The 141382-nt window shown below is 43.9% G+C and overlaps 4 protein-coding genes, 3 non-coding genes and 2 pseudogenes across 21 annotated transcripts; 5 read left to right on the top strand and 4 right to left on the bottom strand.

Moving 5' to 3' along the window:
- The first annotated feature begins 7147 nt into the window (after positions 1-7147).
- On the top strand, positions 7148-69459 carry SIN3A (SIN3 transcription regulator family member A). The gene is given in 25 exon segments (XM_028508138.2): positions 7148-7419; positions 23408-23628; positions 29226-29405; positions 34228-34334; positions 34985-35267; positions 36335-36586; positions 37144-37296; positions 37436-37594; positions 39337-39426; positions 41771-41893; positions 42429-42558; positions 42561-42637; positions 42945-43061; positions 45413-45527; positions 45530-45619; positions 45622-45649; positions 47004-47187; positions 48578-48641; positions 48644-49150; positions 51681-51850; positions 55296-55469; positions 60461-60553; positions 61503-61597; positions 65322-65529; positions 68279-69459. Coding segments are annotated over 24 exon segments (3819 nt in total). The 5' UTR covers positions 7148-7419; positions 23408-23439; the 3' UTR covers positions 68510-69459.
- Positions 69460-70739: 1280 nt separating this feature from the next.
- Positions 70740-81758, top strand: MAN2C1 (mannosidase alpha class 2C member 1). 7 transcript variants are annotated; one of them, XM_036027661.1, is made up of 26 exons: positions 70740-71611; positions 71853-71978; positions 72411-72534; positions 73410-73480; positions 74524-74701; positions 74988-75177; positions 75845-75951; positions 76130-76240; positions 76556-76648; positions 76778-76894; positions 77123-77218; positions 77314-77459; positions 77827-77950; positions 78296-78417; positions 78539-78624; positions 78767-78922; positions 79105-79229; positions 79346-79476; positions 79720-79824; positions 79926-80082; positions 80194-80337; positions 80700-80809; positions 80900-80979; positions 81113-81261; positions 81347-81456; positions 81533-81755. In XM_036027661.1, the coding sequence occupies exons 1-26, from the start codon at positions 71511-71513 to the stop codon at positions 81666-81668; spliced, it is 3195 nt and encodes a 1064-aa protein (XP_035883554.1). In that variant the 5' UTR covers positions 70740-71510; the 3' UTR covers positions 81669-81755. The 7 variants fall into 7 exon arrangements, with proteins under 7 accessions (XP_035883554.1, XP_028361866.1, XP_035883533.1 ...); XM_028506065.2 differs by having other exon boundaries at positions 79118-79215; positions 79382-79476; XM_036027640.1 differs by lacking the exon at positions 76556-76648 and having other exon boundaries at positions 79118-79215; positions 79382-79476.
- Positions 81759-82239: 481 nt separating this feature from the next.
- Positions 82240-89114, bottom strand: NEIL1 (nei like DNA glycosylase 1). Of its 8 annotated transcripts, XM_028507126.2 has the most exons (11): positions 88352-88477; positions 87794-87968; positions 86767-87223; positions 84683-84802; positions 84534-84597; positions 84158-84257; positions 83672-83799; positions 83304-83331; positions 83063-83124; positions 82716-82881; positions 82240-82537 (listed from the first exon to the last, which is right to left on the bottom strand). In XM_028507126.2, the coding sequence occupies exons 3-11, from the start codon at positions 87198-87200 to the stop codon at positions 82467-82469; spliced, it is 1173 nt and encodes a 390-aa protein (XP_028362927.1). In that variant the 5' UTR covers positions 87201-87223; positions 87794-87968; positions 88352-88477; the 3' UTR covers positions 82240-82466. The 8 variants fall into 8 exon arrangements, with proteins under 8 accessions (XP_028362927.1, XP_035883589.1, XP_035883567.1 ...); XM_036027696.1 differs by lacking the exon at positions 83304-83331; XM_036027674.1 differs by lacking the exons at positions 82240-82537; positions 88352-88477 and adding an exon at positions 88657-89114 and having other exon boundaries at positions 82551-82881.
- Positions 88991-89752, top strand: LOC114492023 (annotated as a pseudogene).
- Positions 89753-91086: 1334 nt separating this feature from the next.
- On the bottom strand, positions 91087-91225 carry LOC114493521. The gene has a single exon (XR_003684160.1). It is a non-coding gene; the product is annotated as a U4 spliceosomal RNA (small nuclear RNA).
- Positions 91226-95223: 3998 nt separating this feature from the next.
- LOC114493557 lies at positions 95224-95330 on the bottom strand. The gene has a single exon (XR_003684193.1). It is a non-coding gene; the product is annotated as a U6 spliceosomal RNA (small nuclear RNA).
- A 3395-nt stretch (positions 95331-98725) lies between these two features.
- Positions 98726-102919, bottom strand: COMMD4 (COMM domain containing 4). Of its 2 annotated transcripts, XM_028505999.2 has the most exons (8): positions 102838-102918; positions 100720-100791; positions 100420-100485; positions 100177-100216; positions 99781-99900; positions 99542-99622; positions 99048-99224; positions 98726-98961 (listed from the first exon to the last, which is right to left on the bottom strand). In XM_028505999.2, exons 1-8 carry the CDS (start codon positions 102838-102840, stop codon positions 98921-98923), a joined length of 600 nt encoding a protein of 199 aa, XP_028361800.1. In that variant the 5' UTR covers positions 102841-102918; the 3' UTR covers positions 98726-98920. The 2 variants fall into 2 exon arrangements, with proteins under 2 accessions (XP_028361800.1, XP_035883626.1); XM_036027733.1 differs by lacking the exon at positions 100420-100485 and having other exon boundaries at positions 102838-102919.
- Positions 102920-111777: 8858 nt separating this feature from the next.
- LOC114491458 lies at positions 111778-117112 on the top strand (annotated as a pseudogene).
- Positions 114664-114770, top strand: LOC114493538. Its single transcript, XR_003684175.1, has one exon. It is a non-coding gene; the product is annotated as a U6 spliceosomal RNA (small nuclear RNA).
- Positions 117113-141382: the final 24270 nt, after the last annotated feature.

Below are 141382 nucleotides of genomic sequence, written 5' to 3' on the forward strand. Positions count from 1 at the left end.
CACAATCCTCCTCAATTTCACACTTGGGGAAGGAAATTACAATGTTAATTATTATCAGAATGCTGACTGATGACAGCAGCAGTGTTTCAGGATTTCCTCCCACAGGCACCTAAGGAACTGTGAGCCCTTCTGTGAATGAGAGTGAGTGGATGTGAGATGCCTGTGAAACACAGGGTGTTTGAAAGGGTAACAGTTGTTTTGAGTATGTATGAGCAGAAGAAGACACATGCATGTATGTACTTGGATGACAAATCTTGCTTCAAGGAGAATATTTTTGGAAGGGCCAAAAATCATTTAGAAGCCCCAACCTAGATCACAGGTCTTAGTGTGTAAGGAGACAGCACATGGAGGGGATGTTCAAAGCTCAGAATTTGGGCCCAGTCTTGCTTTGGCTACTTGGGCAAGTCATTCTACTACTCTGAGCCTCTGCTCAACTACAAAATAGGATAGTAATCCCTGACACACAAAGGAGGCTTCCTGGGAATCAGAACCTGGCTTTTCAATGTGACTTCTCCAGGGAAGGCCCTCACCAGACCCATTCACTGGTTTGCCCTCACTGATAGGGTAGAGGAAAGAGAGGTGGGATAGATGCAACCTTAAGTGCAGCTGGAAAGCAAATGTTGCCAAATCAAATACTTCCCAAAGACTCTGGGACTTGCTGTGTTATGCAGACGTTGACACAGTGAGTCAGAAACAATTGTTAGACCCCTTCCAAGGGGTCTCTTATGCTGACTGCTATGGTGAGTTAGAGTAGTTGTACTAGAGGAACTCAATCTACCGGGTGTTCTGGAGGGGATTTCCACCAGGGTGGTGTATCTAGGAAGGTAGGAAGTATCAGTGAAGCCTGTTTCTCTTGAGTGGGATTAACTCCTCTAGAGGTAAATTCTCCATAAATAATTGCATCCAGAGTATACCATGTATATATGCTTAGAGTGAATTGATTGGGCCTTTGGCCTCCAGAGAAGTTAGGAACCTCACAAGGTGTATTAAATAGCATTACATTTGATCTTCATAACAGGGCAAGGATTGCTATATTATCCTCTTGTACAGGATTGGAGGACGATCCACAGATCATAAGAGACTGAGTGGGATCTATGGAATTCAACTTTTAGCTTAATTTTTTTTTCTGCTCTACCACTCTGCTTCATCTCACAGTTATCTGTTATGCCTTCATCTAGGCCACAGCTTACTGGGAAATGGAGCAGGAATCTGATGTAGGGCTTCAAATATCAGGTGATCTGTGTTCTGATATAGTAAACCTTGGTCCTCACCCTAGAGAGCCCCCATTCTGAGAGTAAATCTCACCCTCCATGGCCCTGCCAGTTGCTAGACCTCCCACTGAACACACAGTCTTGATCTCCTGGCCTTCCTCACCACACTCACACTCTTACCCTCAAAGACTCCATCAACCAAGCTACCACCCAGATTCTAGCCCCCACTACAACTGTATGACCCCCTGCCCTTCCCATATCTGCCCTCCTTAGTGTCAAGCTTCCTTCCCCATCTGACCTTCCCAGCCCCATGGCACTAAATAAAGGGATGGTCCTTAGAGCCTTTCTACTCCAATTTCCACCCCCTATTTCACAGGGGAAAAACAGGCCCACAGGGAGGAAGGGATTTGCCTGAGGATCTACCACCAGTCACTGGCCATGCTAAATCTAGAACCCAGATTACCTAACCACTAACCTCAAGCTCTTCTCCCTCCTCACACAGGAGGCCACCAACTCCATTTCCTACATTACACTAAATCAGTCAGTCACTCAGTTCTCTTAAGGCTTTCTGAAACACATCTCTCTTTTTTAATTCTTGCATACCTATTGCCACTGTCCTGGTTAAGTCCTTATTACATCTTCCCCGAATTGTTGGGGCAGACTAACTGGCAGCAGACCCCCATTATGCTCAAAGGACCCTGAGGCCCTTCACATTCTTCACACACCACTTCATCCACATTACATTTCCTGGGAACCTCAATCTTCCTTACTGTGTGCTCTGGCCTCAGGCTTAGCTCAGTTGAACACAAGCATGTGAGTTAGTCCCTGCCCTGCAGACACTCCTTTTGGTTGAAAGTTATGACAAACATGGCAAATGATTCAAGAAAGAATCTGAGTCAGAGCTTTGACTTGGGGGCTGCATAAAGGGAAAGGCTTTCTGGATTGGGTGGCTGGGAGAGAGCAAAAGAAACCTCTTGGTTTTCCCCACCTACCTCTCCCACTAGAAGATTTTCCTCGGCAGTCTCCAAACCCAGTATTATTTTTGTTCCCTCACCTTGCTACCTCTAGGTACCCCTCACTTAACCCATCCTCAGAATTCATCCAGGTGCTGGGCTGGAATGTTGAGTATCTAAAACCATAGTTCTAGGCCTGTGGTCCTAGGACCATTATGCTTGCCCATTCTTTTGTGCAATTTTAAGAATTTTAACCAGGTATTAAAGTATTCTGCTGTTCAATCTTTCCAACCCTGGTTTCCATGACATACAGACACACTTGAAGGTCCTTAACAATGTTTTGCATTTACTTCTTTGTGCCCTTTGTTGAAAATGACTTACCCCTCCATTTCTACCTGATTAAATCGTTTAAGACCCAACTTAAGTACCACCCCCTCCATGACTTCGCCAGTTTTCTTCCGCTAGAATCTACCTGCTCTGAGCACCTATGAATATCAATGTATAAATTTCTGCCTTGCTTTAGCTCTTTCTGTGGCATCTCCTGGGTTGGGTCTGTAGCCCCTGGAGGGTACAAAGTGCACATTTCATCCATTCTTTAAAACCGCACTCAGCAGCAAGTGCGGTAGGAATGTGTGTGTGCCTAACCCATGGTAGGTGTTCAGACAAGTGCCTGTTGCCTTGAACGCAGGACTTCCCGCTTACACAGTTCATTTAGGCAGGCACCTAACAGAATGGGCGGTGCACGGTTAAGTTATATAGCCAGGAGACTGGGGACATTCCAGTCAGTCCCTAGGTTGTCCCTAGCACCTTCCCTACCCAGTTTCAAATGGGGTGCGTGTGTGAAGGAAATGGGGCTGGACCCTACTAGCTCCTCCTCCGGGCCACCCCTGCGGATCTAGTCCCAGCCTCCCTCCAGCCCAAGGGTCTCAAGAAATTCGACTTGGTGCTGGAAAGTGGCCTCTGCCACAGAAGCGCCTCTCACGCGCGGCTAGTTTATCTATATTTTTTTTGGAGGGAGGGGCGTTCAATGAAGACAAGAGGTGGGGCGAACGGAGGAGGCGGGCTGAGGGTGATTGACGCGAGCGCCAGGGAACCAATGGCCCGTGGGGGGCGTTCTCCCCATTCAAGACTCCCCGCCTGGCTCGCAGGGTATGTTAAACAGCTGTTTTTAATTTGGTCTCCCTAGTCTCAGGCTTTTGGGGACTGGTTTGCCGGTTGGTCGATTCTGCCGATCTGCCAAGGGGCAGGCGCCGCGGGCCGCGGGACGGAATTAAGGGGAGTCTTAGGGTCGGAGGGAGGCGAGGGGCAGGCCAGGAAGGAGAGCTATTAGCGCCGCCCGCGCGCCAGTTTGTTTCCCAGCCAGGCCGGATTCGTGGGGAGGGATTAGCCCAGTCAGGGGTCGCCAGCACGCCAGCGTGTTACCTAGTTTATTTCACCGAGACGTTAGTTTTGGTAGGTTGCGGCGGGGGACTGGGTAAGTGCGGGCAGGAAGGGATCTCCCTTGCTCCTGGAAAGCCTTAAACAATTATTATAAAGAAAAAAGGAGAGATTCCGCACTGTGCCTGGAGCCGGGTCCGGGCTCGGCGCGGGGCGGCTGCATAAACCCTCGGAGCCGGAAAGCTGGAGTTTTGCGAGCGAGCCGGGGCCCGCGGCTTCCTCCGCTAACCACGCGGGGCGAGTGCGGCAAGATGTCCTGAGGGTTTCGATTCTGTATGCAAACTGTTGGAGAGGCAGTGCGCGCGCTCCAGCGAGGCGCGGACGCCGCGGGCCCGCGGTTGTTACGGACTCTTGGGGCGGAGGCCACGCGGGCCTGGCGGGAGGGGCGGTGGGGGCGGGGAGGCCACGGGAAAGAGACCCCCACGCCGTTTATGCGCTCCAAATTCCCGAGCCGTAACAGTGGAACCGGCATTGGGCGCCAGAATCCGCCAGGGCAGGAGCCCACACCACCTCGGCCAGTGGCTGTGGAAACCTCCAAGAGCTCCAAGGCTTCAACCAGTGCTCCAGCAGATCCCGCAAACAAGGAACTGCCTCCTTCCCCGCCCACCCCAAGGCGGTGGCCGAGGGGGCGGGGCGAGTGAGAGCACCCACGAGGAGGTGGCCTGAAAGGAGCAGTGAAGGTCGGAAACTGGGAAAACAGTATCCACGCTCGGACTCGGGAAAAGGAAATGCATCAGCGGGCGGGGAGGGGCGCGGGGAACGCGCCTGTCAGCCGGGATGGCTGCTTGCTGGTAGGCGGGGCGCCAGTGTGAACCGCGGCCGCTGGGTGGAGCGCCTCCTAGAGAGGAGGCGCGGGGTCCGGGTCCACGGAGCGCTCTGTGGCTCCTGCCTCCACTACTTGGCCTGGCTTGTTTACTATCTACCCCGACGACTGCGGGTGCAAGGCGCGATGCAGTGGAGACCTGGGGGCGGGGCTTTCCCTCTTTTCCTCCCACACCTGGCTCCGCCCGAGGGCCCGCCTTCTCTTGGCTGGGTGAGAGTCCCTTTTTTCCGTCTCCCTTACGGATTGGATGACCTTCTCCCGAGCTCCGCCTCTCGGACGCTGGGCTGGAGCTTAAGTTCTAGAATTTTTTTTTTCCCTGTAGGGCGGGGGGTGGATTCCTGCGACCCACGGCGAGCGCAAAGTCCCACCCCTACTTCTGATTGGCGAGATATAGCCCCGCCTCTTGCGTAAAGAGCCAGGAGGGCAAAGTCCACCCTTCTTCTCCGCCCTCTTTCCTGGTTAGTGTTCGCGCTCCGCACATGGGTGAGGCTCTTACTGCTGGTTAGAACTGTCTCCCGCCCGGAAGTTCCGGGTTTAGAGCCTTTGGCAAGGCGGGGCGGGGAGGGGAGAGCCGAGGAAACATTGTGATTCATTACTCCAAGGCTCGAGATCTGGTAGCCTTTGCGATGAAGTTAGGGGTTGACGGTGTGAGTGGATTTGGGGGTCTTAGCTCTGGGGGTTCTGCAGGGGTTGAGAGGAGGGAGTGGGATCTGCCCTTCCGGACCAAGTAGTAAAGTTCTGAACCCTGTGGCCTGGCCATATTCCCGCGCCCCTTGACTTCCCAAAGATCGACCTGAGCTTAAACTTCAGAAAGCTGCGGCCGCTGACACTGCGTTTTCTTTCTAGCGTAAGGCGGCCACTGTCCTTAGTTGTGTTTGTCTAGAACTCGAAGCAACCTAGCATTGGTCTGGATGCAGAGAAGTCGGGGTTGGCTGAATCCTGCTTGGGTTCGAAGTGGTTGTTGATGTCAGATGGGAGCTCAGTGTGGCACGCAGTCAGAGGTGCCGCGTCAACTGTAGCCCTCAGTTCTGCAGAAGTGCCGCTTCTTTGAAACTTCCTAAGGGTTTGCCCCGGGGTGCGCTTTCCTAGGCATAACTTATTTTTAGAGCTCTGTATTGGGGTAGGGCTTGGCTCTTGGCGAGGCTGCTCCCATTTGTCGGCTGCTCCTGGGGTTCAATTAGCTGCGTTGTCCTTGCGACTGGAAGCCAGCCTTAGAGTCAGGCCCACCTGTTGCCAGCGCTCACTCCTTGCCATCTTCGCCTGATTGCTTAGGGAGGATACGTTAGGACTTAGGTTCCTTAGGGTCTACCACTAGTGGAGTGGACTCCCACGGAGTAGCCTTTTTGCTGGAGAAAGCGGGAAAACTCTAGTTCCGCCCCCTCCTCTCCTGACGCTCAGTGAACACCCTCCAAAGCAAGGCCAGCATGAGTCTCCGCCTTATTTGGTGAATAAATAAAAGCAACCCGTGCACTTCAAGCACTTTTTGTGTTCGAAGCACCATAACCAACAAAGAGAGAGCCTAGGGACTACCATTAACTCCATTGCCCAAGGAGGAGGTGAACAGGCGTTCTTACAATGTTTTACCCCCAACGCTAATTTTTACCCTTTTCCTGAAGTTTGAGTGAAGGTTTATGTATGCCCTGGTCTGTTTGGCCTACTTCCTCAGTTCTTCCAGTCTGGGGATGCCTCTGGATTTAACTCTCCGCCTTCCAGAGGCTTGCCAGAGCCCGTGGCTGTTAGGGCCCAGGCTTCATGTTTATTATCTCCACCCTTTTAAGACTGCTTGGTCAGGTTTTGGGACTGTAGGTATTGTAAATGTGCTGCGGGTTGGCAACCCCTGGTGCTAATTCTCGGCTTGGTCTACAGTCCTTATTCTGCACCCTACTTAATGAAAGTTGTCGGCTGCTAGGGAATCTGTGTTTAGGACGAGGCAGCGAGCAGAAATGTAAATTGTAAAATGAGAGTAGGATAGAAAGTATGAGGGGTTTTCTTCTTTTCGCTTTTTCTGTAAGGGGGGAGGGTGTCATCCAAGGTGGTAATGCTAGTCTCTCACCCTTCAAATCCCAGGAATAGGACCTCTGCTATCAGCAGCACCTCCTGTTTCGGGCCCAGGAACTCTGCGATCAGTCTCTAGTGTAAACATTCCACAAAAGGACTGCTAAGGTTCAGCCTCCTCGCGCGGGGCGGAGTCAGCTCCCTCCTAGACAGGCGTCCTGGCCAATGGGGCTTCTACCGGGCATGAGCTATCCAATTCAATGATTGGGGGCGGAGCCTGTCCCGGCAGTGTGGTCAGAAGGGACTGTCTCACGGACATTTTACTCCACATCGGTTACTTACCTTCCTAGGGCAGTGGGAGAGATAGAGATAGCCCTCCATTGCAATGATCGGCCAGGGCGAGAACTGACTTGTGAGCCTGTGGCTGAGACGGCATGGGGCGTGAAATGTGGAGTCCTCCAATGATGTGAAGAGCTTTTTTGCTTCCTCCAATAGTGTTGCGGCTTGGGGGTGGGATTCAGTAGTTCATCTCCAATAGGCGGGGTTGAGCTCGGGAAGCTCCCCGCCAATAGAGGCGTGGAGAAGGTGAGCAGCTACCCCCTCCTTGCCAAGGGGTAAGGGGCGGGCTGGTGCAGCGATTGGCTAAACTTTTGACAGGCAGATTATGTAGCCTGTGGCGGAGCGAAGTTCAGTCTTTCCTTTGCTGGGCGGGCCGGCGGAGTGGGCGGGATTTCCCGGGTAACAGAGAAGCGGCCGCGGCGGTAGAGGCGGCGGAGACGGTTTCTCCATCTTCCCCCCCTCCCCTTCCCCCCTCAGAGTTTCCCTCCCTCCCTCCTTCCTAGTCTGGGCATCGGGGTCTGTGACCGCATCGTTAGCGGAAAGGAGCCTGCCAGTCTTCTTCAGCAGGCCTATGCTAGCGCCGTTCGCGGGGCCTCCCTGCTGAGCCCGAGGCTCACGCTGAGACGGACACGCAGTAAGGAGCGGCCGAAGCAGCTTTGCGGTGAGAGCACGCCGGGTCGGGGAGCCAGGTGGCGGGTAACGAGGGACTCGAGGGTGTGTATTTTTAAGGGGGGGCACTGACCTCCTCGGCTTCCCGTAGAGCCGGCGGGCGGGAGGTGTGTGGATGTGTGAGGGGGGTGGGGGGGCGGAGCGGGCTAGCTCCGTGCGGGAGGGGGAGGAGAGCGTAGTCCCGGTGCGCGCGGAGAGGGCGGGCTCTCTCGCCACTGCTGGGGGGTGGGGCTCAGCGCGCGCTTGCGAAGAAAGGGGCGGGGCTGGCCCTCAGGAGTGTGGGTGATCCCTCCCGTCCTCTAGGGGTGGGCGGGACTTTGGCTAGCTGCTGTGCGCGGGTCTGCTGGGGTGTGGGACGGGAGGGTGGTCTCCTGCGAGTGGCTTCGGAGCCTGGCGGGGAGAGGGTATGAGGTCCGCTTTCCTTCTCGTTCTCGGGGTTGGGTTGGCCGGAGAGGCAGTACGAGCGATGATGCCACGCCCCCTGGCCATCACCCCCCCCCCCCCGCCCCTGGTTTCCGCCTCCTTGGCTCTAGAAGGCGGGGCTAGGAAAAGCCCGCTGTTGGGTCTGGCTGGGAGTCGCGCCTAGATTTGCCCCGCCCAATGTCTCCAGCGGGTGGAGGGCCCCGCTGACCCGAGGAGTGGTGATGTTAGGACCTACTGTTGCAGCTCCGCAATACCTTTTCCCTGGCGCACAAGGGTCCGGTACTAGAGCTGTTTCTGCCTTGGTCCTTGCAATGGGGATGGAACCGTGCAGTTTGGAGAGTGGGAGCATGGTCGTCGCCACTCACTTCTTGGTTGTAATTTTTGTGGTGAGGTACGCGAGTTCTTTTGGTTGAAGTTTGCGGTCAAATGCTACTTGTGCTGTGACCTTGGTGAAGGGAGGTACCACGAGAAAGTCCTCAAGAGACTAGAAATGTGGCTAAGGACAACCTTTTCTGGAGTTCCCTTTATGTTCAGTTAACGTGGTTCTAAGGGGCGGGCCCTCCTTTCGGCCAGTGGGGTAGTGGGTAGTTAGATTTAGCCACTGTTTTAGTGGCTTAGTACTTCAAACACAGCCGTGAAAAGGCTGTGAGCTCCTGCTCTTCACAGGGCTCATATTTAGAAAAAGAAGGGTTGGATTTATTTAATATTAAAGTGATCAGTTTATAAAAATGGCGGTTTATCTTAAAACTCATACTTTGTATAAAATACTGTTTTCCACTCTTGAATTTTTGAATGCCTTATACAGCTGACTCTGTATAAGCTTGATTTCACAAAGAAGTTGCAAGTAAGTAGCTATAGGTGTTCTTGAAAAGTCTTCTGGTTTTATGTGATTCAGTTAGAACATATAGACCACTTGCTATTTATTATCTATAAAATATAATGTTCTTGACCTAGTTTATTAAAAGAAGGGTGAAGGTGAAGATACCGTTCTTTATGACATGTAGTGCCCCTCCAGTGCTTATTGGGGATTTGCCTTAGGACATTTCAGATTTAAGGAACCATTTTGAGATTTTTCCTCTGGTTTGATACTCTTTTCTTAAGAGAAATTGTTTCTGGTAGTTTTCACGAGAAAATAAATATTGAATGAATGTGTTTACTTACTAACATCTAAGCAAGCCCTCTGGCTAATTGTCTGAATGGAAATTAAACTCTAGATCTATGCTTTGCTCAGTTGGGACTGAGAGCTTGGTACCCTGTGCTAGACACATGAGAGTAAGTCCCACCTTACCAGCTAAGGAAAATAGGGGCAACAGTAGCTTTTTAGTTTTATTAATGGTGGCTGTAATATAATTGGTATGGAGACTGAAAATCCGCATGTTTTTCCTGATGCTGCAGACTAACAAAGATAGTGAAGGTAGTGGAGAATTTACCACTCAGGAAAGTTTGATCAACACATGGTTGTTTCCACTATTTGCAGTGCTGTGTGTTGGGAAATGGAAGATCTAATTTTTGCCCTAGAGAACATGTTGTCTACTGGTGTGGCAGGTCACATGTCCCCACATAGGCTTTAAGAATTCAAATAAGAACCTCAATATACTGTCATAGGAAACTTTTCATAAATGCTTCTTACCTGTCCAAAAATCAGCATTACCAGTATATACTACGTAGTTTGTCAGAATTAAAGACCCTTGATAGATTGGCACTTTGTAGTTAAGAAGGTAAGATTTGTAATTAAAGAGTAAGATTTGTTTATTTGTTTGTTTTTTGAGGAAAGAGCTGTGTAGTAATGTGATAAGATTCCTGGCAGAGCATAGTCCTGTTTACATCTTCAGTGCAAGTAGACAAGATACTAGAGAACTATGCAAGGCAGATATTAATGGCTGTGAAATTTAGTTGGAATTAAAAGATGTTCATGGCATTCATTTAGTGCAGTCCCTTAAAAGGCTATCTCATTGACTCCCCAACCAAGAGTTTCTTAAGCTTTTACTTTCTGTAGTTCTTACAAGAATGACAGGTACAAGCTTTTTCAAACTGTACATAAGAATTCAACATTTTTTGAGCTGTTACTATGTCCCAGACATTCATTTAGACAGTACACATTTATTAACCCATTTAATCTTCATGGCAACCGTGTGTAGTGGAATCTGTAGAATTCATGGGATCCACGTTTTAAAGATGAATGGCACAGAGAGGTTAGACATGATAAGTGGTCAAGCCAGGATCTAGATCCAAGCATTGGTCTAAGGATAGTAAACAGAAGTAACAGTGTGCTTTTCTTGTAAGATTTTATTTATTTACTTTTAAAGAGGGGAAAGGAGGGAGAGAGGGAAACATCAATGTGTGGTTGCCTCTTGTGTGGCCCCTATTGGGGACCTGACCTGCAACCCAGGCATGTTAGGTTGTGGATTCGAAGGCCAGCACTAAATCCACTGAACCACACCAGCCAAGGTGTAACAGTGGGTTTTTCTCTCTTTTTAAAAAGATTTTATTTATTTATTTTTAGAGAGGGGGGAAAGGAAGGAGAAAGAGAGGGAGAGAAACATCAATGTGTGGTTGCTTCTTACATGCCCCCAACTAGGGACCTGGTCTGCAACCCAGGCATGTGCCCTGACTGGGAATTGAACTGGCAACCCTTTGGTTTCAGGCCCACACTCAAGCCACTGAACTACACCAGACAGGGCTCTTTCTTTTCTTTTTTGTTATGGTAAAAAAAATTCACATGGATATAACATAAAAGTTACCATCTTGACCATTTTCAAGTGTACAGTTTAGTGGCATTAAGTATATTCCCATTGTTTAACCATCAGCACAAACATTTCCAGAATGTATTCACCTTACCAAACTAAAATTCTGTGCCCATTAAACAATAACATATCTCCCCCCAGCCACTGACAAGCACTGTTCTAGTTTTTCTCTGTGAATGTGACTGCTCTAAGTACATCATAGAAGTGGACTCATACAGTATTTGTTAGTTGTGTCTGGCTTACTTCACTTAGAATAATGTCTTCAAGATTTATCCATGTTGTAGCATGTGTCAGAATTACTCCTGATGGTGAATAATATGCCATTTTATGTATATATCACATATTGTTTATCCAGTCATATGTCAGTGGACCTTTGGGTTATTGGGTTGTTTCTACCTTTTGGCTATTGTGAATAATGCTGCTGTGAACATGGGTGTATAAATATCTCTTCAAGTACCTGCTTTGAATTCTTTTGGGTGTATCCCCAGAAGTGGAGTTGCTGGAACATATGGCAGTTCTTTGTTTAACTTTTTGAGAAACCAGCACAGCAGTGTGCTTTTGAAAGCAGCTATGAGGGAAAAGATTGAGACTCAGATTCTGAAGGTGAATTGAGTCAACACTCATTTATTGACCATCTTCTTAAATAGCTGACACAGGAAGAAACTTTGTCCTCTAGAAGTTTACATTGTTAGAAGGAAAGGCAAATAGGCATTTAATGATTTTACTACACAGCAGTGTAGATTGAGCGCCATAAGAGTCAAGTATCAGAGAGCTGTAGGGAATTCAGAGGAAGGAGAGCTTACCTGTGGGTGGAGGGAGAGGGGACTGTGAATGAGAAACAGGAAGGTGGAGTCTGAAATCACAGAGATCTAGTTGAATCCAGTGGTTAAATGACGTTAGACATTCGCTCAAAATATACCAGAGGATGCTTTGAAATGTTAAAAGGAACGGCATAGTGCTGAAATTGGCAAGTGAGTTTTTCGTCTCTTTTCCAGAGTTTGTGAGTCCTGTTCTCTTTAGTTTGCAGACCTGATTGCTTCTGCTACGTTGGAAAGTTAATCCCAATGAAGAAATTATGTAGTTGGCATATATGTTACTGCTATCATGTCAAGCTCAAGATATGTTATCAAAATAGTCGATTATTATTTCCTAAATCTTCTTTTCCTTCACATGGGTTCATGTTTCTGCTAACAGATGAATAGTACTAGTAATCTCTTAGGGTTTTTAACTTCTTCTAATGGTTTAAGTAAATAATTTTGAATGTTTGGTTTTTGTTGCAGCTAAGGTCCAATACCCATATAGCAGCATACTAGGGTAGTCTGTGAATCAGGATTCTGCCATTAGTAAATTATATTATTTCCAAATATTTCAGGGAATTTTATTTTTCTGACCCTTTAAAGAATTCCTCACCTGAAAATATATATTTATTGATTTTTAAAGAGAGAGACAGAAGGAAACATCAGTGTGAGAAATATTGATCAATTGCCCCCGTATGTACCTCAACCAGGGATCAAACTTGCAACTAATTATGTAACTTTCTTCTTGGGTCTCTTTCTTCAAAAGACATGGGTTTGTTGTCAGTTATAACCAAATGCGTAGAGTTTTTGTCCTCATAAGTTTTCTGGACAACTACCTAATATTGATTATCCTCAGGGAGCACGCTGCATCAGTGGTGCACAATGCATCTAGATTTGGACTTCACTTTCTTGATAAAGCCTCAGCACTCAGGACAGTGCTGGGACACAGTAAGTGGTAAATAATTAGTTTGCAAACTGAAATGTGAGGGTTGCTACCCAGAGGCTACCTCTGTTCAGTGGCAGTTAGCTTCAAAGTTAGTGACACAGTTATTGGTAGCAATTTCTAACTGATACCTCCCCCCCCACCCCCACCCCATTCGTTCCTCCCTCTCTTTCTCTTTCCCTCCCTCCCTCTCTCCCTCCCTCCCCCTCTCTCCCTCCCTCCCTCTTACAGCAGAATGACAGATTTTATTTTTTCTTCAAGCACATAGGAAAAAACAAAAGTACTAAGGGTCCTCGTTTAGTTTGACAGGACAGTTCTACACTTCAGTTTTCTTACTGCTTTTTGCCCAAAGCATTACAGCATCTTTCAAGAAAGGTATAAAAGAAATTGGTATATAGCATCTTAAACATTATATAGGGTGTTAATCTTTGGGGCATCTGGTTAAGAGTATATGACAATTCTTTATACTGTCATAATTTTTTAAAGCTTTCATTGAATGTATTTAATAACCTATTATTTATTTATTTTCCTTATATAATGACAAGGAGAAGAAAACTAACAGGAAGACATTTCACAATTATTATTAGAGGAACTAGTAGATGAATGTAGTGCAATAGATAGCAGCATGTAGACTGTAATGGTGATGATAGCATGATTGTGCAATATAAGCCAAGTCACAGGCTATGAGTCTTCAGATGAGAATATCCTAGATGAATTTTCTCAGCCTAAAGAATTTGACTTGACAATATATTTCTGAGGGAAAAATAAGAGAATGTTGTCTTCCTATTTCTTCGTGAGTGACTCTTCTAGGTATTCAACAGGAAAGACTTCAGAATGCAATATTTTCAACTAGAAGCAAAACCATCCCAATTCGCTAAAAGGATATACAATACATGATTAGAATGGAACATGATGTATAAATGAGAAAATAATCGTTGGATGATTATTCTAATTGGTATTTATTGTCTAAAACTGATTATGCTTGTAGTGGGGAGCTTAGAAGGTTGTTGTCCTCTTTGTAACCAAATTAAGAACTGAAATTTTAGGCCCTGGTTAGGTAGCTCAGTTGGTTAGAGCATCATCCAGATGTGCCAACATTGCGGGTTCAATCCCTGGTCAGGGTGCGTACAAGAGGCAACCAGAGAATGCATAAGTAAGTGGAACAACAAATTGATGTTTCTTTTTCTCCCTTTCTCTCTGCCTCTAAAGTCAATAAATAAAAGTAATTTTAGGAAAACAGTTTTCAATGTATTGTATTTGATGATGCAAGGGAAAGGGAGAAAAACAAAGACCCAAAAGTGATCATAAGCTAGAACTTTAGTAGAGATGTACCTGAAGTCTGGAAGCAAAATTTTCAAATTGGCATCACAGTTGTGACTAGTGAGTTGTATTTTGATGGATATTACCTATTTTGGGTCTTTATTTATATCTGCAAAACCAGGAACACTTGGACTAATAATTTGGATTTGCTGTTTAAATTCTTACTAAAAATTTTTATCAACTTATTTTCACCCAAATGGTAAATGATAATGATAAGTTTATTTTTAAATTGAGGATTAAAGGTGAATGGATCACATCATAAAGAAAGCTGTGTTATTTTTTGTACAACCAAAATGATTGTCCTGAGCCACTTTGGTAAAGATTGTCACACTGCAGTATGACATAATTCCACCAAAGCTCACAAATGGTGTATGCTAAATGGGATTATCATAATATTAGATTGAGGTTTCTCAGCCTTGGCACTATTAATATTTTGTGCTGAATAATTCAGTGTTGGAAGCTGTCCTCTGCATTGTAGGGATGTTGACAACATCCCTGGTCTTTCTATTCATGAAATGCCAGTAGCACTCCTCTTTCCCCAATTGTGACAGCCAGAAATGTCTTCTGACATTGCTAAATGTGCTTTGGGGCAAAAATCTCACCTGGTTTGAGGACCATCTCAAGAAGTATATAAAACTGAGTTGAGGGGAGGCTTGAGTATTAGACCTTGTGGTAGTCTTCCTTTTCTTTCCTCTGTTTTTCTTTTTCTATTGCAGAAAGCTTTATTGTTTTCATTTGGTCCAATGCATGGGAGAGGGATCCAGGGTGGTTGAGGATGCCTAATAGTTTCAGGGAGAGGCTCAGGCAAAAGCCAGACACCAGGATAATGAAGAGGGAGCCCCTCAAAGGCCTCCAGGCTCCAAAGGCTCCAAGTTGTGCTTGAGGCTGAGACATTCAAAGAGATACTCACCCAGTCCAGCCTGGGGCTGGCCAGTGTGGCCAGCTTGCAGATGGTTCGGATGGTTCACAGGCTTGTGCTTAGTCCACAGAGCCACACCATCCAGGGCCATCTTCTTGATGAGTTTCACTCCTTATCCAGGAAGTGGCTCTCCAGGAAATCACAGAGATGAAGGTCTTTGCAGGTAGATTCCAGGGCATGCAGATCGAAAACGACCCCTAGTTCCGGCTCTTCTCCATGGCCATGGTAGCTTCCATGGCATCCCAGATTTTCCCCCACTCATTTGGAAAGGCTTCAGAGAGAGAGAGGTAAGGTGTAGGAAGCCAGCAGAGGCAGGTTGACGGCAGCCTCCATATCGGAGGAATAATTCTGACAGATTTGGGAGTTTGTGGTTGTTTGACAATGAGTTAAGATAAAAAACAAATAGTGTTTGATTGGTCTCAGAGGCTGTGGATGGCTGAGGTGGTTCCACAAGTGATGACTACAAAAGAGGTTGGAGGATGGTCAGAGATTGGAAGAAGGGGCATCCCTAGGTCTGTTTCATCCAAACACTGTTGAAGCAAGAGACAGATCCAGAGGACTGCAGAGGGCACTGCCATAATTTTTTGTTTTTTAGAAGAATAGGTTAATTTTGTTGAGCTATTCTAAGTAACATGGGAAATTTAAATAGATTGCCCTTTTCATTTATTCTGGAATACTTTTTCTATTCTAGCAGAGTTAAATTCAGAAATGAAGTTTCAGACAGGGTTTAAAGTAGACTATGGTGGGTAGTTGCACTGGGTTGAAGTAATTATATTCACTTAATGCTTTGATAAAATTTCTTTAGCTTTTGAAGAACAACTTCCCATTTTGTTTCAAGAGTGTTTGTTCATTGAAGAATACTGATCAAGAGACATTTTTTTGTGATGCTGACCACTAATAGAATAATTTCAGAGGATTTTTTGAATTATATAAATAAAGGAATTTAAAAATGTGTCTAATTGAAAATGATCGCAATACAAAATTAAGAGGCATGAGAGGGTCAGCCATAAATTAAAAGCATTTTAGAAAAGAAAGTGCAGTATTGTATACTTAAAAGAGCCTAGAATGGGGTAGTTTGTTCCATACAGTCTTATTACTCTGAGTTTATCTTGACTAAAATAATTCTATTGTCTCCAGTTAAGCCAATTTATGAAATTTAATCTAAATGAAAAATATTCTTTAAAGTTGGGTTTTTCAATTTGGGGTTTTTTTAAGTATATTTTATTGATTATGCTATTAAATAGTTGTCCCATTTTTTTCCCTCTCTTTTTTTTTCCCTCCGTTCTGCACCGCGCGCCCCCCCCCCCCCCCCCCCGGGCCACCTTAGTTCATGTCCATGGGTCATACATATAAGTTCTTTGGCTTCTCCACTTCCTATACTATTCTTAACCTCCCCCCGTCTATTTTGTACCTACCATTTATGCTTCTTATTCCCTGTACCTTTTCCCCCATCCTCCCCTCAGCCCCTCCCCGCTAATAATCCTCTGTGTGATCTCCATTTCTGTGATTCTGTTCCTGTTCTAGTTGTTTGCTTAGTTCGTGGGTTTGTTTGTTTGTTTTTTTTAGGTTCAGTTGTTGATAGTTGTGTTTGTTGTCATTTTACTGTTCGTATTTTTGATCATCTTCTTTTTCTTAGATAAGTCCCTTTTACATTTCGTGTAACATGGGCTTGGTGATAGTGAACTCTAACTTGACCTTATCTGGGAAGCACTTTATCTGCCCTTCCCTTCTAAATGATAGCTTCACTGGATGGAGTAATCTTGGATGTAGGTTCTTGCCTTTCATGGCTTCAAATACTTTTTTCCAGCCCCTTCTTGTCTGCAAGGTTTCTTTTGTGAAATCAGCTGAGAGTCCTATGTGAACTCCTTTATAGGTAACTGTCTCCTTTTTTCTTGATGTTTTTAAGATTCTCTCCTTATCTTTCATCTTGGGTAATGTAATTATGATGTGCCTTAGTGTGTGCTTCCTTAGGTCCAAGTTCTTTGGGACTCTGGGCTTCTTGGACTTCTTGGAAGTCTGTTTTTTGGATTTTAGTAATCATGGAAATGTCTGGATTAGAATAAAGAGGGAAATTCTTTATTGTGATTAAAGACATTTTAGGTTGTGGGAACTAGAAAGTTGGTTTTTATTTCTCTTATTCTGAAAGAGTTAGCTTTTACTTCTGCCCTTCTAACATTTGTCTGAAATCTGTTACATATGCTTCCAGTTTCAACCCCATTTCAAGAAGCCTCCTGTGCAATGTCAGACTTACCCCTTACCCCTTACTCCTTGCTTTGCTTGGGCATTATGACATTTTTACATGATTTTGGAACTGTTCCTACTTTATATTATCACTCAAGGCCAGGTGACTTTTTAGTATTCTGCTGACATTGTTCACAGAAGTGTTTTTCACTAGGCTCCATCCCTCAAAATCCCTCAAAGTGCTTTTTTAAATAGTTGTTTTCATAGATAAGAGTTCTGAAAACAATGTGAGCTCCAAATCCGAAACAGTTGGGGACCACAGTGGCACCTGAAAATCATACAAGCTGACATTCGAATTCTTTATACCTTTAATTTACTTCTCTGTGTGCAGGATACCACAGTCTGTCTGATATTTCTACTCCAGATTGGTCATATAGTCTAAGGAGGGTTTAGCTTCTTGCTCCTTTAGCCAGGTATGTGACCTTGAACAAGTCACTTAATTTCTTTGAGTGTCAGTTTTTCTTTAAATAGGAGGGTTATGGTGTTCTCCATCTGTTGTGAAGCGTTATCAACTGATAGGAGTCACGTCAACATGATTATTGTGGGGCAGGAAGTCTGTCCTATTCAGTGCTAAAGTCCCAACACTCAGCACAGGGCCTGCACATATAGACACTGGGGTACTATACAGAGTGAAGCAAAAGTAGATTTACAGCCCTAACTGGTGTAGTTCAGTGGATTGAGCGCAGGTCTGTGAACCAAAGGGTCGCTGGTTGGATTCTCAGTGAGGGCACAGGCCTGGGTTGCAGGCCAGGTTCCCAGTAGGGGGCGTGTGAGAGTCAACCACACACTGATGTTTCTATCCCTCTCTTTCTCCTTCCCTTCCTCTCTCTGTAAAAATAAATAAATAAAATCTTAAAAGTAGGTTTGTAGGTTACATGGAATATAATTCAATAATTAATAATAATACAAGAGTAAACTGTTTTGTGTACTCAAAATTGTAAGTCTACTTTTGCTCCACCCTGTATGTCAGACAGATGAATTCGCAAAGATATAAATTACTTTGTCATGTGTAAGTCTGTAGTTACTGTAATATTTTAGTTTCATTCTGTTTATTCTGTACCCAAATTTATCCCTATTTTCCACATATAACTAAACATTTACCATCTTCATATAGTCTTCCCCAATGTACACATTACTACTCCTTTCCAAGTACTTATTTCTACCACTTGTAAACTGATTTGTATTGTTAGCTTTTCCTGCCAATTTTTAAGAAAATTTTCAAGTATACAGCAAATTGATAGAATTTTATAGTGGACACCCATATATGCTATGACCTACATTTTTTCCTTTTTTTAAATCCTCAGCAGAGGATATGTTTATTAATTTAGAAAGAGCACGTGGGAAAGAGCGAAAAACATCGATGTGAGAGAGAAACATTGATTGGTTGCCTCCTATTTGCACTCCGACCGGGGATCAAACTCACGTCCTAAGTCTGTCCCCTGATTGGGGATTAAACCCACAACTTTTTACTGTATGGGACGATGCTCCAACCAACTGAGCCACCCACCCCGGGATAGATTTTATCATTACCATTTTTACAGTACTTGCTTTATCATATATCCATCTATCCATCCCTCCATCTGTTATTCCAAAATAATTTCTTAATATATTTCAAAGTAAATTTCAGCCCTGACTAGAGTGGCTCAGTTAGTTAGAGCGTGGTCCTGTAAACTGAAGAAACATCACACGTTTGATTCCTAGTCAGGGCACATTCCTAGGTTGTGGCATTTGGTCCAAGTCAGGACAAGAAACATTTGATTATGTTTCTCTACTTGCCTCTCTCTCCCTCCCTCCCTTCCCACCTCTCTTAAATCAATAAGCATGTCCTAGGCCAGGAGTGTTAAATTCATTTTCACCGGGGGCCACATCAGCCTTGGGGTTGCCTCCAAAGGGCCGAATGTAATTTTAGGACTATATAAATGTAACTACTCCTTAACTAGGGCCAAGGAGCTCGGTGCTGCAGCCAGGTAGAAACAAGGTGCCAGGCCAAATAAAACAAGGTGGAGGGCTAGATTCGGCCAGTAGGCCTTGTGTTTGCCACCTATGCCGTAGGGTGAAGATTAAAAATAAATAAAATTTCAGGTATTATAGTATACTTTCACCTGAGTGTTTGAGCATGCATGTTCTTTTCTAGAGTTCATTATTTGACTATAGCTTTTTCCTTTTCATGCAAAATTTGCATACAATGAAATGCACAAATCCTAAAGAGTACATTGTGTTGTATCAAGATCACACTGAGGTGTAAGGGAACACGCTGTAATGTGCTCTTTTCATTAACAGGATGTCTAAGATTTAGAGCACTTTCCTTATAGAGGAACCCTAATATTTCTAATTGCTACATAGTTTCCCTAATACCACCGATATATCAGGTTTATTTAGCTATTGATAGACATTTAATTTTTTTTAATACTTTGCTGTGTAATAAATATACTTGGCAGTTGTGTAGGGTAGAGACCTAGAAGTGAAATTGGCTGGCCTGCAAGTCGCCAACCAAATAGTCTATACCAATTAAAACTTCACCAGCCCTCACTGGTGTGGCTCATTGGGTTGGATGTCCTCCCCAAAAAGGTCATATTTGAGTTCTAGTTGGGATACGTCCCTGGAATGTATTGCAGGCCAGGTACCCAGTAAGAGGCAACCAATCGATGTTTCTTACCTTCTCTTTTTCCCGCCTTTCCCATGTCTCTTAAAATAAATAAAATTTTAACAACAACAACAAAACCCTTCCACCAGATACCTGCACACTCACCCACACAACATTGTCATTTGGTTTTAGCCAGTTACTGTGGACTAAGTATCATTTTATTTTATATGTCTTAGTTGACTAATGAGACTGTATAGGATCTTCTCAACTAGTTTTTAAGCTTTTACAGGCAAGGGCCAAGATCATATACCACCATCATATCTGCTTACTGAATATTTGAATTGAATTAATAAGTGCTACCAAAGCATTCCTGCTTTATTGGGTTGAGACTGAAGAACGATGAATGAGCTAAGTGTGTTAGAAATTAAAGAAAGCTGGAGTTGCTTAAGCATGTGTACCTTAACTGAGTGAAGTGGAACTTTTCCATCTTCCTTCATTTTTCCTCTTCTGTAAGTGTACGTTAAAAAAATCCAGGCTCTGGAGGCAGATTTCATGGATTCATCTCTCAGCTTTTGTCTGTTAGCTGTGCAACCTTGGGCAGTTAATTTAATCTTTGTATTTCTATTTCCTTATTTTTTAAATAGAGAATAACAGCACCTGGTTGCGGGATTAAATTAATATTTGTAAATTGTGTAGAACGGTACTTGGCACTCAGTATTTGCTAATTATTGTTATGTTAACTATTAGATTATTCTTTCCCTTCTTGTGTATACATTGAGTGTCTGTGATGTGTTAGGACTGGGGGGGGCGGGGGGGAATGTAGACAAAATGGAAAGGACCCTGCCTTGAAGAAGTTCATAGACTTGTGGCTTGTTTAGGGAGTGGGAAGACATTTGACAGGACTGGACGATAGGGTGGGGACTGGTGAGATCATTATAAATTAAATTATCCTCTAATCAGTAAGGAAGAATTTTATAGGCAAAACTAAGGAATTTGGATTGTTTTTTTAAGTGATGGGAAGCCATTGGTTAATTTACAACCATATTGGACTTGCATTTGGGGTTGACCATTTTGAAAGCAATGTAGAAGGTAGACTAGACTGGAGAGAGGCTGGAGGGTGATGGAATCATTTGAGGTGTAAGGGATGATGAGTGCCTGAAATAAGGGAGAGGTTATGGGATTAGAGAAGAAGCAATTTATTTGAGAACCAGTTAGGGAATAGAATTAAGAGCAGTGACTGTTTAAGGAGTAAAGTATGGTTCAGAGAAAGTACAGATTTGCCCTGTGTAAACTCTTTAGTGTCATGGAGATAGTCTGGAAGGCAGACTCTTTAGAGGTGAATGAAATTAAATACTTTTTAAAATCATAATCATTTTATAAAAGAAATGATGTTTTAATAGCAAAAAGATAGGACATGATCTCAGAATAAAGCATTTTTAATACTTAACCTGTGAAAAACTCATCACATTTTTTTTTTTATCACAATTCTTTTTTCTCCCCTTTCCTTTTCATTTTCCTGCAGAAGGTTCACATACCAGTGTTTGGGAATCACTAGTGTAGTCTAATCCCCTCCTTTTGCAGATCAGGAAACAGAACCAAAGTTACAGAGCTTAGAGTCAGTTTGGATTAGTCCAGGTCTTGACAGGTACTCGAGTCTTTTTTCCCATAGTCCTATGCCATGCTTTTCTGATCTAAATTTCATTTTCTATTTATGAAGTTATGACTTGGCTTTGGTTACAAAGATTAATCTAAGGTGAGTTTAAGCATCTAGGTTTCAAACCAACAGAACCCAAGGCCACACTATGGTCTAGATCATCTGTGTGCATAGAAGTAGCAGTTAAAATGTCTTTAAGCTTTTTACTCTGTCCATTTATTAGACCTATTTCCTCATCTCAAAATAGATTGAGGTTGAGTGTTTATACTCATTTGACTGGTGGCTCATAAGCATCACATAGCATGGGTAAGCCTTTATTTCCAATCTCTTACTATATCTAAAAAGTTTTGAAATAATTGAGCTAAGCATACTACTTAGTATAAAAGCCTACCCTGGCTGGTGCGGCTCAGTGGATGAGCACCAGCCTGCGAAACCCAAGGGTCATTGGTTCGATTCCCAGTCAGGGCACATGCCTGGGTTTTGAGGGCCAGGTCCCCAGTAGGGGCATGCCAGAGGCAACCACACATTGATGTTTCTCTCCCTTTCTTTCTTTCTCCCTTCCTTCCCTCTCTAAAAATAAATACGTAAAATCTTAAAAAAAAATAAAAAAAAATATATATATATAAAGCCTAGGAAAAACATGATCAGTTCAGACATTTACATTATTTTCCTTCAGTATCTGTCAGCACTGTGTTTTCAACTCCAGTTAATTGAGTACAATATATTATCATACATAAATTTTGGAGACTTGGTCCTTTGATCTAAAGTTAGAGTCAACAGAAAGACATTATTTGTGATTCGAAATTTACAAAAAGATAGTATTAAATGGCCAACTTGCAAATGAAACAATTGTGCTGCTGTGTCCGGCTAACTTAGGGTTGTGAGGTGTGAGAAAAACCAGACGCTATTTAAGGCTGAGAGTGAGAGCACCAGGCAGGGCTAGGACAATGGTGAGGACAGAGAAGAGATGAAGTGCCCGGGGCAGGCCTTGTGAGGACTGTTTCACCTTCAGACCTTTCATACTCCCAGGAAATGAAGAAAAGAGAGGTGGGAGACTTAGATATTCGGTAAAGACTTGCCTCCCTCCTTCCTTCCCTCCCCTCCCTCCTGTCCTTCCTTTTTCTCTTCTTTTTTCCCCCTTTCCCTTCCTCTCTTCCCTCTCTCCCCTTCCTTCCTATTTACAAAAAGAGCTTTGCTTCAGATGGGGGTTTTTGAGATCTACTATTACTGTATTTTTTATCTTCTCACCACAGGAGTGGTGTCTTTTTAAAGTTGTTTTTGTGGCTGAAGAAGTGGTAGGGCTGCCCCATGTTCTTTGGATGGCTGGAGCATTCTTATTGATATGTTTGTGTTAGTGATAGTATGTTGGAATAGCTCTGAAAAGACCCAACCAAATTCCTGGCCGATGGGGGGGGGTATTTATTTTTAAGATTTTATTTAGTTTTAGAGAGGGGGGAAGGGAGGGAGAAAGAGGGAGAGAAACATTGATGTGCCAGGGAAACATTGATCGGTTGCCTTTTGCACACCCCCAGCTGGGGACCTGGCCTGCAACCCTGGCATGTGCTCTGACCAGGAATTGAACCTGCAACCTTCTGGTTCACAGGCAGGTGCTCAGTCCACCAAGTCACACCAGCCAGGGCCTGGCCACTGTTACTAGACTTTTTGTGTCCTTGAAGAAAGAAAGTGTCCCCCTACAGAGGGATTATTAAATTAAGGGATTCTGGAATCTCCTTAGTGTTCAATAATGCTAGTCAGAAGAAACCTTAGAAATTACCTATTTCAACCTTATTTTATAGTTGGAGAAACAAACTGACGTGGAATATTGAAATAGCTTCTTATATTGGTAAGTCTAGAACCATAGTTCTCTTACTCCTGACCCAGTACTCCTTCCCTGATACCATTTAATTGCTGAAATAATTGGTATTTTAAAAATTAGACCACAGTTAGAATATTAGGTTTTGAAATGACTTAGGAAGAAGTACTTAAATGTTTTTGTAGTATGTGAATATGTACTTAGTATTAGAAATGATGGCATTTGAACAGAAAGCTAAAGAATAAAGAAAAAAGATGTATTTTTGTGTATGTTTTAAATTGGAAGTTATTTTTCAACTCTGTAGTACCAAACTGATTTAAATTATGCTATTATTTAAATTTCATCTTTCAGTTATGATAACCTGTTCATGTTGGGTTTGTGTGCACAAGCATGTACTTTCATTACCCAGTGATCATCCCTAGAATGAAGTAGCTAATCAGTTCTGGGAGGGGAGCTTATATTAAATCTGGGGACTAGTCCTGAATTGTACACATGGTACAGTGCGCGAATTGGTGTGCATGTTGTGCTTGTGGTTTCTGCAGGTTATTAGTGCATCCCCGAGCATGAGTGCAGAATGAAGCGACGTTTGGATGACCAGGAGTCACCGGTGTATGCGGCTCAGCAGAGGCGGATCCCTGGTAGCACAGAGGCTTTTCCTCACCAGCACCGAGTGCTCGCCCCTGCCCCTCCTGTGTATGAGGCCGTGGCTGAGACCATGCAGTCAGCCACAGGCATTCAGTACTCCGTCACTCCCAGCTATCAGGTGAGCTGGCGCTGCAAGGCACTGCGCCAAGGCCAGCATGATGCTTTCATTCAGTTAGAACAGTTTTTATTCAGCATTCAGTGAGATATAAGATATTGATAAAAAAAGAAAAATATTTACAGGATATGTGTAAGGTATAAAATAATGAAAACAATATACGCTTGTGTATTTACCACATAAAGTTTTTAAAAAGAAGGTTGTTAGGACCTTGGTGTTCACTGTGCTTTCTCTCTAACCCCTTTACCTTTTTGATCCTTCAGAGTAGCCACTGATCAGAACTTTGCATTTATCATTTCCTTGATTTTAGATAAGTCATTTTGTTTCTATCTCTAGACAATAAAATTGTTTAGTTTGGCTATTTTTGAACTTTTATATAAATGAAAACATGTATTTTATTTTCACTCACTTTTTTTCACTGCTATAAATTATATGAATAGTTTCAGTTTATTCTTCTGTTGAACAACCAATCTGTTCCCAGATTTATGCTCTTAAGAAGAGGCTACTGTGAATGTTTTAGCTGGTTCTCTAGTGCAGTGGTATTCACAGTGACTTCCACCAGAATCTAAATGAACGTACTGCCTTTCTCAAGTGAATCTTGCTATAGAAGGGAAAAAAAGCAGTGTGCTTATTAGTGGAGTAGTTGGTTTACATTTTGGTGCAAACTCCTTATCTTCTTTCAGACTACTCAGCAGGTTTGAGGGCACATGAGGAAGAGTTGCTTGCGTATCTAAGAGAGGAATTGCTGGGTCCTCGGGTGTACATATCTTCACTTTAGTGGGTAATCTCAGATTGGCTTTCAAAGTTGTGCCAATTTATATATTTCCACCAGCATTGTATATTCCTATTGTTCCACATCTTGACCAACTTGATCATTCATCTCATCTGTTCAGTTTGTTTTGCAAAAATGGAAGAAATTTAATTTTTGTCCGTTTAAATTATGAAAATAAACATCACCATTATTATTTTTTATAGATTTTATTCATTTCTTGGGGAAATGGGGGAGATATAGAGGGGGAGACACACTGATGTGTGAGAGAAACATCAAGCCATTGGCTTCTCACATCCCCTCAACTGGGGACCTGGCCTGGAACCCAGGCATGTGCCCTGACTGGGAATGGAACTTGCAGCCTTTCAGTTCACAGGCTGGCACTCAGTCCACTGAGCCACAGCAGCCAGGGCAACATCACCATTTTTTTTTTAAAAAGATGTAAGATTACCTTTCCACTGACCCCTTAGACTATATCCCACTGGTATATTTCTTGGGTTTCCAAAATTTTGTATGCATATACAAACATATCTATATGAGGTCTGTCTGGAAAAAGTCCAGTCATTGTTAATATAACAAGAACGTTTTGCATGACATTGATGTAACCTGACAGCCAGAGGGACTAGAATACACATGTATGAACAATGTCGACTTCACTGTACTAGTCAGTGGGGTGGTAGACATTGTTGAGTGAACATGTGTACTGTGTGGTCTTCACATTCAAAATGACTGAGCAAGTAGAGCAACAAGTCTGCATCACATTGTGTGTTAACATGAACATTTCTCCACGGAAACTGTTTGGGTGATTCGAAGGCTCTCAGGGAAGATGCAATGAGTGCAGCGCAAATAAAAGTGGCACAAACACTTCAGAGATCGTCAAGAATCTATTGAAAGTGATCCACGTTCTGGAAAACCTGCAATAAGCAGAACACCTGAAACTTTGTTGATATACATGCTGTAATCAACAAAGATCTGCGACTGACAGTGCGAGAACTAGAAGCTGATGTGGGGATTCCAAAAACTACTGTGTCTGAGATTTTGATGCAGGAAATATGAAATATGTCGTGGCAAAATTTGTTCTGTGGCTTCTACCACCAAAGCAGAAGGAACATCATCCTGCAATTGCTAATGACTTGGTTCAAACCACTACTAGTGAACCAGATTTCCTCAAGAAGGTCATAACCAGAGATCAGTGGTGGGTCTACAGGTATGATCCAGAATGAAGGCCCAGTCATCCAAGTGGAAGTCATCTGGTTCTCCACACCTGAAGATAGCATGGCAAAGTTGCAGCAAGATCAAGACCATGTTAACTGTGTTTTTTTATTAGGAAGGTAGTGTCCATCACAAGTACGCCTTTTCAGGCCAAAAAATTAATAAGGAGTACTGCCTTGGTATTCAGCGGTTGAGAGATACAATACAATGAAAATGGCCACAGCTATGGGCAACCGGTGATTGGTACCTTCATCACAACAACGTGCCTGCTCATGTATCACATCTCGTGCAGAGTCTTAGCAGAACATCAAATCACCTGGTAACTCAGCCCACCTACAGCCTAGATTTGGTGCCCTGTGACTTCTGGCTTTTCCCAAAACCAAAATCACCTCTGAAAGGCAAGAGATTTCAGACCCTTGATGAAATTCAGGAACATACGATGAAGCAGCTGATGGTGATTTATAACAAAGGATTTTGCAGAGTGTTTTGACCAGTGGAAGAAATGCTGGGAGAACTATGTGAGGTCCTTGGGTGCCTACTTTGAAGGGGACTGAGCTGTCATTGTCTCATGTACAATGTTTCTTGTACCTCCTTTAATAAATGTCTCTCACAGTATGTGGCTAGATACTTTCTGGACAGACCTCCGTATTTACCTGCCTAGCTACCTAGATACAGTTCTCTTTTTATACAATTTGGATCATACAACATGTATTCTGCTATTTGCTCTTTCCACTTAAATATAGTAGACAACTTTCTACTTGAATATGTATGTATAGATCCAAGTTATTTCTTTTAAATCACTGAATTTATAATATAACATCCCAGGTCATCTGAACCATAATTTATTTAACTGGCCTAGAGAGGCCTCTTTCAGTGTGAATTGTTAGTGACTTTTAAAAAGCTATGACTGGTACTGGGAATGTAAATCGGTATAATTTTTCTTGAAAGCAGTTTGACACTTGGTGTCAGATTGTTTAGCTATAAGAAGACAAAGAAGAGGGAAACCAGGTAAAGTAGGTTATGGTGATTCCTGAGGTATGTCACTCTTCCTCAGTAGTCCCCCTTAAAGCAGTATTACACCTTCACATACAAAGGATTGCTACAGATCAATTCTTTCAGTTAAGTATTGGAAGAAAGGTTGCTTGGTTTCCTTGGCTGATTTCTTTTATCTGAACAAGTTCATGATTGTCTCCTACGCTTGAGATAAGTTACATCTGTTCTATATTAGAAACTATAATGTGCTTATATAAAACCAGCCATCTCAAATCATTGTAAACTCCAATTGAACCATGTAAAGACCTGTCCAACTTATGCATGTTGGGATTAGAAGCTCAGAATAACCCTTTTTGTGAAGATAATATTAGAGCTTTTAAAATTGTCTCAAGAGTTTCTTTTTACTCCTAATGTATATTCTGTTATTTTTGAGGATTTATAAGTAGTTGCTCAATTTCCTTCCCTCCCCTTTGCCCAAGATCATCTTATAAATTTGTGGGGACTTGAGGGAAAAAGTATCCTTTAAGTTGTAGTACACAACTTTACATTGTTTAGAGAAAGTTTCATGTTATTTACTCTCCTTATTTTGGAGATATGACCAATCAGGTATATTCGTCTTTAGTTGTCTTCTGTAGGGATTAACAGTTCTGAAATAGAAAAAAAATTAAAAGGTTTGAAAATTTTATATGGCATTTCTTGTGATAAAAATGGGAAGAAAGGGGCTTGTGCTTTAAGTCATCCCTAAACTTATAAGAGGATGAGAAAGAGAATGAATATGAAGAAGAAAATAGAAAAGAAAGATGTCTGAGGTCAAACCACCAACACTTTGGAAAAAATTTTGTTTTAGAAGTAGCAAATAAGGATAAGCAAAACAAAACAAAGTAAAAATCTTCTAACCCTGTCACCACAGGATAAAATAGTAACGTTTTGATATGTTTTGTCTAGGGTTTAAACTTTTTTCTTTTTCTTTTATTTCTTTTTAAAGATCTTGTTTATTTTTTAGAGAGAAGGGAAGGGAGGGAGAAAGAAAGGGAGAGAAACATCGATTCTTTAAGAGATAGAGAGAAATTCAATCAGTTGCCTCTTGACACTCCAGACTGGGGACCTGACAGGCAACCCAGGCATGTACCCTGACTGGGAATTGAACCAGTGACCTTATGGTTTGCAGGCCGGTACTCAATCCACATCAGCCAGGGCTCTTTTTCCCTTTCCAAAGATTGTATTTATTTATTCTTAAGTAAATAAATAAATGAATAAATAAAGAATAGGGTAAGGGAGGGAGAAAGAGTGGGAGAGACACATCAATCAGTTGCCTCTTGCCATCCGGAGACCAGGCTCTGCTGACCAGGAATCATATTAGCGACCTTTCCCTTTGTGGGACAATGCTCAACCAAGTGAGCCAATGCCAGTCAGGGTAAGGGTTTAAAATCTTTTAAGTGTATTATGTATACTACTAGTAATGTGTTTTTAATTTTTTTTTTTAAGTTTAAATTCATATGAAGCACATGAATACATTCAGCTTATGGATTATGAACATTTTTTTAAATTTATTGAGGTGACATTGATTAGTAAAATTACTATAGGTTCCAAGTGCACATTTCTATGCATTGTGTGCCCACTACTCAAAGTCAGATTTCTGTCACTATATATTCAACTCCCCTTACCCTTTACTAGATTGTGAACATTTTTTTTAATGTTAAAATATTTGCATCTATATCAGTGCTATTTAAAATGTCCACCGATGGTTGAAGTAATGTAGTTTCTTACTAACCTATAAGTAGAAATTTAGTGTTTAGAAACCTTTATAGCAACTAGACATTGTAATCTTATTTTTTTATTTATTGATTTCTCTTTTTTTTTTTTTAATTGAGGGGGGAAAGGAGAAAGAAAGACAGCAACATCTGTTTATTGTTCCACTTATTTATGCATTCATTGGTTACTTCTTGTATGTGCCTTGATTAGAGATTGAACCTGCAGCCTTGGTGTTTAGGGACGATAACCAACAGAGCCAGCTGGCGAGGGCCAACATTATAATTTTGTATTTATAAAATCCAATAATGAAAATTATGGGCTTATGTATTTTTTAAAAAAGATTTTATTTATTATTATAGAGGGGGTAAGGGAAGGAGAAGGGAAGAGAGGGAGAGAAACATTTATGTGAGCAAGAAACATCAATTGGTTGCCTCTTGTAAGGTGCCCCTGCTGCAACCAAACCCACAACCTTAGGCATGTGCCCTTGACTGGGAATCAAGTCAGAGGCCTTTTTCTTTGTGGAACAACACCCAGCTAACTCACACTGGTTAGGGTGGGCATATACATTTTTTATTTCACTTTTCTGGTATTTCATTTTCATTTTATCTTATAAAAAGTAGTGGCCCATGATAGATTGGAATTTAAGAAAAAAGAAAAACTGGTGCTTTACCACAGATAGCTTGAGAAGTACTGATCTATAATATATGATAGGATGCAGAGAATCTTGTTATGAATGGACTATAATTTATTTCACTAATTTCATCTTGTGGGAAATTTGGGTTTCTAATCATCTTTGTGTATACATGTTCTTTAGACACATTTGGAGAAGAATGCACAGCCTTGAACTTTTATGTATCTATTTTGTCCACCCCAGGTTTCAGCTGTGCCACAGGGCTCCGGTGGCAGTCATGGACCCACCATAGCAGCGGTTCATAGCAGCCATCACCACCCAACAGCTGTGCAGCCCCATGGAGGCCAGGTGGTCCAGAGTCATGCTCATCCAGCCCCTCCAGTTGCACCAGTGCAGGGACAGCAGCAATTTCAGAGGCTCAAGGTGGTGTTCAGCTCTTTTCCTTCCATCAAAGGAGTTTCTCTCACAGAAGGCAATATTGGCTTCAGTCTATTACTAGTAATGTTACAACTTCGAACACACTAGACTAGGGGTTGGGTTTTACTTTGTTTTTGTTTTGAAACCTACTAAGATTCCCCACTTTAACACCAGTGCCTGATCCAGAAACTACATTCAAGAAGCTTTTCTGGAATTTATGAATGCATGGCACTCAGATCAGGATTGAGCGCCCTTTTGCATATGGTATCAACTAAGTCCATTTTTAGGATGCCTCTTTTTGAACTCTTAGCTCTTAATTCTTACCATGGTATAAGGTTTTATTGTTTATACATATGGTTGACTACAGTCCTATACAGTAAATGGGCCCAGTACTCACCTATGGTTTAATCTTTTTATTTCTGTTTATAAATAGCTGAATTGGCTGGCATCTTCAAGTCCATGTTTAGTAAAACACATGCTCCTTTCACCGCAGGAAGTTTGGGGAAGACTTTAATTTTGAATGAAGTGTTAGTATTTTCATCTCTTCTGCTGAGCATGTGCCATAGGTTTTCAGTCCTTTGAAATTTATGAGGCATCTGTGGAGAAGTGAAATTTGTGTGCCCAACCAACTTCTCTCTGCTTACTTGAGTGTAATTTTTTTAAATGTGATTGTTGTAGCGAGTGTTCTAGATTTTAGTTTTTCTCTGTTTACATTTATATAAAGCTTAAACTCAAGTGCAGGAAATAAAAAGTAAAGAACTATGAAGATGTTAAATCTTTATTTGGTCCTATCAGCCTAATTATTATCAAGTATGCATATAGGAATGAACAATATACCCTTGAAAAACATATCATGTATAGCAAATATCTCAGCCTTCTATTTCCTTGATACTTAGTCTAGTTCTCCCTGACCCTGCCCTCCTTGCCATGGTTTTCCCTGGAACTTGTTTAATATTGGCCCAAGAAAAGTAAATGATATGTAAATATAAAGCATACTAAAGCTGAGCTGTAGCAAAGGATTTTATGAAATTTACTTTGTCTATGTTAGCTTAAGTAATGAGTAAACTATATTTAAGCATAGTCTTTAAGAGTACGAATTATTTGGGCCTGAAACTTCACTTGGGGCTCTATATTTGGGAAAATGCGTATTAGCTAAATTGTTGTTTTCCTTACAACATTTTACTCTGCTTGTAGAGTGATGTCTGTGTACCAAAATGTGTTATTGCTATAGAATTAGCACTTCACCAGTCCCTGAAAACACTTTTTAAGTTGGTTTGATGTGATTTAATTCCATATTAATACTATATTCAACAGTGTATGTCTAATGTTACAAAAAACCTTATAAATTTTCTGTTAAGCTAATGAAAATATATTTATTTCTATAGCTTTTGTCAGCCAGCTCTATCAAAGCATAGCACCTATTTTACTCACCCTCCTCACTAGGGTATAAGTAGACTGTGCTTTATCTGTTTTACAGAAGCTGTAAAGAAAGCAAGAAAGGGCTTTGGAGTTGGGGTTACAGAATGAGTCATGGGTCCAGTTAAGACTTGACCCACAACTCATGCTCTGTTCTTTTAGTTACAAGCTCTTGAATGTGATTTCTGAACACAGAAACTTGCTGCCTTTTCTTTCTAATGAGGAGAGATAAAATGCTTTCTTGTGCCTTCATGTAATTTAATTCAGCATTCCCACGTTGCCTGCCATTTTTAGATCAGTCTTAAAAGGCTTTACGAGCATTTGAATCTACTTCTGTAAGCCATTTATATTCTGTAATTAGGAAGTGTCCAGTAAGAACGTACATGTAGGTTATTTCAAGTATCAACACCATCTAAACTTTTTTTGTCTTTGGCATATTGACAAGGAAGATATAAATAATTTGAGGCTTTCTTGCTGTGATTTAGCTATTTATTGAATGACAGCAGCATAGATATTTGGCACATATTTAGCAAGTTCTCTTTACAGTTTGTGTCTTCTCCCCTCCCCAATAAGATCATGAACTCCAGGAGGTTAGGGACCTTTAATAAGTTCCTGTTGAAGTGAGCCAGGAAAGTGCATCAGCAGTCTAAGGTTCTCCCCTAGTGCCTCCTTAAATGTTTAGCTTCTAGATGACTAGTTCTAAATTACTTTTTTTTTAAGTTGTGGTCCATAGAACTGCATACCTGCTTTTGAACTATACTTCAGGTAATGGGAGAGTTTCCTTACTACCCATATTTTCCAGACTATAAGACGTACTATTTCTCTCCCCGCCCCCCCCCAAAAAAATTGGAAGGAATAATGGCTGTTAATGCTGCTACTGAGTTCTGTTTACATCTACATTGGTGAAATATTATGTTATTTATGTTATTAAATATTTTACCATATTTTTTTGCTTCACAAAATTTTTTCCTATTTTTCTCCTCCAAAACTTAAGGTGGTGCGTCTTCTTGTCCAAAAAATACAGTATTTTTACATTCATGTATCATAATGTGGGTGTCAAGCTGGTTTTTAAAGCATAGTTGTTATTTTATCACTACTTTTCAAATAGGGGTTCGCATATGACCTGTACCTTTTCTTCTAAACATACACACATCACATAATTCCTTTCCTTTAGGTTTCTGTGCTTTTTCTCTCTGTGTAGTAATTATATTATACCATTAGTGAGCTTTTTGTGGTGTTTATTTTTTAAGTCCTCATTTGTCACATGATTGTAAATGCTGTTTTCAAATGTCTTCTAGAGTCCTTGTATTTTCTACAAATTTAATGAGTTTTATAGTCCATCAACTTGTCATTAATGACCAATTTCAATATGGATAATTCTGAATATGAATTAAATAGTGTATTGAATTTCAACAGGAATTGTCATATTATTTGTAAAGAAAAACCAACCATCAAATGAGTGGGTCAAGTATATAATCTGCTTTAGTAACACTGAAATACTCACGATTAACCGTGGCTGTTACGGAAGTTTGGGCAACTCTTGAAATGTCATTTAATAGTTTACTTGAACATAAATACTCTATTTCACAATATTTATCACAAGAGTAGAGTTTACCAAATCACATACTTATTTTTGTAACTTGTAAACTTGATATTTTGTATACTGTATTTTATAATGTATAATGTGCACTTTTATACCCAAATTTGGTGAGGGGGGAATAAGGATGCACATTATACATGGGTATAATAATAACGGGCATAATAATCCTGTGTATAATGCACACAAAACGTGGATGAGTGTTATACACAACAAAATAGGTAATTTAAAATAACCCCAGAATATATAGGAAACAACTCGTAGGTAGTTTCCTTGGATATCTCCTCAGTAACTAAAAATTTAGTTGTTCTAAATCCAACTTACAACTTTCTAGTCCTTCAAACAGTTCCTCTTTGTGAATGCTCAAATAATTTATAATTTAGTGAATGCTCCTTCTCCCTTATCTCCCACATTAGGCAGTCCCCAGTCCCTGTCACTTCTGGGTCTTAAAAACTTTGGAATCTATCCAGTTCTCCCTGTTCTTTTGGTCAGTCCTATAAATCAAGCCACAATTGTTCACATGTGAGGCAGCCTTAGCGCTTAACTGGTTTTCCTGCCTCCTTTCAATCTCTCTTGCCCTTTTACCAGTTTGTCTCAGCACTGCAGCCAAATTGAATACACTAAAATGCAGATGATAAAAATCTCAATTGCTTTCTTTTTTTTTTAAGATTTTATTTTATTTATTTATTTATTTATTTATTTATTTATTTATTGGAGAGAGGGGGAGTAGGGGAGAAAGAAACATTGATGTGTAAGCGATATATCAATTGGTTGCCTCTTACATGTCCCATCTGGGGACCTGGCCTGCAACCCAGGCAGGTACCCTGATTGGGAATCGAACCAGTGATATTTCTGTTTGCAGGCCAGCACTCAGTCCACTGAGCCACAACAGTCAGGGCTCAGTTGCTTTCTAACAAGTTTTAAAGGCCTTTCAGGATCATGCTCTGCTTCTTCTTCTCTCTCATCTCTTGCCACTCTTCCTGTCACCATTCCTCCTCTTCACCACAAATCCTCCAGCCAAAGTAAATTGTTTGCATGGTGTCCTGTCTGAGATTCTGCCCGTGCTCTCTACTGTCTTTTTTTCAAGATTTTATTTATTTTTAGAGAGAGGAAGAGAAGCAGAAAGAGAGGGGAGAAACAACATTGTGTGGTTGCCTCTTGCACGTCCCCTGTTGGAAACCTGGTCTGCAAGCTAGGCATGTGCCCTGACTGGGGATCAAACCAGTGACCTTTTGGTTCATAGGCCAGCACTCAGTCCACTGAGCCACACCAGCCAGGGCTGCTCTGACTTTCTTCTTGGGTCTTCACTTTAGTAACTTGTACTCATCCTTACACTCAGTTTATCAATTACTTCCTGGGGAAGCCTTTGTGTCCTTCTCATGTGCTTTTTGCGTATTCAGTGATTAACCACTTATCCTACTGTGTTAGGATTCCCAGCTAGATGTGAGTGAACTTATGTAGAGAGGGATTATGACTTACTATTGACTCTTTAGTACTCCATGCTGGGCCTGATACAGCATGTTGTAGCTTTAGTAGATATTTGTGAAATGAATAAATGAATGAGTAAATGGATGAGATATCAATGTATATTCTTCACTAATCTTTCCCTCCAGAATTATGCAAGGCAAAGCTACAGATTTGAGTTGATTTTTATTTGAAACTTGAGTTTTATTATTGGTATCCACACTCATTTTTAATACTTAATGTGTATTTACTATATATTTCTATTTCATTTACTACATTAATTTTATTTAGACATAAGTTATTTGGTTTTTCATAATTTTTGTCTTATTTTCTTTTTATTACCTACCTCAGGTGGAGGATGCACTATCCTATCTTGACCAGGTGAAGCTGCAGTTTGGTAGTCAGCCTCAGGTCTACAATGATTTCCTTGACATCATGAAGGAATTTAAATCACAAAGGTAAAAGATGTATGTGGTTGTACTCAAGCTTTGTGCTTAGAATGTTGATGCGGCGGGGGAAAGCTTGTTCTTCTCTCCTGAAAGATAATGGATGTCTTCTTTTTGGAGTTTAATTTTCAGGGTTATGCTTTAATTTTATGTATTGATTTGTTGATGAAAATTATAGGCTCTAGATCTTTGTTTTCTTCCTACTGGTACATTTTTCTTTAAAGTTTTCTTAGGACTTCACCTCAATCAGTGAAGGTAGACTGAAATGATCAGACTACTTGCTCTTTGACTTAAGATATACTAATATTCTGGCATGGTTCACTATTATAAGAGAATAGCTAACTAATCTGAACAGTGTAGATACATGATTCGTACTGTTGTATCACAGGTTGGATCTTGCATGGAGATTACAGCTTTAGGTTTATTTGAGTATTTGCTTGATAGGACTGTTACCATGAATATATATTCTGTTCAAAGTTGTGACCAAATCTCTTTGAATATGAAGTAAATGTCTTTGAAATTTCATATTTCTTCGTAACTTTGTAATAAGCAGATTGATTTTTATTTGTTTTCCTTTTAGAGAATGTAATATGAAACTTTTTTCATACTAGAGTGTTTTTCAATCTTACCACTTTAATTTTTGTTTTTGTTTTTTTAATCAGCATTGACACTCCAGGAGTGATAAGTCGTGTATCCCAGCTGTTCAAAGGCCACCCAGACCTGATTATGGGCTTCAATACTTTCTTGCCCCCTGGCTACAAGATTGAGGTGCAAACTAATGACATGGTGAATGTGACGACTCCTGGACAGGTTCATCAGATTCCCACCCATGGCATCCAACCCCAGCCTCAGCCACCACCCCAGCATCCTTCCCAGCCTTCAGCCCAGTCAGCTCCAGCTCCTGCCCAGCCAGCTCCTCAGCCACCACCTGCCAAAGTCAACAAGGTAAGCACTTGGAAAATTTTACATCACTTGAAATGCATTCCTAGAAAGCATCCTCCTTTGACATTTCCCCTTTAGGTAAGACTAGATATATATGTTACAGTGATTTCATCAGAGAAGGTTCAGTAGTCACATCTCTGTAAAATGGTTCACATGTACATACCACATGTTTAGATGTCTGTTTAAATCAAGATATCAACAACCCATTAGGACTCTTCTTGTTCCCAACTTCTGCTTATTGAAACCAAGAGCATCCCAATAGGCAGCAGTTTTGCTTGTATATTGGTACTTTGACAGCACAGGCAGAAATGATCATCTTATTATCATATTACGCTCCTGCCTACATGATCATCATTTCACAGAAGTTACTCCGTTTACCAGATCAGGTCATATCACACTAAGCAGAAAATCCTATTGATTACAGTGATGATAATGATCATGGATGTTCTTGGTCTAGAACTGCACTATCTAATAACAGTAGCCACTAGCCACATATGCCTATATTTAAATTTAAATTAATTAAAATAAATATTGTGTCCCCTAATTCTTACTGGAATGAACCACTTTTTCAGTTGCACTCACTACATTTCAGGTGCTCATTAACTTCATGTGGCTAATTGGTATCATCCAGGACAATGTAAATAAAGAACATTTCCATCATTTCAGACAGTTCTGTTGGACTAAGCTGGCATAGGAAACTTTGATGTGGAGGTATTATAACACTGAAGTGTCTTTTGACACTAAAGACACAGCATATGTAGAGTGAAGTTTTTTTCTATTGTATTTGCACCTGTTGAGCTAGTGTGCTTAAAACTGCATATAAAAAGTTCTTCCCTGCACCTACTTTTAAGGATGTATTTAGAAATTTTGAGACTGAAATACTTGATTTAGAATTGTGGACCCTCTATACTTCCCACCCCTGCCCAATGTAATTTGAGTTGGGCTGAAATGGCGTGGCCAACATGAATAAATAGGTTAATCAGACACCTTGTGTCTCCTTAGTTTGAACTTTTTTTCCTGTGTCAAACCATTTGTGTTCCTGAGGAGAATAAAGACTTTTTTCTTTTTAGCCTTCCCAACTACAAGCACATACTCCTGCCAGCCAGCAGACCCCCCCACTCCCACCATATGCATCCCCACGCTCTCCACCCGTCCAACCTCATACACCAGTGACAATCTCGTTGGGAACGGCCCCATCCTTGCAGAACAATCAGCCTGTGGAGTTTAATCATGCCATCAACTATGTTAATAAGATCAAGAACAGGTTCCAGGGCCAACCAGACATCTACAAAGCATTCCTGGAGATCTTGCACACATATCAGGTAAGAGAGTTGCCCTTCCAACCTATCTTAACCAGGTCACCCTCTGAAGACATCTAGTCCAAGAAGAAGTTGAACAAATATTATTGTGTCCCCTAATTCTTACTGAAAATAAACCAGTTAGAAACTGTGATAATGTATTTATAAAGCATTGATTGCCTGGCTTTAATTGCCTTATTGCAGGTAGTTAGGTTTTAAAGATACTGCCCTGTGAAATAATTATTTATGTGTGAAGTTCAGAGGATGACTTGTGTCCTAAAGTTAATCTACAATAGGAGGAGAAATTTCTCTAATACTCTGTGTTTTATCCATTGATAGTAGTCCCCTGCACATTCACGTATTAACTGCCCTAGTTTTAAAAGGAATTGTCAACCACCATCTTCCACTTCTTTCCCAAAACTTGTAGTCAAAACAGTTTCTATGAGTAGAGACTTTGTTCTTAAAGGCAGCCCAAGTAGATAGCACAGAGTTCCCATCATACATCTCAAAAAATGTGTGAAAGTGATTCATTCAAAACAATGCTCCTCCAATATGATCTCTTCCCATTTACAATTTATCAGAAAGAGCAGCGAAATGCCAAGGAAGCTGGAGGAAACTACACTCCAGCATTGACTGAGCAGGAGGTTTATGCTCAGGTGGCTCGTCTTTTTAAAAATCAGGAAGATCTGTTGTCAGAGTTTGGACAGTTTTTACCAGACGCCAACAGCTCTGTGGTAAGTTTTATTTAGAAGAACTATGCTATTTAGAATTATCTTAGATGAGTTAGGAAGCTGGAATCAGAAAGTCACTTTTTCTAAATGATTCTTACTTGCTTAGATGAGAACATTAATCTCTTTCATATGTCTTAATTAGCTTTTAAGCAAAACAACTGCGGAGAAGGTTGATTCTGTGAGAAATGACCATGGAGGAACTGTGAAGAAGCCCCAACTGAACAATAAGCCACAGAGGCCCAGCCAGAATGGCTGCCAGATCCGGAGGCATTCTGGAACAGGAACCACCCCTCCGGTGAAGGTGAGGATGAGTAGTGGCTGCTCATTTGGACTTTCAGGAGCAAGTGTAGTGGACAGGTACTCTAGGGTTGGTCCTGTGTTCTTAGCCTATGCATGTAGACAATTGGATCCTGGATTTTCAGAGTGAGGGTACATGGCACAGAAACTCAGTGCAAAGCTTATCTGGCTTTGCAAAAGAAGGTTAGAATACCACTAATGACTCAGATCACTGTACGCTTTTTTGAGTTTTTATTGGCTTCCTCTATATTTTCTCTCTCTTTGCTGATAGGTGTCATCTGTTTTTTGTTTTCTGCTAAGAGTTTCTGAGACATTAATTTTTTTCTTCTGATTTGATGCCTTAAACCTGCCTTGTGCTAAGAAAGATTACTAAGTTTGATAATTGTTTCAGATACAAGTCAGTAATCTCTGAGATTCTTCTGTGAGTGAAGTGCCTGTGCTTTATGAGATCTATTTCATCTGTTGACCTCTCCTGCCCAAGCTCCTTTTTTGGTTTGCCTGATTGTATCCGTATCCTGTTAATCTCCAAGTTGTAGGACCTTTTGGTTATAACAGAAGGAGGTCTTAAACTACTGTTAGTGACTTGTCACAACAATGCTGATCTGACTGCAGAAAGCTGAGCCTGCTCCCTCCTTCTTTATCGTGGAGAGGGGTAGGTGTAGGGACTGAGTGTTGCTTCAGTAAATTTTAAAGCAGTACATAACATGGAAGAGATGTGTGTTTGCAGAGCTTTGTTAAAGAATAAAAGCTAGTAGAATTTCTAGTAGTAAGAGATGACCGGTGATTAAGCAGATAACTACAAAGACTGACTTGTTAGGTATTGTTGATACTTTTGAAGGACTATTTTTTTAGTGTTTGTAGTAGTTTCTGTTTCAAAAGCAAGTTGAACACAGTCATAGTTTCTATTTCTTCAATAAAAAGTATTATTTATAAGGATAGCAAGAATCAGGTCAGCAGATTTGCTCCACTCATGAGTTGGTCTTCTCCCACACGTGATTAACCACAGGTGGAAACACTACATTGGGGGTTAGAATTCCCTCCCTACTTTCTGCTCAGGCAGCGTGAGCAGTGGCTATGGCTGCTCAGCAAGTAAGCTCTGGGGTGGCAAAGGTAAATGTGTTGCTTGTCCCAGAGTTTGTGTTTCTTCACAGATACTTGAGATGTTGCTTTTTAAAAGTCAGTCCTTGCCTGACAGTTATGTTATGACCTGTTTGTTCCCTTTGAAAGAACAGTCTTAAATTGGTCTGAGTGGATATTGTTGAAAGATAGTTAATTCCTTCTGTCAGGGAAATATGCTATGCTCTTTTCATGAATTTTTAAATTGAACTATAATTAAAAGTTAAAGATTGATTTCTGTCCACTCTAGGTAATACACTCCAGCTCTTTTTACAAATAGTCTCTTCTGCCTCCACGGTGAGGAAGACAAGGCAGTGGCATTATGTACCAAATAAAGTTTCTTGTGGCCCATGGAACAGGAAAGATACTAGTTCTGTGACAATTTGTAGGGAGGATATTTGGGTAGTAGAATGATCTGTGAACCTCTGGGGTAAAAAACTGACAGGCAAACCGAAAGAGGAGACAGGTGGAAATCCTGTAGGCTATGAGTTAGTGACTTGAATTCTCTCACTTGTTGCAAATTATTAATCAGCAGTGGTTAACAAGAAAACCATTTGGACACATGAAAATAATACTCAGAGGAATTCACCCTTTGAATCTTAACATGTTTGTGTTTTCCCTTTTTTGCAGAAGAAACCCAAACTGCTCAGCCTAAAGGATTCTTCTATGGCAGATGCCAGCAAGCATGGTGTAGGAACTGAATCATTATTTTTTGATAAGGTGAGTAAATGGATGAATTAGATTTAATATCAGCCATTATGCCAAAAGAAAATCACTCCATCCCCAAGAAGATTTTTTTCTTTAGAGGCATCAACCTGATTAGGACTTTGTACTATTTAACATAGTTTCTGAGAGAAATGGTAGCATTGTCTGCTTTGGTTTTGTCAAATAGTTTGCAGCAAAATACAGCATTTTCCATGGTGGAAAATAGCTTTAACAAAATGCATGATATTAAAAACTTTCAAAAGGTGTTTGGAGTTCCCTGTTGCAGATATCCAGGTCTGTACAGTTGAAAGTAGGGAGTATCAGTGCACTAATTGTTGAAGACTTAAAATGACTTGTAATCTTCTGATTGCTTGTGATACTCACTTGCAATATCACATACAGGGTTCCTTGGGATTCTGATTTAGTTGTATGTTGTCAGCGCTCTCTAGGTGATTCTGATAAGCAGCCTGGGATGGTGATCACTGGTATAAACAGTGTTTTAGGGTGTATTAGTTTGACCTTTCTCCTGTGTCTAACTTCCTCATTGGAGACGACTTGATGATTAGCAGGCTACTTTCATCAAAATTGCTGGCAACTGTCCGACTTCTCACTGGCAGAAGCCAGCTTGAGGTGATCTGCTGGTGATTTACCCAGTCTTGCAATTTGGGGGTTTTGCAAAAGTACAAATGATTTAGCATTTCCATGATTGGTGCTTCTTGATCTCTTTTTAGCTTGCTGTGCCTGTGTGATCTGTTCTGCAAAATAGTTGAGCCCTTTGGCTCTGACTTAAATCATTTCCAAAGGCTGCTTGATGCTTTTAAGGCAAATGTAGAAGTCCAGGTCACAATCAACAAATGGCAAGGAAAGGGTGGAATTGGGAAACTAAATAAGTTTAGTTTTTAAAGAATGATGGTATTTTTTTCTTTATTTCTTTTTTAGGAATAAATACTGCATTAGGTATAGATGAAATATCTGGAATTCACTTTAAAATTCATTGGTGGGGAAATGGGCATAGATGAAACCAAATTCACTATATGTTGATCATTAAGGCTGGGTGAGAATGTGGGGCTCGTTAGACTAATCTGTGTGTGTTTAAAGGCTAATAAAAGTTAAAGTAAATATGGTGTATTGTACAACAGTGAAGTGCTCTTTTATCTTTGGCTTTGAAAGTACATATTCCACATAGTATCTACTGATTGGGAGTTATAAAAAGTAAATGGGAGCCTGGAGAAGGAGTTCTTGATAAAGCACGTGGTCTGTGATCATTCACTAAAGGACTGCAATGCTAAATATTTACTACTGAAATTGCAACTTCAGCTTCTTCATATAGCCAGGCTAGTTTTACTTTGTCTATGCCATTGAACATTTTAGGTTTTGGATATTAAAATGATCGATATTATAAGTGGAAGGAGGGAAAGAATCGGGTCAGAAGACACAAGTATCTTATTTAAAGGTCATTATGTAAGATTACCAGAGTTTGAAAACAGTGGTGATAAAACTTGCTGTAAACATCTGTTAGGAGAGGAAACAAAAGCTTGAGTAACTGATTTGGATTTGGAGAATTGATCATATGAGGAGGTAAATGTCTTATTTCAGGATCTCATTTAAAAATTTTTTTGTTACGGAGAATTTTAAACAAAGGTGAAATTGAAGACAACGGGTAAACTGACTCCTCATGTACCCATCATCATCCAGCTGCAAGCCAGTGTACTTCTTTCATGTGTGCTCTCATCTACTGCAGACAGATCACACATACTGTATTACTTCATTCATAGATATTTTACTAAGTTTCCTTTTTAAAAGAATTTTTTATCCTCACCTGAGGACATTTTTTCATTGCTTTTTTAGAGAGAGGAAGGGAGAGAGAGAAGCATTGATGCAAGAAACAAGCATCGATTGGTTGCCTCCCATTTGCGCCTGGTCCGGGGATCAAACCGGTAACTTAGGCATGTCACTGACACAACCTTTTCAGTCACAGGATGACTCTGAGCCACACTGGCCAGGGCTGATTCCTTTTAAAATAAAGCCTTTTTTCAAACATCATGATCACATCTGAAAAAACTAACATTAATTTGTTAGTATTATCAGATAACTTCAAATTTCCCTAGTCATTTAAAAGTGATCCAGGATCACTCTGACTGGTGTGGTTCAGTTGGTTGGGTGTCATCCCACAAAGCAAAAGATGGCTGGTTTAATCCTCAGTGTCGATGTTTCTCTCCCTCTCTTTCTCCCTCCCTTCTCCCTCTCTAGAAATAAATAAATCTTTTAAAAAGCTAAATCTTTGAAACAAAAATAATAAAGTGATCCAGGATCTCTTCATTCCCCAATTAACCATTTCTCTTCTGGTTCTTTCCACAAGGTCCGAAAGGCTCTGCGTAGTGCAGAGGCCTATGAGAATTTCCTGCGCTGTCTTGTTATCTTCAACCAGGAGGTTATCTCTCGGGCTGAGCTTGTGCAGTTAGTCTCTCCTTTCCTGGGGTAAGTAGAGTTGAGGGTGCTTAGTCCTGATATATGATATGGGAATGAAATAAAACTTAGTTTATGCGAGTATGTGATAGGAAAAATTAGTTTGATTGTGGTAGGTTAGTTGGTTCAAAGAAGTCTGTCAATGACAGAGTCTTCTGGGAGGAAAGTCTTCTATTTCAACTGTAGAGATGAAAAGATAGGGCATCCCTGATCAGTGTCAGTTGTTTGTTATAGAGACCAGTTTCTTCAGGGTTCTAGAATCTTGACTATATTTGATAACCTAAGATGATCTGAATATTGAAGCAGTATTCCTGATTAAAAGAATGACTGATTTTGTCTGATTTCAATACACCCATCCATCACTACCCTAACTGACCTTAGTGCACCCTACAAGAAAAGGGGAAGCCAAATGCTCAGAAGCAGTAATTGCCAATGGAATTTGTCCCTAGTAGCAGAATTCTGACCCAACACCAAATAGTGGTAGCCGTACCTCAGGATAAGTACATCATGCTTCTAATTGCTCACCAGTTTTTTTGGGTTGATTTTTTCAGGAATTCCCTGAGTTGTTTAATTGGTTTAAAAACTTTCTGGGCTATAAAGAGTCTGTACATTTGGAAACATTTCCAAAGGAACGAGCTACAGAAGGCATTGCCATGGAGATAGATTATGCCTCGTGTAAACGATGGGTTCCAGCTATCGAGCCCTCCCAAAGAGTTACCAGCAGCCCAAGTGTACAGGACGGACTCCTCTCTGTAAAGAGGTAAGGCCTTCCCCAGAAGGAACAACACCAGATCTTTAGCTTTCTCCAGATGCGAATGGTCTCAGGGATCAAGAATTTATATCATTGAGGAAATCAAGATCCTTTTCTGTCTTTTTTCAAAAGAGAAAATGTTTATACTTATTTCAGAACCTTTTTCTTAATCTAGTATCATTTGTAAACTTGCTAAAGGTGAAGCTTGTAATGTTAAATGTTCTTCCTTTCTCTAGAGTTTTGTCTTTTTATTGAGAACGATTAATCACCATAAAGCTTAGTTACACTTGTGTTTCAATTTCTGTTTTACCCAAAGGTTTTAAATGATACCTGGGTTTCCTTCCCTTCCTGGTCTGAGGACTCCACCTTTGTTAGTTCCAAGAAAACTCAGTATGAAGAACATATCTATCGTTGTGAAGATGAACGCTTTGAGGTACAAACACCTTTATCATTTGAAGTTTGGGGAAATGGGAGATGGTAAATAAGGTATCTTAAATACCTATCTGTGTGGGTTGGCTTTTAAGACTGAAGAGTCGGACATTTATGTTCTTCTGTGGTAAATGCTTATTGTACTTACCATGCTTTAAGAGTTTGTCAAATATGCTAGTAATATTTTTATGTCAAATGTGACTTACCTAGGCCACATAAACCATTCTAACTGAAATTATCCATGATAGCCAAATAATTATTTGAATTTTTAATTCCATTTTAAAGGTTACTATGTATTACATGGTAAATAAACTTAGTACTGTAGTAAGGCCTACTTGGCTTTCTTAAAGCTGCTTGAAGTTATTTTAAAGTGTATTGTTATTCTTAACAGGTGAAGTCAACTCTCCTGTGAGAACTGGTATTCTTTCGTATTTCTGATGTTGATGTGGTACCTTTTGAAAGAAAGTTAAAGTAGGGACTTATTTTAAAGTGGTTGGGAAGCAGCTTGAGTGAATAAATGAGCTGGTATAGCCCTTATGCCAGGAGTGGGAGTACTGAAAATGGATTCTGAATCCCCCATGATCACTGATATTTTCGACAAGAAAAGGGCATGTTGAATGTATCTAAAGAGGTAAAATTACATGTATCCTATTTAATGTATTTATCATATATCCTTATGGATGGGTGGTGATACCTTGTTCTTTGTTAACCCATACTGATTTAGCCCTCTGCCAGTTACTCCACACTCATTCCAGCTGCCTTGGGCATGTTGTAAATGAAAAACCATGTTACTTGGCCACTGCAGATGATTGGCCATCTCTGCCCCAGGGTTAATGAAGAGCTTCAGCCATTTGTAGAAAAGTATATCATGATAGATGTTATACTTCTATAGATGATAGAAGTATATCATGATAGATATTAACTATCATGGAAAATTTTATTAGGCTAAAGAAAACATTGCTCATGTATGTTTAGTCAGGTTAGATGAATTAGAAAGCAGAGATTGACATCATTTTTTGATCGGATAGTTCTGTTCTCAGCCGGTATGTATGTAAGCAAGAGGATAACATGCTCATTTTCCCATGTGTGATTATAGTAGTAAAAGTGACAGAAGTGTTATCTGTGTGTATGTGTTTAGGGTTGGGTGAGATGGGTTGGTTTGAAGGAGCATACTTTCTGAAAATCTCTTAATGCAGTGCTTTCCGAGGAACATTCTTTTATGCATCAGGATAGGTGAGCGATCCTATATAAACAATCCCCTAATCTTGGTGGTTTGAAGAAACAGATTTGTTCCTTCATCTTGCTACATGTGCATTGAGGAGCAGGGGATTCTGCTCCTCAGAGTTACTTGGGAGCCCAAGCTGCCAGTCATTGGCCAGGAAAAAGATGGCTGTAGCCTGGAAGTAATACACATTAGTCTGATCCACCTGTTCACAATTCATTTGCCAGAACTAGTTACAAACATATTCCTATCTAATCACAAGGAGCCAGGATGTTCAGTTCATCTTTTGTCCAAAATTGGGGGTGAGGGAACCAGAAATATTTGACAAAATGACTACTACAGTCCTAAAACTAGAAAACTTAGCGAAACTTCTATGGACATTTGTTCGTAGGCCCTTGAGACTACTTGTACTTATTTACTTTATTTTCTGTTTCTCATTTAAAGATTCTTGTGTTAAGGCTACAAGAAAAGTTAACCCAAAGGCTGCCAGTCATATCCTTAATCAGGTCAAACTAGGCCCCTGCCAGATAAGTGCCAGGAGTTCAGTAAGAATTTAAATGGGTCTCTACACATACAACATTGAAGTTCTTAAGGAATGATAAGTGAGCAAGGCCATTAAATATTTAAATATTTAGAGTTACCCTGAACTTTTTTTCTCATAAGACTGAGAGTTATCATCCTGAATTGTCTCTTTAGGATTTTTTTTTTTTAATTTATTTTTTTGGTTACTATTTGTAACATCTTAGCAGTCAGGAAAGTTCAGGGATAGTGTTTGTAAGGTTGCTTCCTGTTAGGGCCTTCTAATCTGGGGTTAGTAGTCCTAAACCAAACATACTGGCAGTGGTAGAAGTAATGACTACCACTTATTGGTCATTTATTGATGTTTGGTATTTGCTAGGCATTGCACACAACCCTTCATGAGAATTGTATCATTTGATCCAGAAAACAACCTATGAGAGTAGGTGCTATTATCCCTAATTTACTGGTAAGAAAAGAGTCTTCTGTGGCTATTGCAGCAGAGCCAGGACTCCCTTCCAGGGAGTTTGATACTTCATCCTAATACTCCTGACTACTGTTCTATTCTGGTTTGGGTCCTGAGCACACTTTGTCTCTTTTTTTTTTTTTTTTTAAAGCTTGATGTAGTTTTAGAGACCAATCTGGCAACAATCCGGGTTTTGGAAGCAATACAGAAGAAGCTCTCCCGCCTGTCCGCTGAGGAACAAGCCAAGTTTCGCTTGGACAACACCCTTGGGGCACGTCAGAAGTCATCCATCGGAAAGCACTCCAGAGGATATATGCTGACAAAGCAGCTGACATCATTGATGGTCTGAGGAAGAACCCTCCATTGCTGTCCCCATTGTCCTTAAAAGGTATCTGAGCAAATGTGCCCTTTGTGCTCTTGTGTGCTTCAGGATGTCCCCTAAAGTAAAACTTGTTTTTAACCATGGTACCTCCATTTCTCCCCAATCTGGTTGTTGGAAATCAGGTACAGTGTGGGATAGTGAGGCTTCTTCTATTTATTTATTTATAAAATGCTTCACAAATTTGCATGTTATTCTCACTTGGAGGTCCTCCTACTCTTTTCTGTATCATTCCAGTTTTAGTGTATGTGCTGCCAAAGCGAGCATGCTGGTAGAACTTCTTGATGGGGTTCTGTATAACCGACAGTAGAGGACAAACCTTGAAAAGCCATAGTGGAATGCTCTGTTTGGAGCCATGCTTTAAGTGGAGAAAAGTACAAAAAAGAAAGCTACCATCCATCTTCCATGGTGTTCAGTACTAACCATTGTAACATCTTTGATTTTAAGAGTCACCCTTTGTCTTTGTAAAATTGATACACGTTATTTAAAAAGACTTAGGTAGCGATTTTTACAAGAATTTCTTATTCTTTCTCCTAATAAGCTTTCTGCCTGAGGTGTAGAGGGGCTGTTGTGCCCATCTGTGATCAGGCATCAAGGAAAGACTCAAGTCAGGGCTGAGCCCTAGGTTCCTCCAAGTCCGCAGCACTCTGGACCACAGTGTGAATCCCAGCTAAGAGCTGGTGCTCACTCAGTATTTATCACCTGGTGAAAAGGAATTCTTGTCTGCTGCACAGATGCCCCAATTTTAGTGTTCCTCTCAAGGCTTCCCCTCAAATGTTACCACAGGTTATTTCTCTTTTTGCCAGTAATATTTAACTTTTGGCTTTGAGATATTCAGTTCCTGTGTTTTTTATTTTACTCTCTCCTCGTCTGGAGGGTCAGTTGTTCTCATCAGAACTTCCCAAACTGTGCGGGCGCTCTTGGACTTTTGTGTTTACTTTAGCATAGAAACATTCTTAGAGGTTCTGTAACAAACAAACTTGTTTAACTTTGTTTTGACTGGCCAAGGATGAAAACGCCTTCTTTAAGACTATTCCATGGACTGCTGTTTGAGAAAAAAACTATTTTAGGTAGGATTTCTGACTTTGGGACAAATTACTTCCCTCAAATCTTAAATGAGTAATTTCCTCATGTAACAGAATTAAAGACTTCACATATTTGTTAAGCCACCAATAATTTTGACAGGCATATTATATCTTTTTGACTTTTGAAATAAATGTGACATACTTCTCACTCCTGTATTTCACTGGTAAGGAAAGTACAACATGTAGTTGGCTATGTACTAGCCTGTCTGTGGCTAGTACAGCAAAGCCAGGATTCCAACCCGCCTTGTTGTTTCCACCCCACCTTCACACCCTGCTAGGTTGAAGATGAAAGAGGAAGAATGGCGAGAAGCTCAGAGGGGTTTTAACAAAGTTTGGAGAGAGCAAAATGAGAAATACTACTTGAAGTCTCTGGACCACCAGGGCATCAACTTTAAACAGAATGACACCAAGGTTCTGAGGTCTAAGAGCTTACTCAACGAGATTGAGAGTATCTATGATGAGGTGAGCTGGAGGTCTCTACCCCTGGAGAGGTCTCTAATCTTTGTATTTCATATAGCTTTGATTCCTGAAATGAGCATTGTTATATGAAAACTAGACCCTCTGAAGACTTGTTGATTCTTGCTTTGTAATTGTCATAGGCTTCTATTCCTGATTCTACCATTTTAACTCTAAACCTCACCTTTTACCCTGTCTGGTGTGGCTCAGTAGGTTGGGTATCATCCCACAAACCAAAGAGTTGCTGGGTTTGTTTTGTTTTGTTTTTAAGATTTTAATTTATTTTTAGACAGAGGGGGAGGGGGGCAGAAAGAAAAGAGAAACATCAGTGTGTGGTTGCCTTTTGAAAGCCCCTCACTGGGGACCTGGCCTGCAACCCAGGCATGTGCCCTGACTGGGAATCAAACTGGCAACCCTTTGGTTCATAGGCTGGCACTCAATCCACCGAGCCACACCAGTCAGGGGCAAGGGTTGCTGGTTTGCTTCCTCGCCTGGGCACATGACTGGATCACAGGCCAGGTCCCTGGTTATAGGTGTTGAGAGGCAACTGGTGAAGGTTTCTATCCCTCTTTTTCTCCATCCCTTCCCTTCTAAATTAAATAAACAAAATTTTAAAAAGTAAAATAAGCCCTACCTTTGTACCTAAGTTGTCTTACTGGTTTCCCAGTTTACCCTCCTGCTTTCGGTTGACACCACCACCTCTTTCCCCACTCACTTCCCTCAAGCAGTACATTGTATTCATTAGTCTATCTCAGCTTCCCACCACTTAAACCTCTCTCATTGATCCCAAACTCCTTCTAATCCTCATTTATTCAACATACTTATAAGGATTATATGTAGTACAGGAAATAGGATACAGAGATGAATAAGAAAGTAGTCCTGCTTCTTTGACCTCATAGTCTTAAGTAATAGATAGACATACAAATGCAATGTGGTTGAGAATTCCTGGAAGCAGTGTGGTCCTTGAATTTTACAAAACTTTTATTGTGAAAATGTCAACATACACACAAAAGGGGGAGAATAGTAAAATGAACTCTTGCATAAATTTAATCATCCCTATTTTGCCAATGTTACATCTAACACCTTCATTCCCACTCCCAAAAGTACTTTAAAGTGAATCCTAGACGTCATGTTGTATCCTCCATAAATACTAATTTGGAATTTAGAAGATGGTCCAAATTCTATCCTATTGTTTCCTGTAAGTCTTCAAAATCTAGAAGGTACCAATATTTTGTTCTCAAACCACATACTCCACATTACTTATTGTTTTCTGGAAGTTTTGGATTGGAAAATACTAGCCACTCTTAATAATTGAATGTACTCATGGTGCTGTCTTGTAGGTCTGTTTGTTGTTGCATGAATATAGCACTTACTACTTGTGTCTCTCTCCTGGTAGAGGCAAGAGCAGGCTACAGAAGAAAATGCTGGTGTTCCTGCCGGCCCACACCTCTCACTGGCCTATGAGACAAGCAGATCTTGGAGGACGCTGCTGCCCTGATTATCCACCATGTGAAGAGGCAGGCAGGCATTCAGAAGGAGGACAAGTACAAAATCAAGCAGATCATGTATCACTTTATTCCAGATCTGCTCTTTGCTCAGAGGGGTGATCTCTCAGATGTAGAAGAAGAGGAAGAAGAAGAGATGGATGTAGATGAAGCCACAGGGGCAGCTAAGAAGCACAATGGTGTTGGGGGAAGTCCCCCTAAGTCTAAGCTACTGTTTAGTAACACAACAGCGCAAAAGCTAAGAGGGATGGATGAAGTCTACAACCTCTTCTATGTTAATAACAACTGGTACATCTTTATGCGATTGCACCAGATTCTCTGCTTGAGGCTTCTGCGAATTTGCTCCCAAGCAGAAAGGCAGATTGAAGAAGAAAACCGAGAAAGGGAGTGGGAGCGGGAAGTGCTGGGCATAAAACGAGACAAGAGTGACAGCCCTGCCATCCAGCTCCGTCTCAAAGAACCTAGTGAGTGCCAGAACTGCTGGTTTACAGAAGATGTGTTCACAGAGGATGCGGGGTTGGTGAATTTGGGATGGGATCTAGTTAGACTTGGGACTGTTTCCTTTTATACATGGAGCACAGGCAGGCCTCAGGGGAGTTCGAGTCTTCATTGTGCAGCTTACACCTTACTTAAACTCTCTGAACCTGTTTCTCTGAAAAATGGAAGTGCTGCTTGTTACTTTGTGGGGTTGTTGGGAGAGTTGGAGAAAATATGCAAACCACCCTGTGTAGTGCTTGGATCGTGAACACTCAATGGCTAGTACTATGGACACCAGGGAAGAGGGTATCAGTTGCCATCAGTTTGCCAAATACCCCATCTCTGGGTTAATGCAAAGTGTTTTAAAAGACAGGTCGGAAATGACATAGATGATTCCACTCCGTGACATAACTACACCCCTAATTGTTCATACCTAAGACAGATGCGGGTTTTCTAATGTTCTTGGGCAGGACTTCTCTTCAACCAGAGGGGTTCCTGGCTCATTCTAATAACTAGAGAGGGGATTGGAAAGATTAGAGCTGAAGAGGTGGTGTGAGACAGCAGAGTAGGCAGAAAAGGAATGAAGATAGAGAACTCAGGAAAAGGAAAATAAATAAGAGTTAAGGAAGCAATCATGTGCTTTAAGTAATTCTGTGCCACCTACTTCTAGATAACCATTCAGTTCATAAATTAAATACCTGAACTGTGAGCCAAAAACTTTTTCATGAAGTCTTCTTTCTGTGCTCTTGAGGAAATAGCCAATCTGTGGAACAAATTACCTTTTTTTTTTTTTTTTTTTTTTAACTGTTACTGATGTAAGAAGCCCATGTGTGACCCTAGCCTTCGATCTGTTGAAGAGCTAATGACCCTGGGAATTAATTCTAAAAATCTTTATCTGTATTAATCCTAGTGTGAGAGAGACAAGTTTTGGACCTCAATGCGATGATTCCATCTGCTTGAGTAGAAATAAGAGAAAATGGCCCAATCCTGGCTTTACCACTGACTTATCTTGGTTTGAGGCTTACGTAGATTGGTCTTAGTGATAGTGCCAGTCTTACCAATCATAGTTCGTTGCCCTCATAACTTTTTTCTGACAGAACGGGGTTTGGTTTTTTTTTTAAAGATTTTATGTGTTATTTTCAGAGAGGGGGAAGGGAGGGAGAAACATCAATGTGTGAGAGAAACATTGATTGGTTGCCCTTTGCACCACCTAGCCCTTAAATCAGGCATGTGCACTGACTGGGAATCAAACCAGCAACCTTTCAGTTCACAGGCCAGTGCCCAGTCCACTGAGCCACACCAGCCAGGGCAGAACAGTTTTGTGTGGGGTTTTTTTTTTGTTTGTTTGTTTTTTTTTTTTTGGTTTTTTTTTTTTTTTTTATGGCACCAGGACAGGTCATACCTGTGTTATGGCTTTCAACAAGGTGATACTCTGATGAAACTCAAGCCAGTTGCTGCTTCTAAATAGTAATTGTCCTGTTTTGTCTGTCTTAAATGAGTTTCACACCACAGATAAACAGAAATAGAGTCACCTTTTGCTCTTACAGCCTTTTTGCCCCTGTACAGACTTTATAAACTGGTAACAAGTGTCAGTAACAGAAAAGTTTCAATCGTTTAGTGTGCTTTTTATTGAAATGCAACACATATACTGAAAAGTACACAAATCTGAATTTGTATGGCTCAGTGAATTTTTACAAGGTAAACACACCTATGTAACCAGTACGTGGATCAAGAAAAACACAACCAGTAGGGCCCCTCATGCCACTGTCGGATCTTCATGTTTTTGAGTCTTAAACAAATAAATGGGTCTTATTTTAGTAAACTGTAGGCAGAGTCTTTTCACCATTCTGTGCACTCTGCTAGTTGCCAACATCTCCGTAACAACTCGTAAGGTTCCAGCTGGTGGCAGAAGTGATTCATGTGCATCTACAGATCACTTTGATCAATTTGTGAAGTACAGCGTTGGGAATTCATTTTTAAACAAAGAACTTTGACAAATGCAAATGACTTCATTATTCATAGAGGATTTAATTTGCTCACCTTTTCTCTGTTCCTGAGGTTTCCCAGTGCTGAAGTATTACTCTCTGCCTTTTCTCATCTGTTCCTCTATGTTTCCTGGATGTAGCTTTGTGAGCAAGTGCCTCATGTGAAGAATGCTTTTTGCAGGTAGGGGGAGCAGGTTTCCCTCAGCAGGGGAGCCAACAACTTTTTGAAGAAACCTCTTTCCTGAGATATTTTGCTCCTTATGCAAAGCCCAGCCTACCTGTCAGTGTCTTTCTGGCATGGTCACAGTGGTAGAAGCTGCTGGTATATTGCACAGTCACTGTCCTCTCATAGACAGCACTGCTGATTGTAGCCTCCTGTCATATTGGGTCTCTGCAGACTGAGGGGCGTGTTCCGTGTATCTAGGGTTTGTTCTTTCAGTGCTCCCGTAGGCCAGCTGTGGGACCTGCCCTGCCTACTCTCCTGATCTTTTCCTAGCAGGGTAAGGCTTCACCTGTCCCATCTCTCCCACAGTGGATGTTGATGTAGAGGATTATTATCCAGCTTTCCTCGATATGGTGCGGAGCCTGCTGGATGGCAATATCGACTCATCACAGTATGAAGATTCACTGCGAGAGATGTTCACCATTCATGCCTACATTGCCTTCACCATGGACAAGCTCATCCAGAGCATCGTTAGACAGGTGAGGGTGAGGAGGGGTAAGGAAAGATGTCCTTACCTAAAGATGGGCCAGCCTCAGAACGGGTTAAAACAATGCTTATGTATTAATGTTTCTGTAGATGGGAGAGGAAGTAAATGTGCTGTGGGATGTCTCTTGTTAACAAAATGGCAGCATTTCAACATGTAATTGACTCTTCTGCTTTGCCCAGTGTCCCACACGGTTAGATGGACTGCCTTAGACCTGGTTGTTGACTCCTTTCATGCTGGCTGCCTGTTGAGCCAGCATTAGTCTTGAGCCTGCTGTTTGTCCTCCTGGTCCAGTTCTGCTCTCATCTACCAGGGTTGGAACTCTCAGCTGTAGCATTTTCTCTTCCATAGGTATTGGTAATTCTATAGACTTCCTCATTTAATATTTGAAGTCCTTTTTACAGGAAAGGTTCCATGTATCATCTTTTATAATATACTACCCACCTCACTATGTAGGGTTCCCTCTGAGTTAGGTTTGTGGTTGGTTTTGTGGTTTGTTCCTGTGGCACCCTTCTGGTTGTAAATATGTTTGTTGTCTTAAACAGAAATATTAATTTCATAGGAAATAGCATTCAGTGGTCAGGTTTCCATTTCTTTTCCTTGAATTCTGAACTCCCCAAGGGAGTCTGTAGTTGGTGCACTACTTTCTTTAAAATGAAAACTTGTAAAAAGAAAATTCTAATTCTAGAGTCCCACACTGCCACTGTGGAAAGAAAAGTTTGTTGCTCAAGTGTTTTCTTAGGGTAAAGTATGGAACTCTTGTAGAGTACCTCTGCTTTTGCCTTGAACTTGAAAATGTGCTTGGCTCTGCGTCCTTCTCAGAGTCAGGGAAGAACGTGTCACATACCTGACTTTTGACATCTTCACAAAAGTTGTCAGGTAGTTTTTTTTTCCTGAAAGTTGAAGAAATTATTAGGCCTTTCCTTGAGGGGTCTGTATGGTGACTGGCAGAAATCACTGTATGGATACAATTAGCTGTGGTCATATTTTTGAGAGACTAATCCCTGTTGACATACCCTAAAAGTTGCCTTGTGCTTATGCTTCTGCTTTCAGGTTTGCTGCTGCTATAGCTAGGAGTAACGTCTTCATCATAATGCCAGCATGACAACTTTATAAGTTTAATAAAACTTTTTATAAGCTGAGGTTGGTTTTTTGAAACAATAGATATAACTTGCCCATTTACTAGAAGTACCTGGTTATGATTTTGAGTCAGCAAGACATAATGTTCAGTCTATTTTATGGAAACAGATTTCATCCAGAAACCCAAATTCAGTGTTTTTAAAACATATGTTCATGGTTCTCATCTTAATCCCTTGTTTGGAATGAGATCATGAGATTTGCATCTCTTTTCTCATTCACCTCATCTCATTTGGCATTCTCCCAGAGTTCATTGCTGATTGGAGATAGAACATATATTTCAAGATCAGTCCATACAATTATCTTACCGTTTCCAGGCTAGTTAAAGAGGGATTTATTTTTAAGAGTACAGTAAGTAGTCTTACAGACATCTGGTACAGAACTCAATGTATATCCGACCACAAAGGGATTGGACTGGGACATTTTTTCCTTTGCCTGCATGCCTTTGTTCTGGATATCTACTTCATTCTTGTGCTTTTCCGCAGATGAACATTGGATCTTCCTCTGACCCAGGCTTTGGCTTTCCATGGCAGTGCCTCTGACCCAAATATTACCTCGTATTTCCATCCAGATGCTCCTCTGTCTACGAAGCATACTCATTATGTCATTTCAAATTAGCAGAAATGCAGATCTGGCTTGGCTTAGGGGTGGAGTTGCCTAGTTCTTCCTGAATTTGAGTGCTGCCCTGTTCAAACACTCCAGAAGGGGCCAGATATCCAAAAGACAGTATGGGTGGGGAGACCTGGGCTACTTTAACAAGAAGGTAGAAAACACAAGTATCAACATGGCAGAGACCATGCTTTGGATATACTTTCTGTATACTGCTTTTGTTCTCCCTAAAGCACTATCTTAAATTTTGTTACCAAGTTGTCATAAGCATTTTTTTTAAGATTTATTTATTCTTCGGGAGGGAGAGACATCCATGTGTGGTTGCCTCTTGCACACCTCTAACCAGGGACCCAGCCTGCAACTGAGACATGTGCCCTGACTGGGAATCAAACTGGCTATCCTTTGGTTGCAGGCTGGCGCTCAATCCACTGAGTCACACCAGCCAGGGCTTAATAAGCATTATTTTAATGGTCCATTAGAATCCATTGTCTGGACTAATTATAATGTATTTAATCTTCTCCAGTTGCTGCTTTTTCTACCACCATCAAATCACTCATCCTCTGACCTTGTACTCTGCCCATTTGTCTACAAATACACATACTTGTCATTTAAGACTTTTAAATATCAAAAAGAAGTTGTTATAGTTATTAGCACTTCAAAAGAATATATCTTCCTAAAAATAGAATGGCTTAGTGGTTGTGAGAATTTTAAAATAAAATAAGACAAATTGATACTGCAGTTAACTTTTTGCTTTCTGCTGTATCTGTTTTACACATTCTCTGGCATTTTAATGGGTAGTTTCAGTTGAGGGAATTTTTATTTCACCTTAGAAATATCCTCATTCATGGAAATGGAAACAAAGATTCAACAGTCTAATCATCAGATAATTTAATAAGATAGTCACAGAAGTTATCAGTAGTCAATCATGATTGACCTATTTTGAAGATTAGTTAACGTTATATACAATTTAAGTACCATACTTTTCTATCAGATGTAGAAAATAGATGGTGTGTTAGGAAGAATATTGGCCCTAGGAGTCAGGAATCAGGAAGCTTGAGTATTCGTCCTGACTCTGCTCCTTCAGCTGAGAGTCCCTGCAGTTAATTCAGCACCAGTTTCTTAAATGCCTAATGAGTTTCAGACTTTGTACTAGGGCTGCGGGTATAGACATGGATCCCAATTTTGTGGTTCTCTAGGGCCTTCTCTCCTCACCTTGGTATACAGTGAATTTTCTTATCTAGCATACAAATTTGTTTCACAAAACAGGATGCCCTCTTCAGGCTCTTCTCAGGATAGTTACATTGATCATATGATAATATGTGTGAAAGCAAATTATAAATGGTAAAGAAATGCTCTAAAAATAGAAAGCCACGGGAATTTTCTTTCATATAAATTTTTTTAAGTTCTTTAGAACTTTAAATAAGCAGCACATTAATAACCATTGCCTTTGATTTTGCTTTAAAGTAGATTTCAAACTTTTACTTATGGACTAGGGATATAGTTGAAGATTTTGGCTTAGTTATTCTCCAAAAGAAATAAAAAGAATAGTAGTTTTGTGTGACTTATTTTTTAAAATTACCAATTCCAACAGACCATTTTGAGCTAAGTGACTGGAACGTCAAAGTAAGGTTAAGTGTGTGGCAGGGAGGAGTATTTTCTTGGTTCATTGTCAACTTGCTTTTGCTTGATTCCAGCTTCAGCACATCGTGAGCGACGAGATCTGTGTACAGGTGACTGACCTTTACCTGGCAGAAAACAATAATGGGGCCACTGGAGGCCAGCTGAACACACAGACTTCGAGGAGTCTCTTGGAGTCAGCATATCAGCGGAAGGCCGAGCAGCTCATGTCAGATGAGAACTGCTTTAAGGTGAGAGTTACTCGTGTAGTTAAGGACTGTGATGGTGACAGTGTAAGATGTGGGACTGTCTCCACCAGAAGTCAAATACAGACCAGGGCTCTTTGACCTAGTGATTCCAGTGAAGGAAATTCAAAAACATGGAAAAGGGGAAATAAAATCTTCAAGGACAGTCTCTTTCTTGCCTTAAAAAAATTTGTTTTACATGATTTTTTTATAATTTTGTACTCTGCTTTTCTTAACATTTTTTCATGATAGTGGTTTGTAAGTATATTGTTTTAAAATGTTTAAAAATATAATCCTTGATCGTTGTGGAAAAGACAAGAAATGCAGAGAAAAGAAAAATTGCCTCCAGTTCTTCACAGAAATAATCACTGATGACATTTCTAGACTTTTCTATGCTTATGTATATTTGGAAAGAGATTATATTGGGCAAAGTGTTCTGTAAGTTATTATGCTCAGTTAGCAACACCTCTGAGACTTCCAACATCTTGTGACTATTTGATATTTCATGCCTGTCTTATTTGACACCTGGGTTGTTTCTAGTTTTCCACCACTGAAATAGCTAATTGGAAAAGTGTATTGCTGGAAACAGCCTAAATGTCCAACTCACTATGGGACTGGTTAATGGCAGCCTATTGTGTGAATACTGGGTGACATATTTGCATCCCTTAAAAGTTAATTATCAATTATAAAAATGAAGCAAATAAAAGAATACAAAAGCATGTGTACTATTATTGCAGCTATGTAATAAATGTGCATAGTTGAGCAAAGCCTGTTTGTATTTACACAAGAAGGGCAGGTTCAGATATCCCAAAACAAGGGTTGTGAGTGGCTGAGTAGAGAGCAAGGTTTGACTTCATTGTGTATGTTCCATGTACGTTAATAGTCTGACCCCAGATTTTTCACTTTGTTGTGTGCTTCTACTTTCAGCTGTTTTCATTTCTAATTCATCACCTGTAATGTTTGCTTAATTTAGAATCAAAGAACAGGAAACAAATTTTTGTTCAGTCCTCAGATCTGATTTTCTAATACCTGAGGACTTTCCCACTACAGAAGAGATTTCCTAAGCTTTTCAGGGTTTTAAATCTATAATTATTTGTTATGTTCTTATTGTGTGTGAATTTCATTGGTGAAACAGAATTAGCATCCTCACCCTTAGTGAATTAACAGGGTATTAAATTGTGGCAAGGGCCAATGAAGGAATGGACAGATTCACCCTGTAGATGAGAATAGTTGTCAGAGTGATAGAGGGCATAGCAGGAGCAAAGGCTTTGTAACCAGGAAAATTGTGTCACCACAATGATCCTCTTTAAAATGTTTACATAGAGAAAAAAATTTAATATATTAGTGCTAAGCATAGGTGGCCCTTTAAAACCCCTGTGCCCACAACCTCTACCTTCAGCCTCCTCTCTCATTTTTCCTGTGTACATTCTACACTGATTTTTTAAAAATCAGGCATTTTTAGCTGTCTGTATGTCCAGAGACCCTTTTCTGTGCATTCATACACCGAATGTGTGCATATGTAGGAGTAAATATTAGATTGTGCCTATTTTACATCCTGCTTTTTTCACTTAATATGTCTTAGAATTGCTCTATTTTGGATCCACCTATTTTTCAATTGCTGTGTCATACTTAATAGTATAAATGTACCACATTCTTTTTTAAAAAAGTCATTCTCTTATGGGCATTTATTTTCACTTTTTTGCCATCTTAAATAGTACTACATTGAACAGCATTTTCTTGTATTGGGTTGGCCAAAAAGTTCATTTAGCTCTTTTCATACAACAGCTCTGAATAGTGCTTAGTTGTCTTTAACTTGGCATTCAAAACAACTTCGTTAGGTTGTATTGTGATAGCTGTCATATCAATGTGCATTTGGAAAAAACCTTATTAAAATTGGTGGATATTTGTGCAGCCGTTTTAATATTGAAAATGGAAAAAGACACTTTCTCATACATTGTGCTTTATTTCAAGAAAGGTAAAAACACAACTGAAATGCCAAAAAAGGATTTGTGCAGTGTATGGAGAAGGTGCTGTGACTTATTGTGGAGGTGTCAAAAGTGGTTTGTGACATTTCTTGGTACTATTGACATGTCGACCAAATAATTCTTTGCTGTGGTGCTGTCTTAAGCATTGAAAGATGCTTAGCAGCACCTCTGGCTGCTACCCACTAGAAGCCAGTACCAGGAGATAGCCAACATACTTTTGAGTGATATACATACTTTGGATATTTTGATATCTAAATCAATGAACATATTGAAAAGTGTGTCTTATTTTATGGAAAAAAACTAAATGGACATTTTGGCCAACCCAGTACTTGTGTCCTTGTGCTGATGTGTTAGTATTTGACTAGGTTAGAGACAAGTGAAATTACTTGGTCAAAGGGTGTGCGTATTTTAAATTTTAATGGATATCGGTTGCTCTTTCACTCTTCCAATGTTAGGCTATACCATGTGCACTTTCATAAGAGCATTGATTTCCTTAGTCACTTGGTATTATCAAACTTCTTTATTTTTGTCAGTTAGATGGTTAGAAAATTACATTTTTTAAATTCACATTTCTGTGTTTCCTACTGTTGTCCTTTCCTTCCCTCTTCTGTATATTGCTTATTCATATCTTTTACCTTATCAAGAGGAAGAGAAATATAGTTCTTTTTTTTCTTTTTAAGATTTTATTTATTTTAAGAGAGGGGGATTGATGTGCGATAGGCATCAACAGTTGTACTATAGATGGCTGTATTTGCCGTGTATAATGCCCACCCTGTGCATAATGCACACCCACAGTCTAGTACTGCCCGTGTATAATGTGCACCCTTATTTTTCCCTCAAAAAATTTGGGCAAAAAAGTATGCACTGTACATGACAAGATACAGTACATTGATGGTTGCCTCTCACACACCCCCAGCTGGGGATCAGGTCTGCAACCTAGGCATGTGCCCTGACTAGGAATCCAACTGGTGACCTTTTGGTTTACAGATCCACACTCAACCCACTGAGCCACAACAGCTAGGGTAAGGTATAGTTCTTTTTATGTACTTATTAAAAGGCAGTTGTCACTGTCATAATTTCTCTGAAAGTGATTGACTTCTTCCTATATCCTTCAGTGCCCAGCTGAGGGTCACTTCAGTGATATGAAATCTTTCTCAGCTCCCTGAGGAGGAATTGTTTACTCTTATATCATATTGCTCATGTCTCTAAAATAGTACCTTTGTAGTTACTTAGTTATAATTAATGTAAATCTAGCAGTTTATCTTTGTTTCCTTTACTAACAAGAAACTGTTCTATTTTGAGTGTGCCCTTGCCTGATAAGTAGTAAACACACACATCTGTGTGGTGAGTAAATGTAGTAGAGGAAGGCTATTGGTGGAGGAAGCGTGTAGACAGGGGATCCAAGTAGTGGTAGAGGATCTTTAGAGCCACACAAAGTCAATGGCTTGGATTTTCTTGTGGTTGGTGAGCAGTGAGGCATTATTAAGGACTAAATATCCCAGTGGGTTTGAGTTTTCAGAAAGATCGATTTGGTAGTACTGAATAAGGAGGAATGGAGGAATCAGAGGCATGTTTACTCTGCTGGAAGCAGTTATGGAGTTTGGTTGGTGGGTGTGGGCAGTCTAATAATGAAGCTAGGCAAGACTTGGAGAGTGGTTATAGAGGAGAGGGAGCTGGATGAACACATGCTGAAGGGCCTAACAAGACAGCAACAGATGGAAGAGACCATTGGGGTGAAATTGAATTTATTTTTAAACATGTAGAGCGTAGACTGTCTACTCAGCATCACTTTGGAGGGTGATTTTCTTAGAGCAATAGTACTAATCTAGAAATTCTTGGTCATCGTAGGGGTGGGGGGGATAACAAACCCCTAGGGGCAGGGGGTTGTTTTGTTTTGTTTTTAGTCTATTTTGGAAGAAACTATGTTTGTTATTTGTGTATATGTATTAGGAATTTTTAAAGCTTCTGCAGAACAACACCAGGAACCATAACTGGCTTCTGGTCCTGTTTGCTTACTGACAGTGTACATTTGAGAAACCAGAACTCTCTGACTTTTAGTTTCTTTCTTGTATAAACCAAGGAGGTTGAAATAAATGATTCTGAAGTTTCCTTCTAAGCACTGAGCTACTACCATGTGGTGTGGATTGTGTGACCTTGTCTGCAAGAAGCCCTTAGGATAAAGGCATTTAGAATCCTAGTGTTCTGAAAGGGGAGATCCATGTGCCATAATCATTTAATAGTTCTTTTGTGCAAAACATGACTTAGGTTTGCCTCTTATTAGTGTATTGCTTTTAAATATAACAGTTTGAAGAACTTCCAGTATGACTGATACCATTATAGCAGATCACTTCTTAATATGTCAGTATTTTGCCCTGGCTGGTGTGGCTCGGTGGATTGAATGCTAGCCTGCGAATCAAAGGGTCACAGGTTCGATTTCCAGTCAGGGCACATGCCTGGGTTTCGGGCCAGGTCCCCAGTAGGGGGTGTGCGAGAGGCAACCATACATTGATGTTTCTCTCCCTTTCTCTTTCCCTTCCTCTCTCTCTAAAATTAAACAAAGTGTGTGTGTGTGTGTGTGTGTGTGAGAGAGAGAGAGAGAGAGTGAGAGCGCGCGAGCGCGGGAATATTTTGTGTTCCTTAGGTAATCTTTAAGCACTGTAGACTTGTTTAAATCTTTGTACTAAGTCCTAAGAAGTGGGATTATCAAGTGAGATGAATTTGACATTTTATGGTTCTGAATTTAAAGCACTCTTACTGACATTGATTATTCTAGCTAATTCAAGAAGTATGAAACATAAAATGGTGCTTTTTACACTAACATTTCATTTTGCTAAAAGCAAGATTAAACTTTTGCCTTTTTAATCACCTGCCTCCTAAGCTTTTGAGTGTCTCTCCTCCTCATCTCTTCCATTGGAGCAGAGTGGTATGACTTGATTACCTTCCAGTCCATGAGAAACTAGGTTATAGCTTTGGAGATGGTCTTTTGTTTACATTCAGATTTCTTATTTGCAGCTTATGTTCATTCAGAGCCAAGGCCAGGTTCAGCTGACCATTGAGCTTTTGGACACAGAAGAGGAGAACTCGGATGACCCTGTAGAAGCAGAGGTATGATAAGTATATTGTAGAAACTGCTGTGAAGGGAGCTGCCATACCCTGAGAGACTGACCTTGATTGTTTTCTAGAAGGCCAAGATAGCCATAGGCCTGTTCAGGGGTTACGACCTGATGCTTAAAACGCAGATCATATCTGCCAGGTGGTAGCTATTTGGGGTTGATGTCAGTCTCATCTAGCTCTCAGTAAAACAATCACCTCTGAGGAAACCTCGTGGTCGGCACCCTCCGTTTTTCACCAAAAGTGTAAGAAACAACAAATGAAGTGCCATCTGCCTGATATCATCTCTTTGTGTCATGTTTTACTTTTTGTTGGATTAGATGAAACCAGGAGATCTCTATCCACCATATTTTTAAATAAAAATGCTCTGAAAATGTTTTTCTAAATGCTCTGTGAGGAAATAAAACTTGTCAGTGAGCCATCTTCTACACATTTATGACTTCTATTAATTTTTAAGTATCTCAGAGAAACTTTGGGTTTTACCATCTAACACAGCAATATTCAACTGTTGTGCTACAAGAATTTTTAAAACATCCAGTACCTAACTATTTAGTCAGGGTCACCAACCTTTTTTCCCTTGGACTGTCAAATACAAAAACAATAGCCCACACACTGATAGCCATTTTGTGTGAATGAATCAGAATTACACCTGTTTTTTTCTGTCAGATCAGCAAAAACATACATTTTTTTTGGTGTGCCACAAATTTTTAGTAAATAGTTTGTGTTCTGTGAGATGGAAAGGGTTGAAAATTGCTAATCTAACAGAATTTTTAAGCTGTTTCAATACCAAGTAACAAGCATTTTATTATAGGAAGCGACTTTTTTTTATCTTGACATTTTAGGGGACATTTTAGCAGACATTTTAGTCATAGAATTTGCTGATGCAGATGGAATTCAGATTTTGTGCTCTTTCCCCACCCCTATTTTGTGTTTATAATCCTAGCGCTGGTCTGACTATGTGGAGCGATACATGAATTCCGATACTACCTCTCCTGAGCTTCGTGAACATCTGGCACGGAAACCAGTATTTCTCCCAAGGTGAGTGAACCAAGTCATGTATAGGCAGGATACACTTGTGCATAGTTGGGCAATGGAGAGTTAAATGACTGTCAAGATTCTTGGGGGGGGGGGGGGGTATTTTTATTTTCTTATTGATTTTAGAAAGAGAAGGGAGAGAGAAAGAGAGACAAAGAACATCACTTGGTTGCCTTCCATATGCACCTGGGGCCCGAACCTGCAACCTTTTAGGTTCGAGCAACAGTGCCCATCCAACTGAGCCATACTGGCCAGAGTCAGATTCTTCTTTTTCACTTGCTGTATTCATTGTTCAGTCTGCTGAGGATACTTATCAAAGTTTGTGTTCCAGTTACACCAGAAGTTTACCTGGAGCTCGTGCCATAGCATCAGGGAAGTGAGAGTTTTAGAGAATCAGCAACAACTTAACTTCCCTTACATTAGATAGGAATGTATAAAAGGACACCAAGCTAAATCAGCAAAAGGAAAAGGCACCTGTGACAAAGTCAGAGTAAGCCAAGTGAAAGCTTCCCAGAGATGTCTTCCTTTGGAGTTACACAAGATGCTCTGAATTCCTCCAGCAATGAATTGTGAAAATCTGTTTGAAATGCTGTCTGCCAAGGAAGCTTATTAGGTTCTCTCTCAGTGCCACAGTTTTTTATTAGATGCTAGTTGTGTAGGTACCCTCTGCCTAGCATGTACCAGAATTACAGATTTCCAGAAAGAAAACACATTTTCAGCATAAACCATATATAATGTGCAAACAGCTAACATACAGTGAAACCACTCTTACTGTCTAGGGAATAGTGGAAGCTCTCCCAAAATCCAAGATCCCAAGGGATAGCCTTCTAAGCAGGCCTCTCAAAGGATAGCTTGTTAAGCCTGCAATGTTAACACTCCTCACAGAATCTTTTCAGTCCATCCCTACCGCCATATGTGGGCAGACTGTAATGCTGATCCTCTATCTGAAGTTAAAGAAGAGTTTCAGAAGTAGAAAATAGGTTTTGCTATAGTAGAGTAGCTTTCTTTCTTCCCAGAAGTTTGGAACTGAAATCTCATGCTTTACATTTTCAGAAAGTTGTTATCTAGAATTACAGACTTAGTCCTAATCAGAACATGGATGGGTGAGCAGAAGGGCTCTGCCAGTTTTTTGGTTTTGGTTTTGGTTTTGGTTTTTTCATTGATTTCATTGAGCAGACTTCAAGCAGCTGCTCTGTGCCATGCTTCTCTCTCAACAAAACACTTAGTCTCCATGCCTATGTCCCAGGAACCACTGTGTTGGCAAAGTTTTTAAAAGATTTATATCCTGTGTTGTAGATGGTGCAGGGAAGGGGGGCACTTGCATATTCCATGGGGAACGAGATAAATTGATACATTCATTTTGGGGTCAGGGCTGTTCCTGTATGGGACCTTTACCCTAGAACTTTGGTTTCTAATAATTTGCCTTGTAGCAAAGGTTCTCAGTCTTTTTGGCCTTGAGACCCCCTTCAGTCTTAGAGATTGAGTACTTCCAAAAGCTTTCATTTGTATGCATTACATCTAGGAATGTTCACCACAGAAATGAAGGTTGAGAAATGTTTAAAAGATTTATGAATTCATTTTTTAAATGATACTAAATCCATTATATTATTATAAATAATTTTGTAATGGAAAGCTTTTCCAAAACAAAAATTAGTGAAAAGAGTGGCATTGCATTACATTTTTGTAAATCTGTTTTGTGTCTGGCGTAATGGAAGAACAACTGAGTTCTTATATCTGCTTCTATATTGTCTGTTTCACTGTGTTGTTGGTTGAAATATGTGATGAAAATCTGGTCTTACTCAAATATGTAGTTACGGAAAATTATTTTCATAACCTTTCAGATAATTGGATATTCTGGGATATGACAACCGAACCCTTCAAACGGTAGTTTTATAAGGCTGAGCTGCAGTAGCAATCAAAAGCAATGATCCCTTCATACAGTTATGTCAAACTGTTGGTTTATTTTGTACTTTGAATCTTTTTCATCCATGATTTTATAACTTCATGCAGTTGGTTATTTGGAAACTAATAATTCACTAAGTTATACAGACCTACCAAATGTTTACATATTTTCATTTTATAATATCCAGAAAATATCATGTATTAAAATTGCTGTTGACCTCATCAAACACATCTTTAAATAATGGGAAGCTGTCAGCTCATGTTGGCAAGTACCAGTTTACCCAAATTCATAGTTTTACTTGAAAGCTCAGATCTTACTGTTGGCAACAAACATGTTTTCCTTAAAGTGCCAGGCTCCCTTGCTCATTTTGGAGAAAATGTGTACCAGATATCCTAGGTTGACTAGTTAGTTGTTTTTTCAGGTAAAATTGGTGATCCATTTGCAACTGGGCTGCTTTTCTTTAAAGGTTCCATTGTATCTCAGCACATGATGGTGTTTCTTGTGTAGTTCCCATGTTACCATATGGCATATTAGAAGTGAATTGAGGGTCTGGAATTTAATTCAGCAGTGTTATTTCTTCATCCAAAGACATTCTTTTTTTCTTTTTTTTTTTTTTTTTTTTTAATTTTCACTGAAGAACATGTTTCCATTGATTTTTAGAGAGGGAGGAAGGGGAGGGGGGAGATCAGTGTGAGAGAGAAATAAATATTGATCAGTTGCTTCCTGTACATACTCCAATCAGGGGCCAAACCCACAACCTAGGCCCTGACCAGGAATTGAACTGGAAGCCCTTCTGTGCACAGAATGGTGCTCTAACCAACGGAGCAGTGCAGCCAGGGCATCAAGAACATTCTTAAGTGAAGCTATCTTTCTTTTTAATTTCCAGTGTGTGGCCAGAGAAGAATACAAACATTTCTAAGGGTAGTTTGGTGCCACCACCAGCATTTACATTACTTTTGTACTACGAGTACAAATAGTAATGCACTAAAAAGAGGAGAGGAGGCAAATAATGTTTTAGTAGTATTATGAAAGTAGTATCAATTTTACAGAGCTCCTGAATTAGGGTTTTGGGACTGCCAAGAGCCCTTGGACCAAAGAACATGCTGTCCTACAGAATACTGACTGAAAGTGCTTTTAATGACAAAGTATTGGAAACAATATAATTGCCTAGTTCACAACCTTTCTCTACTTATTGTTGGAGAGATTTAAGCTCTAAATACCTACCAAGACATCCACTGATGTTTATCTCCTTTCCTGTGTATGTAAATGATATTGGTTATGTACCATCTTTGCAAAAATTGAAGAAGAAAAAAAGGCATTCAAGTAATTTTCTGTTGTTCTGTGGTTCAGCTGAGGAACCCCTGATTGATTCCTATTAAGGAATGGTTAAATTGAGGCACATTCCTCTGCAGCCATTAAAGAGAATGAGACAAATCTGTGTGTAGTAAAATTAAAAAATCCTCATGAGTCAGTGAAAAGTTGAGAATAATAGAATAATATTTATAGTATGATGCGATTTTTGTCTTGAACAAATTCTAAAAGCAGAACCATGGTGAGTGATTTACATGTGTTATTTCAGAGAGACCTAGAAGGTTTCAAAACCACTAACAGACTACCTTTGCCAAGGCAAGTGGGTCTTGAATTAGGGGTAGGAGGTGAAGAGTTCTTTTTATTCTCTTTATTCCTACTGTTGAAATGTTTTTTGGTATGTATGTAATTAAAATTATCATGAGTGCTGTGAAGGCATATAATAGGAAACTCTTGGAGGAGTCGTGAGAGTCTGTCTGAACCAGCTCTCATCCTTCAGAACTTTCTGCTTTGTAGGAACCTGCGGCGGATCCGGAAGTGTCAGCGTGGTCGAGAACAACAGGAAAAGGAAGGGAAGGAAGGAAACAGCAAGAAGAGCATGGAGAATGTGGATAGCCTGGATAAGCTGGAGTGTAGGTTCAAGCTGAACTCCTACAAGATGGTATACGTGATCAAGTCTGAAGATTACATGTATAGGAGGACTGCCTTGCTCCGGGCTCACCAGGTGAGAACCTCTCTCCCTAGCCAGTGAGAATTGTTGAGTAAGCTGGTGTATGAGGTTGTTAAGGGTGCTATAACAAACTACCACATAGGCTGTTAGACTTAAACAATAGAAATTTATTGTCTCAGAGGAAGGCTACAAGTCCAAGTTCAAAGTGGTGTCAGAGTGGGTTCAAACCTCCTGAGGGCTGCCAGGGAGAATTTTTGCTTGCCTCTTATAGGCTCTGGTAGTTGGTTGGTACCCTTTGGTATTCCTTGGCTTGCAGATCTCTGCCTTCATCTTCACATGGCATTCTCCCTGTGTGCATATCTGTGTCCAAATCTCCCCCCCCCCCCCCAGTCATATCTCATTATGGGTTCACCCTACTAACAGGATATAACCTCATCTTAACTAATTATATCTGTAATGACCTTATTTCCAAATAAGTTCACATTCTGAGGTACTGGGGGTTAGGACTTGAACATTTGAGTTGGGGGAGGGGGGTCACAAAACAACCCATAACAGCTGAGGGCACTTTCCAGTGAAGCTACTCCCAGCATTTACTTTCAAGTGGTGTTGCTTGTATAAGGCCTACCTGTCTTCATGTTCTTCCTCAATTGTGAAAGCTTCATGGTGCATTTATGTACCAGGTATTGAGCCAGGCCCTGGGACTACAACCATGAAGTAGGGCATATAAGGCAGTGTGGCACACACTACCAAGGAAGGAAACTAGGTGAGGTGACCAAGGGTTCCAAGGGTTACTGATGTGCAGGTCGTCCAGCCTTTGTTGGGGGAAAGTTCTCTGAGGAAGTGATGTGTGAGGCCTGAACAGTGACATGGATCCAGCCTGGTAAACAGTTGGGGGTTGGTACTTTCTAGGCAAAGGAAACAATTGCAAGGCTAGGAGGGAAAGGAATGTGTGAAAAACTAAAACCGTCAGTGTGGCTAGAGCCATAAGGAAAGTGGGATATGTGAAATTGGAAGGGTAGGTAGAGGCCACATTGCTTAGTCTCATAGGCCATGGTGTGGATTTTGTTTGTGGTATATTGGGACATTGTTGACCAAGATGGCTTGGACTGTCTGAGAATGAGACTGAGTGTGGCACAGATTTGGAAGGTTAGAGACCATTCAAAAGACTGTTCTCGTCCAAATGAGATGCGATGGTGACCCGGGCTAGCAGAAAGGCAGCAGTGGAATTGTAAGAATTAGACAGACTGGAGGTATAATTTGGAGATAGATCATCAGGTAATGATCAGATTCCCATTTGAGGTAAGAGAAAGGAGAACACCAAGGATGATGCCTGGCAGTTTTTGTTATTTGGTTTTCTTTTTTTGCTTGAATAAATGGGAAGTTTAGGGATATATCTGTTAATAGGAAGGGGTTACCATGTCTCAGGTGCAGATGAAGTGCTCTGTTTTGAACTGGTTAAGTTTGAAGGGACAATAAAATATTTAAGCAGATGCTGGGTGGATGATTTAATGTACTTCTCTTATGGTGCTGTGTGTTGTATATGTGTCTCTGATTCAAAGTATTTGGGTGGCTGGGCAACCCCTAATTCATCCTTTTCCCCTACTCGACCTTGCACATGAGCACCAATAAATATTTACAGGATGAATAGGTAGGAATGTAAACCTCCACTGAAGATCTGTGCCTGGCACTCTGGTGGGCAGGGTGGAGGTACTACTGTGAAGGAGAGTAGATTTTAAGCCACTGTTACTTAAGCTGTCCTGTTACTTAGAAGTGGATTGTCATGCTGCTAATAGAGATGACCAGCAGCTGCAGCTCATCTCACTTGGGGGTATATTAAGATGTGTTGCTGATTTTAAAATGTAGGTTGATGGAAATAAGGAAATCTATGTTTATCAGGTTCCCCAGGTGATACTAGTGAATGCTAAAATTGAGAAGCGCTGAGCTTGCCCTGCCCAAACCCTGTATTGGCATTTCTTTGGTGGTTCAATGGGTTCCAACTCCTTACATGCTCTGTGTTCTTACCCTCTTTGAATTCTCTTCTTTAAACATAGATTCCTATTGTTTTTTACCCCCACTAACCAGTGGTGTCAGAGACTTGAGCCCACATCTTTCCTTTGCTACTTTAGGAGAAAATTGGGCTTTGTATTGGGTTGGCCAAAAAATCAGTTTAATTTTTTTCATAAAATAAAAGACATCTTTCATTTTTACCAATAACTTAATTTGGGTATTTTGAGTATGACAGCTATTTCCTGCTATTGGCTTCTAGTGGGTAGAGGCCAGGGTGCTGCTAAAACATCTTCCAATGCATAAGACAGCCCCACAACAAAGACTTATTTGGCTAGTATGTCAGTGGTACCAAAAAACTTCACAAACTACTTTTGACATCTTTGCAGTTAGTCCCGCACCTTCTCCATACACTGCACAAATCTTTTTTTTTCTGCATTTCAGTTGCATTTTTACCTTTTTTGAGATAATAAAGCATAATATGCTGAAAAAGTCATGTATCTTCAATATTAAAATGGCTGCACAAAAGTTTTGATAAAGCTTTTTTTAACGCACACTGATATGACAGCTGTCACAATGCAATCTAACAAAATTGTTTCGAATGAAATTAAAGAGAACTAAGCACTACTAGAGCTATCCATCATATGAAAAAAACTAAGCAAACTTTTTGGCCAAACCAGTATTTGAAGGGGTGTTTTTTTTTTTTGTTTGGTTTTTTTTTTGTTTGTTTGTTTGTTTGTTTTGGTCCTAGTTCATGGGGTTTTTTTTGTTTGTTTGTTTTTGCTTGTCTGTTTTGCAGTCCCATGAGCGTGTAAGCAAGAGGCTACATCAGAGGTTCCAGGCCTGGGTAGATAAATGGACCAAGGAGCATGTGCCCCGTGAAATGGAAGCAGAGACCAGCAAGTGGCTCATGGGTGAGGGGCTGGAGGGCCTGGTGCCCTGTACCACCACCTGTGACACAGAGACCTTGCATTTTGTGAGCATTAACAAGTACCGTGTCAAATATGGCACAGTGTTCAAAACCCCGTAACTGCAAAGCCAGAGCAGATAACTTGAGGGAGGTGTGTGTGGGGTGGGGGTGGGTTCACATGCCCTCACACACACTGAAGAAACAAGGAAGATGCCTTTCAAGCCTCACTGGGCCTCTCTGGGACATGGCCACCTAATCTGTGCGTGTAGCCTGACACCAAGTGGGCTACACGTAATAAACATGGGTACCTTACAAAGTCGACCGGAGCTGGAACTTTCCCCAAGGGGATTGGGTATTGTCCTGCCCTGAAGGGGAAGATCCATGCAAGCACAGACACGCAGCTTGCTTGCACACACCAGCAGAGCTAAGACTGGAGTCTCCTGGGGCCTGACCTTCGATGAGGGAACCAGGTGCTGTTCACATCTTGGCTGGATGGGCGTACATTGACAAACAGACTGGGGAAGAATGCAACGCCCAGATGGGTTGTAACTCTCATGGTCACTGCTCCTCTTCTCTCCCCCCAAAGGGGAACAAAACTGGATTTGATTTTTTTCTTTTTTTCCTGGTCACTCGAGCACATCTAGAGCATCCATTAGATTTTATCTGGGACCCGCAGTTTGGCTTTGGGATTGATCATCTTGTGGATTTGATTCCTGACAAATCCCTTGCTGCCTCCCTTTTATTCTCTCCTCTGGTTATCAACCTCAACAAGTTCAAATTAGCCCTTTTTAGCTCCCGTGGAACTGTTTTGTACCTGCTTCTTTACAAGTCTGCCCTAGTGCCATCCACCAGCTTTACTCTTTCTCACTTTCTCACACACAATTTTAACTTGATTTTTCCCTTTTTTTTGTAAATAATGTACATACTGTCAATTTTTTATTAAAAGAAATATGCTTTGATGTGCTAGCATAACTGTTCTAGCTTCTTGTGTACCATAGTTCTACATGGCTTCGGATTTAGTACCTATGAACAGGTGTGCAAGACATTTATTACAGTTTTTACCAAAGGGAGTTAACTGTTGTAGTACTTTGTGTAAAACTTGTCTTCCCCTTGCCCCAAACTTTTTTTTTCTTTCTTTCTTTTTTCTTTTCTTTTTTTTTTTTTTTTTTTTTGTAAATAAATAAAGCTTGGTTCTTAAGGAATAAATTTGCAACCCAAGTCCCTTGTCCTCACCAGAGAACTATTACAAAGCAGGGATTTGGGCTCAGTTCCTTATCAACGGTACCAACAGGCTTTTGCTTTAGTTAGTGGTCAGTTGCAATTAAGTCAAAGTATTCCAAATTTTTGAAGCAGAATATAATTCTTTCAGTATGTTTTTTTTCCTCTTAACTATTTAGAAATATGTGTTATCTGGGTAAGTTGTCTAGCTATATAGTTTCTATTTCTCTCTATATTTTTTCTTACCCTTACTGGAAATGGGAGTGAACAATTTAGATACCAAACTAGTACTTGAAAGAAGTGTGTATAAGGTGTGTGGTATATCATTGGGGGTGGGAGGGAGAAGATATGGCACACTTCATTACTAACTGCAAATGGGATATATATATAATTAACATAAATTTAAGCTGGCAGGCATTTAAACATGAGTGATTAGGATTTTTATATGTGGTCACCCTGGACTAATGGTGGATTTTCCTCCAGCAATCACTGAAATCCCTCCAGAAATCAAGGAAAGTAATCAGTGTTTTGTGTGGTTTTGTTTACTTCTTATCTACCCCCCACCCCCAAAAAACCCACAAATTTTTGGTTTCTGGACTTTCAGATACATGGTAGACTTCTGACTTTTTGTTTGTGTGTGTGGACAGAGGAATGACAAAAAACTATGAACCCAGAAATGTAGGGTGTGAAAAGAGCCTTGTGGGAGGAGATTCTAGGGTGAAGCTGGGGTGGTCCCTGACTTGCAGATGGAGTGATACATACAGATTGGGGAGGAGAGATCTTCAGGTTTTCCCAGGAATAACTCACCTATTCCCCTCTGCTTACTCATGAAAGGTCCTGTTGACTTGGGATTATGGGGGAAATTGATGGGGCCCCAGTTCTTGCTGTCCCTGCAGTGTTAGGTCCAGAGTACCTGCTTGCAGGTCAGGAATAGGGTTTCCAGGCCAGTTCAAGAGAAAAACTCAACCCACCAGTGCAACCAGAAAGAAGGGGGAATGTCACCTACAGTTAGGATTTTCACAAGCAGCATTTTTATTCCTCTTCTGATACTTAAGCTCCAATCTGTAAACCCAGCCTGTATTAGAGCTGGCAGGTTTTATTTATTTATGTTTCAGTTATGTTTGGTTTTGTGGACTTAGTCACCTTTCCTTGCAATTTGCATTTGAAATATACATATAAGCTGGTTAGTATTTCTATTAAAATATCAGGGCTAATGCTGTGTATATACTTTTCTTACTAATGATTTTATAGACGAGAAATCTAGCAATCCTAGGAAGAAAAAAAAAGTAATGTGAAAATGAAGTTAGAGGTGTGTCTGGCATTATGGCTTCTCTGAATTCTTCAGTCCTGTGTGGTGGAATACAGTATTTTATTAGCATCTTCAATGCTATGACTAACATGGCATTTCAAATCGAAATCTTTCTAGTTTCTGGTAGTTACCAACAGCTGTAAAACATAAAATAGGTGGTAGAGGAAGCTGAGGTGCAAAGCCCTCCCTAATTAACCCCAGGTCTATTCCTGGCACCCCAGCTCTCTAGGTTTTTGAGGGAGCCACAGGCCTGGCTGACAACTGGAGGGCCAGGAGCTTACCACTTGTAGCTGCTGAGGCTGAGGGACCTGCTTCTGCTGTGCCAGGACTTTCGGAGAATGTAAACGTCAAACTTGCCATTTTATTTAGGGACTTGCTAAGTGGCCCACTAGCCCGGAAGAGATAGAGGAGAGCCCCGGAAGTGCTTAATAGTACCCTGCTCGAGATTCAGAGCACCTGGGCTTTCAGGAGCCGCGGTGTTACCAAAAAAAGCGTCCCGCGGCAGGAAGGCTTCTTTTGGATGCTGGAACCTCTGGTTCCGGTCCGCGCTGGCAGCACCCGAGACCTTCCGGGAGGAGTACTGGGCTTGTGGCAATGGCAGCGGCACCGTTTCTGAAGCACTGGCGCACTACGCTGGAGCGGGTGGAGAAATTTGTGTCGCCACTCTACTCTACGGACTGCAACCTCCGCGGCAGGTGTGGCCTCCTCGCTCTGGGCGCTGGCGGGGCCCCTCCCGCATGCCTCAGCCTTCCTTTATACGGATAAACCTAATAAGCTTCGACCACCCAAACTGAGGGAAAATGCCCGCCCTCTGCAGACAGGGCGAGGGAAGAGGGTGGGAAGGCTGTGTTTGGGGAAACGCTCTCGCTGATGGGCTGCTGGTGGGTAAGCGGGAATTTGGCCTCCGGCGTGAGCCCACCGGCCCCTCTTGCTTAGGCTCTTCGGAGACAGCTGCCCGGTGGCTGCGCTCTCTAGCTTCCTGACGCCCGAGAGGCTGTCCTACCAGGAGGCAGTCCAGCAGGACTTCCGCCCTGCGCAGGTCGGCGACAGCTTCGGACCCACGTGGGTAATGCCTAGAGGCGGGGCGGGGCCAGCAGGCGGAAGGGAAGGTACCCCTCTGGGCTGGTTCACTCCTGATGGCCACACCTCCACCATCGGCCGTCTGCCTTAGCACTTAGGGCAGAACTGCACCCCCTGCTGGGAACATCTCCATGGTCCCTTAGCATGGAAGAGTTCATTTTCTCATTTCTCCCAGTCTTTCGACTCCCCTTAAGAAAGTTACTCAAAGATGGATCACCTGACCTTTTACTCCTCTGCCTCTTCCCATCACCTTGCTGCACACACCTTGCTCCTTTATTGTGGATCAAATCTGAGTACTTTGTAATGCATAGAGAAAGTCTCAAGCCCTTACCGACCCTTACTTAATCCAAGGAACTACTATTTCAAAAGGATAGGGCTTCCACCCTGAGGCCCACCTAACTGGCTCTCTTGCAGGTGGTGGACTTGTTGGTTCCGGGTGGAGCTGACCATCCCAGAGGCATGGGTGGGTCAGGAAGTTCACCTTCGCTGGGAAAGTGATGGAGAAGGCCTGGTGTGGCGTGATGGGGAACCAGTTCAGGTAAGGAGCCTTGCCCTAGGGACAATCGTGGCCACATTTTAGCGCTAATCTCTGGAAGCCATAGCCGAGTGGCTCTGCCTGCAGGATGGTATCAGTATTTCAGGACTGGGGGCGTTTCTACTTGGGCCTCTGTGCTTGGTTGGGTCCCTGTCACATTGGGTAAGTTAAATGAATTGCTTTTGAGTTGCATTTAAGTTCTTTTCCCCTGAAATAATGGATTTCACCCTACCACCCCATCCCAATTCTCCAGATACAACTAACCTTTGCTAAGTGTCTTGTTTATGCACCTAACAATATCTTTATAATCATATTTGGGTCTTTATCACCGTTTACAGATTAAGAAGCTGAGATATGTAGAGGTAGTTCACTTGCTCGGTTTACACAGCCTTCATTCCAATTGGACTTTCAGTCTCAGGGTAGGATTGTTGTCCTACCTGTATGGCAGAGCCCTCCCTCCCTCCATCCAGTGGCTCAGCAGATGTCTCCTGAATGCCTTGTCTGGGCCATGCCCTGTTTTAAGCTCTGGGACTATAGCAGAGAGTGAGACAAACCTGCCCCTGACTTTACAGAGTTTCCCTTAACATACTTATTAGGGGGTACAGAAGCCACACCCAGTACTCCTGATGCCTGACCAGGACCTTTCCCATAAAACCAGGGGCTTTTCTGCTGGTGCCATGTGGTGGTGATGGTACTGATTGCCATGGGGATTAGGCCACCTGCTACCAGGGGTCCCTGATTTATCATTCTTGACCTTGCCTAGGAGAAAGAAGCCAAAGCTGGAGACCAGGTGGAGTGTCCTGGACTCCCTCAGCTTATACTTCACCTGAACTGTCCAAAAACCTCAAGACCTGTTTCTTTCACTCTCCTCCCACCAGGGTTTGACCAAAGAAGGGGATAAGACCAGCTATGTCCTGACTGATAGGCTGGGGGAAGGAGATCCCCGGAGGTAAGTCCCTGTGCTCTGGTTGACCAAGGATATGCAGGAGGGGACACTAGAGGGGGAGGACACATTGGTGGGAGCAAAGGCCCAGAATGATCTTGGAACACACCCACCTCCACCGCAACCATCTCAGAGTTTGTTTTGTAAAAACAGGATTATTTTTTCTGGCTATAAAAAATGTTTACCTTCTTGTTGTAAATATGGACCTCCCATTATACCACCACCTAGAGATGACCATTATTCACATGTCAGCATTCATCTCAGGAATTCTTGCAGATGTGGCTTTAGTTTACTAGTTGAGATTATATCTCTGATATTTTGTGTCCTGAATTTTTTCACTCTGTATTAGAAAATGGACATTTATGACACCATTAAAACTCTTAGACTTTGTGATTGTGTTATAATATTTATTGAACACTGTGTGTCTAATGCTTCTAGACACTGGGCCTGTGGTGGTGAGTAATGTGGTCCTATGCAGCAAGGGGGTTCATGCATGCTCATACAACTATAAAACTGATGTGGGTTCTGGGAGAAAACACTGGGAGCTCAATCTGAGAACTCTGTTTCAGATTTAGGAGGGAGTGGGGAAAGGGTCAGGGAGGCCTTCCCCAAAGAAATCGTGGTTACTCTCTAAAGACTGAGTAGGACAGCCCTGCAGCCCAATATGCTGCTCCAGAGAACAGCCCTCCTTGGGTTGGCTGATGGGTCTTTGCTCTGAGAGATCCCAACTAGTTTTTAATACGCAAAGACATTTCTGAGACCAAGGTAGTGCTTTGTAAAGACAGCTTTGGGAACAAAAGGCTAAATAGCAACATGATTTACACAGTTCTAGACTGAGCGGCTTGGTTTTTGCCAATCATAATAGAGTTCTCGTTATCATCACATGGGTGCAGGTTCGTGATACTACTATGACCCTCTTCACACAGACTTGACATATGGGATCATGGAGGTGAATGGGAAGGAGTCATCTGGATGCCCCCTCAGTCCTCCCATGCCCCCAGAGTCCTCTGCCAGTCCCTTGGCCTGAGACTTTCTTTCCACGTTTGTAGCCTGATCCTGTATGTGGAAGTTGCCTGCAATGGGCTCCTGGGGGCTGGGAAGGGCACCATGATTGCAGCCCCAGACCCAGAGAAGATGTTCCAGGTGAGCAGGGCCGAGCTGGCCTTGTTCCACCGGGATGTCCACAAACTCCTGGTGGATCTGGAGTTGCTGTTGGGCGTGGCCAAGGTACTTGATACCCCCACCCTACCTCATCACTCTAGAACTCCAGGCAGGTTGTTTCTTGAGTCAGATAGTTGGGACTTTGGGAATGCACAACAGGGAGAGTGTTTCTGCCTGCCCTAGAGTTGATGTAAAGGGGAGAAGGGAAACAATGCTGAGCAGGGAGACTGTCAGGGTCAAAGAGTTGGAGATAGGGAAGAGCTCTGCTGATGACCCTTGGGAGATCTGCAGGGCCTAGTTCTGGAGACTCTGGCTTGTTTAAGATGGGATTAAGGGGAGAACCCTGCTGTAGGGCCTTGGGGAAGACAACCAGCGCAGCTTCCAGGCACTGTACACAGCCAACCAGATTGTGAACGTTTGTGACCCTGCGGAGCCTGAAACCTTCCCAGCGGCCCAGGACCTGGCCTCCAAGTTCTTTGGTCAACGTGGAGGTGAAAGCCAACATACCATTCATGCCATGGGGCACTGCCACATTGATACAGGTAGGGGGACTGTTGCCTAGGGGATGCAGGAGTGACCTTGAAGTCTGGATGTGCCCTGGAAGCACTGTGTGATCTTCAGCCAGTTCTTGCCCCTCTTGGGCTTCAGTCTTTCCAAGGGGACTGGAATGTGGGCTTTGCTAGGTATAACTTCACTTATTCTTTCAACAAAATCGGATGCTCCATGTGAACCCATGCATGGGTGGGGGCTCTGCCTGGTGAGGAAGGAACTGAGGCCTAGAGGTAAGGGGAGGCTATAGTGTTCCATGTTGGGTGGCTGACCAGGCCAAGTTCATCTTGGGGAGCTGTGCCCTCTGTTCTGGGATACCCATCAATGTGTGTTAGGGATAGGGTTAACTTGCTGCTCCTTAAAGTACCCTTACTGCGGGTGTCTAAACTTCTGGGTCCTTTATTTCCTGACCTCTAACGTTGACCTGATAGCCCTAGTGGCCTTCCTGTCTCACCCCTTACTCCCACCTAGTAGGAGTGATTTGAACTGCTAGCTCAGGAGGGATATCACAGGACTTTTCAGGGAAAGGGGCCTGGGATGGGAGGAGAGCTAAGAAGACCCTAGGGGCCCGTACTGGGCCTGGTCAGAGTGCTGGGGCAAAGGGTGAGGCTGGAGATCTGTGTGGAGCTGGGGACCTTGTTGTTCTTTCTCCCCATCTAGCCTGGCTTTGGCCCTTCAAGGAGACAGTGCGGAAATGTGCTCGGAGTTGGATAACAGCTGTGCAGCTCATGGAGCGGAACCCTGAGTTCATCTTTGTCTGTTCCCAGGTCAGGGGGCAGCCATGTGGGGACACCAGAAACCCAGTAGGTCCAATATTGAGGTTCTAAGGGCCTCCTCAGCCTGAGGGGCAGGGCTTTTCCCCACCTTCATCTGGATCCCAGATTCTTGGACCTGGGTGGGGTTCTTGTCACTCCTGGCACAGCCCCTGTCCCATCTCCCTCCCAGGCGCAGCAGCTCGAGTGGGTGAGGAACCACTACCCTGGCTTGTATGCCCGGCTACAGGAGTTCGCCTGCCATGGGCAGTTTGTGCCTGTAGGGGGCACCTGGGTGGAGATGGTAAGTGCAATCTGCACACCATCAGCCTAAGGCTTTCCTCCTCAGCTTTCTGCAGGTCCTTCACAACCTATCTGTGGCAGTGGCTTGGGGCTCAAAGGGGGAGGAGACTCTTAAGCAAGGTGACAGGCTGTCTCCATGACCAAACCCAGAAGCTCCCCTTCCAGCAGATAGACGGGTCTGAAACCAGAAGATACATACTTCCTGGATGCTAGCTGTAACTCCTGGGTCAGAGCCACGGCTTCTGATGGGGTGGGGTCGGCATGAGCTCCCACCTCTTCCCCATGTGGTGCTGATCCCCTCTTCCCTCACTGCCAGGATGGGAACATTCCTAGTGGAGAGGCCATGGTGAGGCAGTTCCTACAGGGCCAGAACTTCTTCCTGCAGGAGTTTGGGAAGATGTGCACTGAGGTAGGCTGGGCCCTGCAATCTCTTCAGGCAGACTGGGTTAGAGCTTGGTGTGGAGAGATGAGGGGCTGAGGCTGGGGCTGCTCTGCCAAGAACCCTGATTCTCATGCCCCAGAGGCCCTTTTCCTGCAGTTCTGGCTGCCAGACACGTTTGGCTATTCAGCACAGCTTCCTCAGATCATGCGCAGCTGTGGCATCAGACACTTCCTGACCCAGAAACTGAGCTGGAACTTGGTGAACAACTTCCCGGTGAGCAGACCCCAGTGGGTAACGTTAGAGTGGGTCTGGGTCCCACCTGGCCCACTCATCTCTTCCCCAGGCTTATTCAGGGGTCCTGGACAAACCACCCAACCCCCACCCAGAGAGGGTGTGCTTCCTCCAAGGGCACACTAGGGGCAGGGCAGGGCAGGCCTAGAGCACCCAGCTCTGCCTCAGCTCTAACACTAGCCTCTCTCCTCTGCCTCTGCCTGCCTGCAGCACCATACCTTTTTCTGGGAAGGGCTGGATGGCTCCCGTGTGCTGGCTCACTTCCCACCTGGTGACTCATATGGGATGGAGGGCAGTGTGGAGGAGGTGAGAGGGTTCCTAGTGGGGCCAGGGAGGTAGGTTGGAGAGGCTAGGTGTCCTGTCCTAGACTAAACCATGCTGCCCTGCCCCTGCCTGTCCAGGTGCTGAAGACCGTGGCCAAAAACCGGGACAAAGGGCGGACCAATCACAGTGCCTTCCTCTTTGGCTTTGGGGATGGGGGCGGTGGCCCCACGCAGACCATGGTGGACCGCTTGAAGCGTCTGTACAATACAGACGGGCTGCCCAGGTCAGGCCTGGCCCACCAGCAGCCTTCATTGAGCTGCTCCATCAGCCCCTGCCTTGAGCCCTTTCTACTCAAAAGTTTGACCCCACCCATCCATTAGACCAGTCCCGCTCCAATCCTGTTCCATGGGCTCCTTCCACCTTCTACCTTGGGGGTGAGGTAGGGTGAAAGCTGAGGGTGGGAAGGAACTTAAACTCACCAGAGAGGAAAACTCTTCCTGGGATTTCTAGAGTTGGTTTTGTGTAGACAGCATTCTGGGGGCAGCTCCTTTCTTCAGGAACTGGATCGCTGATCTGTTCTGGTATGGATGAAGGTTGAGTCATGTGGCCCCCCACAAGGCTGGGAGACCCAGGCTTGCATTCTCCCTCAGGGTGCAGCTGTCTTCTCCGGGGCAACTCTTCTCAATGCTGGAGAGCGACTCAGAGCAGCTGTGCACATGGGTCGGGGAGCTCTTCCTGGAGCTGCATAATGGCACCTACACCACCCACGCCCAGGTCAGGAGCCAGTCACTCAGCCGAGCAGGGAGAGCGTGCTTGTGTTGTATAGAGTCAGTGAAAGAAACAGGACAGAGCCCACCCAGATCTGGGGGAGGAGGCTTGTGCTCCAAGGAGGAGCTGAGAGAAGTGCAAGAGCCGTGTTGATCAGGAGTCTGAAGGAGGGAGGCATTTGGGACAATGTCACCTACAAGAGGCTTTATCCAGGAGGTCCTGGGGAGCCATTAGATGATGTTCTGAGTCAGGACATCAGGTATTCTGAGCCATGGAGGGCTTTGGAAGCTGTTCTGGGATGCTTGGGCAGGTTCTAGACTCATCCTTTTTGCCTTGCTGGCCCTGGCTCAGATCAAGAAGGGGAACCGGGAGTGTGAGCGCATCCTTCATGACGTGGAGCTGCTCAGCAGCCTGGCCCTGGTCCGCAGCACCCCATTTCTGTACCCAGCAGCCCAGCTGCAGGGCCTCTGGAGGTCAGCCTGGCTCTGCCTGTCACCTGCCTGACTCCACCCAGAGACCTCTGTGGCTGCTCCTCCCAGCCTTTATTCTTCCCACCCTCCTGGCCTTCCCCATTCCTGCCCTTGACCCCTGCAGGCTTCTACTCCTGAACCAGTTCCACGATGTGGTGACTGGAAGCTGCATTCAGCTAGTGGCCGAGGAAGCCATGTGCCACTATGAAGGTTAGGCTGAGAACATTCCCACTGTTTTCTTCAATACCCGGGGCTGATCCCAGAGTGTCACCTGTAGGTCACTCAGATCATCCCAGTTGGTTGTAGGAAGCCTCTGTCATTGCCCACTAGTGACCAACTAATTTCTCCTCAGATATCCGTTCCCAAGGCAACACACTGCTTAGCGCTGCAGCTGCAGCCCTGTGTGCTGGGGAACCAGGTCCTGAGGGCCTCCTCATTGTCAACACACTGCCCTGGAAGCGCACTGAAGTTTTGGCCCTGCCCAGGCCTGGTGGAGCCCACAGCTTAGGTATGAGCTGGAGAGAGGGGTTGCTGCTGCAGCAGGAGGGAAGGAGGCCAGATCAAGGGTCAGGGACACTCCCCTGGGGATCTCTGCCCTGGGGTGACCCAGGCTGGAGAGTAGCAGTAGTAGTATCCCTGAATCCCAAAGAGAGGTTTCTGAAAGTTCAAGGAGGCTGCACTCATGCCCAGTTCTCATCCTCAGCACTGGTGACAGTGCCCAGCATGGGTTATGCTCCTGTTCCAGCCCCCACTTCACTGCAGCCCCTGCTGCCCCAGCAGCCTGTGTTTGTTGTGCAAGAGGTGAGTGCTGGCGTGTCCAGCTGGGTCGGGGCTGTCCTGGAACATTCTTGACAGCATGGGGTTCAGAGCTCCCTGGACTGGAACAAGTGGTGAGATGGGGCTGGGGTGGGGGGCTGTTGGTTGTGGGAAGCCCCTGCCAACTGTGTCAAGGCTCCCTTCTGCCAAGACTGACGGTTCTGTGACTCTGGACAATGGCATCATCCGGGTGAAGCTGGACCCAACTGGCCGCCTGACATCCCTGGTGCTGGTGGCTTCTAGCAGGTGCCAACCCCTCACTGCCCTCTCCCAGGATCTCACAGGTGGATCCCAGACCCTGCTCCCTCTGTCCTCTGGCCACAGCAGCCTACCATTGGTTCTGAGTTGGGACCCACTCATGGAACAAAGCAGGCTGGGCTGGGGAGACCCTTGTCCCTTGGTGTACTCACCCTGCCCCAACCCCACCTTGAGCATCTGGAGACCCCAAAACCATACAGTTGTAAAGTACCAATCCCCATCTCCTTCCAGGGAGGCTATTGCTGAGGGTGCCGTGGGGAACCAGTTTGTGCTGTTTGATGATGTCCCTCTGTACTGGGATGCATGGGATGTCATGGATTACCACCTGGAGACACGGTGCGGGTTGGCAAGATGTGGGGGTGGGGGTGGGACGTACAGGCCTACTGGGCCCTTCATCAGCTGGCCCCAGCTTAGTGCCTCACACATCTGCCCTCTAGGAAGCCAGTGCTAGGCCAGGCAGGGACCCTGGCAGTGGGCACTGAGGGTGGCGTGCGGGGCAGTGCCTGGTTCCTGCTACAGATCAGCCCCAACAGTCGGCTCAGCCAGGAGGTGGTACTGGATGCTGGCTGCCCTTATGTCCGCTTCCACACCGAGGTAGCATGGGGGTAGGATGGTGGCTGCCTTCCGGAAAGTGTGGCTGGTAAGGAGGGGCCAGCCCCAGGCCCATGTGTCTCTCCCTCCCCTCACCCTTGACCCCCACCCCAGGTACATTGGCATGAAGCCCACAAATTCCTGAAGGTGGAGTTCCCTGCCCGTGTGCGGAGCCCCCAGGCCACCTACGAGGTCCAGTTCGGGCACTTGCAGCGGCCTACCCACTACAACACCTCTTGGGACTGGGCACGGTTTGAGGTCTGACACGGGGGGGGGCGGGGGGAGTTGGACTCTTCCTAGCTGGGGAGAGACTAATTGTATGGAATGGGATGGTGAGGAGGAGGAGGAAGAGCAATATTGGCTAATTCTTGAAGTATGCCAGGCATTGTGCTAAATGCTTTATGTTTAGTTTGATACTCATATCCATTCAGTGGGCTAAGTACTAATTGTCCCCATTTCACAGATGAGGAACTGAGGCATAGACAGTTTGGGTGGTGTGTTCAGGACCTCCTATTGCGAGAGCTAGCATTCAATCCTGAGGTCCCAGAACTTGCCTTCACTTCAGTGACTGGAGCAAAAGGAGGAAGGGCCACCAAGTAGGTCTGGGATTTGCCCTTCAGGTGTGGACCCACCGCTGGATGGACTTATCAGAACACGGCTTCGGGCTGGCCCTGCTCAATGACTGCAAGTATGGCTCTTCGGTTCGGGGCAACGTCCTCAGCCTTTCACTGTGAGTCATGTGCCCAAACCTGGGGCCAGCATTGGGGCAGGTCTTCCAGGGCCGAAATTCCAGCCTGGTCCATTCCCACCCTCCTTGCAGCTTGCGGGCCCCTAAGGCCCCTGATGCCACTGCTGACATGGGGCGCCATGAGTTCACATATGCACTGATGCCGCACACGGGTGAGTGCTGCCTCACCCCTTCTCTGCTTTTCTCCAGACCTCGGTTTCTCCAACCGTTGGTGGGGAGGGGAAGACTGCTGCCCTGCGTCTCTACGCATTTGGCACCACGCATTCCTTTTCGGCCCTTGCCCAGGCTCTTTCCAGGATGCTGGTGTTATCCAAGCAGCCTACAGCCTCAACTTCCCTCTGTTGGCTCTGCCCACCCCAGGCCGGGCACCTGTGTCCGCCTGGAGTGCCTTCACTGTGTCCTCCCCCGCTGTGGTGCTGGAGACCGTCAAGAAGGCAATATGCGAGGTGGGGCGGCATGGGGCAGGGACCCGGGCTGCTTCCGACCTTGGCCCCACCCACCATCCCCTTCCCAACCCAGGCTGAAACCAATCCCCAGGACCACACGCTGGTGCTCAGGCTGTACGAGGCCTACGGCAGCCACGTGGATTGCTGGCTGCACACGTCGTTGCCAGTTCAGGAAGCCGTCCTGTGAGTGGGGTGGGAGTGGCAGTCCTGCCCTCACAGGGTCCTCAAGGGAGTCCTTATGGTCCCTCCTGTTCTGCAGCTGCGACCTTCTGGAGCGCCGAGACCCTGCTGGCCACCTGCCCCTTAGGGACTCCCGCCTGAAGCTCACCTTTTCTCCCTTCCAAATTCAATCTCTGTTGCTAGTGCTGCAACCTACCCCTGAACTAAGTCCCTGAGGGTGGAGATTATTTGTGGAAAGCTTTAGGGGTTGCCTGAAGCACTGATGTATGACCTCTTAAACATTAAATCCTTGTCTCAAGACCCCTGCTCACTCCTGCTGTTTCCTCTTAAGGGCCCATCCTCTCAATTTGTGAGGGGAAGGCTTTTCTCCAGGTATTTGGGGGCAAGGGCAAAATCTAAGATAACCTGTGTGTGCAGAGTCTGGGTTGCAGCCCTGGGGGATACTTGGGGATGGGATGATCACAAGATAAGGGCATGAGATAAATCCCTATCGGCAGGGCTGGGTGGGTCAGCACTGACTAGTTAGGGCCAAGTTGGAGGGCAGCCACAGGCCCTGAAGAATCCTGGACTAGAAAAGCTATGGAGCCTAGCCTTGGGCCAGGTTCTGTGCACCACCTGTGCGGGACTGTCCCTGCAGACACAGACTGTCCTCTGACAGCCAGGGCCTTGAGGACTAGCATGGGGCTCAGTCTGCCTTGCTGGGGATGTAGCCCTCTTGGACTCAAGGCCAGGCAAACAGTCCCTCCTAACTTACCATCTCAGGTCTTCTGTAGCCAACCCAAGAAGTTTATCAATTTATACATTTTTAAAAATATAGCATTTTTTACATGAGCTTAAAAAGGGGGGATGGTGGGGATTAAATTTAAAAATCATACTTGTGTAAGGAACAACCATAGGACCACAGGCATCCAGCGCCCTTCGACTACTCCCTGCCTCTAGGAAGCCACACAGGCCCCCCCCCCCCCCCCCCCCCCGCAGGTCCAGAGCAAGGCAGTAGGAAGGCATATATGCAGCTAAGAGGCTAAAGTCCCCTCAGGCTCCAAAGATGAGGTATCAGTCTTGATCTTTTGGGGTCCGCAGTGGCCTGGAGGGAGGACAGGTAAGGTGGCAGCTCAGACCCCAAGTTGAGGACTACCCTGTCAGCCTTCCTCCCACCTTTGTCCACCTGTAACTGCTGCCTATACTGTCACCCTTTCCTTCTGGGAAGCTCCTTTTGGTGGTGCCTCTTCCATCCCCAGAGGAGGGTGCTGAGGAAGGCCCACCTGAGTTTGCCCTTCTCCCTGTTTTCTTTCCTTTCTCAGTGACTGGGGGGACTTTTGGGTCCTGTTGGAGACTGGTCCCCTCAGGCCGATGGGGTGTAGTTTGCTTAGGAAGTCCTCTTCGTGCCCTTCGTGTCCTGGAAGGGGACTTGCTTGGGGATAGAGGGTCCTGGGTGGAGGAAACAGGTTCCTGAGGTGCTCCAAGAGCAGTTCAGAGGTTCGTTAGGACCCACCACTGCCCCCACCCACCCCCACAAAGTCAATGGAAGGCAGCTATCCAAAAGCTGGCCCTGGGAAGTACAGTCAGGGCAGGGGGAATGTAGGAAGGAGTTAGGAGCAGGGAGTCATACCTCTGTTCTGTCCTCAGGACCTGGCTGTGATCTCTTGGATTTCTTCTTATGAGACTTGTCCCCTGAAGGACATTGATGCTGGGGCTGCAAGGTCCTATGGCCTTGGACCCTTTCTCCAGACTCCCACTTTTCCACCCCAGGGCGACTCCCAGGGTTGCAGTGGGGACTAGGGACCGCTGCAACCCTTGTAGGTAACTCATCCATTCTGTTTTCTTAGCTTATTACATTAGGAGTAGCTTACCTCTGGGTGCTAAAGGTCCAGGATCCCCCTAAAGTGAAACAGGGATTCCAAAATCAGCCTGGTTGGGGCAGGGGCCATTTTTCCTTGGAGAGGCAGGACTCACGCCTATTTCCAGATCAGTGTAGTTCCTCCCCAAGAAGCCTATCAGACTGTTGTCACCCTGCCTTGGGCTACTCTACTAGATAGGAGCCTGGGACTCATAGGAGGGGAGAGGCATAGCATAGGGAAGGCTTAGAGAGCTTCAAGGACATTGTGACACTTGGGGGGCCTAGATACAGACCCCATCTCCTGCCCACCTGTGACCCCAGGTCTCTACCACACATGCCTCTTTGGGATCTCTTTGCCTGTGTGAGCATTAGGACCCAAACCTGGAACCAGATGGTGCGGCCGTGCCGGTCCCGTAGAGAGCTCATGCCCGCAATGCCATAGCACTGCAGCCAGGCTCGAAAGGCTGCAAAGTCTTCCTCCCCAATCTCTTGTCCATAGCCCTTGCCCCCTGTGGACAGAGGAGCCAGGCAGGGGTCAGAGGTCAGACTCAGGCTAGAAGGAGGGGGAACTTGATAGACTGAGGCAGGGGCCAAGGCTCTCCCTCCTCCAGCTCTGTGTGACCTCAAACTGGTGTCTTCCCCATTCTGGGCCATCCTGGAGAGGGGTTAACAATCCTTGTGTAGCCTGTCTCATGGGCATCTTATAGGACACAGACACCTGACAAGTGAGGATGCCTGGTCCATTTAGCAACAACTTCCATTCCCCTAGTCAGGGAACCAGGCCTAAAAAGGGGCACCAGCTGCCCTGGGGGTTATACAATATGCCAAAACAGAGGTAGTTGGCCATCTTTGCATCCCAGGCCTTACCCAACTGGACCACTTCCTTGGGCACTGAATGGCACAGCTCCAGCAGATCTGGGTTCTGCAGCTTTGCCTTGATCTTCTGGCTCAGGGTCAACTTTGGGTTCTGGAGAAAGAGCAGGGAGAGGGTCTGGCTGTCAGCATGCAGTAAGGGCACTCAGAAGACAGCTGACCCCACTGGGAGCAGACCCCTGAGCCTGCAGGACTCATGTGGTTCATCCTCCTCCTACCCAATGCGTGCACATGCACACATACACACATTGTAGAAAAAGCAAACTAAGGACCTGTATGAGTTACATTAGAGACAGTTAGCTATGACTCAGTCCATACCCTGTCAGCCCTCACTAGTATGTGAGTATACCTCCCTCCCCTCCACCCTCACCGGCCTGTGCTGCTTCAGCGCCTCTAGAACAGTGCGGGCCTTCTCAAAGGGAGGTATCTTCAGCCTGCAGTGTGGGGGAGGGAGCCGTAGTAAGCAATGGGGAATGTGGGCACCCAGCCTACCCTTGTACCCACGGTCTGCCTGCTAACCTGTATAGGATCTCTGCACGCAGATAGTTGCCAATGCCATTGAAGAACCTCTGGTCCAAGAGTGCCTCACATATGGGCCGGTCAAAGACCTTGTCCTCTAGGTTTCGTAACACATTCTCCCTGGAGGGACACAGCCTGGGCACGTGAGGCCCATTCTGCCCTTTCATCTCCCCCCCCCCCCAACACACACACACCCCTCACCATGGGATGGGGGAGAGGAGCCAGGAGAACCTTTTCCTAGGTGCAAAGGAAGGAAATTAGGAGTCCTAGTTCCCTTTTCCCAGCCTCAGTGCTATTTTGGCAGTGGGAACCTCAGTTTTCCTATCTGTTAAATGAGAACAATATGGGATTTTAATTCATTACAAAAGGAAAATTCCAATTAAAAGCAACAAGTTCAAGGGAACACAAGAGTCTGTATTTGTTGTGCGTATGCCACCAGAGTACCTCAGGCTCCAGACATTTTTGAGACCTCAGATATGCCTGCAGCCTAGAGATCCCTGTCCAGGAATTTTGGATGGTTAGCAATGAAGAGTTAACATGGAAGGGTCTATTCTTCTCAGGACCTGAAGATGTTAGGGAGACTAGTAATAGCTCTGTGCAGCAGGTGTGCGGGAGCAAGTCCTGGCTACTGATGGCGTCAGCAGCCCCCACCCTACCTCCAAGGGTCCATGGGTCATTCCTCACCACTGGGAAGAGAAAATGCATCTTGTTTTTTTGTGGAAAAGGGTCATGGCAAGACTGACTCAGTGATGGGCCTGAGAAGCATAAGAAACGGGACTGGAATACAGTATTTGGGGGTAAATGTAAGAGTGGAAGGCTAGCCTGGGTGGCCAGCTCCCTGATGGGAGCAGATCCCCTCAGGCTCCCCAGCTATAGGGCCAAGAACACACTGAGATGCTCATTGTTTGAGAGAAACTTAAAAGCCTGCTGACAGAGTTGACCTGTGGCATGACTTCTCAGGAGAGGCAAGGTGAAGGAGTGCAGGACCACAGATGTTTCCTGGGTGTGCACTTGGGGTCGGTCATGCCTGGGAATGCCTGAGAAGGCCAGGAGTCAACTGCCTTCTGTAGTGCCAGACATGGTCTGACCCACCTCAGTGGGCAACACAGTCTCCTAAGGGCCAAATGAAGGTGGGCTGTCCCCAGGGAAGGGAGGATCCACCAAATGGGCTCCAGACCTTTGTGCCTGTGATTCTGGTCAGTTTGAATGCTTTTCCTCTAGAGCTTTCCGTGGCTGGCTCTCAGGTAGGCCTCAGCTCAAGTGTCTCCTCCAGGAGTGGCCTTTCCTAACATCCCCCGCCCCCCATTCCCTAGCCAAAAGTCATTCTCTCCCTCTTGGGTTTTTCAGGAATGTGTCTACATGAATTCATCTAGTTTGTTTCCTTGTCCCTCCATGCCCTGCCTGAACTTCGGCTCCATGGAGGCAGGATCCACATCCATCTTGATCACTGCTGTATCCCCAACACCTAGAACAGGGCCTGGCACAAAGAGACTGATACACATTTCCTCTTTGGAGGAAGGGAGGTGGCTGACACTATGCCATCTTAGGTGACATGCATCACAACCAGGTAAGATTGTTACCCCTCCCACAGGCAAAAGACAGCCACAGAGGAGACCATGGGACACAAACCAATGGACAGGCAAATGTGGGTGACCGTAAAACCTGACTTAGAAACCATGTCATTAGGCAGTCCCCATCCTACCATCTTGAAACACTTCCTTCCTGCTCAGCCTCCCTTCTTTCATGTTGTTAAAGCCCCTCCACCTTTCTTCTTAGCCTCCTGAGGGTATCTAGAAGCAGTGGAGGGCGCTGATCCAGCCTCAACTTTCACAGTAACTGGCTACATTCTCAGGGCATGCCTTCCTATTCACCTCTTGCTCCCACCTCCCATAACAATTTTGGTTTTCCATATCCATTAGCTCAGAGAGCTGTCCCCAGGGAAGTATAGTATCTTGGTCTATAGAGGAAGGGACTGAGGCTCAGAAGGGGCTGGGATTTGCCCCTCATTGGCCAATAAGGCACTAAAAGAGTCAGGTCCAGGACCCAGGGCTGTGCTCATCACACCTGGGGCTGGCCCTACCTACCTGAACTGTTCATACTCCAGCAAGACACATGGCCCACGGCCTGGCTGCCACTCGCCCCCGATATCCCAGTGCCCAAAGCGGCGGATGTCCACAAAGCAGAGTGCCAGTCTGGGGCCAGGAGGAGCTGTGTAAAAGCGCAGATGGGCATGGGGTGGTAGTGCATTACTGGGTACCAGCTGGAAGGACCCAGACATACCAAAGTGGAAGATAAGGGCCATTGGCTCCTGTGAGGGCTGGGCCCCAGGCAGGGGGCTCAGTGTCAGGCGAAGCTCCTTGCCCCGAGCTGAGGCTGAGATGTAGTAGGCACTGCTCTCAAAGGGCACCTCGGGGTTGCGGCTGACGGATGACTTCTCCACACACCCGCCAAACACCAGCCCCCTGCATGCCTCATTCACGAAGTGGCTGGCCAGGTGCAGCTCAGGACCCTCAGGCATTCTGTGCCAGGAGTGGGCAGGCCCTGTGAGGGGAAGAGAACTGCAAGTTGGATCAGGTGTGCACCTTGTGAGGCAGGATTTATCACCCCTATTTTACAGAGGAGCACTTGAGAATCAGAGGGGACCCTGGAGTGGTAGGTTTTGCAGGAAATGCTGCTGGCCTGGCCACAGCCTGGGACCATCCCCACCTAAAAATGCTGGGAAAACCCAGAGCACTGGAGAGCTCCAGTCTTGTTTGTTAACACCTTCCACGATGGTCTCCCATGAACACTTGCAGCTTTTAGAATAAAGTCCAGATCCTTCCTGGAACCAGCTATCATCTAGTTCCTAGGTTACCCCTCAGTCACTTGCCCCAAGCATGCCGCTTTTCCCATCCCCACACTTTTGGCCCTGCTGTCCCCTCAGTCTGGGAATGCTTGAGCTGCCCTCCCTGGCCACCCTTCCAAATTGGCCTCCCCACCTCCTCCAGACACACATTTTCTTCATGGCACTCCCAAATCTGAAATTGTCTTATCGTCTGTTGTCCACTTCAACCTCCACTTCCTCCCCAGTGGAAGCTCATTTTGTTCACCACCCCACCACTCAGAACCAACCTTATCTGTTGCCACCATCGCTGAGGGAATGAGCCCGACACCACTTGGGGAGCTGGGAAAATTAACGCTCAAAGGCTCACCTGGCAGTTAGGACGAGTTAAGACCGAAGCGAAGACAAACAGGAGGGGATGCAGGTGTCTCGAGGTACGTCTGGGCTGGAGCCAGGTCCCTGCAGCTGCGAGAGAGGAAGACAGGGTCGCCAGTAAGACGGGGTCGCCGAGCTCCAGGCCAAGGTCCAGAGCAGAACAGGACACTCCCAGGTCAGCGCCAGGGACGGAGGAGAACCCACTCCACCTCTTCTCCCTATCCCGGCCACCTGTTGGGAGAAGGGAGCTTGCATTTTCTCCCTCTCCTTGCCAACGCGGAGAGATCGAAGACGCAGGTGTGGTCGGGCATAGGTGGAGTTTAGCCAGGATAGACCCCCTTTACCTTCACCCACTTTCTCGCTGTGCAGGACCCGGCACCCCGAGAATATTCCAACTGAGGGAAAAGGTCCGGGTTCCCAGTCCCGCTAAGGGCGGGCACTCTGTGGCTGGCTCCCCCATCCTCACCACTCACCCCTGCTGCCTGTCCTCCGTACACCCTGACTACCTTTTTCTCCAAGGCCCCTAAATCCCATCCTCTCTGCAATCTGCGGTACACACCCCGAATGTCGAATGTCGTCCTTCGCCCCAGGTACCCGCACCCGCTCCGCCAACCAGCAGCCACTAAGGAGTTAAAGTCGCGGGCGGATCACGCCTGAAGCTGTGGTTGCTCCAGCGCCCACTGGGAAATGTAGTTCCTCGGGCAGGAGGCCGAGGCCTTCGGGGTGGGATCCACGAACTGGGGTGATTCGGCGTGTGGGAAAGGCTAGGGGCAGCCACCTATTTGGGAGGGTGGCACTGGCGGGATCCAAGGTCAGTTCTGAGGTCCTGTGTCACAGCTGTCTCTGTGGCTGGGGAAATCATCCGGCTAGTGACAGGGTCGGTCCTCCCAGCCTGAAACAGCAGCCAGGTTCCTGCCAGATGTGCAGAGGGAGCGTGCAGGTGCACGATAAACGAAGGCCCTTGGGGACCCAGTGGTGGCCCAACACAGACATAACTTACAAACAGAAACATCTTTACCACCTGTGGGTGAGAAGTGCAGCCAAGCAACAAATAAACAGGCCGAGAAGCAGAACCCACATCAGACAGTTTTGTGGGGGAGGGTCTCTCTTCAATGACATTTAGGCTGAGACCTCAGAAGTATCTGGCAAACAGGGGGTACAAGACAACATGCCAGGGGAAATTGGAGGGATCAAAACCTCCACCATGGCTGCGGGCAAGCCAAGATGTTGCCCATATCCACTACAGGATGAGGTACATCCTGCAAGATCGTTGTGTCTTCATGGGCACCTTCAAGGCTTTCAACTAACATGAATTTGATCCAGTGTGATTGTGATGAATTCAGGAAGATCAAGCCAAAGAACTCAAGCGAAAGAGAAAAGAAGAGAAGCAAGTCCTTGGTCTGCTGCAGCTTGGAGGGGACACCAGGGGAGAACATGGTCTCAGTTACAGTAGAAGGACTTCTTCCCAAAGATACTGTCATTGACTGAGTTCCACTTGCTGGAGCTGCTGGGGGTCCAGGGATGGGCAGGGCTGCTGGCAGAGGAATCCCCAGCTGATGTTCCCAGGTCCCAGACCCCTGCAGGACTTGCTGAGGTTGGTGGGTCATCCCAACAGATGATGACCCCACAAAAATAGAGGCATTGTTGGCAGCTGCTGCCACAACCAGTATTGCAGGAATCCCAACCCACCTGGCCACAGGTGTCCTCACCCACCTATGGGCCCTTGAGGGGCACCCCTTCCTAGCATGATGGTCCCACCTCCTGGTATGAGGCCTCTCATGGGTACCCCAGTGGGGATCCTCCCTGGATGAGGAACTTCAATGGTCAGGTTCCCTCCAGGAATCCAGACCCCTCTCCCATGGATTCGAGGACTTCTTTGACTCTCGGCCACAGAGTTACAGAAGTAGCTCTACAGAGGTGCGGGCCCAGTTCCTCAGGTCCACATTATTACAGACCTGTTTGTTATGCCAGAGCCTCACAGGCTGTTTAGTTCCCCTTATACAGCCCCCTCCCCAGTGGGTGCCCACCAACGCCCTAGACTCACCTTTGCCCTCCTCACCTCCCTGTTTCCCAAATGACTTTACAAAGTCCTTTTATTTCCTTGTGGCCTATGAACCAAATTTATAATAAACTCTTTTTTTAAAGATTTTATTTATTTATTTTTAGGAAGAGAAGGAAGAGAGAGAGAGAGAGAGAGAGAAACATCAATGTGCGGTTGCTGGGGGTTCTGGCCTGCAACCCAGGAGTGTACCCTGGCTGGGAATCGAACCTGGGACACTTTGGTTCCCAGCCCGCGCTCAATCCACTGAGCTATGCCAGCCAGGTATAATAAACTCTTAATCAGTTGCTATAAAAACAAAAGACAACATGCCAGGTGGAAGAGATGGCCAGTGCAAAGGCTTGGAGGAAGGGAAGTGACTGACTCATTGAAAGAAGGTCTGTGTAGGCTGCAGTGTAGCTGAGAGAGTGTCGGGAGGTGAGGACAGACACAAGCAAGTTCAGATCAGGCCTCAGGGACTTCTGTAAGGAGTTTGCATTTCATCCTGTGTGCTTGACCCATAAACATGACTTTCCCCCTTCATACTGGGACTTCTGCCTCTTCCCCCCTTCATCTATTAATTCATTTGTTTTGGCAGAAGTATTTTAAAGTAATTAAATTAAGGCATTTCATTCCTAATACTTCAGCATGCCGCTGTAAAAAGCAATTTTCTACAAAGCCACAATACCTTTATCCAGAGATTTTCAACCTTTTGATCTCTGGTGCACATAAACTAATTACTAAAATTCTGTGGGACACCAAAAAATTTATTGTTTCATACATGACAAAAATAGGTATAATTTTTATACATTCATACCAAATGAATGAATAAAAATTGTTTTATTCATTCACCTGGTGATAGATTCATGCATCTGAAGGCTATTGTTTGTTGGCTGTTGTAATTTTTTTATTTGACAGTCTAAGGGAAAAGAGGTCAGTGCCCTGACTAAAGAGTCAGGTATTGCATATTGTAGATTCTCGAAGCACAGCAGTGTGCTGCTACACACTGGTTGAAAAGCTGTGTTTTATCATACCTAATAAATTTAACAATAACTTCTTTATATCATCTAACAGCTAGTCCACATTCAAATTGGTCCCCAAAATGTCTTTTTAGCTATTTGTTCAAGGCAGAGTCCAATCAAAGTTTATATGCCATTTTTTTCCCTCAGTGTCCATAGAGACTGTCAAAAATTGCCAGTGCCTATATATTTCAAGTTGTCGTGGCAGGATTTTGGGGAAAGTTTTCACTTAGCAATGATCACACATTGGATAAACCTCACTGACTGCAATACTGCCACTGCACAGAGCTTGGTATATATCTTTTTATAATCACTTTTAATCTAGATGAAGTCACCCTCCTACCCTACTCCCTTTTCTTTGTGTCCATGACACTGATCTTTCTCAAGAGTCCAGGCCAGGTGTTCTTTAAGATGCCCCATCGCATTCTGGGATTTTCTGAATGTTTCCTCAAACATTCTTCAGACTTGTTCCTCTATCTAGTTTTTCCGGCATGCTGGGAGTCAGATCCAAAGGCTCAGCTACATCCATTCAAGGACATCTCCTAGATGCTGCTCTGTTCTGCAGACTCCACCACATTAAGAGTAGGAGGCACCAATAGCTGATTGTCCCACTTTAGTGAGGCTCAAATTGATCACAGATGAGGCTGTGACAGCCAGACCTCTGTGTAGTAAAGGAATATTTTACACCTTCTGACCACTAAGTAATCTATGGAGGTGATTTCTGTGTGGTCACCTTTTGTTGAAATTAAGGTATAATATATATACAGTAAAATTCACCTTTTAGAATGCAAGTTATGATAAATACGTACACTCATAGAACCATCACCACAATCAAGAGATAATACATTTCCATCCCCCCCAAAAAAACTTGCCATTGCAGCTTTGTAATCTACACTTTCACCCTATGCTCTGGCAACCACTGGATCTGCTTTCTGTCCCATAGTTTTGCCTTCTCCATATCACCATATAAATGAAATCCTCAGTATGTAGTCATTTGAGTCTGATTTCTCTGTGTATCTTTTTTAAAAAATCAGCATAAATTGATTTATCAATTAAATAAGTAAAACTTACTTGAATAGTACTCTAGAAGGTTAATTCATGATGCAGAGGCAGTCTGTCCATGCAAACACTTATAAAGCAAACCATTATGAAATGCTGTGTGTACTTGATACCTGTTTTAATTTTTTTTAATTTTTCAGTTACAGTTTACTTTTAATATTATTTTGTATTGGTTCCAGGCATACAACTTAATGGGGTTTTTCTTTATTAAAAAATATTTTTTCAATTATAGTTGACATACATTGCTTCTGGTTTCTTTCTCTTAGTATAATGCATTTGAAATCTATCCAGATTGTTATGCTTATCATTTGGTTCTTTTCATTGCTGAGTAGTATTCTACTATGTAGACATGCCAGCGTGTTTATTTGCTTACCAGCCAAGGGACATTGGGCTGTTTGAGGGGATTGTTTGGCACCACACAAATACCTAGTTTTACATCACATTCACCTTTCATCATATGATTTTAGCATCCTTGATAATCCTGCCTCAACCAAGTATTTCACTGGGAGTCACAAAATGGTTATTTTCTAATTCTTTCACTCCTTCTACATTAGTTGGAATTCTTCTGTAAAGAAGAGCTTTACCTTGTTGACTATTTGATTATCCTGAAATACTAAGACAGGATAAATCCTGAATTCCTTCCCTTTAATGATCAATTTCTAGACTAAGAATCCTATGCAATAAAAAACATCCAATGGTGACGAATTAGGATTGATTTGGGGTTTTGGGGGGGAGAGGCAGGGATTTTTAGGGATTCAGATTTCTTTTATTATATTTTTTTATTATGCTGTTATAGGCGTTCTGATTTTCTCTCCTCTTCCCCCCTCCACTCATCACCCCCCACTTCCTCAGGCAATCTCCCTACCATTGTTCATGTCCATGGGTCATTCATATAAGTTTTTTGGCTACTCCATTTCATATGTGGTACTTTACATCCCCATGGCTAGTCTGTAACTACTTCTTTGTGCTTCTTAATCCCCTCACCTCTTCACCCATCCCCCCACACCCTACTCACACCTGGCAACCATCAAAATGCTCTCTGTATTCATGATTCTGTCTCTGTTCTTGTTTGCTTAGTTTTTTAAAAACGTTTTATTTATTTTTAGAAAGATGGGAAAGGAGGGAGAAAGAGAGGAGAAACACTGATGTGTGAGAACTACAGCAACCAGTGGCCTCTTATATGCCCCCAACCGGGGACCTGGCCTGCAACCCACACATGTGCCCTGACTGGGAACTGAACTGGCAACCCTTTGGTTCACAGGCTGGCACTCAATCCACCAAACCACACCAACCAGGGCTTAGTTTTTTATTGTTTTTTTTTTTTTAATTCAATTGTTAATAGATTTGTATTTTTTGTGATTTTATTGTTCAGAGCTTTGATCTTTTTCTTAAATAAGTCCCTTTAACATTTCATGTAACAGTTTGGTGATGATGAACTCCTTTAGTTTTTTTCTTGTCTGGGAAGCTCTTTATCTTCCCTTTCATTCTAAATGAAATTTTTTCTGGGTACAGTAATCTTGGCCGTAGGTCCCTGCTTTTTGTGACTTTGAATATTTCCTGCCAATCCCTTCTAGCCTGCAAAGTTTCTTTTGAGAAATCAGCTGACAGTCTTATGGGGATGCCTGTGTAGTAACTACTTTTCTCTTGCTGCTTTTAAGATTCTCTCTCTATCTTTAACCTTTGGCATTTTAATTATGATGTGTTTTGGAGTGGGCTTCTTTGTATCCATCTTGTTTGGGACTGTCTGTGCTTTCTGGACTTGCATGTCTATTTCCTACACCAAGCTAGGAAAGTTTTATTTCATTATTTTTTCAAATAGAAAAATTATTGCTCTTCCTCTTCTTCTTCTGGTACCCCTATGATGTGAATGTTGGACCCTTATAGTTGTTCCAGAGGTTGCTTATACTATTCTCTCTCTATTTTTTTTTTGTGTGGATATTTTTCTTCTTGTTCTGATTGGTTGCCTTTTTGTTTTGTTTTGTTTTGTTTTGTTTTTGGCTTCCTTATGTTCCAAATCATTGATTTGGTTCTCAGCTTCATCCACTCTACTGTTTCCCTGCAAGTTGTTCTTTATTTCAATTAGTGTATCCTTCATTTCTGACTGGATCTTTTTTATGCTGTTGAATACCTCACTAAGTTCCTTGAGCATCCTTATAACCGGTGTTTCAAACTCTGCATTTGATTGATTGCTTATCTCCATTTTGTTTAGCTCTTTTTCTGGAGTTTCGATCTGCTCTTTCATTTGGGCCATGTTTGTCTCCTCATTTTGGCAGCCTCCCTGTGTTTGTTTCTGTGTATTAGGTAGAGCTGCTTTGACTCCATGTCTTGGTAGTGTGGCCTAATATAGTAGGTGTCCTGTAGGGCCCAGTGGCACAGCCTCCCCTACTACCCAAGCTGGGCACTCCAGGTGTGGCCTTTTTGTGGGCTGAGTACACCCTCCTCTTGTAGTTGAGCTTTGGTTGCTGTTGGCAGATCAACGGGAGGAATTTACTCAGGTCAGTCAGCTGCAAGGATTGGCTGTGACCACTGGCTACTATCCTCTGCCCTCTGTGGAGGTTCAGCTGTGCAGGGGCAGGGTGGTGGTGCTCCCATGTGGCCTGTAACTGTCCACAGTGTGTGCTGGCCATGGGATTTCCTGGGTGGTGCAGGCAAGGTCAGGTCCCCCCTGAGTTTGCCCAGGGCCACCCTGCCTGAGCTATAAAGCAATCTGAATCTGAGGTGGCTGTTGCTTGTGCTGGGCTTGGAGATTCCTAAGTGAAGCCATTCTGCGAATCTAGGCTGGTTGCCAGGCCTGGGGCTCACTGAGGCCAGCTGTCGCTTGTTTGAGACAATTTAGGAATTTGTGAAGCCTGAGCCAAGACCAACCATTCATGTGGAAAAGCAGCTTGGGTGGGCCGGTGCTTTAGGTAGGGCAGAGCCTCTGGGTTCTCCAAGGTGGATCAAACAGTGTTAACCAGGTGATAGAGTCTCACATATGGCACCAGCCTGCTGGCCCTGTGGGTGGAGGGTTTAGAAAAGGGACAATGGCCTCTGTTCACCTTGATGCCAGACACTTTGGTCCCTCCCTGTATACCACTAGTACTTTTCAAGCTGCTGGCCTGGTGCTACAGCTGAAGGAATGAGTCTGAGTAGGTGAGTTTGTGTGTGGGTTCTTTCAGAGGAACCGCCTAGGGTTCCAGCAGTTTTTTCCACCTACTCAACCCCCTCTGGCTTTTTTTTTTTTTTTTTTTTTAATATGGAACGCTTCATGAATTTACATGTCATCCTTGCACAGGGACCATGTTAATCTTCTCTGTATAGTTCCAATTTTAGTATATGTGCTGCCAAAGCAAGCACTCCCCTCTGATTTTTACAGCCACTTGTGGGGACTTAACCTTCCTGGCACTGGAACCCTGGGCTGGGGGGCCTGGTGTGGGCCTGGCACTCCTCACTCCTGAGATAACTCTCCTGAATTTTTATCCACCACGCATGGGTGAGAGACCAGCCTCATGTTTCTTTTTTTACTTTCAACATCTTTAAATCCATTGCAGCCCTTATCTTTCCCCCTGCCCTCTTTATTGAAAGAGTACTTTATTAGGCATTGGGGATATTTGAACATGGAACACAATTCCCATCCTTAAAAAACTCAAGCTGGTAAAAGAGACAAATGATTAAATACAAAATTACAGTGTCATGTTACTATAGCAATGAGAGAAGTGCATGTGGGATTCTGTGATAACACAGAAGAGGGAAAACTACCTGGGAAATGAAGCTAATATTATACAGTTTATGAGATCTAGAACTTTCATGACTTTTTTGTCTGCCACTTTTTGTGTTTATTCCATTTTTGTTTTTCTTTTTTGCCTCCCTGTGGGCTACTTGAACATTTTTTTTTAGAATTGCAGTTATTGTATCTAAATTGTTTTTTAGTGTATTACACTGTAGCATGCAGCTTTTGAAATGGTCCCTTCACATATAGCAGAAGAGATGCTGTAGGAACTTAACTCTTGTTTATATCACTTAGCTTATGGTAAAATTGGTTTTGTTATACACTGTTTCACTTAAAAGTTATAGAACCTATTGACAACATTGAGGACCTACATTATATACATAACTACATTTTGTCAATTTGAGTGCAGTATAGAAACCTTACCTCCCTTACCATCTCCTGTTTATAATAACCCTAAATATTTCCCGTACATACAATGAGATTCACATCTAATATTGTTAGAGTTTTGCTTCAACTGTCAAATATAAGATATTCACGAGAATGGGAAGTTTATGGTATCCACATTCTTACTCTTTCCAGGATTTGTTCATTTATCATTTCCCTTCTCTTTAGTGATCCTCCTTTAGCCTCCTTTGTTTTTAGGTTAGGTCTGCTGGTCACAAATTATATTACTTAGCCTTCATCTGAGAATGTCTTGATTTCCCCCTTTAAAAAAAAATTTTTACTTATTTATTTTTAGAGAGAGGGGAAGGGAAGAAGGGAGGGAAACGTCAATGTGTGGCTGCCTCTCACACGCCCCCTACCAGGGACCTGGCCTGCAACCCAGGCATGTGCCCTGATTGGGAATCGAACCAGCCACCCTTTGCTTCGCAGGCCTGCGCTCAATCCACTGAGCCACAGCAGCCAGGGCCCTCCTTTAACTCTTGAGTTAATTTTCACTGAATATAGAATTCTGGGCTGATGATTTTCTTTCAGGGCCTGAAAACACTGTGCTTCATCCTTCTGGACTCTGTGATTTCTGATGAGAAATTCAGTTATTCTAATTGTTTTCGCCCTGTAGTTGTCATTTCTCTTTTGCTGCTTTCAGAATTTTCTTTAGTTTTCAGAAGTTTGATTATAGCATGGATTTCTTTGCAAATGACCTGTGTGGGGTCTATTCTGCTTATTAACTCTATAGTTAAAAAACTCCCCCTTTTTAGCCATTATTTCTTTCTATACTTTTTCTGTCCCACCCTCTTTCTCTTCACCTTCTTAGACTGTGATGACACAAATATTAGATCTTTTGTTATAACCCTACAGTTCTCTGAGGTTGTTTTGGTTATGCTCGTTTTCCAAGCTATTTTTTCTGTTGTTCATCTTGGGTAATGTCTATTGACCTTTCTTCTATTGTTAAGCACATCCATTGAGATTTACTTTGGTTATTGTAGCTTTCAGTTCTAAAATTTCTATCTGGTCTTTGTATCTTCTATTTCTTTGCTGAGACTTAAAGCATTTTCATGATGGCTGTTTTAAAAATCGACATAGAATTCTAATATCTGAGTCATGTTCGTGTTGGCATTGGTTCTTTTCTCATGAGATTTTCTTGGTATGATGAATATTTTAATTGAATCCTGCACATTTTGGGCATTATGAGGCTCTGGATCTTAATCATCTCTTTTAAGGCAGGCCACCTCTGACACAGCGCCTGTGGGGGAAGGGGAGGCTGCCTCCTAACTGCCTTGGGGGTCTATGCCCTACTCAGCCTCTGCTGCTGTGTGGAGAAGCTGGCCGTGTGTGTGGCTGAAGTACAGAGGTTACTTCCACAAGATTACTGTCTTGCTGTGCCACCTCTTTCCTAGTCCTTCGGCTAGAGCGTGCAGACTTTGTTGGGTGTGTACGTACATATGTATATATGTCATTTATGCCTGTGTGTTGGCATTTCCAGGTTTCTACTTCTCTAGCACCCAGCCCAGGATACATGAAGTAAAAAGAAAATCTAAGGAATACTTTGCTGTTATTTGGGTCCTGAGAATCCTAGCTAGTCTCCCTTCTTCTCTCTTACATTTCAGTCTAAGGACTGGAAATGCGCCTAATGGAGGAATCAGGTAAAGCACATCTGCTCCCTTATTTCAAAAGCAGAAGTCAGGAAGAGTCAGTCCTTATCCTTTTGATGCCTAAACGGTCCAGTCTTTGGCCAGTTGGCTCCCTTTGAAATGATTCATTATTCTTTGAGTGTTTCCTAAGATGTTCTAGGTTCACCTTGTATTCTCCCTCTCCAGCCTTGTCTCTTATACAAGGAGGCCTGGTTGGTTTAAGTCAGTCCATGGAGGCCATTTACTTTACTCTGCTCAGGGCTACTTTAACAAGATATCATAAACTGGGTGGCTTTATCAACAGACATCAGTCTAAGATCAAGGAGCTACGGGATGTGGTTCCTGGTGAGAGTCCTCTCCTGCCTTCTTGCTGTTTTCGGGCGACCTTTCCTTGGTACCCGCTTGTGGAGAGTGCCTGTGTCTTTATCTTCTTATAAGGAAATAAAAGGAGCACCTCAAAAGGGTCCCACTTTCTTAACCTCATCTAAATATAATCACCTCCCAAAGACTCCATCTCCTAAAACCATCTCACTGGGAGTTAGGGCTTTGACACATGAATCAGAGGTGGGGGACACATTTGGTCCATAACCATTCATGCCAATGAGTGGTTCAGGCATGGGCCATTCCCTCTTTTTACAGAAGACAGCAGGAAGACAAGGTCCTCTCCTTTCTCTACTTGGGGCACCTGGCATTGGGGCCACTGCTTGCTACCAGCCTAAGGACCAGCAGAGAGGGCACAGCCAAGAGCACCAGAGGACTGGGAGCTAAAACTCTGACTTTCCCCTCTACAGACAAGCTGTTGTTCCATTTTGGTCCTCTGTGTGCCTCACCGCTGACCTGCTTCAATCGGCAGTTGCAAAGAGAGGATGAGTGATGGGCCAGGTCCATGTTACCCGGGTCTCTCTCATGAAAGCCTTTGGTCTGAACCTAAAAAGAAACCTATGCACACACTCCTTTATACTTCTGTTTATTCTTCCTCTTCGGGAAAACCACTGACAAGTATCTTTCATGGGGAAGAGAAGACAGTATTGGAAAAGTCCTCAGGATCCTTATGCTGAATCCTTAAGACAGGAACCTAGAAAGCCAGAGAGCAGCCACTCAACATGGGTAGGGCAGTTCCGTGCAGGCCACAAACACTCTTGTCCTCAACCCAGGGAGCTCATCAGGATCTGGGCCTGCTTCAGTTCTAAAGGACAAAAGGCAGGGATTTAGGCAGCAGTCAGGTCGCATCTGGGAGAGCCCCTAAGCCCTCCAGGTATAGCTGAGCCTTACCTGCCAGGAGGACCTGGAACTTGTCTGCTGAGAGGGACAGGGCAACAACCTGGGCCGGGGCATCCGGGGCAGCTGCCACTTCCAGCCTCAGGCGCACCATGGGCTCTTCCACAGTCTTCAGTAGGCTGGAGCGCAGGATGTAGTCTACCCGCCAGCCCGCACTTGCCAGCCTGTTCACTGCGAGACATGGCGGGACTCTCAGGCTCGTGGCCAGACAGTTCTCAGCCCACCCCCTACTCAGCCCTCAACTCTCCAAGGCTGTGTGGCCTTTGAGAAGCTCTTATCCCTTTGACCTCTGACCCAAAGTAGGTGCGCAGTAATTGGGAGCTCAGATTATCCACAGATCTTAGAGGAAGAAACCTGCCTAAAGTCAAGAGTGCTGGCTCTGTGACAGTGACATGTGACCATGTCCTCTTCTGAGGACAGTGTCTCCCATACTACACACACGTTCCAGACTGGACGCCAGGCCCCACCTTGGCAGATTCAACACTCACCACGCAGGCTGCAGGCCCGCAGGTGCTCCTGCAGGGAGCTTTGCTTCTCCTCGTAACAGCGGCACAGGCAGGCTGCGTGCTCTAGGGGCAGAATGGAGGTCCTCTGAGCAGCAGGTGGTCACTGGGGTGGCTCAGAGGGCAGGTCTCAGGCTCCTGGCCCAGAGAAGGCAGGGTGCATCTCAGGGTCACACAGGCTGGCTTGCTGCCCTGCAGGCCTTGGCCTTCCCAGGTTCCCATACCTTTAGGTAGCCCCAGTTGCTGCAATTCACTGGACAAGGACTCGCCATCCACACTATGCTTGGCCGCACTGGAGAGGATGAAACTCAGTACTGCCACCATGGCCTTCACATCACCCGACTCTAGGGAGACCCATGGGTGGGGAACGGGTGTCACTGTGGTCCCAGACACCTTTGTTGCCATACCATCTTCAGCTCCCAGCTCCCAGGCCTCCCTGAGCAACGAGCATTGCTACTGCTGGCAGGGGACTCTGGGGGCAGGACTGTCAATGTCTTCTCCTCAGGTTCCTCTGCGGAGGTGGGTCAGGACAGGATGCTGGGAGGGGGCGCCTCTGGACCAGGCCTCAGGCCAAGGAGCCAGAGTTGCCCAAAGGTCTGTGGAGTCAGTGGGGTACTCACCAAATCTGGCATCGGCAGTGAGCTTCAGGACTTTCTCGTACTGTGGGGGAAGAAGGCCCTTAGGGGTGCCAGACCCCTGCTTCCTACCCCTCCCTACCCCCACAATCTGGATTTTGTGGTAAGAATGGGAAGTATCCAGGGAGGGCATGAGGCTGATCACCCACCTCCCTGGGCCTGGGGCGCTCTCAGGACAGTAGGGGTCATTGGGTTGTGGGACAAAGCATTGCTGGGCCAGGCACTCACATCAATCCCCTGTCCCAGAAGCTCCTTTAGCACCTGGCTGCACAGCAACCTCAACTTCACAGAGGACTGGGGGGGAAGGCCTTACATCAGCCAGACTGGCCCACCTCACCCCTCCATGCTGGGGGGGCCTGCTCAGAGAGGGTCAGCCATGTGATCAGTCACACAACATGCTAGGATGAGCTGAGAGCGCTGAGGCCCAGACCCCAGAGTGACCTCACCACCCTCCCTCCAGTCCCAGAACCCCCCGCACCCCCCACAATCCCTCTGTCCTTTCCACCCCCAAGACCCCGTGTACTCAACAATCTTGGCAAGTGTGCTGATCTCCGCCAGGACCCAGTCGGGACAGTCCAGATCACCACAGAACCGGAACCTCTGCACAAGAGGGAGGCAATCAGTCAGGCTGGAGGGAGGGCTGAGGTGTGGCCAAGTGTCTCCCGCACTACTGTTCCTCAGGGACCCCTGCTCCCTGTCCAAGATGGATGCCTTCCGGACACTCGATCTTCCTGATTACCAGGCTGTTTAGAGAACCCTCTCCCTGACCCACCCTCCCACCAGTCCTTGTTCTGATGCCTATCCCAGTTGATCTCTCTGGCAAATATCGACTGGGTGCCTACTCTATGGTAGATCCCACGGAACAAAACAAAGTCCCTGGCCTCACAGCCAGTGACCTCTCTCACCACCTTTTCCTCCCTGGCTCCAGCCACACTGGCCTTCCTGCTGTTCCTGTTACACCAGGCACATTCCCATCGTCCCTGTGGCTTGCTTGACCTCTCCCTTTATTCAGATCCCTGTTCAAATGACACGTCTCCTGATGAGCCTTCTCTGACTATACTTTCTAAAATAGCCTCTTGTACAAGGAAATTTCAGGGGCCAGTGGATGTGTTCATTATTTTGATCCTGGTGATGTTTTCATGAGCACATACATGTCAAAATATATTGTACTGCATATTTCCATGTATTTCTCAATAAAGATATTAAAAAAATAAAATCACTTTACTAACATGCTCTAGCCCCTTATGTTTCTTCCTTGATCTCCACAGCAATTATCACAGCACATATCACATTTTATTATTTATTCTCTCCTCTGTTAGAAGGCAAACTCACTCTGTCAGTCGCATCTTACCAGTATCCTCCATTGCCCTGATCAGTTGTGCTTTGTCCTTTGTCCTGTTTGCCTGGCAAAACTCTAGCCCACAACAACATACATGTCCACCTTTCCACATGTCTACCAGGGCTGGGAACAAACCTGGCAAACTGATGCTCTTCCCACTAATACCTGCTCACCCTACTGGGTATCCCACCCCACTGAGCACAACCACCTGGGAACCAAACCCAGACACTTCTTTTCTTTTACCTCCTGCATTTAGTGCCTGAGCCCCACCGACTCCCCCAGCTTCTATCTCCACCTTCTCCACCCTAACTCAGGTCACCGCCATCTCCCGGGGGGTCTGATGCCCCAGCCTGGGCTCTCTGCTCCTCTCTTGATCCCTTCCTAAGTTAGCCAAAGGATCTTCCTAGCTTTCCAGTGCCCTCTTCTTAAAGTTCAGACTCCTTTATGTGCCTCTCAAGGCGCAGTAAGCTTTGGTTTTTGCTTACCTGTCCAGCCTCATCTTTCACTAACCTCCAGTTTATACTCTTCGACCTGGGGAAAATGCATTCATTCCTAGGAAGCCATGCTCTCTATAGTCCCCACCTCCAGACTTCTAACTCCTGGTACACAAACTGCAATACAGGGAGCCAGCTCTCCTTCCTGCTCCGGGGCCCTCAGGATCCTTTCCTAACACTATGCTTACGGTACAGTTAGGTCGCCTCCCTCTTAAGTCTTAATTATGACTGCCAAATGTAGTCTCCAATTTTGCCCTTCCCTTATGTAGCTGAAGTATCAGTGCCCGGCTCGGTGCATGGTATATAGTACGCACTCAAAATCTGCTGCAGGAATGGATGGATGGATGAGTTGAAGTCCCGACCCAAAACCTACTCTTTTCTGTCTCTGGGAAGAAAGGGCCTTCTAAGCAGTTAAGAATTATTAGACTGAGCCAAATTCTAAGCAAGTTCTTGTCCAAGTCCCACAGGAGTGCTGGAAGTGGGCACCTCTGGGAGGTCCTGTTGGAGCCAGGGAAGGCCTGGGGAGAGCTGCCACTCCGGAAGGGCGCAAGACACGCCCCGCGGGGCGGGGGCCCTTCCTTCTCGCCAAGGCTTCGCCCGGGACTCGCACCCAGCCGGCCGGTGGGGGTCGGGGGCTCCTCCGTCCTAGCCCCTCGGCCCGCAGGACTGCACCCAAAGTGTTTGCGGAGGAGGCAGCGCGGTTTCCCCATCTCCTCGTACCCGCGTCCCACCCTTACACAGGGGCAGTCCACGACACCTGCGGACGCTGCCCTGACTGCCCAGCACCGCTGCCTCGCGTCCCCGAAAGCTCACCATAGCGCCAGGAAGCCCGGCCCGAGACCTTCTTCTTCCGGTCTCTTGGGGTCAGCTGAGGCGGAGGTCACGTGACTCTGGCGCCGGCCTTCCCGTGCCGGGAGGGGCTGCTCTTCGGACCCGGAGCTTCTACTGGGTGAAATGCTAGGGGGCCTTCTCGGTCTCCCCGGAAACCCTCCCGGAAAATGACTGACGCCACCTCCATTTTAACCGGGGGACCCAGAAACAGTAGAAAATAGGAAGCAGAAGGCATTTAATTTGTTCGAGTTAAGGGATCAGGAAGCTGGGTGTAATTGCCTTAAAGGGACCTCGGGTCACCGGTAAGTACAGCCATTATATATAGCTGTGGGTTGTGACGAAAGCCATATATTTTATTTTAAAGATTTTTAAAATTTTATTTTTTGGGGGGGAGCGGGAGAGAAACATCAATGCACGAGAGATATTGCCTCTTCCACTCCCCAGCCTGGTATGCAACCTAGGCATGCGCCCTAACTGGGACTTGAACCTGTGACCTTTTAGTTCTTAGCTGGTTGCTCAATCTACTGAGCCCCACCAGCCAGGACCGAAAGCCATGTTTTTAAAGGTTATTACAATATAATACACATATGGAAAACTGTACATAGTATCAGTACAAAGCTCAATGAATTTTTATAAACTGTACACACCACGTCACCTGTACCCACATAAAATAACAACATTACTAGTACCCCGGATATCTCAAGTGCCTGGGTATTTTCTTTCATTTTGATGAACCCCCTTATTTGCCTAGCAAAGAGGGCGGTAACAGCATGCTCAGGAGCACACATTCCCTACAACCTCACCAACATTAGGTGTTTTATCTTAAATTTGCCCGATAAAATGGGAGAAAAAGAGGTTATAAATTGCATTGGTTTGCTTACTGGTGAGTTTCAGCAAATAAATGGTCTAGGAAAACCAAGTTTCCAATATTCACATGACGAGGTAAAGCAACAACAACAAAACCCGCCAAACCAGCAGCAACAACAAAAATACGCAAGAGAATAGGCTAATAACCAATGGAGAAATGGGACAGTTTGAGACCTCTCTTGAGTGCTTGTCTGGTCTCAGCCCCATACACCGAGCCCAGCTGGCTCTATTGCTGCAGGCTTTTAAGCTTTCAAAGGACAGATAAAGCCCATAAGAATTAAATTGCCCCAGGAAGAGAAAGCTGGAAAGTTTCCCAATTCGAGCTAAAATTGACCTCATTTATACACTTGATCTTAGTCAAAAGGCTGGGAAGCGATGATCTCATTTATAAAGAGCTTTTTAAAAATCATAAACACCAGCATATTGAAGTCAGCCATATTAAAATACTACACCATGCTCAAGAAAAATTTTATTTAAAGAATGTAAGAGTGGGCCCTGACTGTCCAGTACCCCCTGCCTTGCTCAGTTGACTGGGCATCATCCTGCAAAATGAAAGGTGGCTGGTTGCATTCCCAGTCAGTGCACATGCCTGGGTTGCATGAGTCTCCTGGACCCCCGCTGGGGAGTGTGCCTAGACGCAGCCTACTGATGTTTCTCTCACATGTCGATTTTTCTCTCTTTCTGCCTCCCTTCTCTCAAAGAATAAATTTTTTTTAAGATTTTATTTATTTATTTTTAGGGAGGGAGAGAGAGAGAGAGAAACATCAATGTGCGGTTGCTGGGGGTTATGGCCTGCAACCCAGGAATGTACCCTGGCTGGGAATCGAACCTGGGACACTTTGGTTCCCAGCCTGCGCTCAATGCACTGAGCTACACCAGCCAGGGCCTCAAAGAATAAATTTTAAAATATCGTATTTCATGATACCAAGAGCTTAAAATTGATAGACTTGGAAACCCATTTTTATTAAAAAGGAGAAAAAAGGTAAATTAGGAATAGGTGAAAACTGCCTTAAGTTGATAGAAGACTATTTAAAAACAAAACACCAGATACCAGACTTTAACAGTGAAATTTAAATTTGGAAATAAGGCAAAAGGGTGGGTGGCATGTCTTTTTAACTTTCTTTTTTCTTTTTTCTGTCTGTCCCCACTAGAGGACATGCTTATTGATGTTAGAGCGTAAGGGGGAGAGAGAGAGAGCAAGGGAGAGAAACACTGATGTAAGACAGAAACATGGATTGGTCGCCCTTTGTACATTCCTGTGGACCACGGACTGAACAATGACTGAGGATGCACCTTGACCAACCAACAGGGAATCAAACCCGAGAACTTTCAGTTTGCAGGATGCCGCCCAACCAACTAAGCCACACCAGATAGGGTGGCACGTCCTTTTAATGTCATATTGGAACAGTGCCTAATATTTGTTTTGAAAATAAAGATTATTTGACTATTTATAGAAGTGGTTCTCAAATATTACAATGCATCAGAATCACCTTGCAGGGCTGTCAAAACAGATCACTGGGCTTCACCCCCAGAATTCATAATTAAATAGGTCTGGAGGAGGAGCTGAACATTTGCATTTCCAACCTGTACCCAGGTGGTGCTGATGCTTCCAGTTTGGGCTATACGTTGAAAACCACTAAGGTAAGAAAATGTAGCTGAGAGGCTATATGTTAACTTACAAATATCTGTTCAATAAAAAAAATAACCCATATATTACATTAACGAGTTTTGTCTAACTCAAAACACATTTCAAATGGCTTTCCAAGTGCACTATAAATACTTTTTCTCAAATTATTCCTTGAACCAACTTTCATCTTCCTATTCCCTCATTAATTTAAAAAAAATGACAGATGTGTCTTCATTATCTGTATGAAAGTCATGCATTTCATTTTTTGCAAATTAAACTCTCATACAGTATACTAGTGCTAACCTAAAAATAAAAGGTCAAAGTGAGTGGCAACAAGCATTTATATGAAATAAAAAAGAAAACTTATTTAGGAATCACTGATTCAGGCATAGATCCAAATAGTGTTTCTATTTGGGGACAAAGGCAAGGGGTATTTAAGAGACTGGGAAGGAGAAGAATTGATGGAAGGCGTTTCTATTGGTGCAGATAAGCTGACATATGGATGCTAATTTTAAACAATCTTTTTAATTTTCCTTTCAGGTAGTCATCAGTCTGATAGTCCTTGCAAACAGTTCTTTGGGATAGAATGTTGATTTAGGTCCAGCCAAAGGTTGCTACTTTGCTGTGTTTTAAGATCCCAAAGGCTTGAGGCATAAGATGTTCAAGGCAGTTCCTCTGGGATGACAGCTCCAGCTCCGTTTTAAAATGGCTTTGTTTATTTATTTATTTTTTTTGCACTAGTATACTAGCCCTGGACAGCAGTATACAGAACTAGTAGACTTTATTACTAGGGCTATTTCTGGTAAGCTCAGGAGTAGTAATGTGCTATCATCACTATGATCCAGCATTGTTCTAGACGTACTTAGGCCGGCAATTCCCACTTGGGGGTGATATTGCCAGGTGATATTTGGCAATGTCTGGAGATATCTTTAGTTGTTACAACTAGGGAGTACTGGTGCAATCTAGAAGGCGGAGTCCAGGGATGCTGCTAACCATCCTACAATACACAGGACAGCCTCCCATAACAATGAATTATACACCTCAAAATGTCCATAGTGCTTCTATTGAAAAACTCTATTCTAGACAAATAAGAATCCATTAGCATAAATGTTGCAAAAGAATAAATTAGTGTTTGTAGATGACAGTCCATCTAAGAAAATCAAAACAAGCACCTGAAGAACAATTAGAAGTCACTGAGTGCCACATAGCCAGGGGGGTGTAGTGGAGCATTGCATATAGACCAGGCTGTCCAGGCCCACCTGGGCCAGAGGAGCCAGAGACCCATAGGTGAGTGCCTGTTTGTCCCAGCCCCACCCGCCTAATGGGTGAAGAGAGGAAAGCTTCACAAGGAAATGGAGACAAGTAGGGGAGCCCAGACCACATCTATCTGACCTCCAGCCACCCTGAGAGAAAGCCAAAGGTCAGACGGAGCTGGGCAGCCTGAAGAACCCTGGCCCAGCCCTAGTTTCACCTATGGAGGTGAGACCTAGGGAGGGAGGGTCAGCTGAAGTCACAGCCCATAAGGAGAGGACCCCAACCAGAACCAAGAAACTCTGGGGCCACCTGAAGACCCCATTCTTTTGCCCCACAGATTGAGGTGGGAGTCCAGTGCAGCTTTTGGCCAGGATATGATGTTTTGGCTTCTAGTGCCAATGCCACCTCACCTTATGTCCTCTTTCCTGCACTTTGCTGCTATGCCCATACAGCCCCATATCAAAGGTGAGTGTCTTCCTGAGGGGGTCTGAGGAGCTGGGAGCACAACCCCCAGGGCCCAGCATCAGCTCCTCAGGCTGAACCACATGGCCAGTCCCAAACAAGTCCCTGTACACCTTCACCATCAGTTGGGCCTTTCTGCCCTGTACAGCTATGGCTGGGAACAAGGGGACTGTGGGGCTCTAGGGGTTTTGCAGTGAATCCGAGAATGAGCTCTCCCTGAGACTTGCAGCCCCCAAAGCAGCACTGACATCAGACCCACCAAAAGCCCCATGTCCATGCAGTCTGGCTCCTCACGCTTCAGAACACCAGGCTTTATGCCCACTCTACTCCTTACACTTGGTTCCCTGCTCAGGGGGTTGCTAAAAGGGGAACTGGTCCTACCTACTGGAGAAAGGAAATCACTTTTTTTTTTAAGAATTAGTTCTGCCTTCATTTATTCACTTACCAGATACCCATCTTCCACTCCTCTATGCCAGACACCAGGGTGATAGGTCAAGACAAGTGCCCACCCAAGGAGTTCCTCTTTCTTTTTAGAAGCAGACAGACAGGCACACCCTCAGACCATGGTGTCGTCTGGTCAGGTGTGTGCCCGGGGCTGGGGGAAAGGGAGAGCCTCACCCACAGGATTTGGGGGAGGGTGGTAAAGAGGAGGGTAGTAGAGGTGTCCAGGCAGGGGGTCCAGCTTGTGAAACGGGTAGGGGCAGGACCTCAAAGGCTTCCTGACCCTGCCAGCTGTAGACCCTGTCTGGATCACAAATAGAAGATTCATGTTGATTTTTATAATGATATCTAATAAATTATAATTATATAACATGATTGTTGTAATAAAAATCACAAAATACAGAAAAGTTAAAACAAAATGTGTTAAACTACTTTTCTTTCCAAATAACTGCTCCAATAGTCCTTTCTGACTTTTTTCATGCATGAGCAACCCTGACATAATAAGAAATACATATTTGGTCTCTGCCATTGTTTTCTGACACAGAGCTCCTAAATCCCTTGGAATTGGGTGATCAGAGCCTCTTTTTTCCTAAGATGAGGCAGCTCTTGGTAGGTTCCTGGATAGCTTCTGGATGGGGCCGTCTCCAGGAATGCCAAGCCTTGATGAGAAGCTTGGAGAGGGGCTGGAGATGAGTTAATAGTCAATCAAACCTATATGATGAAGCCTGTAAAAAAATCCCTAAGCCACAGAGAGCTTGCAGGTTGGGAGGGTGATGCACCGAACTCTGTGGGCACAGAAGCTCCTGTGCTCAGACACCTTCCTGAACTTCTGCTATATATTGCTTCATCTGCATCCTTTATCATGTCCTTTATCATCTAGTAAACTGGTGAGCATAAGTGTTTCCCTAAGTTCTGAGAGCTATTCTAGCAAATTGTTAAACCTGAGGAAGGGGTTGTGAGACCCTGATTTCTAGCCAAATCAGACAGACATGTGGGCAACCGGGGACTCACTAACTTGGAATTGCTGTCTGAAGTGGGAGCAATCTTGGGTGACTGACCCCTTAACCTGTGTGCTCTGAACTGAATTAAGGGGGAACTGCTGGGCAAGATGGCAGCATTGGTAAACATGGCTCACCTCCTTGCACAACCACATCAAAATTACAACTAAACTAGAACAACCATCATTCAGAACCATCAGGAATTGAGCTGAATGGAAGTCCTACAACTATGGAATTAAAGAAGAAACCACACTGAGACTGGTAGGAAGGGCAGAGACACAGAACAGGCTGGTCCCAACCCATGTGTGGCAGATAAAAATTGAAAGGGATATATCTGGAAAGAGGCGTCCAAGTCCCACACCAGGCACCCCCAGCCCAGGGTTCCAGTGCCAGGAAGGTAAGTCTCCATAACTTATGGCTGTAAAAACCAATAGGGATTAAGGATGTGGAAGATAAGTTTCTAGAATCCCAGGCAGTACCTCTTAAAGGGTTCTCACACAGGCCTACTTAGACTCACTCCCTCTGAGCCAGGCCAGCAGATTGAAAGGTATCAGAGACATGGAGAGTAACTGAATTGTCTGGCATCAGGACAAGAGCTGGGGAGCACTTTCTCCTAGACAGAAGAGCTGGCAGAGGCCATCATTCCTTTTCTGAGCCCTTCCCCCACAGAGCAAGGTGGGGCAGCAAACTTGAGACTCCATCAACATGGCTAACACTGCCCCACTGTGGTGATTCCCTGAGGTCCTGCACCACCCAACTTTCAGGCCCACCCAAGCTGTTTCCAGTGGCTTTTCTTTTTATATCTTTTTTTGATCTAATCTTTATTGTATTTTTTCCCATTACTATTTAGTCCCCCACCTCCTACCCACTGGCTTTCCATATGAATGACGTATTGGCCCATGATTCAGATTTTCTTAAATCTCTCAACAAGCATCATCTGGTTTCAGTGAGCTCTATGCCCTCTTGCTAAGTTGCCCCAGGCCCAGCCTGGGTTCATAGCTTGTCCTCTCTTGGGCATCCCCAAACCCAGCACAAGGAGCAGCCATCTGTAGATCACTTTTGCAGCTAATGCTGTGTGACTGTGAGCAGAACACAGGTGGTAGCTGACCTTGGATGTGCCAATCGCAGTCTAGGCTCAATGACAACAGGAAGGCATACACAGCCCGCACAGTGGGCCTACTTTGAGTACCCAGCTTGGATACTAGGGAAGGCTGTGCCACTGGATACTATAGGACACCAACTACATTAAGCCACTCTACCAAGCCTGGTAGTTGTAGGAACTACCTAGTTTAAAACACAGACACACACACAGGGAGGCTGCCAAAATGAGAAAAAGAGACATGACCCAAATGAGAGAACAGAACAAAACTCCAGAAAAAGAACTAAACAAAATGGAGATAAGCAATCTATCAGATGCAGAGTTCAAAACACTGGTTATTAGGATGCTCAAGGGACTCATTGGGTACTTCAAGAGCATTAAAAAAAAAAGACCCAGGCAGAAGTGAAGGTTACACAAAGTGTAATAAAAAATTCACAAGGAAACAACAGTGGTAGTGAATGAAGCTGAGGATCACATCAATGATTTGGAACTTAAGAAAAATATTCAATCAGAACAGCAAGCAGAAAAAAGAAATAGAAAAAAAAAAAAAACAGAACAAGGATAGGCTAAAAAGCCCTAGGACAACTTCAAACATACCAATGTTTGAATCAGGGGTGCTGGAAGGAGAGGAAGAAGAGCAAGAAATTGAAAACATTTTTAAAAATAATGAAAGAAAATTTCCCTAATTTTTTGAAGGAAATAGACATACAAGTTCAAGAAGCACAGAGTCCCAAACAAGATGGACCCAAAGAGGACCACACAAGACACATCATAATTAAAATGCCAAAGATTAAAAGTAAAGACAAAATCTTAAAAGCAGCAAGAGAAAAGCAGATAGTTACCCACAAAGGAGTTCCCATAAGACTGTCAGCTGATTTTTTTTTAAAAAACCTGCAGGCTAGAAGGAACTGGCAAGAAGTATTCAAAGTAATGAAAATAAGTATGTACAACCTATATTACTCTATCCAGCAAAACTATAATTTAGAATTGAAGGGCAGGTAAAGTGCATCCCAGACAACATAAAGCTAAAGGAGTTCATCATTACCAAGCCGTTATTATATGAAATGTTAAGGGACTTATTTAAGAAAAAGATCAAAACTATGAGCATTAAAATGGTAATAAATTCATAACTATCAACAATTGAATCTCAAAAACAACTAAGGAAATAACCAGAACAGAAACAGAATCATAGGTGTGGAGATTGCATGGAGGATTATCAGTTGGGAGAGGGAAGAAGGAGATTGGGGAAAAATGTACAAGGATTGGAAAAAATACAATTGGTAGTTACAGAATAGACAGGGATGTAAGAACAGTATATGAAATGGAGAAGTGAAAGTACTTATATGCATGACTCATGGACATGCACTAAGGAGAGGGATTACTGGAGGGAATTGGGTACTAGGTGGAGGGGGACAAAGGTGGAAAAATTGGGACAATTGTAATAGCATAACCAATAAAATATATTTAAAATGAATTTATTTAAGTCACATAACTAAACAGATGTTCGATATCACTAACCTCTAGGAATATGCAAATAAAGACTGGTGAGAGATCACTACATACCCAATTAGATCAGCTGAGTTGACAGAACACACAATACAATATACAGTTGGTATATTATAGAAATGTACACCTGAAACTTATATAATCTTATTAACCAATGTCACCCAGTAAATTCAATTTTTTAAAAAATAGTGACAACATTAATTCTTGGTGAAGGTGCAGATGAAGCTGGTCCCTCGTTCATTGCTGGTGGGCATATACAATTGTACAGGCTCTGGAAAAAATTGAATGTGGTAGATTCTTTAAAACTAAACATATAATCTTCTATATGACTTAGCAGTTGCACTCCTGGGCAGTTACCCAAGAAAAATGAAAACTCATGTTTGCACAAAAATCTATGATTTTCATGGCATATTTATTTGTAACAGCCCCAAATATTGGAATATTGGAAACAATCAAATATCCCTCAAATTGTGAGTGGTTAAACAAAATCTTTTACATCCATTATGACATACTATTCAGCAATAAAGAAGAACAAGCTATTGATACACGTAACAACTTCGATGGGTCTCAAGGGTATTATGCTGAGGGGAGAAAGAAGCCAATCTCAAAAGGTCACATAGTATATTATTTCATTTCTATAACAGTCTTGAAATGACAAAGTTATAGAGATGGAAAGCAGATCAGTGATTGCCAGGGATAAGGTTGGCAGGAAGAGGTAGGTGTGGCTACCAAGGAGTAGTAGAGGGAGTTCTTCATATGAGGGGAGCCTAGTTCCATGGAGTTCTCCAAGTCATGGATGAAATGAGTCGCCCCGGACACAGTCTGTTCCAGCAGGAAAGGGGGTGGCAATTCCTCCAGTGGAGAATGCCCTGCGTCCTTCTCCAACATGGCTTTTATTGGGATTGGTATGTGTAGGGGTATACAGCATGCATGCATAGCTCATCAATCAATGTCAAAAGGCTATAGTTATAGAAAACGGGTATTATCTATAGATAGCAATTGAAGAAACACAGAGATCTGCCTCAGGTCAGGGTCTGTTAGACATGCTGATGCCAGATGGTCTTTAAGATGTGTTTCATGAGATAAGAAGTAAACTTATACCTTGAACTTAAACATCTGGTTTATATCAACAGTGCCATACAAAGCAAAAAAAAGCTTCAAAGGGTACAATTTGTTCTTCAGGCCTGATTTCCCATGGGAACCCTTGATGTTAGCATTGGATTGTGCCTGCAGCCTGCATTCCCAGTGTTCTGGTCTTGTTCACATAGGGCTCCAGTCTCCGATACCACAAAGTGGTCCCCAACATTCATAGTGATCATTCTGTACTTTCACTACAGATGGTTGTGCGACTCTACATATGTGATAAAAACTAAAAAATTAGCTCTCTAAATTCTTTAATGTGTTTAACAGTTATTTTTAAGCCCTTGTCTTAATTCTATTATCTGAGCTATTTATGGATTTGTTTGTGTTGACTGATTTTTCTCTTAATTTTAGGATACATTGTTTTTTAATCTTTACCCAAGGGATTACCCTATATGCTGACATGTCCACATGTGAGGGAAACCACCCAAAAGCAGAAGACCAAAAGATTTCTAGAGCTTACAAAAGACTGGAAATAATTCCAATTTTCACTAGTCAGAGTAGGACACCTCGTAATACCCAGAGGAGGATTGCCCTAACGGTAAGGCTCAAATAGCACCAGACTAAAGGCTGCTTTGAAACTATCCTAACAAAGCTTGAAAGCAAGCCTTGATTAGGTCCAATTTATTTCAAATAAATGGTGCTGGTACAAAGTCCAAAACAATTTAATAGAAAGTGGCAAAACTGTCATCCGAAACATAAAAATCACAATGTCTATAACCCAATAAAAATTATGAAGAATGCAAAGAAGGGAGAAAATAGGACCTATATCCAGGAGAAAAAACACTCAATAGAAACAGACCCCGAATGACAGCAGTGGTGTACAATAGTCCCCTCTTTACCACGGTTTTGCTTTTTGTGGTTTTAGTTATCCTTTGTCAAAGTGAATTCATGCTGTATCCATGCTGTAGACATTACCCACCCATTAATCATTTAGTAGTTGTCTAGGTTATCAGATTGATGGTTGGGATCTCGCAGTGCTTGTGTTTAAGTCACCTCTATTTTACTTAACAATGGCCTTAAAGTGCAAGAGTAGTGGTGCTGGCAATTTAGATATTCCACAGAGGAGGCCTCAAGTGAACCCTCTGAGTAAAAAGATGAGTATAGTACAATAAGATGTTTTGAGAGAAAGACCACATTTGTATAACTTTTACTATAGTATATTATTATACTTGTCCCATTTTATTATTAGGTATTGTTGTCAGTTTGTTACTGTGCCTAATGTAGCTTAGATTAAAATATAAATTATTAAAGATAAATTAAGCTTTATCTTTAATAGGCAAAAACATAGTATGCATAGGGTTCGATATTATCTAGGTTTTGGGCATCCACTGGAGTTCTTAGAACATTTCCCCCATGGATAGGTGGGGGCCAATTGGGACACTTAAGAACAACTATTAGAACCCTGGCTGTTGTGGCTCAGTGGATTGAGAGCCAGCCTGTGAACAAGAGTTTCCCATTTGATTCCCAGCCAGGGCACATGCCTGGATTGTGGGCCAGGTCCCCAGTTGGGGGTGTGCAAGAGGCAACCACACATTTATATTTCTCTCCCTCTCTTTCTCCCTCCATTCCCCTCCTTCTACAAATAAATAAATAAGATCTTTAAAAAAGAACAACTATTATAAATATGCTTCATATGTCAAAAAAAGTAGAGAAAAACCTTAACATGATGAGAATAGATAAATGTAAGGTATTTTTTAAATGGAATTTATAGAAATAAAATGTCAGCAATACATAAGGTTAACAACAGATCAGTCACTGGGGGTGGGGGTGTGGGGATGTGATCCTGAAGGCAATGAACTTGATTAGAAGCCATCAAAAATGAAAGAGAAAAAAAAAAAACGACTGAAAAAACAAAGAGAACATCAGTGATTTGTGAGACAGTGTCAACTTGTCTAACATACACATAATTGGAATTCTAGAAAGAGAGGAGAGAGAGGAGACAGAAAAATATTTGAAGAAATTATGCTCCCCAAATTTCCAAAATATTTTTAAAGATTTATTTGTCTTTTTTTTAGAGGAGGGGATGGGAGGGTGAAAGAGAGGAAGATAGACATCAATGTGCAAGAGAAGCATCAATGGGTTGCCTCTTGCAACTGGGGATGTGGCCTGCAACGCAAGCCTGTCCTCTGACCAAGAGTTGAACTGGTGACCTTTCCCTTTGTGGGATGACACCCAACCAGCTAAGCTACACCAGTCAGGGCTCAAAATTTACAAATTTGATGAAAACTATAATCCCAGAGATCCAAGATTCTCAATGAACCCCAAGAAGATGAAAATCACATCAAGGCATATCATCAAGAAATCACTTCAAAGAAGGCAGAGAACAAAGGAAGAAAGATGGCATAAAACTTTCCCTAGAAATTATGTAAACTAAAAGAAAATTGATTGTTTTCTTTAAAGTGCTGAAAGAAGTGTTCACTTCAGCAGCACATATACTAAAATTGGAATGATACAGAGAAGATTAGCATGGTCCCTGCACAAGGATGACACGCAAATTCGTGAAGCGTTCCATATTTTTGAAATTCTATGCAGAAAGAAAGAAGGAGCTCCTACCCTTTTCAACAGCATGGATGGAACTGGAAAGCATTATGCTAAGTGAAATAAGCCAGGCAGTGAAAGACAAATACCATATGATCTCACCTTTAACAGGAACCTAAACAACAAAGCAAAGAAACAAGCAAAATATAGTCAAAGACACTGAAATGGAGGACAGGCTGACAGTGACCAGAGGGGAAAAAAGAGGGAATTTCAGGGGAGAATAGGAAGGGTTTACAGGAACAAATATGAAGGACACATGGACAAAAACTAGGAGGGGGTGGTAATGGGAGGGAGGTGGGGAGGGATGGGTGGGTGGGCTGGAATAGGAGTAAAAGCCAGAAAACTGTACTTGAACAATTAAAAATTTTTAAAAAGTGCTGAAAGAAAAGGTCATCCTCCTAGAATTCTACATTAAGAAAAATCTTTTTAAATGAAGGCAAATAAAGCCTTTTTGATACAAACAAAAGCCTCCAGCAGGCCTCACTTCCACTGCTTCCACTGCTATGTGGAATAGAAACAGTGGAAGTGGGCATCCGTGCCTGTTTCTGATCTTGTAGAAAAGCTTTAGCCTCTCAGTATTGAGTATTATGTTTGCTGGGGTTCCTTATATATGGCTTTTATTATGTGCTGATAGTTTACTTGTATTCCTAGTTTGTTGAGTTGAATTTTGCCTAATGCTTTTCCTCCATAAATTGAGATTAGTACATGGCTTTTTCCCTTCACTCTGTTAATGTGTTATATAACATTGATCAATTTTTCATATTTTGTACCATTCTCCCCATTCTGGAAATAATTCCACTTGGTCTTGTGTACAACCTTTTAGTAAGTTGCTGAATTCTGTTTACTAGTATTTTTGTTGAGAATTTTTACATCAATGTTCATAAGATATATTGGCCTGCACTTGTTTGTTTGTTTGTTTATAGAGAAAGAAAGGAGGGAGAGAGAGAGGGAGAGAAACACCAATATGTGGTTGCCTCTCATGCACCCCCTACTGAGGACCTGGCCCACAACCCAGGTATGTGGCCCTGACTGGGAATTGAACCAGTGACTCTTTGGTTCGCAGGTCACCACTCAATCCACTGAGCCATACCAGCCAGGGCTATAGTTTCCTTTTCTTGTGGTGTTTTTTTCTGGCTTTAGTATCAGAGTGATGCTGGCCTCATAAAATGAGTTAGGAAGTGTCCAACCTTTTCAGTTTGCAGTAGAGTGAGGAGAGTTTGAGGACTGGAACTAATTCTTTAAATGTTTGGTTGAGTCTACCAGTGAAGCCATTAGGTCCAGGGCTTTTCTTTGTTGGAGATTTTTTTTTAATCCCAGTCAATTTTATAACTATAGGTCCATTAAAATTTTCTATTTCTTCATGATTTAGTCTTGGTAGGTTTTGTGTTTCTAGGAATTTTTCCATTTCATCTAGGTTATCTAGGTTTTTGACATAGACTTGTCATAGCATTGGTCTTATAATCCTTCCTATTTCGGTAGAATTGGTAGGACTTGGCTTCATTTTCATTTCTGACTTTCATAATTTGAGTCTTCTCTCCTTTTTTCTTAGTCTACCTAGCAAAAGTTTTGTCAATTTGTTGATTTTTTTTTGAAGAGCCAACTTTGGTTTTACTAATTTTTCTCTGTATTTCTGTTTTCTATTCATTTATGTCAGTTCTAATCTTTTTATTTTTTTTTTCCTTCTTCTAGCTTTGGGCTTAGTTTCTTCTCATTTTTTCTGGTTCCTAATATGTGAAGTTAGGTTTTTGATTTGAGGTCTTTCTTGTTTTTTTTTTAATGTAAGCCTTTATAGCCACAAATTCCCCCTTAGCTCCACTTTTACCAAATCCCTTAAGTTTTTGTTATGTTGTTTTTTATTTTACTTCTCTGTTTTCTAATTTTCCTTTGTGATTTCTTCTATGATCCATTGGTTTGTTTAAAAGTGTGTTGTTTAACTTTACATGTTGATAGTGCTTTTGCAAACATTGTGTATGTTCCTAATACTGGCTGGACTTTTTGTAAGAAGTGTGGCAAGGATCAAACCCACAAAGCAACATGGTACAAGAAGGGCAAGGATTCTCTGTAAGCACAGGGAAAGTGGTGTTATGACAGGAAGCAGAGTGGCTGTGGTGGGCAGACTAATCTCATTTTCTGAAAAAAAGGCTAAAACTGCAAAGAAGATTGTGCTGAGGCTGAATGCATTGAGCCCGACTGCAGATCTAAGAGGATGCTGCCTATTAAGAGATGCAAGCATTTTGAACAGGGAGGAGATCAGAAGAGAAAGGGCCAAGTGGTCCAGTTCTAAGGTTTATATTTGGTTTTCTTATGTGACAATAAAATCTTGAGGATGTATCCACTTACAAAATAAATAAAAGTGTGCCATTTAATTTTCACAATTTTGTGAATTTTCCAGTTTTCCTTTTGTTATTGATTTCTAAATTCATTCTGTTATGATCAAAGAAGACAATTTGTATGTCATCTAGCTTTTTACATATACTGAGGCTTAGTTTGTGCCCTAACAAATGGCTTATCCTGGAAAATGTCCCATGTGCATTTGAGAAGAACATGTATTTTGTTGTTGGGTGGAGTGTTTTGTATATGACTGTTAAATCTAGTTGCTTCATTATATTGTATAAGTCCTCTATTTCCTAACTTATCTTCTGTCTGGTTGTTCTATTTATTATTGTGAGTGGGGTATTGAAGCCTCTCACTATTACTGCAGAACTGTCTATTTCTCCCTTCAATTCAGTCAGTTTTTGCTTCATATATTTTGCAGGTCTGTCAGGTGCATAAATGTTATATCTTCTTGCTGTATTGAAACTTTTATTAATGTGTAATGTCCTTCTTTGTCTTTCATAAGTTTTTTTGATTTAAAGTCTATTTAGTTACTATTAGTATATTCATCCCAAATCTCCTTTTGTTTACTATTTGCATGGAATGTCTTTTTCCATCCTCTTACTTCAACCTGTTTGTGTCTTTGGATCTCAAATGAGTCTCTTGTAGATAGCATATAGTTGGATCATGTGTTTTTACCCATTCTGATATATTTATCTTTTAATTATAGAGTTTAACCATTTACATTTGAAGTAATTACTGATAAGGAAGGACTTACTTCTGTCATTATGCTATGTGCTTTTATAGGCCCTATTTTTTGCCCTCATTCCTGTAACCTGTTGTCTTTTGTATTTAGTTGACTTTTTGTAATGAAATGTTACATTCCTTTCTTATTTCCTTTTGTGTATATTTTAAAACTATTTTCTTTGTGATTACCATAAGGATTATACTTGAAATCTTAAAGTTATAACACTTTAACTTGAATTTATACCAACCAACTTCAATAACACACAGCAACCTTTTTCCTTTACAAATTGGTCTACACCCTTTTCAGTTTATGTCACAAAATTATTTCTTCATACATTGTGGGCCCCAAAATATAAACTAATAATTATTTTAAATGCATTGGTTTCATAAATTATGTAGAAAAAAGATTGGGAGTTAATATCAAGTTACAATAATAATTGTTTTTTTCATAAATGTAATAGGCTCTCTTTCTCCTTTTTTCTTTGAACTTTTTATTAGTCTCCTGGCCCCACCAAAGGCTGCCCCACTTCTGTTTCCTTTAGCACCCTCAGAACTTTGGTGTCTTTAACCTCAGATACTACTTTGCCATTCACAATTCTGTGGGTAGTGCTTTTTGGTTTTTGTTTTTTGTTTTTTTTCTGATGGATTGTATGGAGTGGCTGTTGTCCAGGGCATCACCAAGATTGAAGTCATTACCTTTTTCTAGCAAGTGGTGATAGGTGGCAATCTCAGCCTCCAGATTGACTTTGATGTGCAGCAGGGCCTTATATTCCTGGGCCTGGCGCTGCCGCTCTGCCTGGGTCTGGACCAGCTCTGCCTCCAGGTGCAGCAGGATCCCATTGAGCTGGTCCATCTGCATGGCGCAGTGCATCTCCACCTCCCCCAGGCTCTTCTCCAACCTGGCCTTTAGATTCCTCACGGAGTCCAGATCAGGCTCCAAGGGCTGGGCTGTATGTCTCAGCTCTATGAGTGTCGTCCCAGCAGTCTGTGAGGTGACCACTGTGGTACTCTCCTCAGTCTGCTGGAATCAGTTCTTGTCTAGCTCTTCTCTGTTCTCCCAAGCCACTAGTCATACTCACACTGGGCCCGGACGTTCCACCATGATCTTGCTGAGGTCCTGAGATCTGGGGCATCCAACTCCACAGTCAACCCAGAGTTGGCCATCATAGACCATTTACTTCCTCGTCAGGGTTTCTTCTTCATAAAGTGCAGCTCCTCCTTGAGTGCCTCAATTTCTGTCTCCAGTTCTGGCTGAATGATATTAGTGTCATCAGGGATCTTTGGAGCCCATTGATTCCAAAGACTGGTTCATGGCCAATTCTGTCTCATACTTGACTCTGAAAACATTATCAGGAAGACAGGCATTGTCAATCTGCAGAATGATGCAGGCATTGTCCACAGAACTTACAAAGATCTGAGATATCAGGTCCTCTATGGTCTTGAAATAATGCCCCAGCCTCTGACCTGGGGTCCCTTCATCTCCAAGTGATCCCAGATTTTTCTCTCCAATCTCTGATTATTATCCTCCAGGCTCCTCACCTTCTCCATGTATGAGGCCAGGGGGTCATTTGGAATTACATAATCTTCTTGCTCTGGATGCCTATTATGGCCCACCAGACCTCTGTTCATCCCTGCAGCCAAGCTCCTAGATCCCCAGCTACCCTGCATCCTGGCAGAGACAGACATGGAGATCTGGAAGCCTGAGTCCCCGGTGCCTGCATAGACACCGGCCACACTGCTGGCCAGCCATGCCTGGTAGCTGGGTGATTGCCTGATGCCAATAGTTTATGGAGAAGCTGAAAGGAGTGCTGAAGCTCACATTCTTCAAGGAGGAAGGTGAGAGGCCAAGAGTCAGGTTTAAGTAGCAGCCTGTAATACCCTCTTAAATCAGGTTTTAAAAAAGTGAAATTATAAGCTATTCTTATAGTACCACTAGCTTTTATAACTGCCTATGTATTTACCTTTAGTGAGATCTTTATTTCTCCATACAACTTTAAATTAATGTCTAATGTCCTTTCGTTCTACTTTGCAGGACTCCCTTGAGCATTTCTTGTGGGTAGATATTCCTCAGCTTTTGATTTCCTGGAAATTTCCTGATTTCCCCCTCATCTTTGAGGACAGTTTGCCAGATATAGGATTCTTGATTGACAGTTCTTTTCTTTTAGCACTTTTAATATATTGTCCCACTGTCTTCTGGCATCCAAAGTTTCTGATGAAAATCTGCAGAAAATGTCATTGAGGATCCCTATTATGTGATGATTTGCTTCTCTCTTGCTGCTTTCAAAATTCTCTCCTTGTCTTTAGTTTTTGAAATTTTGATTGTAATGTGTTTCTGTGTAGGTCTATGAGTTCATCTTATGTGGAGTTTGTTTGAACTTCTGGGGGTTTATATTCATGTATTGAACAAATTTGGGAAGTTTTCAACCACTATTTTCTCAAATGGTCTCTCTCTGCCCCTTCATCTGCCTGCTTCCTCTTCTGAACTTCCATGATGCATATGTGGGTCGGCTTGATGGTATCCCAAAGTCCCTTAGGCTCTGTTTACTTTTTCCTCATCTGTTTTCTTTCTGTTCTTTGGCCTTGATGATTTCTAGTGACCCTACTTTCAATTAAAAAAAAACCCTTTTTAATGACAGTTGACAATATTACTTTTAAGTGTACAACATGGTGGTTGGACATTTATATACCTTACAAATATAGTTTATAGCAATATTATTGACTTCCAGCAAGATGGAGGCATAGGTGGGCACACGTACCTCCATGCACAACCAAGATTAGAACAACAAACAATTTAGAGGCAGACTAACACCAGAACTGACAGAGAATTTATCTGAATGGAAGTCAGACAGCCAAGAAGTTGAAGTAGACCCGTTCATCTAGACTGGTAGGAGGGGCGGAGACAAGCAGCAGCTGGGCACTTGGAGAACAGGGAGAACTGGGTACATAAGGCAACCGGGAGCACGTAAGGCATCTGGGGCACGCAAGATCGCAGCGGGTGGACCCTGAGTATGCAAGCGGCAGCTGGCGGACCCAGTGAGACTGCAATTGTGAACCAGGGCAGAGCGCGCAACCCAAGATCCAGGGAAGGGACTGAGATCCCAGGAGAATGAAGCTACCACCATTGTTCCCTCTCGCCCCTACCCCCACATACAACATCACAATCTAGCGACTGGAGTGCCCTGCCCCGGTGAACACCTAAGGCTCTGCCCCCTCCGCCCCTCACCATAACAGGAGCAACCAGACCAAAAGAGAGGAGAGAGAGAGAGAGAGAGAGAGAGAGGGAGAGAGAGAGAGAGAAACATGTCCAAACAGAAAAAACAGATCAATGTCCCAGGACTCATCCTTTTGAGCGACCAAGAGATAGCCAATCTATGAGATGCACAGTTCAGAACACTGTTGATCAGCAAGCTCACAGAATTGGTTTGATTTTGGACGCAAATTACATGAAAAATGCAGGTTATCATAAAAGAGGTGAAGGAAGATGCATGGAGAACCAATAGGGATGGGAAGGAAACTGGGACTCAAAACAATAGGAACGGACCAGAAGGAAGAAAAAAAAACAAACAAACAGGAAAGAATGAAGAAATAAGAATTCAAAAAAAAAAAAAAAAAAAACCAAGGAGAAGCTTAGGAACCTCCAGGACATCTTTAAACGTTCCAACATCCTGCCAAATTATAGGGGTACCAGAAGGGGAAGAGGAAAAGAAACAGATTGAGCACATATTTGAACAAATAATAAAGGAGAACTTCCCCAGTCTGGCAAAGGAAATAGACTTCCAGGAAATCCAGGAAGCTCAGAGAGCCCCAAAGAAGTTGGACCCAAGAAGGAACACACCAAGGCACATCATCATTACATTAGCCAAGGTAAAAATGAAGGAGAGAATCCTAGAAGCAGCAAGAGATAAGGGGGCAGTAACCTACAAAGGAGTTCCCATCAGACTGTCAGCTGATTTCTCAAAAGAGACCTGGCAGGCAAGAAAGGGCTGGAAAGAAGCATTCCAAGTCATGAAAGGCAAGGAACTACATCCCAGATTGCCCTATCCAGCAAAGCTTTCATTTAGAATGGAAGGGCAGATAAAGTGCTTCTCAGATAAGGTCAAGTTAAAGGAGTTCATCATCACCAAGCCCTTATTTTATGAATGTTAAAGGGACTTATCTAAGAAAAGAAGATACAGAAAAAACATGTGTAGTAAAAGGACAGCAAACTCACAATTATTAACAATCACACCTAAGCAAACCAAAAGAAACTAAGCAAACAACTAGAATAGGAACAGAACCACAGAAATGGAGATCACATGGAGGGTTATCAACAGGGGAGTGGGAGGAGAAGAGAGGGGGAAAAGGTACAGAGAATAAGTAGCATAGATTGTAAGTTGAAAATAGATAGGGGGAGGGTAAGAATAGTATGGGAAATGTAGAAGCTAAAGAACTTATAAGTATGACACCTGGACATGACTAAAGGGGGGGGATATGGGTGGGAGAGGGTGTACAGGGTGGAGGGGAGTGAAGGGGGAAATGGGACACTGTAATATCATAATCAATAAAATATATTTAGAAAAACAATATTATTGACTGTATTCCTGTGTTGTACTTTACCAACCTGCGACTATTATTTATTTATTTATTTAAATTATGTTTTATTGATCATGATATTATAGTTGTCCTGGTTTTTCCACCTTTGTCCCCTCAACCCAGTACCCTCACACTGCCTCAAACATTCCCCCCACTATTGTTCATATCCATGAGTCATGCATGTAAGTTCTTTGGCTACTACATTTCCAATACTGTATTTTACATTTTCTGTAACTATCTATTTGTACTTTGTAATCCCTTAGCCTCTTCATCACCATTTCCCAAGACCCCCCTCCCATCTGGCAACCATCAAAACCTCTCTGAATCCATGATTTTCTCTCTATTCTTTTTGTTTGCTTAGTTTGTTTTTAGATTCAATTGTTGGTAGCGATGGGTGTTTTTATTTTTTTGCCATTTTATTGTTCATAGTTTGATCATCTTTTCTTAAATAAGTCCCTTTAACTTTTCGTATAATAATGGTACCTTTATTATATGAAAATTATATATAATCTTGGTTGTAGGTCCCTGCTTTCCATGACTTTGAATACTTATTGCCAGTTCCTTCTAGCCTGAAAAGTTTCTTTTGAGAAATCAGCTGACAGTCCTTACGGGGTGCCCTGCAGGTAATTAACTGCTTTTCTCTTGCTGCATTTAACATTCTCTCTTTATCTTTAAATTTTGGCATTTAATGATGATGTATTTTGAAGTGGGCCTTTTTGCATCATTTTGTACGGGACTCTCTGTGCCTCCTGGACTTGCATGTCTATTTCCTATGCCAAATTAGGGAAGTTTTCTTACATTATTTTTCAAAGAGATTTCCATTTTTGCTCTTCCTCTTTTCTTTCTGGCACCCCTGTGATGCGAATGTTAGACCTCTTGAAGTGGTCCCAGAGGCTGCTTATACCATCCTCTTTTTTCCTTCTTCTTCTTGTTCTGATTGGTTATTTTTTGCTTTCTTTATGTCCCGAATCATTGATTTGATTCTTGGCTCATCTACTCTACTGTTTCCCTGCAAATTGTTCTTTATTTCAATTAGTGTAATCTTTCATTTCTGACTAGATCTTTTTTATGTGTTGAATTTCTCACTAAGTTTTTTGAGCATCCTTATAAACCAGTGTTTTCAAACTCTGCATTTGATTGATTGCTTATCTCCATTTTGTTTTAGCTCTTTTTTGGAATATTGACCTGTTCTTTCATTTGGGCCATGTTTTTTTTTTTTCCTCCTCATTTTGGCAGCCCTCCTGTTTGTTTCTACATATTAGGTAGAGCTGCTTTGACTTCCATGTCTTGGTAGTGTGGCCTAATATAGTAGGTGTTCCTGTGGGGCCCAGTGGCACAGCCTCCCCTATTACCCAAGCTGGGCACTTGAGGTGTGCCCTTGTGTGAGCTGAGTATACCCTCCTCTTGTAATTGAGCCTTGATTGTTGTTGAAAGTTCAGTGAGAGGGATTTACCCAGGTCAGTCAACTGCAAGGATTTGGCCGTGACCATTGACTATCATCCCCTGCCCTCTGTGGAGGTTCAGCTGTGCAGGGCCAGGGTGGTAGAGCTCCAGCGTGGTCTGTAGCTATCCACTGGGTGTGCTGGCCCAGGTCACCCCTACTTGTGTTTCTCCCAGGGCCACCCTGCCTGAGCTATAAATCAATCTGAGATGGCTACTACTTGTGCTGAGCTTGGAGATTCCTAAGTGAAGCCAAGCTGTGAATCTAGGCGGCTTGCTGCTAGTGCTGGGCCTGAGGCTTAGTGATGCCAGCTGTTGCTTGCTTGAGAGGATTTAGGAATTTGTGTAGTATGACCCAAGACTAGCCATTCATATGCAAAAGTAGCTTGGGTGTGCCCATAGATTGGTTGGGGCCTGGTCTCTGGGGATCTCCAATGTGAGGTCAAAACCGTGTTAGCCAAGTCGATGAAGTCTCAAATATGACACCTGCTTGCTGGATCTGTAAGGGGATGGTTTGGAAAAGGGACAATGGCCTCTGCTCACACTGATGCCAGGCACTTCTGTTTCTTCCTATATACCACTGGTGCCTTTCAAGCTGCTACCCCAGTGCTGGAGCTCAGAGGGAGTTGGTCTGAGTAGATAAGTCCATGTGTGGGTTCTTTACGAAGAACTGCTTTGGGCTCCAGCAGTTTCTTCCACCAACTCAATCCCTGCTGGTTTTTGCAGCCAGAAGTCGTGGGGGACTTATCTTCCTGCACTGGAACCCTGGTCTGGGGGGCCTGGTGTGGGTCTGGGACTCTTGCTCCCAAGTTATCCCTCCCCAATTTTTATCCATCACCCGTGGGTGAGGGACCAACCCATTCCACGTCTGTGCCCCTCTTACCAGTCTGGATGGATATGGTTTATTTTATTCCCTGTTTCACACTTCATTCAACTCAATCTCTGCTGGTTTTGAGTGATGGTTGTTCTATATTTTAGTTGTAATTTTGATGTGGTTGTTTAAAGAGGTAAACCATGTCTGCCTATGCCACCATCTTGACCAGAAATCCAGTCATTTCAAAGACTTTGTGTAGTATATTTGCCATTATGTTTTGTATAGGGACAGATTCTTCTGATGTATTTTTGTTTGTTTTGTTCTGATAAGGCTGTACTTTCCTGTTTCTTTCTATGCATTGTAATTTCTTTTGTTAAAAATGGATATTTGACTAATAATGTGGTAACACTTGAAATCAGATTTTTCACCTTCTCTGGATTTGCTTTTCTATTATTTTTCTTTATTTTCTTTTTTAAAGAAAGTTTGTAGGCCATCTCTGTGCCAAGAATCAGCCTAATGGGTAATCTTAATTGTCTTCTCAGGTCTTTTCTAAGCCTTTCCTTGAACATGCACAGTAACTTTTTATAATTTCCATGTATATGAAGTTTTTTTAAAAATTATTATTTATTTATTTTTAGAGAGAGAAGGGAAGGAGAAATAGAGGCAGAGAAACATCAATGTGTGGTTGCCTCTTGCACGCCCCCTATTGGTGGCCTGGCCCACAACCCAGGCATGTGCCCTGACTGGGAACTGAATTGGTGACCCTTTGGTTTACAGGCCCGTGCTCAAGCCACTGAGCTACACCAGCCAGGGCATGAAGTTGAATGTTCTAATCTTCTAGTTGTTTTCAAATGTCTGGCTCCTGAAAGGGGAAAAGCCAAAAATAAGTGGAGAAAGAGGGTACACATCCTCTAAATCTTCTGGAAGTCACTTCAACCAGAGGTGGAAGGGCTTGCTTCAGGGGAGGAGGTGAAACAATGGCTGAGTGTCTCTGTCTGTACCTTGGTGATCAGAAGTAACAATAACCAATCAGAGAACAGTCCCCAATATTTGGAGGATAAGGCCTTTTTTACCCACCCTCTGTCTCATTGGGTCCATAACACTAGTTTCCCTACTTTTATTGTATTTGAAATTCCCAAAGTAAAAAGAGTTTTTTTATTTTAAATTTTATTTAAAGAACAGACATAAGAACACATTAATCAAATACAATAAATGGATATTTTAAGAATCTTGGTTTGAATATCCATCTACAAAACAAGACAATAATTAGGTACTTTGAATGATGACTGACTGGACATTTGATAATTTTAAGGCATTATTGATAATTTTACTTTTTAGGTCTAACACTCCTGTACTTCTGTTAAAAAAGGAATTATTGCATGAAAGATACACATACCAACTTTTTAAAAATAGGTGTTTTTTAAACAAAGCTTGGGATTTGTTTTAAATAATCTAGTGTAAGCAGGGTATGAGGAGTATAGAGGAAGCAAAAGTATCTATATGTTGGTAATTATTCAGAATGAGTGAGAGAGTATATATTATTTTCTTTACACCTGTATAGATAGAAATTTTCCATTTAAAGGGTGGTCAAAATACACACTTAGATAGATTATATGTGTGTGGTTATATATATTCCTATAGCATACCTGACCTTCCATCTTGCATAGACTGCCTTCTGCCTGAAAAATACCTCTTAGGTCTGTTCCTAAGCTCGTATTCTCTCAGCTTGTATATATCTGAAAATATCTTTGTTTTGCCTTATTTTCTTTTTTAAAGTATTTATTTATTTATTTTTAGAAAGATGGGGGAGGGAGGGGAGAAAGAGAGGGAGAGAAACAGCAATGTGGGTTGCCTCTTGTGTGCCCCCCCACTAGGGACCCGTCCCACAACCCAGGCGTGTGCCCTGACCAGAAATCAAACTGGTGACCCCTTCATTCCCAGGCCTGCACCAGTCAGGGTTGTTTTGCCTTATTTTCTGACAGTATTTTTGCTATTTATTAAACTTGAATCTGCAGTTATTTTCTTTTAGCACATTATATGGTCTCATGGTTCTGTTGTTTCTGTTGAGAAGTTAGTGTGTTGCTAACTTATCAACTTGTGTGTTGTTATTTTTGAAGCCATCTGAATTTTTTCTCTCACACTTTTAAGATTTTTTAAAAAAATTTGTCTTTGGTTCTGAAGTTATATTATAATATGCCTTGATGTAAAATACTTTAATTTATCCTGCTTGGAGTTTTATAAGGCTTCTTGAATCTGTGAACTATTGTCTTTCATTGTTTTAAAATAATATTCTCAGTCATTATTTTTAAAATACTGCTTTAGCCCCATTACCTCTTTCCTCTTTTTCTGGGACTCCAATTAAGATATATTTGGACCTGGTCAGTATATATCTCTCTTACTCTCTTTTCTGTATGTTTTATTCTTTGTATCTTCATGTTTCATTCTGAATATTTTTCTTTTGACCTATCTTCCAGCTCACTAATTCTCCCTCTCTATTGTATCTAATTGGCTATGAAAGCTATCCATGGATTTATTTATTATTGTACTTTTCTTTTTAGAATTAATCTTAAAAATATGTTGTGCTTTTTTGTAGCTTTTAAAAGTGTTTCAATCTTTATCTCCTTTAACCCAGTAAGCATGGTTATTTTTTAGTCTGTGCTTGATAATTCCAATATCTGGAAAATCTCGAGGTGCTTCTGTAGTCATTTCTGCTAGTTCTTGGTTCATGTTGTCTTGTTTCCTCCTGTTCCTGGTTGACTTGGTTGTGTGCCAAATAGTTTTATAAAATTAGTTTGCAAAAATGTCTTAAGAATTAAGATAATATTATCTTCCTCCAGGGACAATTTTGTTATCCCATCCCAGACACCTGAGTGTAATAGCAATTAAAAATCATTTTAATCCAGCTTTAGAGATTGGGACTCAAAGCTGGGCTTCACTCTATGTGAGGTCTGGCTTACCTCCAGATCACTGTACTCTCAAAGTATAGCTTTTTAGTGTCTGAATGCAATGGTCTGTGGGTTCATAAGTGCCACAAACAAATCCTGACCCAAACTTTGGCGGACCCTGGTTAATAATGGGCTATTCATACTACCTGCCTCTTGAGTCATGAGCAAAAGCATGTAAGTGGAAATGAGCCCAGAAGAATGAGGGTTCCTTCCTTGCTGGAGTGGAGAGTGCTTGTTTGGGAGACATGGAGAAAAGTGAAAAGAGGAAAATCATGAAGGGCCAAGAGCACCTCCTAAAAGGACAGGCTACCTTTTCTTTCTTCTTTATCCACTAGCTTCTACTCACAGCCTCTACTTCATGGTCCAAGAGCTTGAGTTCCACATTACAGCCTGTAGAAAGGAGAAAGGCAAAGAGTTAACACATTTTCCTTTGGAGGACACTTACTCTACATCCCTCATAACACTTATCTTATTGGCCAGAACCAAGTTGTATGGCCACATGCACCACAAGGTACCCTGGGAAATGTAGTCTTTATTCTGAGACAACCATGTGCCCAGCTAAAAATAAGAAATAGCATTACTAGTGAAGAAAAGGATAAGGGCAACTAGTGGTCATTGCTAGTGCTCTCGCCTTCCCTATCCTGTTCTCCTCTTCTCTAAGAAGCCTTCTCCTGTGCTTACTAAGTCCCTTTTCCTCTGCCCCACAGCTTAGAGAATCTGACCACTATAAGGGATTTTTGAATAAGAAAAAAAATATGTTGGATGTTTCCAAAAGAAAACTATGCATTGTTTTTATGTGCTCTGTACATTGTTTTTCATTTTTCACAACTCTCAAACTCCTTTTTTTACAGCTCTGTCCATTGTAGATGACAGATAGCAATACAAAATAATTTTTGTCTATAATCATACAAATATATTGCTCATTGGAGATTCATTTGACTCCCCCTGCCAATGAAAAAGCCAGTTTTACATTTCTAATTTTTTTAAATCACCTATTGGAAATTTTATTTTATTTTATTTTATTTTTTTAAAGGCAGCAGAAAGACCGCCATTTTTGTGTGTGGATTTTTTTTTAAGATTTTATTTATTTGTTTTTTAGAGAGGGAAAGGAGGGAGAAGAGAGAGAGAGAGAGAGAGAGAGAGAGAGAGAGAAACATCAATGTGCGGTTGCTGGGGGTCATGGCCTGCAACCCAGGCATGTGCCCTGACTGGGAATCGAACAGATGACCCTTTGATTCTCAGGCCAGCACTCAGTCCACTGAACCACACCAGCCAGGGCTCTAATATTTTTTAACATTCTTTGTTCAAAAGAGGATTTTATTTATTTATTTGTTTTTAGACAGGGGAGAGGAAGAGAGAGAGGGAGAGAAACATCAATGTGTAAGAAAAACATCAATTGGTTGCCTCTCATATGTGCCCCAGCAACCCAGGCATGTGTTTCTGACCGGAATCGAACCAGTAACCTTTTGTTTTACAGGATGACGCCCAGCCCACTGAGTCACACCAGTCAGAATTTAACATTCTTTTCTTCCATATAATTTGTGCTTTTTGACTTCTCCTGTGAACTGGTTGTGACATCTGCCAGGTTCCTTCATTAACTGTGAATTAAACACAATTTTTAACCTGTGTTCATCTTTACATGAGGGCCATGATTTCCTGTTGTTTGTTTGTTTGTTTGTTTTTTAATTATTTTTCAACCACACATAACCTGACTTGGTAAGGGGGAGATCCAGCCAGAGGTTCCAGCAGGACAGGTGCAAGCCTGGGCAGAAACTCAGAGAAGTGTGGCACTAGGTGCTCGACTCCTAACCAGGGAGATAAGGGGCAGGTCTGGGGCCAGATTTCCTACCTGGGGGTACCATTATTCCCAGGAGAGAGAGGCAGGCCACATGCAGGGCACAGGTGGGAAGGGGAGAGGCAGGGCTGGAGGCACAGAAGGTGAAAAGTCTAATGCAGCAGGGACATCTACTTGTCCTTGCCTTGGGCAGGGGCTAACAGAATGATTCTGACCCTGTCAATGTGCTTGTAAGAAGTGAAGTGACATCCTTGATACCTAGGTAATGAGGAAATGTGTAGAAGTGTAACCTGAGACCCGTACCAAACCCTAGGGGCACCTTGGCTGTGTCCCTGAGGAAGGCAATGGGAGGCTCTGGACTGTGGCTAGAGGGTGGGGGAAGGTCTACCCTCCCTCCGGGGCGGGAACTGACAAACCTGTAGATCTTTGCTACAGCTGTTCTCTCTGCCTCACCACCCTCCCTGGAAGAGCAATGAGTCTAGAGTTTCTCTGTTTCCTCTCTCATACTGCCTCCCCTGTCCCTCAGAGCCCGCATGTGAGCACCTCAACAGCATGGCAAGGCATCGGGGAGAGGAGGGCTCCGGGCTTAAGCTGGTCTGGGGAGTGGGCCCGGACTGAGGTCAGCAACGCAGGCTGGAGCCTTTGGGGAATTCAGAATTTAGCAGAGGATGTGAAGCGTCATGGACTCCCACACACTCTTCTTCCTGTTTCTCCTGTGAGCCCTCTTTCTGTCCTGGTCAAGTGACCATGAGGCAGGATAGTAAGAAGCTAAGAAAAGTCCTTGGCAAGTGGAACAGGGAAGCTGAGACAGATAGCTGAACACAATGGCCCAGCAATTCCCAGCCAGGTGCAGAGGGTCACCGGCCTGGCAAGGGGCAAAACTGAGAAAACAAGGACATCCTCCCCAGGGTAACCTTTCCTCCTCTGGCCTTTCCTTCTGGGAGATGACCTCTGGGCCTTCATTGTACTTCAGCTCCAGGCCCCAAAAGCAGCAAAACCAGGTGGGGGATGCCAGAGAACCAGCCGAGTGCAACCACTGAAGACCCTCTGCCCTGCCACTGACCAATCAGAGGAGACCATGACCCCGAAGGGGACATCTGGAGAACAGATGAGTATTCTGCTGAAACCCTCCCCTGAGACCTGCCCTAAGATTCCTGGCAGCAAAAAAGGGATAAAGGCCTCAAGACAAAGGATCCAGCAACCAGCACGGATCCTCTGGGGAGCAGAAGCCTGTGCCATTCCCTTTCCCTCTTCTCCCCCCACTTCTTTCCCCACAGGCATGGTCTCCTAAACTCTAAGGCAATGGGCAACGGCAGCTGGTCCCAGGCTGATCCCCTGAACCTGTCCCCCAAAGCCCCCTTTTCTCTGACTTCCCAGTGAGCTAAGGCAGCCCAGTCTAGGCTCTCCTGTTGGTTCCTCTATGCTAAGCCCTTCCTTGTTTTACTGTCCCAGCTTTAATAAATGGATCCTGATAGTCCCCTGGACTCGTGTTGTAAAATCTTTCCTATACGAAATCAAGAACCCACACACTACAGCTGGCCCTGGGCAGACCCACTCATGGCCAGACCCCTGTCCAGTAATAGCCAGAGTCTTCAGACCATCACAGCAACTATTTTCTGAGAAGCAAAGTAACAGGGATTAAGGTCTACATCTATAGTCACTTACCAAGGGGCATTGGTTCCACTCCTTCCCCACAGGGGGGTTTGGGAGCCAAAAGAGAGTGCCAGGGAGGCAGGCCCAGCTTTGCACCCATCTCTGCAGCTGGAGAGGCCTTCCCTCTGCAATGTACAGAGGCAAAGCTCACGTGTCTAGGCAAATATCTGCCCAGTCCACCCTGAATGGCCTGTCTGTCCTGTTCTGCCTCTTGGGGTCTTGCCCACTGCTGTTCTGCTCTTCAGGACCCTTTGGGTCTCCATATACCCCCTCCTTTGGTACTGAACTAGGGACACAGGATCACTGCCAGTGCAACCCCATCCTCCTGCCCTTGGGAGCTGACCAGAATAAGTCCTGTGGAAAGCCACTCCCCCAGTTATCAGAGAGTGAGAGAGGGCTCCAGTCTGTACTCAGCTGTGTTAAGGAGGAGGCGTGGAGCAGGCTGCGGTGCTCAGGGGAGGAGGGAGGCACTGCTCAGCCTGGAGTGCCGGGGAAGGCCGTGGGGCTGGAGCTGGTCCATGAGAAGAGGAATAGTACCCACCCCTTGGTGCTGGATCCCCACCCTGTCTGGACATTGTGGTCTTCTAAAAGTTCTTTTATTAAAACCTTGCTGATTTGAGGTTAGAATTCTTATTCGATTTATCTCAGGTACTAGAATGGGCTTTTCAGAGGTTGGGAGGGGCTCCAGCAGGAGGCCAGTGCAGGTGAAGAGCACCGAGAGAGCCCACATCTAACCCAGCTCAAATGCCATTTCCAGTACTGACCCTGTCATAGGCTAAGCCCCAACCCTGGGCAAACTCTAGGCTCACCCCGGACCCAGGCTGAGACCTAATCTCTGGTTCTCGACTGAGCTTTCTCTGCAAAATTATTCTTGATTAAGAAGGTAGGAAGAGCCCTGGCTGGAGTAGCTCAGTGGATTGAGCGCGGGCTGCGAACCAAAGGGTCGCTGGTTCAATTCCTAGTCAGGGCGCATGCCTGGGTTGCAGGCCAGGTCCCTCGTGGGGACCATGTGAGAGGCAACCACACATGATATTTCTCTTTCTCTCTTTCTCCTTCCCTTCCCCTCTCTCTAAAAAAAATTAAAATAAAAATTAATTAATTAATTAATTTTTTAAAAAGAAGGTAGAAAGAACATGCGTCCAGTTCCTACTGCTGGAGCCTGAGCCCAGAGTCCCCACCCTGCTGTGGGTGGCCTTCAGGCATGTTTCTGTCCTTCATCCCATCCCAGGGAGCTCCTGCTTTGCCCATTGCTGCTAGGGGAACCTCAGCCCTGAGCACCTCTAACAGGGATCTAGGTCTGCCACTGCACCGCTGCAGCATGGACTCCAGCCCAGCCTGGCCCAGTTGGCAGCTGGAAGACCTAGTTGTTCTACGCTGTGGGCTCCTTCACTCTTGGATTAGAGACATCAGAAAAACAAATCTTCCTGGCCCTAAGGGTTTCTGGGTAGGGGATGGCCTGTCACACTGGGCAGGAAATAGGCAGAGGGTGCTGATGCAGCTCTCACCCTCTTCTGTGGCGCACTGACACCTCTGGACACAGAAGCTTTCTGGCATCACCAGGTCTATCAGGTAAGACTTGGATATCAAGGCAAGGGAGACAGAATTGGAGGGCCACAGAGGATTGGTTGGTAGGATAGGAAGAACTTATGGAAGGGCTGTAGTAGGTTTGGGGGGTGGCTATGAAATCAGGACTGGAGGCAGAAGTTGCCAAAGATGACAGTCTCCCTCCCTACGTTTGGTGATGAGGGCATCCCATCCCCCACTGACCAGGCATGGTCAGAATTGACTTAACTTCTGCACCCAGAATTGTTTCTCAGAGGGTGCGGATAGAGGAGTATAGGTTTACAAAGCAGATGATTGAACAGTGGTAAAGGGCTGGGCTGGGCTGGGCTGGAGAGTTGTCTGACCCCAGAATGAATTGGGGTGTGGGTGAGTTTTTTCCTTAGAAAAGGGGAGTGGATAGGGAGAAGGGGAGGGCGGGAATCTGGCTGTAGCTCTCTCCAGTCTGAAAGTCACTGACCTTCACGGAGGTCCCACAGGGGCCAGGACCTGGTGGGAGAACTCTGACAGAGCCGTCAGCGTCCTGTGGTCCCTGGAGGAGAGGTGTGCAGTACAGTCTGAGTCCCAAGCCAGGCTTTCATGGTGCCAGCCCCCACCCCCACAGCGCCCACTCTTTGGTCTGCCCAGCTCTTTCCTGTGTCTGTAGGGGCATGGGCAAGGACCAGGAGGAGGTTCTTGGCAAGACCCCACACCATTCTGGGTCTGCCTGCCGACTTGGCAGGGCAGTGAAGAGGATCCCTGTGAACGAAGCCCACCACCTCCACACTCAGCATCCCCAGTCAGATCTCGGACCAGGATCCAGTGTAGGCACAGCATGGGCATGGCCTGGGGCTGTTCTCTGATCTGCCCTCCTCCAGGTTCCTCACCCAGCCTCATGGCATGAGAGCAGGGACTAACCAGTGACACAAGCTGGGGCATGGCTGTTCATGTCAGTACTCTCCCCCCTGGACACAGAGCTTTCACCATGGTTAGCAGCTCTGCCATGATCGCAGCTCTGCCATGACTGCCACCATCCCACAGCCATCAGCACCAACGCCCCCTCCCTGCTGGCCCAGCACCACCGTTAAGACCCTCACCACCTCCATGAAGAGCACCCCACCTCACATTTGAAGACTGGACAGGAATTTTAACTCCTCTTCCATGGGTTTTTAGGCCCTAACCTCTCGGGCTGTGGGGCAGGCACAGATGGTCCCCACTCAAGCGGGTCTACAGTCCAAGAGGAGAAGAGCTTTGCTGGAGGCCACCAGGTGGGCCAGCAACAGGGGCCTGAACTGCAGGGCAGCACATGCAAAGAGGCTGGCCAAGCAGCTCCAGGGCCGCTGGAGGCTGCCAGGTATCCACATCTCTCGCTGCTGGGCAACAATCCCTTCTTGAAGGGGGACTTGAGAAGGTGTCTGTCACCTGATTCTTGAGGCCTGGAATCTAAACAGGAGCCTTCAGCATGTCAGGGTAGTCAGTGGATCCCCGCTGCTGGCATTCTCCTGGCTGGCAAGTGCAGGTGGGCATGCTGGCTGGCCCCGAAGTCCTGTCCCACACCTCACTGGCTCACCTGGGGAGGATAGGAGACCTCTTCCTCAGAGGACTCCCGTGGTCACCACATCAGGGCTGACCTTTATTGCTCTCATGGCAGTCTGGCTTCAGTCAGCCTGTGGGAACCTGAGACAGGGCCAAGGTCTCCTGAATCGCTCATGTTGGGGCTCCCTGAGGGCACTCGGGGCCACCCCACTTGGAGGAACATGGCATGGGGCTGGCTTCCCATGGGGCTCAGTGCACACTATAGACAGTTGTGACATTAACCCCCAAGATTTTCAGAGATGGTTTCCCATCCTACCCACCCCTCAAGAAGCACCTGTGTTCTGGGAATGTAATAAGGTAATAGACTTCTGTGATGGAGGTTTGAGCAGTACTTCTAGCATCCTCGTGCTGGCCTGGGCCTCACTAGAGAGGACTTTCCTTGGGAGGTGCCCTGAAGTGGGGCAGAGCTGGGATGTGAGAGAAGAGAAAGGCCCTAAAGTATACCTCTTTATCTTCACAGCCCCCCTTTCTGGGGTCAGAGCAGGCTCCCCTTGTCTCTGGTGGGCTAGGATTTTAAAAGGGTAGATTTCTGTCAGGGTAGCTCAGTGATTTGGGGATAGAGCTGGAGCTAGGGTTTGTATCTTCTCAGGCTCCCAAGGGAGGGAAGAGAGGTGTCTGAGAGGCTGTGAGCCAATCCCACCCCAACAGGTGGCTGGCAGCTGTCCTGGTGGTCTCAACTTCTTCCCTATCCCTTCCTCCAACTCACAAAGACATGGGCTGACCTCCTTTGGTCTCTGGCACATCTCTTTTGTGAGGTAGCAGTAAGAAGAAACTCCTGTCAATGCACTCCTTGGCTGCAGTCCTTATTAGATTCTCCCTCAGCTGAGAGGGCAGGAACTCTTTCCCCAGAGGCATCTAGAGAGCAAGAAGTTCCTTTAACCTTGCCCTTGGCCTTGGGTCTCCACTCAGATCAGCATGCCCCTTTGGGAACTTTTGGGGCCTCAGTCAGGACCACACCTGGACCAGCTCCATCAACAGTATCTGAGCCTGCAGCCCATAGGGTCACTGAATCTCAGCCAGCATTGTTTGTGGCTGGACCTACAGAGGGGACCTTGGTCTTTGGCTCTCCAGAGATTGCTGCAATATAATCCTTGCAGGCATCTCAGGGTTGAGCTAAAGTCCAGTGAGGTCCCTGGGTTGTCTGACAGTCCATAATGCTGCTCCTACAACCCCGAAGACATCTGTCACCTCTGGACCAACCTATCAGCAGATGGAACATCCCTTGCCCTGACTACTCCTGCACCACATCTGGATCCCTACAGCTGTTGGCCTGGCTCATGGGCTGATACACTGGCCCCAAAGCCTGGATGCCATCTGTATCAGGGGGCTAGCAACTTTGGGCCAAGTGCCTCCCTACTTCTGACAATGGCTTCAAGGGCCCCAAGAGTCTGTGTCCTCAGCATCCCAGGGCCCCTTGTGTTTACATCAATTGCTAACAGGGTGTTTGGCACAGAGCCTCTTCCCTCTGGAGCCCCAGGATGGTCAGGGCTGCACATGGCCTCCCAAGTCCTCACAGTGGGGTGAGAATCACCCAGAAACAGTCTGGCATCCAGTCTGGGCCCAGTGCCCCATGGTCCTTTAATGCTGTGTTGCCCTCAACAGCACTCTTCTCAGCACTCTTCACAGTTACCATCACCTCTATCTCCCCCATCACCTGCACTTCTGTCTTTGTTGCTATCACGATCATCTTTCTCACCACAACCTTCATTTCAGTCACCAACAATATCTCCCGGCATCACCGAAACTACTCCAGACCCTTCAGTGTCTGTGCTGTGCCCCACACTCCCTGACACCAACCACCGGCCTTCCTTCTCACCCATGAATCCAGCCTTCCCTTGGCCAGCCACCCCTGGTGGTGACAGGGCCAGCCACTTTTCAGTGGACAGCACAGCCTGAGCCAGCAGTCCCTGGCAGCTCAGCCCCTTGGTGGCCCACTCCCTCAGCTGCACCTACCACCTTCCCTCTGAACGTGCAGCACCCCTGGGGGTGCTGCCCCCACCTAGTCTTCTCCCCTGCCTCATCCTGGCCAGGCTGTCTCAGTGCAAGGCTCAAGACCCTCCCTCTCAGGCTCCGGGGGTGTGGCCCACTCCCCTAATCACCAGTGAAGCCTTCTCGGTGGAGCCCAGGAACTCTGCTTCTCTGGAATACTAGCTGTTGAGTGAGAACATCTGACTACAGGTGAGGGCATCTTCCTCCACCAGTTCTGGATGCTGACCCCAGCCTGCCCTGCACAATTACTTTCTGAGCATAGCAGGCTCAGCTATGTCTCTCTGCTTTGGCACATGTCACCCTGGACCAGCTCATGCCCTCCACTGCCCTTTCTGCCTGATGATGCCTGCTTGTTTGGAGAGATCTCCCTTGCTGACTCAGAACCGCTGTCCCCACAGTCAGCATCTTTCCCTCTGGCCTGTCCCACATTGTCCTACCCCCCACCTGCCTCCCAAGACTGTGAGCTCCCTGAGGGCAGCTGGGCCCAGAGCTGCACACCCAGGGGCTCTGGGAGTGTTCAATGAATGAATGGATGAATGAATGAACACCCATCCTGTGTCTCTCCTTGGATGTGGTGCATGTGGAGTGGGAACCTAAGAAGTGGAGACCTAAAACTCTCTCCCTTGAGTTGCTCCAGCAGGGAGGGAGAGCCCACATAGAAGTACTTGCAGGGAGTGATTTGGAGAGAAGACTCCCCCAGGTTGAGGCCCCACCCATCAGGACACTGGACAGGGATTTGAAGATCCACTGTATGGCTGCCTGGCATTCTTTTCTGTCTGAAGCACCATCAGGGTCATCAGGTCCTCAACACTCCCCTCCACCACCACCCCCTGCATGCTGCCAGAGTTCCCAAACCAAACCCCCCTCCTCTCTCAGAACCATGGACAGGGAATGTGCCCTGGCCTCTTCCCAGTCATCCAGTGAGAAACTTGATATGAGTCTCTATCTATTAGTTCATGTGTCCATTCACTCAACTAATTCCTTTATTCATACAACTGAGTGCCACCATACCAGGCACTGTGCTAAGTGCTGGAGGAAAAACAGTGAGCAAGACAAACTTAGCCCTGTCCCAGGGAGCCTGCGATCTGGAGGAGGAGACAGACACAAAATGAAGGAATGGTCTCACAAATGCAAATGCAACTGGGCTCATGATAAATTATATACAGGAGAAATACAGACAGGACCAGCAGGAGACTGACTTAGGGTATGGGGGTGGCTCAGAGAACACCTTTCTAAGTAAGGGGAATTTGTGAGACTTCTGGCCAAGATGGAGGCATAGGTAGATACACTTTGCCTCCTCGCACAACCAAACGAAGGACAACAACGAATTTAAAAACAAAAAGTAACCAGAACTGCCAGACAATTGAACTGTATGGAAGTCCAACAACCAAGGAGTTAAAGAAGAAACATTCATCCAGACCAGCAGAAGGGGTGGAGACAGGCAGCAGGGTGGAGAGGACTCCAGGCAAGGTGGTGGCTGAAGGACCAGGCAATCCCACAGTTGCATGTGGACAAACCAGGATGAACAACTGGGGAGTCAGACAGACCACACAACCCAGGGTTCCAGTGTGGGAAAAGAAAGCCTCAAAGCCTCTGACTACAAAAACCTGTGGGGTTGCAGGGGTAGGAGAAACTCCCAGCCTCACAGAAGAGTTTTTTGGAAAGACCCACAGGGTCCTAGAACATACACAAGCCCACCCACCCAGGAATCAGCACTGGAAGGGCTCAATGTGCTTGTGGGGAGTAGGGGAAAGTGACTGAAAGACAGCTAAGACTAAGCAAGCGGTACTGTTCGTTCTCTGACTCCCCACCCCACATACAGCTCCACAATGCAGTGACCTGAGTTGCCCTGCCCTGGCTAATACCTAAGGCTTCACCCCTTATGACGTAACTGGGGCACCAAGAAAAAAATGATGACCTGAGTGTAAGTACAGATCAAAGCTCCAAAAATAGAACTAAGTGATAAAGAGATAGCCAACCTATCAGATGCACAGTTCAAAACACTGTTGATCAGGATGTTCACAGAAATGGTTGAGTATGGTTGCAAAATAGAGGAAGAAGTGAAGGCTGTGCAAAGTGAAATAAAGAAAAATATACATGGAACCAACAGTGAAGTGAAGGAAATTGGGACTCAAATCAATGATTTAGACCAGAAGAAAGAAATAAACATCCAACTGGAACAGAATGAAGAAATAAGAATTCAAAAAAATGAGGAGCCTTGACTGGTGTAGCTCAGTGGATTGAGCATGGGCTGCAAATTATCAGGTTACCAGTTCAATTCCCAGTCAGGGCACATGCCTGGGTTGAGGGCCAGGTCCCCAGTATGGGGCACTTGATAGGCAACCACACACTGACATTCTTTCCCTCTCTTTCTCCTCCTCTTTCCCTCTCTCTAAAAGATGAATATATAAAATCTTTTTAAAAATGGTGAATCTAAAAAAAAATGAGAAACCTCCAGGACAACTTTAAATGTTCCAATATCTGAATCATAGCAGTTCTAGAAGAAGAAGAGGAAGAGCAAGAAATTGAAGACTTATTTGAAAAAGTAGTGAAGGAGAACTTTCCCAATCTGGCAAAGGAAATAAACTTCCAGGAAGTCCAGGAAGCTCAGAGAGTACCAAACAAGTTGGACCCAAGGAGGAACATATCACAACACATCATAATTACATTACTCAAGATTAAAGATAAGGAGAGAATCCTAAAAGCAGCAAGAGATAAGGAGACAGTTACCTACAAAGGAGTTCCCATAAGACTATCAGCTGATTTCTCAAAAGAAACCTTGCAGGCAAGAAGGGGCTGGAAAGAAGTATTCCAAGTCCTGAAAGGCAAGGACCTACATTTAAGATTACTCTATTCAGCAAAGCTATCAGTTAGAATGGGAGGGCAGATAAAGTGCTTCCCAGAGAAGGTCAAGTTAAAGAAATTCATCATCACCAAGCCCTTATATGAAATGCTAAAGGGATTAATCTAAGAAAAAGAAGATGATCAAAAATATGAACAGTAAAATGACGATAAACCCAACTATCAACAACTGAACCTAAAACAAAAACAAACTAAGCAAACAACTAGAACAGGAACAGAACTACAGAAATGGAGATCACGTGGAGGGTTATCATTGGGGAGGAGAGGGGAGAGGATGGGGGAAAAGATACAGGGAATAAGAAGCATAAATGGTAGGCACAAAATAGACAGGGGGAGATTAAGAATAGTATAGGGAGTGGAGAAGCCAAAGAACTTATATGTATGACCCATGGATATGAACTAAGGTGGGAGAATGTTGGTGGGAGGGGAGTGCAGGGGGAAAGGGGAAAAAGGGAAGAAAAAATGGGACAATTGTAATAGCATAATCAATAAAAATATATTTCAAAAAGGGGGAATTTAAAACACCTTATTACCTAGACATTATTGATTAAATCATTGGCCTTTGGTGATTTAACTCAATCTCCAGCCCCTCTGCCCTCCCCTGAGGTCTGGGGTGGGACTGAAATTTCCAGTCCCAAAAGGAGAATTTTAACTGGGATGGAGAGAAGGCTGTCAGGTGAAAGGGCTTTCTAGGCAGAGAGAACAGCATGGGGTGAAAATATGGGCAGAGGTGGAGGCTGAGGAACCACATGGAGAATAACATGTGGCAGGGGCAGGAAGGGATAATGGGAGACCCGTTAGGAGGAGGAGCTGTCACCCCAGTGAGAGAGGCCTGGGTCTGGGCTAGGGTGGCAGCTGTGGGCCTGCAGGACCATTGGGTGGGAGAGTGATTCTCAAGGAAAGAGCAGAGTGGGACAGGCCTAGCTAGAAGGGCTGTGTGTTTGGAGGACAGTTGCAGCCACCTAGAGTTTTCAGTAGAGCGTGATTGGCAGGTGATCTCTGGTGGTTGTAGGGGAAATGGCTTGGGTGGGCCCAGGCAGTCCAGATGGTCAGGCCAGAAAGAATAAGGGTGGATTGAGGGTGAGCTAATGCTGTGGACAAGGCGAGTGAGGGGCATGACAACCTTCCAATGCCTCTGCCTGTTCTCAGCTCCAGCCCATCTATCACAAAGGCTTCTCTGGCTTCGAGGGTGTTTGTGTCCTGCTCCTCAGATGAGCCAGCAAGTTTCAGGATCTGCAGCTCACTTGACATCCAATCTTGCCTTTGTTGGCCACAGGAGCACTCTCCAGCCTGCCTAGCCCTGCCAGTCACGCCCAGCCCTGCCCAGCCCCGACATTGTCCAGGAGCTCCTTGGGGGCCAGGAAAAGCCCTGGATAGGCAGGCAGTAGGCCCACACCTGGTCCTGCCACTGGCTGTGCTGTGTGACCTCACATGACTTTCTGCCTGCTCTGAGCACCAATTCTAGCTGTAGGATTTGAGCAGAGATGCCAGGCATTGTATGAGTGGTGGGGAAGGCAGGGCCAGCAAGAACATCAGGGCACTTCCCCGGGTTCATAGCGCCTTTGAATTACATGTAAATGAATGCCCTGAGGCAGGGTCCTTTCCAGTTCTGTCCTGGGGATGATGGGGGAGACCCAAAGTCAGGTTTGCAGTGGACACCAGCCCTACAGTCTCATGAGATAGGATGAGAAGTTCTACGTCATCACGGCCCCACTTGACTTGTGAGCCCAGTGTGGACCTTATAGGCAAATCCTTCCCAGTGCAGCCATTTAGAGGCTTGATCACTCCCAGTGATGGGGAGCTCACTATCACTATCCAGCTTGTTAGAAAGTTTCTCCTTCTAATGAACTGAAATCAACCTCTATGACTTCCCTGCCTGGGTTCTGAATAGAATTTTTGTCTCCCCAACTCCAGGATAGTTCAAAACAGGTCCTCAAAGGATGGATGAAGAAAGTGAGTCTGGATCCTGAGCCTGCTGATTTCCAGGTTTCTTCCCATAACCTCCTTCAACTCCACGCTGAGGCCAGGCTGCCTCATCAGGACACGGCCCATTGATCCATCTCCCACAGGCTTTCAGAGAGTCCTCAGGCATATCCCTCCCCTCTCTCCAGAGCTCCTGCCCATTGTGATGTGGTCAAGGATGTTTTTGTCACTCTGGCCCAGGCTGGCTTCCTGACGGCTTACAGCCAGCTGCTGCCAAGCTAGGTAGCACCACTCTAGGCTCCCCCTGGTTGGGATTCACAATATTCCCATTAGGGCCAGCTGATTGGAATGTCCAGGGGAACTTGCTTTCCCTGAGCGCCTGCTGTGTGCTCTGCTGGCTACAC

Source organism: Phyllostomus discolor, chromosome 1 (assembly GCF_004126475.2).
Source record: "Phyllostomus discolor isolate MPI-MPIP mPhyDis1 chromosome 1, mPhyDis1.pri.v3, whole genome shotgun sequence".
Taxonomy (NCBI): domain Eukaryota; kingdom Metazoa; phylum Chordata; class Mammalia; order Chiroptera; family Phyllostomidae; genus Phyllostomus; species Phyllostomus discolor.

What these genes read in the sequence shown, in the direction of transcription:
- MAN2C1 (XM_036027661.1), top strand. Translation starts at nt 71,511, where the DNA reads ATGGCAGCGGCACCGTTTCTGAAGCACTGGCGCACTACGCTGGAGCGG. An exon ending in GGCGACAGCTTCGGACCCAC is followed by an intron (nt 71,979 to 72,410) that starts GTGGGTAATGCC and finishes GCTCTCTTGCAG; the next exon opens with GTGGTGGACTTGTTGGTTCC. An exon ending in ACTTGGTGAACAACTTCCCG is followed by an intron (nt 76,895 to 77,122) that starts GTGAGCAGACCC and finishes GCCTGCCTGCAG; the next exon opens with CACCATACCTTTTTCTGGGA.
- NEIL1 (XM_036027674.1), bottom strand. Translation starts at nt 87,200, where the DNA reads ATGCCTGAGGGTCCTGAGCTGCACCTGGCCAGCCACTTCGTGAATGAG. An exon ending in CAAGGAAGTGGTCCAGTTGG is followed by an intron (nt 83,800 to 84,157) that starts GTAAGGCCTGGG and finishes CTCTGTCCACAG; the next exon opens with GGGGCAAGGGCTATGGACAA. An exon ending in TGGACCTTTAGCACCCAGAG is followed by an intron (nt 83,125 to 83,303) that starts GTAAGCTACTCC and finishes AATGTCCTTCAG; the next exon opens with GGGACAAGTCTCATAAGAAG.
- COMMD4 (XM_028505999.2), bottom strand. An exon ending in CACTGCCGATGCCAGATTTG is followed by an intron (nt 99,901 to 100,176) that starts GTGAGTACCCCA and finishes GGGTCTCCCTAG; the next exon opens with AGTCGGGTGATGTGAAGGCC. An exon ending in GCGGGCCTGCAGCCTGCGTG is followed by an intron (nt 99,225 to 99,541) that starts GTGAGTGTTGAA and finishes CATGTCTCGCAG; the next exon opens with TGAACAGGCTGGCAAGTGCG.